The sequence below is a fragment of the Tyto alba genome, unplaced genomic scaffold (genome assembly GCF_018691265.1).
Source record: "Tyto alba isolate M040663 unplaced genomic scaffold, T.alba_DEE_v4.0 Super-Scaffold_22, whole genome shotgun sequence".
NCBI classification, from domain to species: Eukaryota; Metazoa; Chordata; class Aves; order Strigiformes; family Tytonidae; genus Tyto; species Tyto alba.
In genome coordinates this window covers 8,819,680-8,963,858 of record NW_024881296.1, presented here as the reverse complement: position 1 = coordinate 8,963,858, position 144,179 = coordinate 8,819,680, and the positions used below count along the sequence as shown (strand labels likewise).

Here is a 144,179-nt window from a genome sequence, read left to right as displayed (position 1 = left end):
AGCCTACGGTATTAACTGTTACTTACGACAGTATTGCTACTATTTGCTCTTAAAATCCAGATACCTGGAAGCTTAAAGTTTGTAAAACACTGAAGTCAGCTCCAAGATTTCTATCTGTCTGCAGTAACAACTGCGCTTTTCTCATAGTTTTCACATACAAAAGATTGTTTAAATATGAATTAAACCTCACAACGTAACTGTACGGTAGGAAGTACCATTACTCTATACAGAGCAGAAACAGTCTGTGGCTTGCTGAAAGGAAGAGGAAGCATGAGGAGAACAACTCCATGGGCTCAGTCATCCTATTTCATGTTCTGTCATAATACACCATCTCTGATATTGCTTCGGCTTCTAACTACAAAGTAATTTAAAATCCTGGTATTATTCAGAGAGAACAACATATATTCCCAGTCACAAGGCTTAAACATGGAGCAGACAGATTTTAAAAAAGGACATCTGTTGTACTTCAGTTGTTCTTTATCACTCAGTATAAAACCTTTGCTGACTTCACAGAAAAATCACATCATATGTCTGTACCTGGAATTGCCAAAACACATGAAAAAAACAGAAGTCAAACTGTGTTCTACATACATCCACAGCCAATGGGATAGAAATTCTTGCCCCCAATTTCAAAGCCTTCCTGAGGACAGGAGAGCTTTGCAGCTTCCACATCTCACCCTACATCTAGCTGCTCAGCTGGTGTATTTGTGCAAGGAACAAATAAAAGTACATTGCCATGACTAAGATCTGCAGCTCATTCACAGTCCCAAGCCAAAAGCACAGGGCAGATTTGTAATATTAAGTTCCTTGATCAAAAACTAAAAACAATCAGACAAGTTATCTGGGATGGGTAAGAGAAAGCTGTTTTCCACTGGAAGGATTTTCTTGTTCCTTCTGGCGAATAGATCAAAAGAAAATGTTCTCTTACAAGTGTTCCAGTTATTCAGTATCATATCCCAAAATGGATCCCAGCCATTTCTCCACCTCTGCCACAGACAAATTTTTTCTCAGTGCATAATCTTCAACCTGCAAAGGGACCACAGAATACAATGAAGATCTAGAAACTTCAGCTTTTACTCTGTCAAAATTTTTTGGAATAGCTGCTCGCAAGGTGTTTTTGAATGTTGTAACACTACCACAATGGACAGTGCAAGTTACCTGATCTCTACATATCTTGCCAACAGAAAAATATTTGGATTTCGGACTGGAAAAGTAGAGGCCAGAAACTGCAGAAGCAGGTATCATTGCTAGTGACTCAGTTAAACCAATTCCTGGAAAAGAGAATGAGAATTTTTTTACTCTCTGAATTGCTAATAAGCATAAATTCAGAACCTTTTTTTGCTGGGCAGCTTGAAGCAAACTCAAAAACCAAGAAGCTTTCAGATGAACTAAAAACAAAACCATTTTCCACTTGTTAACTATTAAAAAAAATACACATAGCTTTAACTATCTTGCAGACTTCCATTACAGTATTACTGTAGAGTAACTCCACAATTTGAAGGAAAAAAAAAATAATTTTGGCAGATTAAATGGGTAACTAGATTCTGAAACACAGGAAGGTATTTTTGAAATAATGGAAGTAGCAGGGAAAATGTCTGACACATAAAATATCAGAGGAAAACAAATGGAATTTATTCCTTTTTTAAGAGTTACCATCTTAAATTTTCTGTGGACCAGGGAATACACTGCTGAATTGGCTTTTTTCCTGCTTGTATCTGGAATGTCTTCTTGCAACCATAAGGATGCTAGATTTTTTCTCTGTGCAGCAGAACCCTGTTTGCATGCAATCTGCTAATTAGGGACATAATTCCTTCACCAGAAGCATTGGCAGTATTCTGAAAATTCTTCCTTGAATGAGGCAAGATAAAAATGGCAATGAAAAGGGGAAGACAGCAATTCCCAGAACCACTTCGTTTTGGCTCTTTCATGTAGCTCTGCACCACCCAAAATTGCTGTCTTGTTGGCATTTCAATCTTTCATTTGCATAAAAACAGTTTAAGAATCTCAGCAAAGCGGACAGAGGTACCTGTTGTTTCCTCAATGTTTGCAAGTTTCCACATGGTTAGTTTTTCCGTATGGTCAGGCTGGCTTGGATATCCAGGGGCAGGGCGAATTCCCTCATATTTAATTCTGCGCAGGTCAGAGAGATCTAGCTGCTCAGTACTGCAGTAAGCCCAGAATTCCCTTCGAACCCTTTCATGGAGCTCCTCAGCAAATGCCTTGGAATAGAACGAAAACTTTTTTTTTTTTTTAATTTGCGCAGACTGATGCAATAGCAAAGACAAACAACGACGGAGACTTCATCCCCATTGACTTTTCAATTTTTAAGGGAGCTCTTATCATAGGTAAGAAATTTGATGGCATTAAAATTCACATGCAATACTTATTTTGCTAATTCTAGTTTTTTCTCTTATTGGTAGACAGTGGTTTTTTGGTTGTCCTGATTTAAAATAACTACATCCTCAAAGAGGTAAAGATGTGGACAAGTAACTGTAAAGCACTTTATTTAGTTCATTAGGTGGCGTCTAGTAATAATTTCTCAAACTCTCTTATAGCTTGAAATACACAACTAGAGCTAACCCAATTTGCATTGCACCGAAGTTGCTGTAAGTTTTAACATGATTACCCAGGTGTAGGCATGGGGGCAGGCAGATGGGGATAGAGGGGTAGGAGGGAAGGGACAGCATTTTCTGAACCCCTTCAGTTAGAGCTTCAAGCGCATGTCTGTCTAAGCCTAAGACATGTTAGGTCAAAAGACTTGTACCCTGGATACATCTACATGGTCACCATTAAAAGCAGAAGGCACGTCTGCAATCCAAGAATAACTGGTGGGTCACACCTGGGACAAAGAGATTCTCATGTAGATAAAAGAAGATTTAAAGACAGTTCTTTTTAAACAGCCTTGCTTTAAAATCTCCTGAATTCTATCAATCATCAAAACCCTCAAGGAGCTCAAAGATGCTTTTGCAGCTGGAAGATATGGACACCAGAGTCCCCTCTGATTCAGAAGAGGACTCTCCTCTCAAGACAATTTCAGTAGAGCCAGTTCACTTTCAGATTTAATGCAGAGCATACGCTACAGACAACAGTCTGTGCTAAAACCTGAAAGAGCAACCTAGATCGGCTTGACAGTACACAGTCAGAAAATTTGCAAGGAAACACGATAAAACCTCATACCTCTGCCAACCGATCACCAAGAGCCTTCACCATTATGATGTTGTACTCATCGTCCTGTTTCCTAAACTCATCACATAACTCATCTACACCAAAGCAGGCCACAGCAAACAGGCCTAAGTAGTCATGAATGCCGGAATCCAGTGGTGCTATGAAGTCAGAGAGGCAGTAGTATGGATCTGTGCAGGCAGAGTCCTTTTCAGCCTAAAGGAACAAAACCAATGCAACAAATCTGAAAAACTTTAAATTAAGCATTAGTGCACTATTATTTTAAACACCGTTATTTTTAAGGCTAAAGGGCTTAAGGCATTTCTGACATACACCTAACTAGTCTTTGAGCCATGATGGCTTTCTTGTACTCAAATTAGAAGAAAAACACCTCTGAGGGTGTGTGGATCACTGAAGAACAAAAAGTCAAAAGAAGAGAGATGATGTGCTGAACAGACATATGGAGATGTTTTGCTTCCATTTACAACTAGTAAGATTTAACAGCTTATTCTGCAAACAAATTATTATAAAATAAGGAACACTCTTGTGCCAACCACTGGGTAAGAAGAAGAATTTTCCATCTCTAGCACTCACAGATTTCACATTTGTTAGCAAAACTGATGGCTGATAGTTTGCATGCCAGTTATGCAAACCGCAGAATTCTTCAACAACTCCCATTTTAGAATGGCTGTGAGTTTATAAACACTCCTAATTTCTAATGCTATAAACCATGTGCTCAGTAATCCAGACAAAACAGTGCCCCAGGATGTAGGTTTACACTAGTCACACGCAAATACAAACAAAATGCATCTATCACCACTCAAAAGTTGAACACCAAATAAAGTTCAAGTTGGTTTACACACATAGGAAGTATCCCACTCACTGGATCCTTTTCCAAAATGGAAAAAAGGGAATAGGAAGAGATGACTGAATGCTGGCCACAGCACCTAACAAGAAGTGTTAGAATTTAGGGTCATATCATTGTGGGAACACGACTGCTACTTAAAAATCTGCACACCTCTTGTAAACCTACCCAACTTAGAGAGATGAAAATTATTTCATGGCTATCATTTAACTGAAGGCTCTTCTCCAAGTTTTCTTATTCTATGACAATATTTTAACAATGCTTTCTACTCACTCCCAACTGCAGTTTAAAAAATCTGAATAAAACACCATCACAAAACAAGTAAAAATGGTCAACTGGTTCCCTGGTTTCTATAACCTACTACATTACAGAAAGTACTATAAAACAGAAGAAATGCCCTTTTTCCACACAGGTGAAGTGCATGTTAATTTTAAGGTCCTTCTGTAGTGATTACAGTTAATGAAAATACTAAATGCGTCTCCAACTGTTAGATTTATGTCACATCCTTCACAGTGCCAGTGTCATGGAGTACTCTGTGTACTGAAAGGAACAGGAGACACTTACTCTCTTCTACTTTGCCCTGGCAACGCCTCTGCTGAACTACTACCTATATCAGATTGAGAGAGATGCAGAGAAAAATACCTAGATTCCAGAAGAAGAGTACCCGCAGTAGCAGAGTTTTATGGCCTTAACCTTTGAGGAAAGCCTGAATAAATTTCAAATATACAAGATTAAAAGACTAAGGAAAATAAGAGTATTCCAATAGTAAAAAGACATTATAAGAACAACATCAAATCAGATATTCTCCTTGGGAAAACCCTAGGAAAAGGCCAGGGAAAAAAACCCTTGATTTACATGGGATATCAAACATTTAAATAGGTTGTAAGGCCCTGGAACAGCCCTGCCTGAACGCTCGTGAGAATAGTTTACATAAACATCTGGCATGGATTTTCAAGATACACCAGATCCATCTCCATGCAACAGATGATCCGTTGCAGGGAACTGGAACAAATAAACCTAGTCACGTATTTCTTAGTACAGTTCTGCAATACTGGCACAGAACTGTCCTCATAGAATACTGTACTCCAGAAATTTAGGTAGTTGTTAAATTTCTTTCTGCTATGTTTGATGACTCTGAATATGTGAACTATGCAGAAGCCAAGTCAGAAGACAGGGAAGAAGGACAGACAGAGTATCTTGAAAATGTTTAATCTATCAAAATAAGTGCAAATCTAGGTAAGTACGATTCAAGTATGAATACTTAAATTAGTGATTCTCTCAATCAGAATTAGCAGCCAACTAATTCTAAACTGCCTCTTCATATGGGGAATTCTACATAAAAATTAAGATCATCAAAACAACTTATCTCTACCGAGCTTTATTTTCCAGGTATTTTAATTGTGTTTTTAACGTTTAACACATTCAAGCAAAATTTCTCATCTAAGGCAGAATCCAGGGATATTACAGAATTAAGGTTCATTAGGTTCTAATTTAGCACACAGGATCCATGTGATGCATTGATTCAAAACAGTGCTTTAAGACATCTTAATTATTAAAACAAAGACAGAAAATGCACGTCATATCTGAATATGTCAAATCTATAAAGCATTTTGTAGAATTACTACAACGCAAAATACTACAAATACTACAACACAAGTACCTGGTCATCACTAACATGATCTTGTTATTACAGAAAGAAATAGCAAGACAACAGTTGCAGACAGATTACAACCACTGTTTTCTGCACAGATTTTAATAGGGTACTGTTAGGTTTTTGCAATTCAGGAAAAAAAAAAAATCACTTTATTTAACAAATGTTCTGTCACTGTACCTGTTGCCTCAAGCCATAAAATTTTGCTATTGGTTCTGAAGATCCCACTGCCTCCTCTACAGCATATAAATGGATATCATCTTGAACACTATGAGCTGGCCAGAACCCAACAACACCTCTGGCTTGCAATTTCTTTTGATTAATCAACATTTTCAGTAGTTTTTGAGCATCATTATAAACTCTCTTTGCTTCTTCACCTATCAAAGGAAAAAAAAAAAAAAGAGAACCCTCTAGAAAAGGCAGGATTTCACAACTGGCTAAATGGGTTTAAGAATTGGTGAAGATTGGTTCATTTTGCACATAATTTTCTGATGACTGCAACAATCTGTCAGCTACAGCAAACAGAGAGATAGCAGTGTGATTGTGTCTATACAGCTGTAACAACATATATCTTGAAAAATAAACATTTCAGCCAGCACTATTCTAGTAGAGGCTCGAGGACAGAGAATAAAATGAGCAACAGAGAATGTGTGTGTCCACCTACATTACCACAGTGGAGCAGACCCAGAACACCGATTTCAGTGTCACCCTTGCATTTTCACCATGCATTTCAAGGCCTACTGAATAGTTTCAAAAGGAGACAAAGCCCTCTTGCCATCTTTACCCACAATGGGGACACAGATATATTAAGTGCTCTGCTGTAATTTTCTGTCATTAAAATACCTCCCTGTGCTGTGGCAGGTGAATTCTAAATAAGATGAATGAGTATTTTTCCTCATATATTTTTCAGCTTCACATGCCAACACTTGGTTCACTAAGTGTTGCTTTAAACAAATTATTTCAGTGACACTAGGTTTTCATGTATTTTCACTATTCTTATGTATTTCAAAACATTCAGAATCTTAATGCAGCACGGCAGGTCTGTTAGGATTATTTACATGAAGTAAATGCAATTTCAATACTTACCTACAGTTTTATCATTAAAGATTTTAGGGAAACCCCGGTTGGGATACTTTCCCCTAAGTTGCCAGACATCAAAGAAAGGCTTCCAATCAATGTATTCTACCAGCCTCTTCAGGTCATAATCTTCAAAGACTTTTGTGCCAATGAATTTTGGTTTAACTGTAGGAATCAGAAGTACAATCTGACATGATGAAAATAATCTAATATTGCTCTTACATGTGCAGCGTAACTGATGCTCACCAGCTTCCAACACTGCAACTGATCTCTTCCAAATGGTCTTAGAATTCTCACTGTCCTATCATTCCCAAATCATACCATACTCTACAGTTACAACATGATTTAAAAAAGAGGCATAAAAGGCATATAAAGTTGAAGTAGAAAATTGAAGGCCTTTTGTTCTTTCATATAAATCAATACTTATTAGCTGTTGGACTTCTGAACTTACTTCATCAGGCAAAATATTGGCCAAAACAGAAGACTAATAAAACCTACACAACTTAGCGATACCTAACATATTTCATATAACCTTTCAATAACCTTTCATATTGACAAATTCCACTTTCTATACACAGACATATTATGTGCTATGGTATTGTAGAATCATTCTGTAAATTAATACGTCACTTATCAGAACTTCTGCAATCACCACATGCTTGTTCAGATGCATGTGTACAAGTGAAAAAGCGAGAGGGATCTATGTTATGATGTAGCCACAAGCTTTGCATGTTTTGTCTGTGCTGTTCATTTTATAACACAACCTTTATTAAGATGAGCTATTGAAAATTAGCATCTTGTTCAGTCTTGTCAGTGAAATGACAGAAAGCAGTGAAGTGTTAACATCACTGCAGGATACAACTTCTTGTGCAATGTTGTTTATACTTCTAGTCCCTAATTAAAAAAAAAACAACAACAACAAAAAAACAAACTAGCGCGGAAATTGAGGGGGAAAGTGTATCATATTGCTCCTTATGCTTTTTCCTACAAATGCTATGTCTCAACATGTGTTCTCTAAATAAAGTATAGCAAGCTTTGCAATCTAATGAGTCAGTCGGACATCATTTTGCGAACCAGGCATTAGACTTACCTTTAATTATATGGTGTTATGGACAACTTACTGGTTTAGGATTTTTTTTTCAAATTTTTTAATTATCTATTCATTTATTTTTTAAATGTACCATGAAAATGTAAAGCAGAAATAGGACGCTCAGATTTACGAAAAAAAAACAAACAAAAAAAAAAAATCTCTGATCAGACAGCAGACACCACTTTACTCAAGTTGTTATACTACTACATCCTGAAGTTTAATTAAGCATTATCTAATTAGAAATATATATAAAATAATACATAAAATAAAGGCACAGCAACAACCAACAACAACATTTAAACTGACCTGGTTTATGGTCTGATAACCAGTCATTATGGAAACCTTTTCTTCTAGCTTGCTGTAGAGACAAGTATCTTCTTTCCTGTATGGACATAAAAGTTAATTTCACAAAGTCAGCCATCTTTCAGACAGATAAGCTGTAACATGACTTGGTGCTAGCGTTTTACTCAAAAGAGTTTTCAGGACAAATCTGACAACAGACAATTTCAGTTCCAACAACACCCAGTTCACAAGTGCAAAGTAAGATTACATCACAACCATACCACTATTTTTTCCTGTATACTTGTAATGAAACTTGCCTACAAGATTTCTAGTTCCTCTGAACTACCTCAGCAGTTCCTTTATTGCTTCAAAATACATGACAATACAGACACAGCAAGATAGTCCCCTACTGCCCACACACAGTACTTAGGATTGCAGTGACACCACCACCACCACCAGTGACTGCAGCATGCTTCTGAGCAAATTACTGGCTCTCCCAAAAGGCACAGGAAATTTATAGCAACTTCAGTAAGGCCCATGAATTCACTACTACACTCTGCTTAAAGGCGAGTGCTGCACTCACTGATCTTAGCTTAGTGGACTGGTTCTCTTTGCAAAGACAGTCCTAAATTTGGTCAATCCAAATGTCTTAAGTGGGAGAACTCAAGCTTTATCTTTCTTTATCAAGAGACGAGGTAAGCGCCAGATGACTTCCAGCTTGCTTCTGTGTTTATTTACAAGGACAGCATCAGAGGAATCACATGTTATTTGTTTCCTATTGTTAATTTGCAGGGTCTGTCTCCACACTTCATTGCTTCCTTCACTTTCCTAAAATGGCAGCCTTAGCTCTCTACTTTGAGACTGCTCAGATCCCTAACCTAAACAATATGAACACATCAGGAAAGCATGGTGTTGTAAAATACTCAATAGAGAGTGGCTTATTACCTGCAAAAGCAAGAAGTGCCATTTTAATTACCCCAGGGTAGCTCCCTGTTTCCAGCTAGTACTCCAGGAGAACACTGGTCTCCTGTAGGCTGGTTAAGTTGATGTGACTGCCAGATCCATGGAGATGTCCTAGATACCACGGATGGCCCACTGAGGACAATCAAGAATTTGCCAGGCATGTGTTAGACTCATGCAGAATTTTCCCTTTTAGGTTAAGAAATCTGATTTCATAAGCACATCTGGAAGTTTTCCATCAATTCCACTGCCTGTTTTAAATCAGGACAAATATACCTGAAGGTCCTCATCAGCAGCTGAAACTGAGAGTTAGTAATGAGGGAAGTACCGACCACTTCAAACAAGAAAAGCAGCTAGATCAGTTACATTTGTACCTTGAGAGACTCATAGTGTTCTTGTCTAATTTCTTCATATTCTTCTAGTATTTCTTCAAAGAAATCATCCTTTACACTTTTGTCTAAGAGCTGGGAGCACTGAAAAAAGGAAAGAGAAAGCACTCAGTACATACTGTAACATACTATAGTAAGGACAGAATAGGAACTTCAGACTATGCCATCTGTCTTTCAGACTCACTTCCAATTACACTTGACAACACTAAACTAAGCCTTACCACTAATCTGAAAACTAGATTCAAAACGTATTTCAGAATATGATTACTACTGAGAGCACTGCCATACTACACAGGTAATATTAGCAGAGCCAAGCCTGGCTCTGGAAGGACCTGAGAGGAGACTATAGACTATTCCGAGACTTTAGAGACTGAATAGTTGTAGAAACACACACAGCTTGGCCTACTTCTTTCCAGCAGGTATTTACCAGATAAGACTACCCATTTGTCTGATAGAGAGAATATCTGTCCTAGAAAATTCCAGCCACACATTTCATAGTACTAATGTTGCTGTATCACAAACTTCAGAAATGCATCCAAAATAGAGAGAATACCAGTTCACATGTAACCCCATCACTCTTCACTATAAAGCATCTCAAAACTAGAGTCAAGGACTCAGCGTGAATCGAGTCACCCTCACTAGAGAAATGGACATTTAACTAAAGGTATCCAGTGACAATAACTGACACAAGTGAGATGAGATAACCACGTGGCAGCAAAAAATGACTGAAGCAATAGTAGTTTAGAAACTGGTCGCTGTCGTGCCTCTCCAATTTTCTGCCGTAACGTAAAGCCTTAGAGGAAAGGATGAGAGGCACAACAGAAAAACAGGGCATATACTTTTGCACAGATGAGAAACTATAATTTAGAACTTACAACCACAACACTCTTGGATGCATCCAGGACATGAATTACAGGTGCGCTATATCGTGGGGCAATTTTAACGGCTGTGTGTGTTCTTCAATGAAAAAGAAAAAGAGTGAGCATTTCACAATTGAAACAAGAAAAAAAAAAATAAAACCCAATAAAAACCAGACAGAACCCCCAGCGAAATAAACCCTGACTTAATGCACAGACCAGACTTTAAAAGAAGAAAGTAATTAATCCATCTGCTATGCATGGATGATTAAACACAGATTTTAATAATAGGTACATATACACTTTTCTTCAAAGATTACCAGAATGTTTCATAAATAATGTGCCAACTCACATTCCCTCACTGTCTCACCAGCTGACTAAAAATCAGCAACTCATAGTTTGAGTCTCAGAAAATTTCAGTGAGAATGTTCCAAACTAAGCCTACCAAGAACTAACAAGTTTTTTTTTAATCTTTTTTGCTCATCTCACATTTTTCCCTCCCGCGTGCTAGTTTCTGTGTCTATGGATTAGCATTAATATATTTCAATGATGATCACTGCATTTCTACAATGCTCTATTTCAAAACTGGAAGCACAAGCCCTCTACTCACCTGAAGAAGGAATTCTGCCACTGGCCAATAAATATTACAAACTTGCACCTGCTCAGTCAGTCAAGTCATTCACATTAAGAAACCCTCCCAATTCATCCAATTATTTAGCATCTACTCATATTCCCGTCCTCATCGAAATACTTCAGCACATAATGAAGAACCACTTCTATATTATAGTACTTTGCTGATCAAATTAAAGTTTGGAGTCCTAAACTGAGGCCTAAGCAACCATGTGAAATGCACCTGACTACCCCTGTTGCTCAGAGTCCTGGCAAACTGTGCAAGCAATGCAGGAACAAAGACCTCGCAGGCCAAAACTCAATCTGCTTTCTTGAAGGCTAAGGTCAAACACCGTTTTTTAAATTAATTTTAATCAGAACCCAGGAAGCGATTTTCCACAGCAAAGATAAGATCTCCTTTTACTTCAGGTTCTGTCAAATATTTAAAGCACTTGGACATGGAGGTTACTGATGACTCTGCAACACAGCTGCATAACCAGCTGTCCAGGATCTTCTTAATCTGCTTCCAGGCAATGCACTTTTCATCTTGGCAGCTCTGTTTTTTAGAAGAAGATACTAGCTTCTATTTTGATAGGAACAGAAAAAGGAAACAAACAGGCCAGGGTCCTACAATGGGACGGTATCAACTAGTACAGACTAATTTTCATATTTTTTAAAAAATTAACATTACCACAACAAAACTGTCACAATTACTCCTCATCATCTGAGCTTACCAAAGCAGTATAGTAAGAATGCAATCATCATCATTATTGTAAGTTATGAACAATCTCTATTACATAGATTCTGAAGACAAAATTCAGCCTCTCTGTCTTTCAAACTAACCTCACTTTCCACTCTTTCAAGCACTTATGGTCTCCATATTTCAAATAACAATATCTACTTATTACAGAGAAAAAGTGCAGATTGTTCTTCATTAGCAACCTCTAACATGCACACAACCTTTGAGAATCCACACGTGAGGCTAAACTTAAGACTGTGGAAATAAATTAAATACATATTACCAATCCAGTCTTTCATAAAGAGTACCTTTACTCAATGTCTATTTTATAAAACTGTATTTGTCTGGGCATATGCATAAGTATATATTTACATACAATTCACATCAATTAAATTATTATTTATGGATACATCAATTGTACATATATTCTTCAATAATTTCCATATTCAAGGATAAAACTAGTGCTGCCTTGCTGTTGACTATATTCATCTCTGAATAAATTCTACAAAATTGTTTGATGCTGGTTATTCGATATCAATTACTAGGCCACAATGCACTGTGTACAAACACTAACAAGACCTGAAGAATGGGCACTCCTAAGACCTCCACTTAAAATAAAGCTTGCTCACCACCTCCTTTTTTTTTTAAAAAAAAAAAAAAAAAAAAAAAAAAGGGAAAAAGCCCTTCACTTCTGTTCTCAGTATTGAAGCCATAGGAAGAGATACTTATATGGAGAAGGAGAAAAAGGATGTGGTTAACCCTGCATTATAACTACAAGACCAATAAAGTCAGGTAGTGATCCTACTCTTCACTGTGTCAAATTATGGGATGATTTGTTAGTGCAAAAAATAGAGAATGCAGCGGCTCTGCTACTATATGTGCTGCTCTGATAAAGCAAGCCACACTGCTAACAGGTTCTAGTTATGCAAGAAATGAGCTCTGCAGTCTCCTGAGCTGTCACCTACTCAAGCATACTGTACATAAAACAGCTGGCAAAGCGTAACCCAGGGCCATTACACACGCCCAAAACACATTTGTAGTAATGTTAATATAGGTGTCAGTGAGCTGTCAACACTGGTCTTCAGAACATCATAGCGGCTGTATTACTTGATTTGAACAGATCTGAGAGAAGATCTCAACAGAAAAGCTCAGTCCATCAAAACATAGTAATTACTTCAAGGAAAGCAGCTAAAATTTACCCCTTATCAGCCTGCTTGAACAGGACTGGGGGCTCAACCCAGTCAGCGCAGTGCTGAACAACGATCCAGGAAAATACGTTAACTTTCTTAAAGATAACAGCCCCCTGATGTCAACACAACCATTTCTAGTCTCAAAATCCTGCATTTTGAGAATGCTTTGGTGAATCAAACCAGATCATTCAAGCCCTTTGAAGAACAAAACCGTATTAACATACATACGCATGTGAACTTTTAGAAAGAATGTACTTCCACATAAAATATATACTTGAAAAATGCATAAACATTTCATTTTTGCAAGTGTTAAGAAGTCCATTATTTGTTCTGTCCAATCACATTTTACCTCTATATTCTAGGACTTCCGATATAAGAAATAACATTCCGTCTCAAGTAAATACATACCAGTATGTGTGTTCAGGGAAAATGAGAGTAAGGGAGAGAGAAATGTCTTTAAATTTTCTTTTACCTTAGTTAACACCATTTTCATACACATTCCCCATCTTCCCAACTGAGATATCTTACTTAGAAGTAGTTGCTCCTCCAATCAGCAAAGGAATCTTTATTGCCAATCTCTCCATTTCCTTGGCGACAAAAATCATTTCATCCAAAGAAGGGGTGATGAGACCAGACAGGCCAATTATATCTATTGCAAATTTATAAACACACATATACAAAAGGCTTAGCAAATCCACTCTACAAAGACACAGAAATTAATACAGAAAGGTTTCTTTCATATATCAGATAACTTCATGTGTCAGCTAGAAAACAGGGAGATAAAAAGCAGGGTAGTCTCTAGTCTAGAATCGAGGTTTGACCTAATTAGAAAGTGAACACTTTCCAAGGATTAAAGTGATTCCAAATCCCCAGTTTGATATTTTTTCAGTCTTCACAGCTGCTGAACACCTACTGCTCTAGTTTCACCAATAAACACACAGTACTTCTGATTAGCAAGCTTCAAACCTCAGAAGTTCGCACTGAAGAGGGAAATAAGACAAAATAATTATAAGCTCTGCTCTTAGAAACAGTGAACGCTTTCAAACTTCACCACCTATGCTCCACACAATTAATCTTTTCCAAGATGCAATAGACTGTTTCACAGCAACTGTAACTTGTTTCAGAAAGTTCATTCTTTATTAGAACAATTCATTCTTGATTTCACACTCACGACTCTGGCAGGCTGAATGCCAAGTTCTTTTAATGATTTCAGACCCAAAGTTATTTAACCTTTCTAAGCCTCCATTTATCCATCTGTAAAACAAATACTGAAACATCTCTCGGAGTTGTCCTTTTGAAACACATTCAGTTCCTTAGGCTAAGTTCCATAGAAGTGCCAAATACCAAATAATTACTATTGTTAATGCAAAAGTTCTGATTTATCTGAGGATAGTCTGACTAAATCACAGACAGCATAGGAATGCAATGAGTAGCAATAAAAAATGCAACGTTTAAAAATCAAACAATTCAGGAGTACTAATGAAATCTCTCTATACCTGCTTTGTTCTCCACAGCAGCTCTCAATATCTTATCACATGGAGTCATGACTCCTAAATCAATAACTCTGTGAAAAGAAGTGAGATGACACAAGATTTTTTAAAAAAAAACAGGTCAAATTTCTGCTAAAGGGCAAATATATTGCTCTTACTGTAAATGACTGACCTAAAATTGAAGTTAAAATTGAGATTTTTGTTTGTTTCTCTTAAGACCATTGTTGGGAACTTTAATATAAGAAATATCTCCACGTCTGCCAAAATTTTCAGCATATCAGAGTTCCAGATGATACAGTAGGTAAGAAAACTCAAGTGTCAGAGGTGCTTTTTTTAAAAGTAATTTTTTTGTGGTTGTACTGAGTCTGGCTCGATGAAGTTTATTTTCTTCATAGTACCTGATATGGTGCCCTCTTTCAGATCTGTGACCGTAGCAATGCTGGTAATACACACCAGTGTTTTTAATACTGATGAATAGTGTTTGCCCAGCATCAAGACTGCCTCTGTTTCTCACACTAACCCCCCAGGGAATATATTGGGGGGTACACAAGAGGTTGGGAGTATACAGAAACAGGATGATGACCCAAACTAACCTAAGAAATATTCCATGGCATTTGATGTCATGCTCAGCAATGAAAAGGAAGAGGAGAACGTTTAGCAGGGGATAGCCACCTTTTGCTCAGGAACTGGCTAGGAATCAGTCTACCCATGGGAGGCTGCACTGATTGCCTTTGCATCACTCGTTCTTTCTTTCTCTCTTCTTCCACTTCTCCTTCACATATTAAACGTTTTTATCTCCACCCACAATTTTTCTTGCTTTTACTCTTCCTTTCCTCTTTCCCCATTCCACTGAGGTTGGCTGGGTGGAAGTGAGTGAACAGCTGTGTGGTGCTTAGCTGTCTACCAGGGTTAACCAACAGCAGTGTCACCTCTGAAGGTATTTGGACAATACAAGAAGGTTTTGTGACCTTATGTCAGGAACATAAGATGATACACATCAAGGGGTTTTTGTCTTACTAAAGCATACATTTTATAAAATGAGACACAGCACTTCTCTTGCTAGTATTTTATTCTTATTAACCCTAGCCATTTCCAAGATTTTTATTTTTTTCAAGTAAGCTACCCCAGCCTGCTAGCTTCATTCAGCCTCACTCATACTCATGGTGACAGAAAACGCTATGGCTTCAGTTCAGTAAGTCTAAATAAAGCTCAAGAAAGTCTGAAACCAACTGACAGACTTTCAAGAGATAATGAAGTGGAATATATTGCACATACACAGCACTGCTATTGGCTTCAACCCTTCATGTTTTAAAATAAAGACATCATTCTGGCTCTTTGTGGAGCAAATTACAGCCCCGAATCAAAAACAAAACTAAAAGAATGAACAGCAAGACGGAGTTCCAAAGCAGATTCAGCTTTGCACGTTTGACTGACACTTGACCATGGGCTCTGATGGAAACATGACCATTCATTTCAAGACTGTTGCCAACCCTACTGATGTACACTGGCCTTGAAAGAGCTAAGTTTTCTTGAAGTTCTACCTCCTGAAGCTCAGTAAAAGGATGAGAATCTCATCTCTTCTTCAATAAAACATATCCCAGCAAGTTTTTAAAGCCTCACAGTTAACAGCTTAAAAAACACACTAAAAAGGTTCATTCAAATCCCACAAGACATCCTTTTTCCCCAACGCAACACATAACCCATACGTAGTCTTGCCTACTGCAACTGTCGTACCCAATTTCTTCGGACATTGTACTTCTGTATTTAAGACATTGTACTTATTGTATTTGACTAACATAAAACAAATACAAAAACTGATGTTCTCATCTATGTTTCAACTGATGTTAAACTTTATTCACTTCAGATACCAGTTTATTAGGGAAAAATGTATTAAAGGAGGAGGCTGTACTCCTCCTTGCCTCCCCATTAGTAGTGGCTGGTATGATCTGTGTTCCCAACCACAACTTGGGGAACAGAGGACAGTTCCCAAGAAATGCCCACACCTGTCATCACCATAGCTGCAGCTAGCCTAATATATTAATTAACTAGCCTTATACAGTTGTGTTCCCAGCTACCTAATGTTAGTCTCTTTACCTGAAGTTGTTGCAGCCCAGAACAACTCCCACAATGTTCTTGCCGATATCATGTACGTCTCCTTTCACAGTTGCTAGTACTATTGTACCATGATAAGGATCCTGCAAGTCGAACAAGTAACACAAGAGTTAAATTACTCAGAAGCCTTAGTATGTTGCACAGATCCTTCAACAGTGCAATCCTAATCCAGTACCAAGACTCCTAATGTAGTACAAGTAATTGCAAAGCACAGTAGAGGTAATATAGTTAATATTAAAAACTATTTTAAAAGATCCAGGTAAGGAAAACTTGCACAACAATTATTCTTGCAAATTGAGTGCATGTTACTGAAAAAAAAAAAAAATCTGTGTTTAAAAAAAACAAAATAGCATATAAAATTTCAGATCTGGATAGCATTTTGAGCAGTGCAATAACTGAACTCCTAAAATACCTCTGCTCCAAATATAAACCTCACCAATAAAGAGTTTAAATAGAATAAGTATTTAGAACAAAAGGGTATGGACACTTATAAACACATGCCTATTTATGCATCAAGAACAATCTTTCAATGCAGTACTGAGAAAAAAGAGGAATTAGCAAAAGCAGAAGAAACTAATTTTTTATGCAATGGGAATAGCAAGCAAGAGAGACATTTCAGTGCTGCAATCGGGCTACTTCAGACTACTCAAGCTGAACAATCAGGCTGGAAAAAGGATCTCTTTGAAGAAGGGAAGCTGTACTGACACAGACTGGTCATAGGCTGGACAGCATTCAGCCCTGGCAAAGGGGGCCTACCAGCAGGGCACAGCAGAACTGCCTATAGCAATTCTCCACCAGGATACAGGCCTTGGCGATACATTTTCAGTTGTATAATCAGTGCTGCCACTTGGAGCAGCTCCAGGCTATCACAGTGCCACATTTGAGTTGGTGCAGGATCAGATGCCAGTAACAGACTACTTAAATTGCACAGAATTTAAATAAAGTGGAAACCTGAGCATATCCTATGTGAAACTACAAAATATTTTTCCAACCAGTATCTCATCTCCTTGGCAGATGGCAGAACTGGAGGATTAGGTCCTTATATGAAGCATATGATATTTCTGGACAGTATCAAGTAGCTCTCTACTTCATCAACCTACATTGCCTTTGGTAGTTGCAATTTTCCAGGGGAAAAAAAAATTATATATTACCAAGAGTGATACTAGCATTTCCCATGGTCCTAACACATTTGCCAAACAAAATCCCTGGATCCACACCAATGCTGCTGTTTACTAAAATCTATTATCCCCCCAGTGCTCCTGTTTTACAGAAGACCAAGGAACAGAGAAGGCAAAATGGAGATCTGTAAGTCAGGCATCTCAGTACATCAAAAAAAATTTGCAGCTGAAAATATACTGCTGGAACACAAGAGAAAACTGGAGAAAGAGATTAATCAAGGACTGGGGGAAAAACATGAAGTGCTGCCCACATCTATCAAACCAAATAACTACTGATGATTTAACTAGTGATTAACCTCAAAAAAAAAAAAAAACAAAACAAAAAAACCCAAACCAAACCAAAGCAACAAAAAACAGATTTGTACACAAGAAGGAAAATCTGTGCTGGGCAGGAAACAACATGGGTCAGAGCACATGCCATTTTAAATAAACCCTATTTAGGGCACACTGTGATTTCAATTGTCTCAAGCAAGGAGGTCCTCAAGTTCTGGGCACACATCCAAAGGGCTGCTTTTTTTTTAATCCTGATAGCGATGCACAGCCACAGCTATTAATCGTCAAATGTAACTATCAATGCTTTGTATTTCCTGGCAGTCTGTGACTAAAACTGCCCTGGAGGTTACAGTAGCCTGGGTAACATCAGACGGATCAGCTACCAGAGTCTGCAAATAATTTTCCTTCAAGTCAACATCTAACTTTGGAGATAGATGTAGCTGTTTCTTCCTCTCTCACCAATTCTCCATACAGTGACAACATTTTTTTGAAGAGGAAGGCACTACACATCCCTTGCCCAGCAGAAGGTAGAGGAAGCAGGAGGACAGAAGCCTTCTTTTTCCTCCTGCTCCCATCAGCCACACAGAATCTCCCACTGTCTCTTCAGAGTGCTTTCTATATTTTTAAGAACCTCTCAAATTTCAGTTCGTTTTAGTCAGAGATTAAGTGCCAGAGATTTCACAGTAGATCCTAACCTAGTGCTCATAGAAGCAATGGGGTAATGATTTTCACTGACTTCAAATAGCATCAGAACGAACCAGAAGGTGACAAATACTGGCATTGTCATCTGAATTAAAATAAAAAAGAACAGCATGAGCAGGAGAGAGATGACACATAGAAAGGTGACTCATGACAGCCAGAGAACAGATCCGCTTGAGATACCGGAGAGATGATACCTTCTTCACATCCAGAAAGAGCATGGGAAAAGAGACTATGCATTCTCTTTCCTCCATTAAGATTAGTCAGGTTTGGTTATCAGGTCATTTTTCTTTTTATTTGCTGCATTCATTACATTTATGCTGAACAATCGCACAACATATCCAAAGCAAATGGAAAGATACAGCATAAGAAGATTTCAAGGGAATCAGGAACCATTCAAGAATCCACAGGAGAGAAACCAAGGGAAATACACAGATATCACAGTGCAGAGATATTCTGCTATTCTTCCATTGTGTGTGTGTGTGTGTGTGTGTGTGTGTGTGTTAAATACAAGTTTCTGATAGATAACAGCTATTGTCTCTCAGCATTCATAAAGACAAGGTAAGGTTCCACAGGACTGAAGAAAAGTAAACGTACATCAAACCCAAATCTGATACTCAAAGACAAGAGAAGAAGAAAAATATTTAACAGCCAAAACTATAAGCACCTATCACATTATAAATCTAGTGGGAAACAGCAGACATGAGTATTTAAAAAGTGGATTTTGTCCAATTCATCTGAACTCTCTTTTCTACTGATTAGAATCTCATTAGTATGGAGAAACAAGGGACATCCTGTATCTTCATTTTCCAATGCTCCTATCACATATTCCATTAACCAAATTTGTAAGAATACTTTAAGTATAATGTACAGGTAGTTGATAAAACTATTCTCAGGCATCACCAATGGTTGTCTGTGTAACAGGAAATGCTATAAAGAAAATGCCCCCAATGACCTGAAAATCAGTGGCTGTTTTCGATTATATATATTTTATGTATTACATAAAAAGTAGTTTTCAGAAACTAGTAGAAAAACACACATAAGACCCTATTTTCATAAACACTTGTCCCCTGCAACTTGGTCATGGCTACAAATGCAATGAGCATACTATTCTATCATAACAAGAGGTCTCGAAGACACAATTTATGAAGAAAAAGGATGGCAGAACTGTTTGGTTTAGCTGGGAGAATGGTCAAGGCTAGGGGGAAAGGAAGAGTTGAATAAAGAGAAGCATGCTCTGAACACACAAAAGGGAGTTCCAGAGTTCACTGAGGGTAGAAGCAGTAGAAGCAAATGGCAAAATTTGCCATAAAGTTAGAAGTACCATAAATAAGTAACACTAGAATTAAACGCCTACGAAGAAATACGTAACACTGGTGCAAAGGGCCTATAAAGGCTTATGGCATCCTTCAGGAAATGTGTGACAGCAGCTTAGGCACACACCAAGCAGAGTTCCACAAAATTTGCACTCTGTGAATTTCAGACCTACTTCAACTTATGACAGGATTGTCAGTTTCCATATGACTGCATCAACTCTCCAGTGTGAAAGCTGAATAGGTGTCATCATCGAAAAACAATTTCAGTATTTGTCATGGCATGCTATTAAAGAATTACAGCATAAAGGACTGTGTCTTGCCTCTTCCTCTATGCTGCCTCGTTTGGCTCTCCTTTCCTCTCTTTCTTTTTCCATATAGGGAATAAGGTGGCCAACTGCTTTCTTCATAACTCGAGCAGATTTTATCACCTGCACAGATAACCAGAGGGGGGGAAAATAAACATCAAGATCAGATATAGGAATAGCCTCAGAGTTCTCTTAGCTTTCTTATATACCCATTCAAACAATAAACAAAACTTCATTTGCAAACCCAGATTCTAGCTTTACAGAGCATTCTGTGGTGCTGGCCGTACTGCACTAAGGGTCTACACATCACACTTGTTTTCACAGTGCAACCTCTCACACCACCCATAACAGAATTGGAAGCTACAAGCAGGCCCAGACTTGAAATGTGCTAATCACAGCAATTTTTATTTAGATATTTTTTGTCTTGCACTTTTTCACAGGCCCTGACTTAAAACTGCATTTCAACTAAAGCAAAAACAGTCAGGAAGAAAGGAAACAAGCACGTAAAACCACATAAAGAAAGACAAATTCCAAAGTAAAGAAGAAAATCAGGCTGCACCTGAATTTTCACAGTTCATGTGCTATATCTGAAAAAAGAGACAGCACAGAATGTTTTGGCTATATTTTACAATGCTGGTCCTTGCAAAATATGAAAATATATGGAATCATTTTCTCATTACCTGAGGCAGAAACATCTTTCCAGCACCAAAAAGATCACCAACGATTTTCATGCCATTCATCAAAGGTCCTTCAATTACATTTAGAGGTCTAGGATATTTTTCCTGTTTTAATCTTGCTTCTTCTGTATCTGCAGTGACATACTTCTCAATGCCCTGGGAAAAAAAATGAGAAGCTTTTATCTTTCTATAAATAAAGCTTCTATTTAGTTGCCTTCTCCCCCCCAAAAAAATCACAATGAAAGTACAGATACTTTAGTTACTACTAGTCTTTAAGAATACCTCAAATGCATATTTAAAGTAGGTTTTCTTAGGAAATAAAACACTGTAGTTCTTAGGAATATAAAGTAATTCAAAGAAGGAGTCCCCAGTATTAACAGCTTGGTTTGCTTTTCTTAACCATGTTGTAAGAAAAAACAAACATTCAAAGACTGCTTCCTAATGCACAAGTGCTACTCAGTGCAGTACTGTTAAAGGACCTAAAAAGCCCCTAGAAAGTAAAAGCAGTATGTTAGAAAGTAAAAGCAGTATGTTTCTACCAACACTAGCAGAGTAAAATATTAAGGGTCAAAGACTTCAACTTGTCAAGTTTCAAGAGAAATCTCCATAATTTTCTCTGTTATTGAAGTTAATTAAATATATTAAATATTTATTATTAATTAATAGCTTTTAGAAGAATGGCAGTTGAAGAATTTTTAAAGGCAAAAGTGCCTCTTAAAGTCTGAGCTGAGAGCATGTCTCAGAGCTGATGGGTAGGACAGTTTTCTGCACAGATTTACCTTTATGAGAGCATACTCCAGCCTTTCCTCCACAGAGCTTTTCCGCCACTCATCAGTTTGTACAACTTTTCTTCCTCCTTGGGCATGAGTCTGAAAAGAAAAGACATCCACAGGGGCTTGCAAGCATAAAAAGTGGGCTTTACTTTTAGAAAAGTGAGGATAATTTCAAGTACTAACCCATAAAACAATTTTAGATTATTCAAAAGGATTTTATTATACATGCAAATCATATTGCAAACATCTGTGATGCCCTAAAGACACGTAGGGAGTCTACATCCCAAAGAGTATGTGCCTCAATGAAGATGTAAACAAAACAAAGAAAAAGGCAGGAAGGGTAAGAGGGAAAGAGGCACTAGTTCAATAGTTTTCACGTTCTTAAAAATGATGAAATGACTAATCCTAAGGGGTTTACTTCTGGGAGCATAATTTAAATTGATTCCTGGCCCACACACTACACTTCATTTTAAAATTCTAATTAATTTGGCACTAATACAGTTTCTGCTGGAATAGGTTATGTTACTCCATATCACAGATGTGTTTTCAACCAAGCAGCCTACAGAACTACTGTTTCTCATGCACATAGACCGTTCCAAACCCTCGCATAGTCTCTTGGCCTCACACTCACGCTCCCCTTTGCCATGAAAGCAAAGGCCAAAAGGGCTTCACAATGCAAGAAAGGTCGTAAGCACCCACCCTAGGAAGGCTCAGGGAAGAGCACCCTGTCCATTACTTCAACCACCACACTTCAGGCAAGTATTTTCTTTTCCTCCCTGCCCTGGGTTGAGTGAGTGGTGGAGCTTTTTGGTGGCAGGGGAGGGGGCTATCGGGGCGGCCCCCTGTGAGAAGCTTCTCGAAGCTCCCCCAGCTCCACGTCAGCTCCACTTCTGTTTGGGAAATTGAGCCAATCGGCTGCACCTCTGCGATAACGTATTTAAGAAGGGACGTGGTGACGGGCAGTGGGACTTGTGAGGAGGAGTTGCTGCAGCTGCATGAACACCAAGGTCAGTGGAGGAATGGAGGAAGAAAGGAGGGGGGAGGTGTGCCGGAGCAGAGACCCCCCTGTATCCTGTGGTGAGACGGCAGGGCGGCCCCCCCTGCCACCCATGAAGATTTACGGTGGAGCAGACATTGATTTATGGCCTGTCGTTCCTGCTCGGATGATCAAGGTTCTGTGCCCGAAGAAGGCCGGGGTCTCATGGGAAAAGTAGCCCCGCTGCTGTAATTCAGCACTGGGAGGATTGCAGCATGTGGGGGTGTCCCACACCGGAGCAGCTGGGGAAGGGCTGCAGCCGTGGGAGGGAATCCAGTCGGAGGAAGTTAGTGACCCATGACAGAGCAGTGTGGGGAACGCTGCGGCCCATGGGAGGAATTCAAGTCGGAGAAAGTTTGTGGAGGACTGTCTCCTGTGAGAGGGGGACCACGATGGAGCAGGGGGTAACAAGTTTTGGACACTCCCCTCACCGAACATGAAGGAAGTGGCAGCGCTGACTGCACCCCCCATTCCCTGCCCCTGCGCCACTGGGGGAGGAGGTAGAGATATTGGGAGCAGAGCTGAGCCCGGGAAGAAGGGAGGGGTGGGGGGAAGGTGTTCTCAAGATGTGGCAATGCTTCTCACTGTCTTACTCTGTTATGTGTTGCTAGTGTCTGTAATAAATGTATGTCTTTTTTTTCTTCCCCTAACGAGTCTGCCTTTTGCTCGTGATCATAAAAGGGGGATTTTCCCCCATCCCAGTCCTATCTTGAACCCCAAGCCTGGCTCTCTGTCCCTTCTCATTGCCAGAGGGGAAGGGAGAGAGAGCTGCTGCATTGTGGTTGGCTGTCAATCAGGCCTAAACCACGACAATCCCTCAGTTATTTGATGTAATCTGACATCCTTCAGTCTTTCATAAACCTCCTACACTTTTGAGTGCTCATCAGCAAGTTTTTAAAGCTAGAGCCATGGGAAAGGTCATGGAAACAAGATCTCATTCATGGGAATAGAAATCAGAACAAGTTTTCATTCACATTTATATGAATGTTAGCTGACTTCACAGCTTCTTGTTGTCAAACCTTATTCACCTCATAGGTCTAGCTTGTAAAAAAGGAATGAAAGCAGGAGGAAAACGTTGCCTGCAGAGTCTGTAGAGTCTCCATCATAGTTATACTAAAAACCTGACCGGACATGCCCCTGAGCAACCTGCTCTTGCTGACCCTGCTCTGAGCAGGGAGGTCGTATTAGCTGGTCTCCAGAGGTCCTTTCACTTCTGTGATTCAATTAAAAGGTACCAAGTGCTCCTCAACCTCTGGCCAGACAGTTCAGCAAGGGAACCATTCCAACCTAATAACAACCCATGAGTCTGCAGGGTGCGCATGCAGGGACCACAGTGGCAAGCACTACATGCAGATCTTTAAAAAACACAATGATTATACTGCATGCTGAGGATGAAAAAACCTGCCTTTGGAAACACAACTCCCATTGCCATAAAAGGGACAAAGTATCAGTTTGAGAACATCTACAGCTATACACTTTAAGGAAAATGGTTTTCATTCTCAAACTTCAGATGAAAACTGATCTCCTACATCTGCAAGGATTAAGTTCCTTGTTTTTCCCCACAGGTCTAGCATTCAAGCAACTGGCAAGGTACATTACTATTACCTGAAGGAACTAGAAGGAAACTTCACTGGCAACTTCACAAATTAGAGGTGCGACACTTGAAATGGGACTGCACATTCTATGTTCTTTGTGCAGAATAAACTGCAGTAATTGGAAATAAAAAGAACATATGCACTTACTAATGAATACACTTGCGTATTAAAAAAACCCATCTTTAGACAAAATAACTTAGAGACATTCAATTCCACTATATCAGAGGAAGGTCTGAGCACGTATTTTGAAATATGCCTCAGACTCAAAAACCTTATGTAATAATCCTTCTTACTGGATGTAAATGACTATCTATTTGGACTCTCACATTTGTCCAGAGCCAAGATGAAATCCAAATCAGGATACTTACCTCCAGTGGAAACCTGCAAGTTGTTACATTTTATGTTAAATTTTAATAGAGCTTTTAGATATTTTTAACCAAGACTGTGTCTCTTTTTTGCAGTTGGGGGCTGGTTTACTCCCACAATGAAACTACTACTGTGAATAAGAGCAGAGATTCCAACAACGACTTCCCAAACTTCTAGACCTAGAAGGAGTCATCATCCACTTCCATTTTTACTTTTCACACTCCATGTAAATTCACATTCTGCCTTCTGCAGAAACACAGCTTAAGCAATCCCTTTCTAATTCCCCTTCTTTTTCTTCCTCTTTATGCAACCCTGGATATCCTAATGGCAAAACTCTGCTTATACAGACAAGATCACTCCCAGGTAAATTGCTTAGACAGTAAGAGCACCATCTAAAACAGCCTAAGAACAAGGGATAAGGTGAGTCTTCCTGTACCGGTTTTCAACATGTTGCCATTGTTCCTAAAAGGCATGCAGCACCACATGGCAAACTACAAACTAAATTAAGCTGTGCACAGAAATAATACCTCCAGGAGCTACAAAACAGGCATGCAAACCTTCTTCCGCACTTAAATCTAAGAGCCACCTGATCTGGAGAGATTTATGCCGTGTGTTCTGTTCAGAGCAGGATTTCACCAGTCACCTTACGGCTGATAATCTGGAAACCTTCAGGTGTGTAATCTTTGTCTTCTATCATCACCATCACTACAGCATCTCAAAACCACTAAATAGCTGATCCTCATTCTTCATATGAGTTACATGAACTGGAAATCTATGGCACAGGCAGGAATCACAAGCAATTACTTCACCTTTGAGATATACTCCAAGCAAACCATTAACACTAGAGAGACAGGTTTCCTTTTTGTCTCCCACAGTGCACTTGTCATTTAACCTTCAGCTCCAAGATATGCTTCATTTGAGGGTTCGCCTTTTATGTTTTTTATTAGCTTTGTTGTTTGTGAGGGTGGTTGTTTTTGTTTGGGTTTCTTTTTTATTTTGGGGGGGGGGGGAGGGGGTGGTGTTGGGATTTTTTGCTGTTTCTTGTTTTTCTGGGTTTTGTTTTTGGTTTTGTTTTGTTTGTTTTTTGGGGGGCTTCTTTTTTTTTTTTAAAAGGACACCTATACAGCTTGATCTCCTGAAGGATATGAAGGTCTCTGGTGTAGGCACCTGTGAAACTGGAGAGGCTCAATCTATCACAGAGTTCACATTTTATTCCATATTAATAACTGAACCACTAGTAGCATCATCAGTAACTTCTAACACCCAATGTTAGATTGACACGTGGAGTTTATAGGCTGTTCTACCTACCATCAGCAGGGAGGTGTTAAAGACCAGGTGCCAAGGTAGCTATTATTCAAAGCTTAAAATTGGAAGTTACCTGAGCATAATGTAAAAGTTTCTCTGTAGCATCAGGATCCTTGTTCCAGATCAGATCCTCACACAGCTGTAGCAGTTCCTTGTGAATATCATCATACACCGGCAGATTCCCAGCATTCACAATTCCCATGTCCATGCCATACTAGAAAATAAAAAAAAAAAAAATATAAAAAAAAACAAACCACAAAAAACACCACAAACCCCAAAATATACAGAATCCCCCAGCCAGGGCTGTCAGACATAGCACTGCACATCTGCCAAGTGCAAGCATAGGAAAGACAATAATCACATCATACCTTAATCGCGTGGTAAAGGAACACCCCATGCATTGCTTCTCGAATGGCATCCATTCCGCGGAAGGAGAAAGACAGATTGGAAAGACCTCCACTTATCCTGGCTCCCGGCAGTGTTTCCTATAGGAATTGCACACAATTTTAGAAAAGTGCTTTCAAAAAAGGAAACCTAGGCAAAGCACTCAGTCCATAAAACAGTTGGCACCTGAGGTGCAGTGCATTGGCTATGCACCATTTCACTCTTCTCTGTTCCAGATCCTTCTAGTTACTCAAATTCATAAAAAGCAATTCAAATCTCTGTAGGAAAACATACAAGTAAAAGAAAAGATCTAGCCTAGTTACATATACGGAACTACCATGGTTTCCACAGTCTTAGGTGCTATTCTAAACATACCAGTCCTCCCAGAGCAGCATCCAGACTTTCCCCATGCAGACAAACTTATGGCTCTTTCATCCCCCGCTCCTTTGGAAACAGGAGCGGCCAACCTGCCTTCTTGTATGTCTCAGGAGCAGACTGTAGCTGAGCAGCTAACCTCAAGGGTGCAACCTCCCTTCCAGAAGCCCAGTGGTGACAGAACAGCCTGGGGGGTGTTCAAGCCCCAGACTGCTACTGACAGAGCACCGCCAGACCACTCAAGTTGCCTTGTGAAACACAACAGCACAGCTTCCTTGGCTGTATTCAGGTGATGTTCTTCACTGATGCACTTTCTTACATGTGTTTTGGCTAAATAAAACGTCAGGTTACTGCATAAATCCCTTCCACAGTAATGGAAATTTTATTAATTCAGAAAGGCAGCTTTCATGTACCTTCAAAGAGGTCCTTTTAGTTAGAACATGAATGTGATTGTTACCTCATTTAATTAATATAGTATATTTACAGTAGAGATAATGGATTGAAATATGTTTACAGAACTATTTGAAGTTCTTCTACTGGAAATACAGCAATATTCGAGAATGGCTGCACTTCAGAAGACTAGTCCCTCTTGCTAAATTAAAATGCGTATCATTTTGCAGGAGTGTTTTGTTGTTGATGTTTGGGTGTGGGTGTGTATTTCTGTTTGGTGGTGACTTGGGTTATTAAATAATCCCAGCAAAATAGTTCAAGTTAAAATAAGTTTACAACCCACCTTTATGGTTTTAGTAGCATTGATAAAATTCATGGCATACAGGTTATGTTCTTCCATTCCAGTTCCTATGGTCAAAATATTAGGGTCGAATATAATATCATTTGGATTGAAGTGCACTTTTTCCACAAGGAGGTGATAAGCTCTGGAACAGATTGCAATCTTGGTTTCTGTTTCTGTTGCCTAGTGGAAAAAAAGAATTCTGACATGAAACTTACAGACAACAAAAAACAAACTCCCCAGAAATCATTTACGGTTCTAGTTACTCAAGACTGAGAATCTGAACATCACAAATATTAATAAAGGATTAGATATAGGAATTTCGTATTAAAAATATCACCACACCTGTACCTGGAAATTTTGACTCAACTCATTAAAAACAATTTTGTTTCCCAACATTTCACTATCCTATGGAAAGTTTTATATATTTTTTGACATAACTGATTTAATTCAAAGATTCCACTCCCATGCAAAACAGTTTCTGAACTGAAAAAATATTCTATGAAGGAAGGAAGAGTTCAGCATGGCTGAATAGCAAGATACACTCTTGTGCTGGCAGAGCTACACTTAGAGCAGTACTTTGATTCCTCAAACATGTGAGCAGCACAAGAAATGCTTACATATCAGGGTCAAAACTATTGCTAAGACTATACAGATCTCTGAATCACCTGCGTCAATGAAAAAAACCAACTTTCTCTTTGCACAAGAGTAACAAAGCCCTGCGCTCCAGAAGAGAAATACCTCTCCTTTAAAGCAACTCACCTGCCCCATTTCATCAAAAGCCATGACAACCACAGCCGCTCCATACAGCTTAATTTTCCTTGCTTTCTCCAAAAAGTCTTCCTCTCCTTCCTTCAGACTGATGCTGTTTACAATGCATTTACCTTGGCAACATTTCAAACCTGCTTCAATCACTGAAAAATTTGAGGAGTCAATGCATAACGGCACCTGTAAATAACAGTAAAATAAGCTAGGGGGATATATACAAGTTATGAATTAGAGTTCCACATGGTGTTTGCCCATTTGGACATAAAAGCACACACAACATTAATCAGCATTTATGAATAAAAAGTTTCCAGATGGTATTTGTAGATTCATTTTGCTTTAAATGCAAAACTCAGAGCAAATTTATCTCTAGAGCTTCTACGGTAAGTCCATCAGTCATCATAGAGACCTCTACTTTTCCCATGTATTATCCTGCATTTCTGAATTACTCATTTTTAGAGATTTATCTTTTAAAATCATCCTATACCCATAGCAATTTTAAGTTTTGTAGAAAGCAATACCACTATGCACTGCCAATATATAGATTAAGGCTCCTAACTCCTGCAAAAGGCACCTGAATTCAGCTTTTCTAACCAATGAAAAGGACTGGCATATATTTAGCTGAAATCAGACAGAGAATGTTAAAACCTCTGTTTGCCTCCAAGGTCTTCCCTATTACAGTACCTCTTCCTCTTGGGGGACACCTACATCTACTTACTAAGCACCTAAACTGGGTACGAAACATATCGATATCAAAATTTTCTGAAAGGCACTTTCCAACTCAGTAAAATGTTCTTTATTGTGCTTTGGAGTGACTAAGTTACAACCTTTGCAATATCAGGTTCTGAAGAAATCAAGTTACAAAATCTGGTCATTGCGGCAGGTCCATCCAGCATCCCATCATCCATATTGATGTCAAGAACCTGGGCCCCCATCTCAACTTGCAATTTGGCTATACTCAGGGCTTCCTAAAGAAGAAAGTCAAAAAACAAAACAACAGTCAGTAGAAAAAAGCCTAGTCATTCTCAGGACATTTCACTTCTCCAAAATAAGCACGCAGCCAAAAATTTAAAAATTTATAAAGACATCCCACAAGAGAATAAGGATATGGTCTGTGATGTACAACTACATATAGAAGTTGTATGTAACTAATTTTTTCACATAAAAACATGTCATCAAAGACCTAATACGCTGGGTGTGCCATTGATTTTAGACAGTTGGTCATATGTTAATAGAATGATTTAAGATTCGCACAGTAACAAGGACTTCTGACTGCACAAGATCACAGAAGAACAGTCTCTGTGATGGTATGAAATAAGGGTCTCGCACCACAAGCTCTGCTGTTTTTTAACAGAGTACTTTTTGGAGGTTGTTCGAGTGCCAAGAAGGAAATACTAAAACTTTCCTTCCAGCCCATGTAATTATCTGAACAACCCTGTCTGTTCACTTTCTCTTTTTTGTCACTCTGCAGACTGAGGAGACAAAACAGGAAAAGGTTTTTAGTTGCTCACAGTCCCTAACAACCTGTGAGTTCTTTGTTTCATAGGTCTAACCCACTTCATGACTTCTAAGAGCTTAAGAGTCAGACTTCCTATACAACAAACTAGGGCCTTAATTTTGATTGCATCAAGTAGAACAGCAGAGCGTATGCTGGGGCAGAGTCTCAGCACTTTACTGTTTGAATGTTACAGTAGCAATTTACACCAGTAAAGAATGAGCCTCCTCCAGTCTTTTCATTTCTGTCCTGCAGCTGTTTCAAGACAGCAATTACCTTACAAGTACCTTTTTCTGTAGCAACTCTCAGATAGCATGCTGGAGCCAGCGATCAAAAGTATACAATTATTAGATGCAACCATAACGCTGATCAGGATTGGAGGAGGGAAGGAAAGAGTGAGGGCTGCACAGTGCCACAATTTATCTCAAATCAAATGCACCCCACATGTTGGAAGGGGGGATTACAACCACTTTCCTTCCTTCCTCCCTCCTCCATAAATCCACCCCTAGATACAGCACAGACCAGGACATTTAGTAAACCATCATTAGCTCTGTGACTTAATTCAAAATGGGAAGTCAAGTTTCCTGTGATAATTGTCAAAAAAAAAAAAAACATAAACACAGCCCTTGTAAATCCCTTCTCACAGATTTATTAGGAGCTGGTAAGTACAGAAACAATGAACACTGAGAAAGCAAATTCTCCTTTTCTTACTCTTGCATCTGGCGTAGAATAGTGCTTTGTGCCAGCAAAACAAACAACTACTAACAGTGCATTGTAGCAATGAAAAATCAGAGCATAAGCTATAAAGATTATCGTTAAAATATATACTTCATAGTTGCCTGCCATGATGAGTTTAGCAAACTTCCGGGATCCTGCAACATTGCAGCGTTCGCCAATATTAACGAAGTTGGTGTATGGCCCAATCCTGAATGGCTCCAGCCCTTAAAAAGATATTTTTGAACGTATTTGTAAAAACAGAGAAGAAAAAACTGTGTAAGAAAGGTAAAATCCATTTTCTAAACCATGAAATAGATGTATGTGTCTCTCTCTTTAATAACAGTGATTTCTCAGCACACCAGGATGTGCACAAATCTAATAAGGAACTAGCAAAGAAATGCAATGAAGCAGCTTCCAACGTATATGCCAAAGGTTTCTATCCTTCCTCAATGACAGTCAATAATTTACCTGACCCACAAAAAATAACAGCCAATTTGTCCAATATAAAATGATATGAAGCTACAATTCTTTGGGCATCTATGTGTATGCACATACACTCCTCTCAAATTCAAACTATGTTATCTCATGATTCTACCACCACCAGAGAAGCAGCCCACTGAACTGACTGACAAACAAGGCGAGTTCTTAACCACGTACCCAAGTTCAGACAACAAGCCAAGAGACCCTCAGGTAGCAGGCAACTCAGAGGCAAACAAACCTTACAGCAGAACAGAATAAGCTAATGCATGAAACCACTGGCCAACCACCATTTATTTAACTTATGCTAAACTGATTTGACTTTGAGATTAAAATACCAGACCAAAAAGAAGGTACTGTTTGACTTGGATACATGGCCCAAAGGCTTAAAAGAATGCCTGGCTGAGGGACATACAGATCTAGACTTTGTTTAAACAAAAGACATCCTAGAACTGGATGTATTTCTGGAGCACTGTCCTGGTGTAACTGGATCAACATCTGAAGTGACACAGGGCAGCCCTCTCACAGCAGGTGAGCAAGGATCTCATCCCAGCTCTGTCAACAACTGCAATCAAATTACCCGATCTCTCTGTGCTTGACCCTCCCCTGTTGCAAAGTGAGAATAAAGATACTTCCTCACCATTACAAAGTGCCTGAGACTTGCAGAGTAAAATATGCTGCCTTGGTTATATTATACAAGACTGCAATAAAATGTTCCATTGATCCTTTGGCCAAAGCAGTAAGATTTAGATCTCGTTACACACCCATAAGCTTACTGGATTCAGGTAGAATCAGAAACTTACAATGCTGTTCTGATCAGCAGAAAGCAGCAAATAAATTTATAAAGGAAGGTTGCATGAGTTATAAAGCTCAAACTGTTACACTCCGTTTTACCTGACAGCAGCATGTAACCTTGAGAGAGAGAAGGTGGAACGCGAGGTTTACAGAATTTCACAGCTTCAGCAATTTTCCTGAGTTACAGAAAGAGGAAAGTAGAGTAGAGTTTTCAATTAAAATGAAACCACTCCGGACAAGACTCAAACAGAATATACTAGACATATGCCAACATCTCCAATTTTGCCCTGTAGCAGACAAGACTAATTAGCTAGTTTCACTTTGTGTGCCCAAAGGCAAAAACATACTCCCAGAAGATCCTATCATAGCTATTTGCAGAGAATGTACAAAGATGAAGATTTATCAAATACAGAACATGAGATACTATGCCAGTGGGATACCTGAGGGATATCAGAACCAGTCCTTACTGTATTCATGATTTGCCTAGCTGAGCAATTGCTGACAACCACAGCAAAAAAATCCAAGGGACAAACATTGTTCTGTGCTGAGACATGTTTCTCAGATGCCAGAATGACTCATGGTGTTCACGTTCACTTTCACTTCACGCCTGTCAGGAGCGACACATGGTGCCCTCTACGTGTTCACATACCACCTCTTCCCAGTTTGTACCAGGGTAGAAATGAAGCACAAGGGCACCTTCTCTTTCAAGCCCAGGTGGAAAAGGGAGGTTTTCCCACTGACCTGCTTCCAGTGAGAAAGAGATGAAATGGTCCTTCTGACCAGCCAGGAATAGCACCAGTTGTACAGCCCTCCCAGATCTCCTGTTCAGACATTTCCCCCTGACACTCACACACCTTTCGTCCTTCTACCATCAAAGGAAACCTTAAGTTTCACCTTGTGGCTAAGACTGCCAGAGAAAGAAAGAACATATGGCATAAGGGAGCAGAGACAGGAAATCCATTCTATCCAATGGTACAGTGGGAGGAGTAATTCCAAAACAATTTTAGATGACAAAACAGCAGAGGCATAATCCTTGCTTGAACCATGCTCCTACTGATTCTTCATGACATATACGGCTATGAAAGCCAGGTTATTTCTATTCCATATATTGCTGTTACTGGCATTCAAGTGATCCATCTTCTCAGGAAACTCTAAGACAAGCCATGGCATATTGCTCCACAGAGCAGCACTTAATTTACTTCCCAGTGCACTTGAAGTTGTAGCTCATGAGGTACCTGATATGTGCTGGTGTAGTACCACAGCAACCTCCAACTATGTTGACCAAACCATCCAAAGCAAAATTCTGTAGAACAGAGGGAAAGAGAATTTTGTTTCAAGTTAATAAAGGTATCTTTTATACATATTTTTTTAGATAGGTATTTATATTTTTTTTTCTCCATATGTTAAGAAATTCAGGGGGATCACAAGAAAAAAAAAAATCAATTAAAACACAATCAATGCCATTTCTTCTCTTTAGGATTTATTTTGAGATGTGGAATCCCAAGGCTAACCAGCAATTTCAACACCTAATTTTGGGAAACTACATTTGAAACTATTTTATACTGAAGCCCAAGATGGAAACAGATTAACATCAAAGACTAGTCCTACTGTATTATAAAAGGGAATTAGCATGCAGCAGATACTGTGTTCTCACTGACACACTGTGCCTCCAGCCATACAGTTCTGTCTTGCATAGATCAAGTGGTATGTGGAAGGACACCCTGCACTGCAACACCACCACCAGCAGCAGTCACTATACACACAACTCTCTCAAATTCTGCCAATTCATAAAAACCTTTCAGCTTTTTGAACAATTCCCAATTGTAAAAGGAAGAACATAGGAGTACAAATGAGTAACATATACAGAACAAGCTGCAGGAGAGCTATTCAGTGTAGGACATGAAAATAATTAAGGTTTTTCTCAGTTTGCTAAGTAGTTTTTCCTAACCTGATATCTCAAATCACTATTATTCAGCAAATTACCTACAAGCAATCCAAATGACATATGGAGCCGTCTGAGGGGGGAAAAAAAAAAAAAAACAAACCACCCCACAATACTGTAACACATAAAATATGAGCAAAGAATTCTTGTCTACTAGTATGTCAGATACGACACACTCATGAGAATTATTTCATACCTTTATATGCTTGGCAGTCACTTCTGGAGTTTCATCATAACCACCAAAAGTATTGGGAAGACCTCGAAACATAATTTTTCTAGTATTACAATTTGTTTAAATCCCACAAGAACAGAATTAAATTCTTTAAAAGACATATTTAAAGTAGTTACATGTGTATGAGGACTAAAGTGCCTCACCATTCTTGCAGTCATTACTCAACAGATTATTAATTATGCAAGAGAGCATTCTGGGTTCACTGTCACAGAACTAACAACAGTTACTTTCAGCAGTTTAAAATATGCTTAATCTCTTTTTAACAGTAAAAACAACTATCTTTTAAAGTTAATTCACCTCTATTATTGCTAGTGAGATGGAACCATTTAGTTACATTTCATCTGCCTGTAAGCACAGCAACATGTGCACCAACATACCTGCATTGGGATAACAGATGATGTAGGCTGTTGTACATTTTCCAATTGTTTCAATGAAGGGTCGCATTTCAACTGCCCCTAAAGCACAGTTTAAGCCAATACTGGAAAATAAATTTTCAAAAATTATTTTGAGGTAAAAACACCTTTTACACATGAAACAGACAGATGTTAGTGCTGGCAACTGCTAACTCCCACAATCATCTACAACAACACCCACCTGATCTCCAATTTCTCTAATCATCATCATCAACACAGAAAGACTGTGTAAAATGAGAACCCTTGGGTGGAAGAAAAGCGCAAGGGGAAAGGGGGCTGGACTGCATTGAACTGGGAACAGTAAATCAAGATTTCATTTCCAAATCCAGGAGAAAAGTGGCAGCATTATGACAGCAACTGCAGCAACACAACGGCTCTGTATTTTCTAGGTAAGAGAGATAACAACTGGTATGAGAATAACAGACTGGAGAAAAGCCTTGTGCTACAGGAAGAATGAAAAAGGTTGGAAAAGCAAGACTTACTTCAAGCTGCTAACTCATCATTCTTTTAAAATTATATGTAAATTATGTCAACCTTGGAAGAAACCAAGTGACTCCCCCCAAGATGCCTCATGGCAGCACGAAGCTTGGGCAACTGAATCTGCTACTTCTTAGTAACCAAGACAGCACCTACAGAAGTATTTTTGCATGAATAAGCTTCTCAAACAATTTTACCAATATATGAGGCACAAGCACTTTTTCTTTCATTCAGTGACAGATACATAAATGTTACTTGCAATCAAAATGTCTACAGATATTAAAAAGGGAAATTTCTCCTTCAGAAAGCATGTTAGAGATCTTTTACATATGTTTCCTGATCTCTCTACACCATTCTAGAAACAAAATTATGAGCACTGCAAAACTCAAAAGATCCTCACAGTGCTGCTGGAAGAGGAAGATGTGAAAAAGCTTTCTCCTTTCCTGGAATAACAGTCTCTGAGAGGACACAAGCTAACCCACAAACAGGAATGGACAACAGCCACATCTTCCAACTAATTGAGCCACAGAGGCTGCCCCAGAGGTAGCTAAATTAATAAAGTGCACATATGCCCACTTAGTTTCCCAGAGATTAAAAGCAGTAAAGCCCAGCACATCACTGGAACATAAAATGATTTTGACTTTTCTCTTGTTTTCAAGGAGTAGACAGGGGCTTGGTAACTGTACAGGTAGTAGCAGTAAAAGCTTGCAGACAGATTCACCCATCGGACAAATCCTTGAGATCCCAGGGGCTCAACAGTAACATCCAAAACCAGGGTGTTTAATATCACACAGCCATGTACCAAGACCAAACAACACACAAACTCCTTCTTCCAATAACTCAGTGGTGGGGTTGTTTGGTTTGGGGGGTTTTTTGGGGGGGGGAGGGTGGCACGAAGGGGTGGGGAGGGAAGGGGTTGGCATATATGTTTGTTTTTTCAAACAGCCAGCTCTACCTTCAAAGTGCTTTTTCTAATGTATCTCATATGGCCCTGTTATATTTAAACTGAAAAAAAATAAAATAATGCTTTTATTCTCATTTCCCTATTCAGTATTTACATACATTTAAATCCTTCATACAGATCCCCCGGATACAAACAGCATGCACAGGGAATACAAAATTAATTACAGCAATGAGGCTCTGGAATTCATTTCAAAGTGGAGACTCATCCTTCAGGATTGTCAGAGGAAAGCAAGGTAAGAATGGTTAACAAGACTGTCCTTATCAAATGCAGATGAATGCAATGTGTTTGCTACTATTAAGTCATTCAGTTTCCAAACTCACACTCCCCATGCCCTCTTTTTAAGCTTTCTCCTGTATTAGGCAGCTTCATGTCTCCCTTCCACATTTAATATCCATCTGTCTCTGCTTCTGAGTACAAACTCACCTGTCATTCTACCTCACCTTTCCAGAGAGGTACTGTAAAAGCAGCCAGGATACTCAGCAAACCAGCACTTTTTAATGTTCTCACTTGGCTCACTGGGTACTGGCCCTCCAGATTGCCTGAATGATTACCCACTACAGGGGTTGCTGACATATGTCTATGCATACAACACCATCCAAGCATTACCTGTTTCAAAACTGCCAAGTTAAACTAAGCACAGACGTGCACATTCATTCAGAAACAAAAAGTGGCTTCTGTGACCAGTATCATCTCCCCATGGCACTCAATAGCATCAGGAAAGAAAACATTTGCAAAAAGCAAAGCGTTAACCACACCTTAAAAGCCAGCAGCCTTGAACCAGATCGCTGGAATGCCATCATTGCTACCCTAGTGTAATAGCCATCACACCCTCATCTTAAACATCACCTCTCTCCTTTGCTCATTTCTTCACAGCAGTCACACATCAGCTCCTGTGAAAGCTAAGGCTGCAGAGTGCCCTTGGGAACAGAAGACCACGTTAGGCTCCTAAACTCAGCATCTGTCTTCTTAATGCTACCACAGTAGAAATAATCACAGAATCCAAAATAACACAAGGGGAATTCGTGCCACATCTGAGCACCTTCTATAGCAAGCAGCTTGCCACACATCTTTCAGCACTTACTAAGCACAGTTCACGAGTTTCTCATCTATTACCTGTATCAACCAGACACAAAGCACACGCTTTTTTTTTTAGGGGGTGGTGAGGAATGGAAACCTGTGAACACAAATAACATCATCTCCAGGATATTACCATTAATCAGCTTTTTCACAACCCTAAAGCCACTCTGTACCAACTTGGCAACAGAAACAACGTTAAACACAATCTGCTCCCACAACTAAAGCCCTTCTGCCACAGTCCTGTATAGCAGCCTTTGCATAAACGAGAAACAGGCCCCTAAGTATTCAGACCCATAAGATAGCTTTTATGAAACATGGTTTAATAAAGCCTTGATTTCTGCTCCAGTGCCCTTCTCTCCTCTTCAGAGGCGAGAGAGTTATGAGCAAGATTATCTGAGACAGACTCATGCCAAATATGGATCACTAGGCTCTGATGCTGAGAGATGGAGTCAACTACCACCCTGTTCCAAGAGGCTCCATATGTTACTTCTGGAGCACCGTCTGGTCTGGGAAAGTGGAGCCTCGAGGGCAGTCAGGAAAGCTGTGAATGCAGTCTTCTGCTTTTGTATCACTGAAATGACAGATTGCACGTTTTAACTGGAATTTTGCTCTAAAAACAAACAATGGCTCATCACAATGTGCATGGCATGCACTGCTAACAGGGAGTTAGAATATTCTAGGAAAAAAAACATCTATTTCTGATGTAAGCTTTCGTGTGAAGAAGAAATGGTAAAAAGGAAAGAGAAGACAAGAAGGAGGTAGAATAGGGCATAGAAACACAGAAAAATAGAGAAATAGGGAATGGTATTCAAATTAACACTGAAAACCTTGCACAACAACCAAGATCTGCCATGTTATGCATTCTCACAGTTCTACATCTCATACTTATTTCAATTCTTCTGCCTGAACAGAAAAGAAACCAAGTAAAACAGAAGCTCTCAAAACAACAATGCACACCCTTGAGAAAAACACTCAGGAAATATATACATTTTTGTAAAAATTCAGTAAAAAGAACACTGGAATGAAATGTTATGATTTTCTCTTTCAAGCCATCCTGAAACATTCTGAGCTGGCACTGCTTCCCTCTAAGAGAGAGATGTAAGCCCTGCCCATACCAAGAGTTAGCTCCTTGCACAACCTGAGACAGTAGGAGATGGCAAATGACAGTTTCAGAATTGTATCATTTTAACGCTTTGACCTAATTGTGATTTCAGTGGCTGTTGCAAATACAAAACCCCAGATTATTTAGAACAATATTGTAAAAATTCAGCATCCTGTGGAAACATCAATTCTGCTGAGAGAGAACAATAGCAGAACACATTAGCAGTACATGTGATTAAGTATGATCACAGTTAGTACAGCTTCCATTCAGCTGCAAGCATGGGATTAAAACAGCAAACAGTCACAATCTGCAGATAATTTACTAAGATAAAGATACATTCCCTTACCAAAGTGGCTTACTGTGGGAAATGCTAATGACAAACGCCTCTCCTGTCTGGCCTGAGAGGGTACGTCCACTCTTATCCACAATGGTTCCAGAAACCTAAATATCAGTTGAACACAGAGAAAGGAGAAGAATTATATTAACAATAAAAACAAGAATTTAAATGGCTGATCTGCTGAAAGTCAACGCAGAGGGACCTGTGCTCCACTCAAAGTGATGAGGCACAAGCCAAACGGATAAATTAAACCCTTTCCTCCCCAAAAACGTTTAAATATTTAGCTAGAGGAAAGGCAAACTTTTGACCAGTCATCTTTCTCTCTCCCCACAAGGGGTGGAGAGAGAAAAAAAAAAAAAAAAAAAAAAAGAGACACAAACCATTCAGCAGCAAGATAGACTTAGTACCCCAGTATCATTCTGACAATGGCCTCTGAACCAATCTGCAGTAGTTACCTGTTTAGGCAGCTATCAGCAGTCACAGCTCCGCTCTTATCCTCCTCATCCTCCCTATCTCCCTCTTCAGGTTATTTCAGGCCTCAGGACTGCTATTAGGTTGTTTGATGGCTGTTGGTGGCAGGGGCATGAGGGTAGGGGCTGGCCTTTAAAACATGTTACTCCTTTTGCCACAAGGGAACATCAGATGCTGCAACTCCATAGTGGAGATGGAAGTCTTAATCTGTATAATCATAATTCTTTAGTACTATACAAAGACAGATGTGCAAATACTAAATAATGTCTGGACCCCAGCTAACAACTACAAAGTCAAGAATTCATAAGGCATTTAAATGAGCCAGGAAAGACTTCCCAAGTATACAGATCTTTTTTCCAGAAGATGGAATGAGTTTAGAAGACTCCATGCGAAGGTAAATCCATTATTTACTCAAAAACATGCTTTAATATTGATAGTACTTTCCTTCAGACTATTCAGTCAAGGGAGGTGACTCGTGAAATCCTAGCGAGAGTTGTGTTAAGAGTTGTATTTCTCAACATAACTGAATTGGAAAGGAAGCAGATTATGAATCAATCAAGCTCACTGACAACTCTGTTCAGGACACTGAAGACAAGAAGTCAGCTCTACGTAATCAGAAAACTCTCAATGCTGACTTGAATGATAAAAAAGTGGAAACTCACTGCTGATCAAGTACCAAGTTGTGAACACAGGAAAAAAACTACATAGTGACACCCCCAAACTAGTCTTTACTGCTCAAGAAACTAATCTGAGAAGCAAAAGAAAATTTATAATGCAATTTCAAATCTCCCTAGTAAGTGAAGTAAAACGTCAGGAACTACAAAGAAAGAAATTGATGAGGCAGAGAACACCACTAGGCTATCATACAAACCCCTGATGTCTGCACTTTGACTGCTGTATGCTATTCTAATTCCCCTCTGACTCAAAGAAAACAAAAAGGGGACAAGAATAATGAATGAATGGTATGGAGCAACTAAATAGACAAGGACTCCTCAGTATGAAAAAAGATGACTAAAGGAGGCTCTCACAGAGGACTATAAATGCCATGACTACGCAGCAAAGGGAACATGGAACAGCTGCTCACTGTCATTTTCAAGAGACAAATGGCAAGACACAAAAAGAAGTTATCAGGTGGAATGTCCGAAACTAAGCAAACTTTCAGACCAGCGCATTCATAAGCTGCAAAAGTTACTGACAGATTATTTTGTGGATGTCTGGGTCCCACACAGGTTTGAACATAGGTTCAAGGAAGGAGTAAACACATTCAACAAAAGGGTATGAACAGATACAAAATGTAGATCAGAAAGTCCAGGCTGCAAACTGGAAGAACACATCAGAACTTTCAAAACAAGCTTATTCTTTTTCTGTATTTATTCCTACACATTCATGATTGCCCACTGTCAAAAAAAGACATCAGAAAAATAATATGTAGTTAGATCTTTTCCAACTTCAAATGGCCACTCATATTCTACTTTCAAATATGGCAGAATTTGCTTAGTTTCATACTTGAAGCACTGGTTCTCATTACCCTTAAGGCAGCAAGCCTGAAAAAAAATCATCAGACCTTTTCCTGTGGAAATACACAGAATTAAGCCATTCCTTAGTCTTCAGATTGATAAACTGGACAAAGTTACCCAAGGCTGATGTCATAAAGCTCTTCACATAAGAGTTTTTCCTTTCACAATCACATGAAAAAAGTACATTTCCAAGACATTTATTTCTTTAATTTCAAAACATTTTAAACAACTGCCATCTCAGCTAGTTCACAAATCAAGCTTAAGTGTATATATATTAAAATAATATATACTTACAAATATGGGTCGGGGAACATACTCTTCCTCAAACAATGTCTGGAGCGCAAAAAGAGCTGCCTATAGAAAAATAATGCAAAGTATTAATGGACATTCCTGGAGCTCTTCAGTTTATTTGGTTTCTTGTTTGTGTGGGTCTGCCTTTTTTTTTTTTTTTTTTTTTAATGGCTCTATGAAACTTGCTACATTCATATGGCCCATGAGAACTTACTACACCCAAGAGGTTTTACCCTTACCCCTAACATTTTCCAGATGTTCCAAAACACATTTTGGTGACAAGTAGAAAGGAAGTACCATGAGGTAACCAAATAAGACCAAGCCTACTGTGAAACCCAAATCACACTGGCATGTACATTTCCCTCACATCTGCAGCACAACCCCCACCCCACAAATGGTTGTACTATTCTCAGTACACGTTCACTGCCCTTGAATCTGTTTAGACATGCATATTGCAAAGGATTCTAACCACCACAAATTTTAACACTAAGGACTGCAGCAACCCCTTGGAAGGTCCTGAAAACGTCCTGCCTCCTTAGGATAAGAAAGTTGCATGTGAACATGAGCTCAGCCTATTGGATGCTAGCCAAACCTCCATGTTGACTGGTCAAATCTGCTAAGGGCAAGTCATGCCACTGCACACATTAATCAGCCTGTGGCAAAAGCCTAAAGAAATGCTGTGTGTATATCCAGCCAGATTTTATCCAGTCAGGCTTTTCCACGTAAAATTGCAAGACAGTTTTATGCATCTTAGCAACTCTACCACCTGCACCCAGCAATTATTAGATAAAGAAGGAGGTGTCAAAATCATATGCATTGTGGCATATTTCAACTTTTTAGCCCTCTTATTTTACCATTCTAATCCTCCACTCAAAATTGTTCTTTTTTTGAAGCTGATGGCAGAGTGTCAGAGTTCCCAAAAAAAAAACACATTTGAACAGGACCATCTCACAAGCTTTCCCATGCCTTCAGTCAGATACGCTGGACATCCCCTCTCCAATTACATCATAAGCACCCTTTGGACAGGCATGCTTACGCTGAAAAATACAAACATCAGATGCATTTGGAGATGTTTTGCAATACAGCAGAACTTCTGGGAATAAGAGGACAGCTGGCACAGACAGCCAAAAAGATACTAATGGCACATATTAAAAGGCAAAGGAAAAGCTCTGGAAAAGGTCAGTTAAAAACCATCTCCTTACATTCCACCTGTTTGTTATCGACTGAAGAGTCTTTTCATACATTTAGTGAGCAGCAGCTGGTAGCTCTTACAAGTACTATGTTGAATTTCCTTAGGTAGTACATCAAATACTTATATTACTGAGTATTTTTTTACCAGGAGTCTCACCTTGGCATTGGCTGTATCAAATATGGTTTCCACCAACAATATATCAACTCCTCCATCCAAAAGTCCTTTGGCTTGTTCCTTATAGGCTTCAACTAGTTCATCGAAAGCTGCAAAACAGCAACAACGTTAATTTTATCCAGAGGGATCTTTTTCACGACCATGACTTAAGTTAAATAACTTGATGGTTATAAATGCTCACTTATATTCCTGTAATCTGGTCTCTCCACAGATGGTGACACAGAGAGTGTCCTGTTTGTCGGACCAATGGCTCCAGCAACATACCTCCTAATTCCTAAACCAAGACACAGAAAAAATAAATAAATAAATAACAACTACAACACAGTTTACCTCTGGTTTTACATAGATCTCCATGTCAATGTAAAAAAATCTCCAAGGACACCAAGACATGCATATCATTGAAGGGTGAAAGATTATAAACCAAGAAACTCCTGTCTCAAATCAAGATTTTGATCAGCACAAAATTACCCAGCACAACTCACTTTTTTGTTTTAGTCCTATCCAAGAACATGTTCAGTGTATATACACAAGAAAAAAGAACATCTACAAGAAAGGCAGTTGGCTCAGTTTTTCTTCTAAGTATCATTTGTCTCTGACACAGGAAGCTTCATTCAATTACTTCAAATGCACAGCATAGAACTGTCCTAGCATTTTTCACTAGATACCCTCATTTGAATATTCTGGCATGCGTTCACAAAAAAACCCACTTTTTTTTTTAAAGCAAATTTCTAATCTTACATTTTTATTGCATTTATGAATCACATCAGTAAGGTGTTATCTTGACAGCAGCAGCACTGTTAGCTTGAAATACAATTTGATACCAGAATACAGGAGAGGATTACTTGCCTTTGAAAGACAACATTGTCTACAGAAGTGTAAATGAGCTATAACCCTCTCACATAAAGCCCATAAGGTAAAAGACTGCACACGTACAGATGATGGTCACATACTAAGTACATTCCAGTAGCTGCTGAGTAAAGTCAAATCATGAGACTTACACTAGGAGTAACTGGAAATCCGCATTTACCTACAATTAGCTATCCTAATTCTGTAGTACAAAGATATGTACCGTACAAACCTAAGTAACTTGCAACAGTTGCAACATCTGGAAGATGTGTATCATCTTCAGTCTAAAACAGGCAGGCACAGGACAGCCATCCTGCAGAACACACTAAGGACCAGATCCTGCAAACACGCTGAAATTAGTGTAATATGAATAGACATGTGAAATTGCTATGGTGCCCAAAATGAATAGTGTGCATGTCTGCAAGTTATGAGCCCACAATGTAAACCATCAGGCTATCCTCTAGTTAGCAACGTTACAAAGATTGTAGCAAGACAGTCAAAACCATAAATGAGTAAGAAATTTTTAAAAATATTGCTTACCGGTCTGAGCAGTTACATCATTTGCTGCTTTTCTGGCCAGCTGTGCAGAGACTCTATTTAACTGATATGCCTAGAACAATTACAGAAAATTTCCAAGTAACCTTTAGTTCAGTACAGCATAACTCATCCTCAGAGAAACACAACACTTCCATTCAGTAGCCTGCAGTACACTCTGAAGGCTCCCTAAACCATACAAATACATATAAGCACTATTACAAAACTTCCAAAGGACAAGCTCTATACATCTCAGCAACAGAGCTACATGGCAGGTCTCATCCCACATATGCCCAGGCCTACAGCTGCTAATCGTAAAATTTCATTCTGTAAGGCACTAATTAAATCCTGCTGAAGTCAACAGAAGCTGAAGAATAGGACTTCAATGACAAAATTAACCTACTTTTAAATTCACTTTTTATTCAAGTAGCATATTTCCAAGTATTTTCTTCCACATATTTCCCAAAACAACACATAACACAGAATAGGTATGACAAATGCAAGCTTGAAAGGACTTCTACACACACCAGCACAAACAAAACACAGCATAACATCCATGAAAAAACACTTCCATTGTGGCATTTGGTAAATTGGAAGGACTGAAGCAAAACATCCCCATTCACAGAACTGAGACATTCTGGGAATGCTCAAACATGATCTAGGACAAATTATTATTGCCTGTGCCTTTGTCAACAAAAGGCACATTATGACTATCCCACACAGCAAGTATAATTGTCCATGGCAGCGGAAATGAGCTACAACCCCATCACATGGTTCAAGAAGCAGCATGCAGCCAATAAACACAATACCAACAGATTCTGGGACTAAGCTAATCCTGGATGTTCAGACAAAAATCTTGATTAATATTTTAATATGTAAGTAGTTCAGCATTCTTACCAAATGCTCAAGACCATAGTCAGCTTGTGCAACTCGGGTGCTACTGAAAGTGTTAGTTTCAATGATGTCAGCACCTGACAGCAAGTATTCCTGCAAGACATGAAAGAAAAAAAATTCCAAGACCTCCAGAACTGAGATATAGAATGAAAGCAACCCAACTACTTACACTCATTCAGTTGACAAAAATCACAAATCATCTCTTAACTCAAAGTAAAACACACTCTGACAGCCTTACTCAAAGGCACAGGGCCAAAGAAATAGAAGTGTTTCATGTAACCAATTTACAGAGTTTTAGTGTCAGCCACCCTTTCTATTAACAGGTGACATTCATAGAGTCACCTCCACCACTGAGTCCAGCATCTGGAGCACATTCTAATTTTTGCACAGGGACATGGCTGGACACAGTCCAACTGCCATTGGCAAGTGAGGGCTGCTGTGAGCAGACTCAGAAAAGGTACCAGTTAAACAACAGAGGATTAGAAAAATTAAACCTTCTGAAGGGCACTGTACAGCACAAGAGCATACTGGGACAGAATACATGCTTAGGAGAATTATGTTTTGTGCAGATCACATTTAAAGTTTAACTAATGGCCCAGATTCACAAAACAATTAAGCCTTCTGCTCCATTTTTGTTGTCTAATTCCCACTGAAGTAAACTGAAATCAATGCACACTGAAATATTTTTGAAGATTCTCTATCAGTTGCCCTCCTCCCTCCCTAGCTCCTCTTTCTGACCAGGTAAACCCTTAGGTGACCCCTGCACATTCAAGGAAATTAAGATATTTCAAGTGCTAGTAAGTCAAAAATACTGATGTGGCCATTAAACATAAACCACTCAGATTTTCCGAAAAGAAATAGATGAGCTCAGCAGGTTCAACAAGGCAAATAAAGTCTTGGCACAAGAAACAGCAGAAAATAAATAAATTTGCTTTAAAACATGTTTTGCTGCAAAATAATATGCTTTCTCTCAACTCCTGGATACATATGGAAGTACCTAAATAGCTATATGAAAATGTAGAAGTCCTTACATGTACACTAATAGCCAAGTAATTAAGTTTCCGAAAATCATACAAAGATGTTAGATGTGTACAGCTCTGTACTAACTTTTGTTTAGTTCAGATCTGTCATTTTATCTAAAGCCCTTCAACTTTACTGTCTAACACCACAGAACGAAATCATATGCTCAAAGCAAGAATATAATTTTTGCCTTTGGAAATATATGACCTCTCTTACCACTGAATCTTACTTTGTCAGACAAGGTACAACTAACATTTACTTTTCAAGTCATTGGTATGTGTTAGATCTGACTCAATGGGCCATCAAAAAAAAAAAACAAAAACAAAACAAAAAAAAACCCATCATACATATAGTGGGATTATAGTTACTTGGTAGGAATATTTTCATGTATTATTTCAAGTTCTGTCCAGTTCTCAGAAGAAATAACCACTGGTAGCTATAAAAGATGAAGTCACTACCCATAGCTCAGAAAGCAGCTGACCCAAAAGTTGCTGCAGGCATGGGGACCACCAAAGGCTTGTTCTTTTCTTACACTCTTCCTAGAGCACCTACAACTGGCCATCAGAAGGATGATAGCAGGCTGCTTGGATTGGCTCAACACATTCATTCAAGTCATATCACTATTGTTCTGCTAAACCTGTAAAATTAAACTGTTAAACCAGCTTACCCAATTAAAACCACAAGCTACTATGAATTCCAAGGTTTGTGATCACTACAGCTCAGTTGACAGCCTGGGGACTGAACTCCATCTACAAGTATTTCCTCCTGAAATTTTTATATGTCAAAGACTCCAATTCTTTTCAACTCGTTTTTCTTAAAATTCAAAGATTGACAGTTAGAATGTAAATATAAAAATACAGATTACATATAAAATTTAACAAATGTAAGCCAGTTATTAATCTAAACAATGAAATACAAATCTTTTTAATAAATAATTGGAAAAACCCAGAACAGAAGTGAGGCTTCAACTGAGAATCACCTAGTTGCAATGCTATTCAAATGTTCCACTTATTACAGTAAGATCCACAAATACCTTCAACTCAATAAATGTAAAACTTCGGAAATTGTTTTCTAAAGTCTAATTGAACATAGGAAAATAATAAAATCTGTTTGCAAATTCCTGTTGATCAACCCTAGACTGTTTTATTCTCTGGGCCACACATTAATATTCTAGAGAAAAAACAAGAATATGGAAGCACGTATACTCATTAACTACAGAGAGACCTGCTGCAGGCTGCCACATTTAACAGCTCTTTAATACACAATTATAGAAACACGCATCTAGAATTCAGATATGTCCTACTTAGATACATTTCAAGTGCTGGTTGAGGAGGAGAAGAGGAAAGAAAAATGAAATAAATCAGAATCTACAATTAACAGCAATGCATCAGGGACGTAAGTCAAAAAAGGATTTAAAAACAACACTGCCTGGGTGACATCGGGAACCAAGACACAAACGCTGTGCTCACACAACCAGAACAGTCAAATCTGCTCATTCTTTTTCACGTGGTTACCTAGCACTCTTGTCCCTATTCCCAAAAGACGCAGGAGAGCCAGCAGCCTGTGGCATGGAAAAGGGGAGCACAGCGGCCAAATTCTCCTTCCTACTCTTGTCAAGAGACAGAAATCAGAACCACCTACCTTGTGTATGTCACAGATTATATCAGGTTGAGTTATACTGAGAAGGTCATTATTGCCTTTCAAAGGCCTAGAATGATCTTTAAATTCATGGCCCCGGAAATCCTCTTCTGACAGGGCACGTTGCTGGATCATGGTGCCCATGCCTCCATCCAAAACCATTATCCGCTCCTGCAAAACCGATTCAATTTCATCTTCCATGACCTTCTGGGGATCTGCTGAAAGAAAATAAATCCAATATTTAAGCAGCTTTGAAACTCCCTATCTCTACACTTGTGCAACCTGAGCTCTTCTAAGAAACAAAATAAAATAACAAATCCTCTACTGAAATCAAACAGTAATTGGTTTACTTCACCCACAGCTCCAATTACCTGATGTCAGGTAACAGCTGCATCTATCTAAATAGAATTAGACTCAATTGGTCCTTCACCTAAGTACAGTGATCTGCAGAAAAAAAAGAATATCAAAAGTTCACAAAGGCATACATCAAACTCTATATAACTGAAAAATGTGATAATTTCCACCACAGCAACATCTGAACAGCAATGCAGAGCTGTCTCTTGGTACCAGACACCATACTGTAAGTGGTACACAAGTGCAAACCAGAAACTACTAAAATTCATTTAAAAAAACCAAACCAAAATAACAACAAAAAACTATTTTAATTGTCTATACCATAATGATAAAGAGAAATAAACTCAGCAAGCAAAGCCAATTTTTCAGCTAAGTCCCAAATTGACCTCTTTCTATGATTAGAGTAGTAAATAACAATTTTGCACTTCTGTTAGTGAACACCAAGATACACCAGATAACAGCCACATTTTACTTTCTTTTGCACAAACACAGCAAGATCTTCTGCTCCACAACAACGCCAGAAGAAAATAAATCAGTTCAAATCATATGCTAATTGTAAGACACTGGACAGGGTAAGTCTAACAATGATTGAAAGAGAAAACTAGAAATTTCAGAGCTATAATTAGGAATGAAGATGCAGTATTATGCTGCCTTAAGATCCCAAACATTAAACAAAAATCTAAAACTATAATCAGAGACATCAAAAAACACAAACACCTCAAAACCCCAAAAACCTCAACAAAAGTAATCCTACTTTTCCTCTTTAGAACGTATGCAGAATTATTTCAGAATGAAGACACACTTACATGCATATAGCAAAATAATCAAAAAGCCTCTTTACCAAAAATACAGTTTACAGGAGTGGAACTCCAATTATCTTTCACAACCATGTAGATGAGCAATGTGTTATTCTTCACCTCTCTCCTTCATTCAGCTTGGGCTTACTCACTCTGAGTAAACACCTGGTTTGCATTTCGGTTATGCACTATCATCAAAACACTTGTAAAAATGAATGATTTCTGAGGCACAAAAACATCCTTACATCTCAATACAACTTACACACAGTAGTGCTTAAAAAACACTGGCAACTGCGAACTGATTTGACTTTTTCCCTTCTGTATTCTTGCAATGCAACTTCTGTTTTGACATCAGTACTGTTAAAAAAGAATATGCCGGAGAGAAGATGAGGCCAGGAGTAAAGTATTACAATGTTACATTTATACCAACACTCTGGAAATAACAGCTCTAAATCAGATGTAGCCTCAGCAAGAAGAGAAGCCAAGTAAAATTTGCTCTGTAACAAGCATGAAGCATTTGAAAGGAGATTAAAATACAAAAAAAAGCAAGTCACCCTGGTTTCAAGTTTAAAGTTTTAACACCACATAGGCAGGCTCAGCAGGTTCTTATACAAGCGCTTAAACCCACTCACGTTGAACCATCAAATTATTCATGAAATTCAGTCCTTGAGCTAAAGGCTTTCAGAAGCAAGACCCAAAAAATTGTATCTGAAAGTACGTCTGCAATGCAGACCCCCCACGGACCATAACTCCTGTGCTGTGCAAGAGCTACAACCCAGTCAGACACACACATTAGAGCTTGCTTTTGCTTTAATGAAGGCTCCAAAGTCAACTCTTCCATGCCAAGAGCTGCAGCCCAGGCAGCTGAGCCAGGCTATCACGGAGCCCTCCCAGAACCAGCCCTCCTTTCTATGGGCTTCTGTCCCTTTCACCTACCTGCTTCCCAACTATCAGCTCATACACACTGGGAAGCAAACAAAGGTTTACAATTTGGTTTTAAATCCTGCACCTCACATAGTCTGTTTTGCTTTCTCTACAGCTCTCCTCGCTGAACAGATGCCACTTCAGTATATGGTTTTCTGCGCACAAGAGCACAGACTTCTGTCTCACCTCTGCAAGAGCCTTGTTCTGAAGAAGCCTTCAAAACCTGCGCTGCTTCAGCAGCATCTCAAAAAGCTGCAGGGAATAGGGTGGGAATCATGAAGGTGGCCGTCAGTGCCAGAGGTACACAGGCTCTACATTTTACAAATGGATGGCATAGCCCCACGCTCACGAAAAAAACAAGTTACCTGTCCTTGCTACAGGTAACACTTGACTCTTCTTCCATCAGGAGCCTGCACTATTTGATGTCGTGTTCTGCCACACTGATGATGCAATTTTCAAGTTGGAAACAAAGTCTGCAGACAGGTCCAAAAAGACTTCAGAAATCAGAGAGGATCGATTCATAAAGCCATGCTAGAAAGTGCTGAACTCTGCCCCTGGGAGAAAAGCAGGGAGGAGGCTGGGAGTCAGCTCTGATAAACAAGTACCACCACCTCAATTCAGCATTCAGTTCACATAATTCCCCTTTCCAGCACTGACAGGATGCATTTGTTACAGAACAAATGAAAAAATGTTTAGAGAAATTCCTAAAAAATCAGGTCAGCCTTTTTTTGTTTGTTTGTTTAAAAACCCTGCTCCTACCTCTGCTCAGCTAGAACTTAAACATTTGTTTTATAAAGATTAGAGGTGAGCTTTGAGAAACAGATTCCCTCTTCCATTCAGAAATGTCCAGGAGAAAAACTGCCTCTGTAGCTGTAACAGAAATCACAAACCAGCAGTGGTAACAGGGCCCAAGACCAATTACCTTGGATTTACACTCCAGTGAAACTTAAAATATAAAGCACATTACCACAGCGTTCTAGGGCTGGAACTAGTTTAGCAGACCATACCAAGACAGAACAAAAGTGACCCAACGGCATTGGTTTAAGAGTCAATGGGATACGTAACACAGAATAAAAAATCCTTATACCCTACATCACCTCCTCAACGTAAACACTCTGGCTTGAGATCACATGAACAAGGGAATTACTAGTCTGGAAAGAAGGAATTATATCAGCTACAACAACTTTTACCCCTTGTAGATGTTTCCAAGTAAGTTTGCATAGCACACAAGGTATCTGTCTGGTATAGCTGTTCACCCCTACAGTGAACAGCTCAGGGGATAAGGCCAGATGATGTTCCTTTATCTCCTTATCCCAACCCAACCCACATACAGGCCATACGTGCAGAATGGAAGGGATAAATGCATCTTCTCCACAAGAAGCAGGACTTCAAAGCTTGCAATTTGCTAAAAACACATTTTTCTGATGACTGAAATGATTCTCAAAAGGTGTTTTTTACTGTTTATGCACTTGTATCAAAAATTTATTCTTAGTATAGTCTGGTATACAAGTACTTGAAAGGGAATAGAGCATTACAAGTTGCTTGCAAAGCTTTTAATAAAGGATCAGCCCAGCTGTGACAGTACTACAGTATTTTCATCACCTGAATGTGAAAAAACAAACTGAAGAACTACAAGGAGCTATAGGCACTTACAGTACCCTCTCTTTCCTAGGTTGACCAGGTCGTGTCCTAACAGGCAACAGGGCTACTGCACATTTGCACATCCTAATTCAGCTACGCGGCATTGTCCCGCAGCAGCTCCAAGTACAAGTTTCTCCATCATTCAAAAAATTATTGTGCAGCACGCAGAAATTACGACAATAGTAGCTAGAAAGGATGCTCCTGCTATCAGCCTGCCACAGACAGCTCGTGACAACCTTAATATTACCTGCTGTTTAATTAATCAAATCTTCTTCAACTGGATGCCCTCTGGCATCATTAAGAGTTTCATGAACTGTAGCAACAGATGGCAGCAGTGGGCAGCAGCACCCTATTGCTAAGTTATTTGTTACCCTGCCTATCCAAGAGAGAAGCATTGGATCTTGCCACTTCACCTTGGGTACCTATGTGCACCTTGCTGACACTCCCTGTGTCGGCACTTGTCTTTAAGAGTCATTCAGGCCTTCCATAACAGATGGACAGACACTTGTGTAGCCGATGCATTTACACAGCTTGAAAGGCAAATGACAACCACAAAAGTCACTGAAGTCTCACAATAAGAGTCCTGCTAGTTGTGCCCAGCACCTCTAGCTAAACATGCGAATCCCAGGCTCAGAAAGCTTCCAACTGTCCACTTCCTGACATTAAACTGTTCACAACAGATTGCTAAATATTTGTTACAGGCAGGAAACACCAGGAAACAAACCAGCCTCCAGACCAGCATGGTCTCACTTTGTGGCATGCCCTGCCACTGAAAGGCTAGGCAGAAACACTTCGCTCAGCTTCCCTATGGCCTGCTCCCGAATGCAGGTGCTTTGCATCATAGGCAGAGGTACACACCATGATCTACAGCCTTCTGCCGCTTCAGTGGGGCCCCACAAACATCCCCGGCATGCGATTTTTGCTTCCATCTAAGCAGACCTTTTCTCCAGCTGCCACCAGTTCTCAAGCTGTTGCTGGAACACCCTCCCATGTTTTCCATTTCAGCCAAAACCATTCTATTCTGCAGCAGCAGGGCAGTTGCTAGCCATGGCACGGGAGAAAGGGCTGGGCAGGTCAATGTCATCCTTGCCAGAGGAACCTGGAAGAACCTCACACCACAAAAGCTGATTATGGAGGTGGCACCACACACAGCTCCGCAGTGAGGAAAACTGCGGGCAGGCCTGTTTAACAAGCTGAGGGGTGCAAGCCTGGGCTGAAGTGCAAGCTCAGCAGGTGGTATTCCCTCAGAAACATTAAAAAGGAAAGTGCTTGGGATCTCTGCAGGTAGCAGCATCACTGAAAGCAGCCACTGACAGAACTGTCCGTTTTGAAATACCAACAGTGCCAACTAGTAGCTAATTTTACTTCTCCTCCCCTTCCGGCGACTTCTGTTCAACCCGTGAAATGGCACTTTTGGCTTCGAGCCCCGGAGCAGCTGGAGCACACCCAGTCCCTACCACCAAACTGCAGCTTCTCACGCAGCTGGGTTGGTTGAGTTTTCTGGCTTAACTGTGGCCCACGGGGCGGTGCGGGTGTCCCAGCACCCTCCGAAGGGAGCTCAAACCGACTCCAAGGGACCGGTTCCGCACCGCAGCGGCCGGGGGCTCCTGCAGCAAGCGCCCTTACTCACGACCACCAGCAACACACGCCCTTTCGGGCCGGCGCGACCCGTTTAAAAGCACGCCGCGCCGCCAAACGCGGCTTTTACAAAACCGAAAACGCTGCGAACGACCGACGCTCCCCCGCCAGCCCCTCCACAGGCTGCGACCGCACCGGCGTCGAGCCGCGGGCGACCACCAGCAGCTGAGGGGAGGGCGCGCCCGCCGCCCGCCGCGGCAGGACCGCAGCGCCCGGCGGCCCCTCACACGCCGCCCGCCCCGGGCAGGGGGGGAGGCGGCCGCCCGGGTTCCCGTCGGCGGGAAGGGCCCCGGCCCGCTGCCACAGCGGCGGCACGTGGCGGGCGCCGCGCGCGCCGGCTCCGCCGCTGCCGCCATCTCGCCCCGGCACCCGGCTGCACGCGCGCGCGCGCGCAGCACACACCGCCCCCCGCCCCCAGCGCTCGCGCCCGTTACCCGGCGGGTCGGCGCCCGCCGGCCCCGTGGGCGCCATGCTGCCGAGACGTCACCGCCGCCGCTGCCCCGCGCCGCGGGGCGAGGCGAGGGGGCCCCCGCGCGCACCCCGTGAGGCGGTCACGAGCAGCACGGTTGCCGCGCCACCCCCTGACGCTCGAGCTCCGCCCAGAGCGCGGGCAGGAAGCGCGGGCTGCCCTAAATGCTAACTTAGCGTTGAAGGGGAACAGCTGTGTGCCTCACATAACTGAAACTCAGACTTCCCAGTGATACGGGGATGCATGTTACTGTAGTCTGGCATGTAAACCTGGAAACAGGTTTATACTGAAAGACTGGAGCAAATTAAGGCATAGTTTGCTTGACAATCAAACAAATAAAATGTGCCTTATTTTGACTCAAGAGTCTCACTTCTGGTGATACATCCTTTCAACGTCTTATCTGAGGACTCAGTTTTTAAAAGAAAGAAATATCTGCCTGTTAGTGCTGCAGAGCAGCCTTGCAAGCATCACCCTGGGTGCAGCGGACGCTTGTTCGCCAGGAGTCGGAACCACTGCTCTCGCTTACAGTGTTAGTAATTCAAAGGCCAGTAATAAACATGGACAGCATTATCATTTAAACAAGTTTAGTGTTCAAAATATGAGAAGAAGAAAGAAGTCTGTAAAATGGATTATTGACTGGCCTTTCCTGTATTCGTTGGCTGGTTCAGTAACTTCACCAAGCGAAACAAATACTGCAGGGGAAGATGCAGAGGCCACTGGTTCTGTGTTAATAGGAAGGAACTGAGTTTGCTTCCCTCCTTCAGGTGCCTGGGCCTCAGCTCTGTGCGGCAATGGTAAAGCCTTTTATCAGTGAAGAGTATGGGTCGCTACATGCACTGTATTTAACAATGGCTTCTGCATTTTCCCTGGAAAAATTTTAGAGGACTCAAAATGAATTAAAAGCCATTAGTGTAGATGATTCCTGGAGGCTAAATGTTTACTGCTGAATTTTCTTTTGAGACACAAAAACAGTTGGTTACCAAGCCTTTGAATCCAGGGCAATCAAGGAACTTTTATCATCAACTGTCACTTTAGTCTATGGTGATGCAAGTATATATAAAAAGTGTAGCTTTATGTTTAAATAATGTATATGTCTAATTCAGCTACAGAAGAAATACAGGCAGCCAACAAATCAACTAGATAGTAGTCCAACTTCAGCTGTAGGGGCCATGCTCCAGTTTTGAATGCCAGGAGACATCACTGGAGAGCGGACCTTGCCTCTCAGCAAACCGTTGCAGTGGTCAGCCTGAGCTCCCACTGCAAAAATGTGTCCCAGAATTCCAGTGAAAGATGCGATGGTCTAGAAACCCATAAACTTTAAAAGCCTAACAACAGAATTGGAATATACTAAAGGGAAGTGAAAGTCAGGTACTCCTAGAGAGTGCCTAATTTTATCCCTTTTACGCATAATTTGAATATAGAGATGGACAGTGCTTTGAGAACCATTCCTTAAGAAATTTTAGGGTGTGTGTTTCCCTGCCTGACTTTTGGACAACTTCCAATCCTTTTGTCATGCCACATAACACAATGAAAATTTTCTCTGGCAGCAATTCAGGTTAAAAAGCTCACTGTCTCCACAGTTGCTTTGTGGCGACAGATCTTTGTACCACAGCTCAGCACGTCCTTGCGTGTGCTGATGCGGCTGTTTGTGTAACTAACTGCTGCAAAGTAGGTCAGTGGGGAAAAAAAAAATAAAGCTGAAAATTTGAAGGTGCTTTTGGAAAGGCTCATTTCACATATCTCATTTACTCCACAGTTTCACAACCAGTTTGAACCAGTTTGACTGTGCAGTGCTGTGAAAAGTCAGTCCCAAATTCCAGCCTGCACCATCCTCCTATTTCCATGCCTTTCCTTGTGCAGCTGCTAGCCCTTGAACACAATTCTTCCTTAAAGGTCAGTTTTCAGCAGGAACGGGTCTCTGGTCCAATTCGGCAGCACCTGAACAGTCTCCAGAGCTGACATAGGAGCAGCAGCAGGAAGAGAGGGCAGCAGCCGCACAGCCTGGGGCTGGGTTGAATCTGCTTGAGAAACTGGAGTTGTGCGGACAACTGAATGAGCACAACCAAGGCAAGATACTCTCTGGAAGGTGAAGGGAAGAGGAAAGGGTGGTTACGGATAGTGATTATCAAACCAGATCATCCAACAAAGGGGTAAACACAGAACTTTAGCCTCAGTAGGTTAGAGGATCTCAGGTCCGTTTTCTTGGTTTAGTTTCAGTGATGACAGTACTGCGCAGTGCTAAGCTTCCCAGTGCATGTCCCTATCCCGAGGCTGCCACACACCTGCAGTTACCAACAGTTTTGAAGTATTTCTCTGAGAAGCTCTAATACATGGTATGTTTGCCAGAAACCTTCAAGGATTTGCAGTGAGCATGTCCTTAAGCTTGAAAAGTGCTTTTTCTTTGTCTTCCTGAGTGTTGTTCTTATTTTACTAAATTAGGTTGTCAAAACACTGTTCCCTTTCATACCTTTAATGTAACACCAGGAGCAGCTTAGAGTTGCTGCAGCAATGGAGTAAAGGAAGGGAGAACACAAAGGTGCCATCATTCCCACGTGTGAGAAACCTGACCTTAACACTGCTAAGAATGAATCCTATTTAAACATCAGTCACAGACAGAGTATCATGCAAACATCTACAGTCATGGTGAGAACCCTGGTTTCTGAAAGTGGTTATAAGTGTTGCTTCAGTGAAGCCAATTCACTTCCTAATTGCAACAGGATTAAACTATAAATCCAAAGTAATATCCTTAGCAAAAAAATCTTTAAGTCAGATTGAGTTCTGGTATTTCAAGTATATTTTAGGGTATTTTCAAACTACCGCTTTCCCCAGCTCCTCCCACACTGTGGGAATAAAATGGAAGATTGGCAAGGTGGATTGTAAACATGTTCAAGTGACTTGCACCTGGGGTGTCAAAAAGCACATATATCATACTAATTGTTGTTTATCTTTGTGTGCTTGATGGGTAGAATGTCTGCGTTTAGATAACACAGGCCTGTGAGAGACTCAGGGGCACCTTATTGAACACTGTTGAGATTCCTGCCCTGCTGTGGGAAGGATCAGAGCACTGAGGAAAACTACGCCTGTGAAAATCCTTGATACACACAGGCAAAAGCAGCAGGTTCCAGATCTTTTCTTGTCCTCTTTCTGGCTACCAAGGACCGAGCTCCGCAGTGCCTGCCTCCCCACTTGCATGCCTCTGCCCGGGTGCTGCTGCGGAGATCCCCTGGGTCACAAGGTAGCGAGAATAAATTTACTCTTTGCGTTTCATCCATGGTTTGTGGTTGTTCCTGTATCCTGCCTGTGCTGGCTCACACGCACAGCTAAAGTCTCACAGATCCTTTAAAATCAGATAGTGTTTGAAGCACACAAAGCCATCTTTGTATTTTGATTTTTTTTTCCAGTGCCAAGGATCTGGTTCACCACTTCATTCCTCTACTTGCACACCCACGTATTCAAATGCCATACTCACCTTATGGATGTGTAAGGTCAAACATAGCGGTTTAGTGCACTCTTTTAGCTTTTAGGTATGTGTTTTAGATACCTCCATAATATTAGTTACAAAACTATGCCTTTCATTCCCATACTATCTGCATTTATTCCTGAGGATGCAGTTCCCAATGAGCTATTCACATAAGTAATCCTTATTTAAACAAGAACAGTGGGATTATTCTTGTTACTAAAGAGGAGTTGTATTTCAGAGGATTATATCCAAATGAAGCATTCACAGCACCATGCAGAAATCTGGAAGAGAGAACGGATTAATCTGATTTCAGAGCACAGCTCTTGGCACTCTGTTCTGCAAGGTTACGTACCACTTGTGCTGTTTGGCTGCAGCCAGATTCTTGCCCTATTTCAGATGACTAAGTTATGCTACTTGCTTTTTATTTTCAGAATTTTCTCTGTGCTTAGAAATTACAATTTCTATTTAATAATTAATTTTATAGCCCAGAAAGTTAAGAGGGTGATTTTTTGTGATCCAAATACAAATTATTTGTTCCATTTAAGTCAAATTATGATGTTTATATTTCTATTTCAGGATCAAAATTTTACCAGAAACCAAAAGAAAGCTGATTGTTTCAAGATCAATTCTAAGCACACTCCAAATGCCAAAATAGCCTATTAAACATATGCAGCTTAGAAGAATATCAACAAATTTATTCTACTTGCCATAAAACAGATTTTGGACTTCACTACTTAAAAAAAAAAAAACTAAAGCCTCCATCACAGTGAAAACAAACACAGTAAAGCGAACTGAACATAACCTTCTGTATCTCTTTAGAGAATCTGTGTTCATCAGAAAGTGTGTAAATGCCGAGAAGGGCTGAAACGCAGGCATGAAGAGGTCTGGGAATTCAATAGGGCGTGTAGTCTTACAGCTTATCCGTGCTGCTGCGCAAGGCAAACTGTGTCTACTGCTTTCAATTTATTAGAGGCTTCATATGATTATGAAATTTTGCAGCATTTTTAAAACCTTCAGTATGCACCTTTCAGGCATCCACGTGAAATTCACAGAAGAGAGGGGCAGAACCACTGCAGCCTTGCCCGCTGTCCTGTGACAGCATGGGAACTGGGGGGAAAAGGGCCACCTGTGCACTGAGGCAAACCGACTCAACATTTTGCTCAGGAAGTTAGAAAACATTTTGTTGTGGATATGCATGAGATTCTCAGCTTCCTTCTCCCCATTAGGACAGCCGAGTGAAGTCTGAGCTGCACTGCCCCTGTCCAGGGCAGGACAATATCAGCCCTGGACCAGTCCAGGCTGGTTATGGAAACAGGTTTTTGAAGGTACCTCCTGTTCTCTTACCTGCTGGCAGAGTTTCTTGCCGGCAGAGCTTCTTGCCTGTGTTGCCAGACATCCACAAGCTGAGGGGCTAGAGCAAGCCATTTATGAAGTTCTCCATTCAACAGGCAGCACCTCAAAAATCAGTCAAGGCTGCAGCGCTCACCCTGTGAAGGAGAACTGGAAGGTCTTGGTGACAGGGTAGGCGTGAGGGTGACGGCAAGGCAAGGCAGGAGCAGTAACCTCACAGGCAAGGCGGCAGTCCTGCAGTACCCAGACAAGAAGAGCAGGCCCAGTGATGCTACCAGGTTCAGCCCACAGTCCAGGGATCACTGGACAATCCATAGCCATCAGACAGGGCCAAGGTCAAGCCAGAAATTCTTGTAGGCTAGGCAAGGCGTAGTATATATACAACATAGCTCAAGCAAGGAGCGAGGATGAGGGCTGTGTTAAATGCATCTCCACGGATAACGGGCGGGAGGTGCAGGGGTGAAGGTCTGGTATGCAGCTTTTGAGGGCAACTGGAGTCTGCTGGTGTTCTTAGGGCCTTACCAGTAGGATAGACTAGCTCGGAGAAACAAACACAAGAAGTTGAGGGGGACTATCAGAGCACAAGCCCTAGGCATACTTTTGCTGCTTGTGCACTATAAATGGGATCACACTGCGCCTGGCAAGCACATCAGTTTGAGCTCTATGCAAATGTGTCTATTAAAGAGGATCGTAGAAAGGCTTGGCCAACCTGGAAAGGTGGGCAACATGAGATGAACAGACATAGCCAAGTAATGCAGCCATCCACATCGTGGTAGTGCAGGCGTAGCACAACGGGGCAGAGAAAAGGGACACGGGCAGGCCGTCCAACGTGTGAGTGGCATTGGAGAGCTTCCAGCAGTGCTCCCAGCTGTCAGTCATGACTCCATTCTGGGGAGTGAACAGCCTCTTTCATTGAGCAGTGAACCGTTTGAGATTTTTCGCAAGGGCAGAAGGAATCCTTCTATGTAAAATACCTTGAAAGACCAGTGCCCTACTTGGCTTTCTCTGACTTACACGTACAAACAATCCTGTGTATTATCAACTGTCTGTTAGAAAATCATGTTTTATAAAAAATTCTCTTTCCTTTGAGGGACTTTGAAACTGCACGGTTCATTCAATTTGTTTCAAAGTCCAACCCTCTAGGTTTCAACCCTTTGTGAAAACTGCTTATGATCACAGACACAGCAGTGGCATTTTCTCAGGCAGTCAAAATCTCCTCTTTCTTCAGAGAGGTTTGAGCAGTGTTACCCCCTCTCATGTGTTCAATTTATTCTAGGTAGAAGGGCAGAAACAGAGAGGGGAGCAGGAAGCCGATAAGGTGAGGAGCAAGGAGACAGGGGGCAAGGGTTTGAGTCACAGACATGAGCTAGAAAACAAGCTTAAGGAACCAGTTCCAGAAATATGAATGCTTCTAGAGAACTGCTTTTGCTGGAAATATAAACTGTGAATAATGAAAATTGTTTTCAAATGAAAATATTAAATGAAAGAAATACGCAAGTGGTGTAACAATATGAATTTATCAGACAGAAAAGAACCTTAATGCTGAAAGTCTTTTGTATCTTAGGATATGAAGAAATACTCACAGGTGTGTTGGTTCTAAATCTTACCCTAGCTTCAGAAATTATACTGTGAGGAAGAAGTAGCCTCTTGCATCTGCAAGCAGTAATGACAGCATGAACAAAAGACACTGACAGGGAACAGTGCTCTAAGGCAGAGCCCTTCAATAGCTATCAGTAATATAAATTTACATTAAAACAAACGTGCCCAGAGTGTACTTTGTCACCCTAAAGGCCTAATATTCAAATTCTGGGGTTACTTACACCAGTCAGGTCTTGTTCAACGTAGAAGTGAAAAGTTACTTCTGTAGCCTATGGTCTACAATAAATCCCTTTGATACTTACTTTTTTTTCTTGACATCTCTTTTTGTCTTGTCAGACTAAAAGACTTACTTTTGGGCCTTAACAGTTGTAAAGCCTAAATTGTATTAAGCAATCTAAGATCTGCTGACAAGTCCTCAGAAGTCTCTGTTAGCACTGCTACATACTACTAGCATTTTCCACGTACATTTCCCAACTGTTCCTTAGATCAGGAGCAGCCTTTATACACTGTACAGCCCCTCACGTAATAGAGACTCTGTCCATGACTTGAGCTTATAGATACCATTAGAGGGCTGCAAGATAAAGTTGAGCTGAGTCTCCCTGTATATTCTGGCACAGGAAAATACTCTGTGTTACCCTCCCCTTTTCTTCTCACCTATTTGCACTTCTACATGCATGTAGGGCAGGTACATTGGGAGCTGGCAAAGCCACCAGGAGGGTATGAGCTGGCAGGTAGGTTAATCAGGCTTAAATCTACTCTCACCTCTTCGCTGTGTAGAGCTGAAGTCACTACGAGCACCTGGATTTTGATGCCAGAAAGTGCTGGTGGAACAATTTGTGGTTTGTATCTTCATTTTCTACATGGTACACAAATGTCTTTCCACATACAGCTGGTGGCTGGAGACGCATGCGTATTATTCCTGTCTGTTGAAGAGTCTAATAAGTACTACTCCAGAAGTAGCAGGTAAAGCTAAAGATATTAAATAAAAACAAAGAGAATGATATATTTATTGCCTTAGTAAAAATCAAGAATAACTACATTCTGATCAAGTAGAAATAAAGTGTCTCCCTTCAAAATCCGATTCAAGGGAGCCTTGAGACCATTAAACAAGATTTAAGTTAACATCTCCAGTCAGGAACATTTAAGCTCTAAAGGGCAGCTGTTAGAAGTGGGAAAAGGGCAGTCGCAGAAAGAGGCTCGTGACTGGGTTAGAAGGGAAAGTCATCTGAGAAGAGACAGTAATGCTCACAGGAAAGGAGCTGCCTCTTCAGAAAAGGCAAAGGCAATCCTGTCTGCAGAGTAACACTTCAGTTAAATGCCATCATTATAAAAAGGGGTAATGGCTCTCAGCTAGGTGTCTCTATAAGGAGCTATTCCAAAAGGACTTTGGCAGAATATTTATTCTACTAGATCTGTTCCAGTTGTCCTCTGCAAATAAAGCCAACTGGGCCATCTGGGTCCTTGGTCTGGCTTGAAGAAACGAGTTTTAGAAAAAATCTGCCCAAGCTCCCAGAAGAGGGAGAGTGGCAGGGCGGTCGGCTGGGGACAGTATGTTTTGGTTTTCATGATGAGATAAAATGAAGAATCCAGTTATTCATTTTTGGTGGAAGGAGGGGTTTTGCACAAGCATAATCAAAATATTTGTATTTAATTTGGAATGCTATTTGGGCCAGGATTCTTAAGTTGAGATGGCTGATAGAAATGTGTTCAGTGTTAAGGATAAGAATGAAAAGTGTTAAAAAAGATGTTGCCTTTTTTTTTTTTATATATATGAAGTTTATATTTCTCTTTTGGCCACAAGCATAATTTCAGCTTCTTGCAAGTGCATATGCAACTATATTCAAATGAAAAATGGGAAAAAAATGAGATATAAGACAATGGTTAAAGAATGTTATGACACTTGTACATTTTTACTTACATCTCAAAATATTAACATTTCAGCCCCTTCTTCCACAAGTCGCTTCAGGTAATGACACAGTTGTTATTTCCAAGTGGCAGGAGAGTTTGCTGGACAGTACGGTTGCTTGCCAGCTTGCTGTGGCAAATCAGGCTTTGTCACCTTCCATTAGCAAATAACAAAGCTACAAGTTAGAACTGTCCTGGAGTGTTGTCCCTAGATGATGCACAAATAACATCAAGACTGTCATTCAGCATGCTGCACAGTGTTAAATTCTGTGTCTTTGGTTTAATCACAAAGTCAGTAGATAGGACCTCAGGGGTGTAGTGTCTGACAGCATTGTGTCTGCCATACATAGTCATCAAGATCACCCGGGCATCCACCAAACATTACTGGGTGTCTGATTTTAATTTAAATAATCAGGTTTGCTAAAGAGTTTGTTAAAACTGTGACTGGGTTTTTTTTGTTTTTTTAATCTCATGGGAGATAGGATTTCCTCTCTCTTGGATTGCTTGCATTTTGCAAACATCCTTCAGAAAGCTGGCATCATGTCCATATGAGGAAAATAAGATTATAAATTCTGGCAGATTAAGTGTAGACAGATAATAAGGGAAACCAAAAAATCTTTGAGGAACGGCTTGCAAAAGATAAAAGAACAAACAATAAACCTTTTTTTCAAGCATACCCAATAGCCTGCTGGAGAATTTATAGGAACTGTAGGCCCTGCTGAGAGGAATACAAAAAGAGCTCTCAGAGAAGATACTGTTTTAGCAGAAAAACAGACTAAATGTTTGGCATCGGTGCACAGTGTTCCACAAGTTCCTGACCCTGAAATTACTGATGACTCATAGACTCTTCTGGGCACACGTGGCCACACATGGCCTTGCTTTTACACCTTTCCATTGTGCCTGCTATTGGTAACTGTCAGAGCCAGCATACAAGCCTAAACAAGGTTTTGTTTTGTTTTTTTTTTTTTTTTCCAATTATATTAATTTGGTGTGCCTATATTGAGAGTTCAGTCCAAATCAAGGCAAGGCTTGATGGCAACCTATGCAAACATTTCTTTCCCTTCAGTCTTATCAGCAGACCAGCTAAAAACCTGTAACAGAACCCCTCGTGTTTGTGGTCTGCCCCTAGAGCTCTTCCACTCCTGAGCTTCTGACACAGGTAGCCCCTGCGCAGCTGGAAGGTTCCAGCTCAGGACAACAGCACATACGCCAACCGCTCCTCCAGAGGACGGCGCTCAAGGGCATTTTTCACATAAAGCATTAACAGGTATCTTGAAGGGAAGAAAGCTTCCATGAATTGGGGCCAAATAAAACAGCCATGTTTTGAAACAGAATGGCCAGGAGCAAGTAGATACGGGATGGATGGGTATTAAAATAGCTTCAGGATATTAATCCCCTCAGGACATTCATCCAATATATTTGATTTCCAAGTAATTAAAGCAGTATGCTGATGATCAAATTTGTACAAAGCAGTATTACAAATGCTAATGAGATTTATCAAAACCTAGCAAATTGGCAGAATTTCTTTTGAAGCTTGGAATATGAAATCCTAGTCAAGCTCACATATGGAAAAGACTGGGTTTGTCATTTAACAGAGCTCTCTTACTTTATGAGGGAAATAAGTGGTATTGCTAGTACTGGCTCAAGGTTTGCCATCTACACATAAACATTCTTTTGTTGTGAACAATGAAGGACTTGCAGTGAAAGTGCATGGCTGGGTCCCTAATTCCACAGTTACACAATCACTTTAAGGTAATGTAAATACAGCCTGCTGCTGGAGGGGATAATCTACGCTTCTTAGCAGCCTGGACACGTATTCCCAGCCAGCATGGTAACAGACCAGGGAACTGTCCTATTTCTGAATAAATGGGACTATGGAAAAAGTGGAGATAGACTTGTCCTTTGTGGTGGCAGCCCACAGCCTGGCTTAAAATTATAAAGGAATCACACATTTTCAAAAGAGACTAATATAAAATAAAATCCAGCTTACAACAGTCAGTTTTCCTATATAAAAATACTTGGTCTGAAATAAGTAGAATCCCACCAGAACATACTAACGACTCTCTGTAGCGCAGACTTTACACTGTTGAAGTGGCTCCTCAAATAAAATGCCCTCTGAACACGAGCAGAAGGTAGACTGATGCACAAGCAAGTGCACAGGTTGCTAAATGTAAAACTTGGGGAAGGGGGAAACTTGGGACATGGGGAATGAACAGGGATTTCAGTTATTCTGAAATCTGGTTAATATTTACCAAGAGAGAAGTAGCTTAGTGACCGGTGAGGTTGTCCTGGTTTTGGCTGGGATAGAACTAATTTTCTTCCTAGTAGCTGGTACAGTGCTGTGTTTTGGATTTAGTGTGAGAATAATGTTGATAACACACTGATGTTCTAGTTGTTGCTAATTAGCCTTAACTTATCCTAAGTTAGTTATCTTACATATCTTAAGTTAGTGATTTTTCAGTTTCCCGTGCTCTGCCAGAGAGGAGCTGTGCAAGAAGCCGTGAGGAGGCATGGCCCAGGACAGCTGCCCCGCACTAGCCAAAGGGATATTCCATACCACAGGACATCATGCTCAGTGTAGAAACTGGGGGGAGTTGGCCGGGAGGGGTGGGTCGCTGCGCGGGCATCAGTCAGTGGGTGGTGAGCAATTGCATTGTGCACCACTTGTCTTTTCTTGGGTTTTATTTCTCTTTCTCTTTTTTATTATATCCTTTTCCATTCCTATTATTATTATTGTTATTATATTTTAGTTTAGTTTAGTTATTAAACTCTTCTTATCTCTACCCACGAGTTTTGCTTTTCTTTACTCTCCTTCCCATTCCACCGGGAGGGGAGAGGACTGAGTGAGTGGCTGCTTGGTGCTTAGTTGCTGGCTAGGGTTAAACCATGACAGAGGTTAAAGCAACACCAGCAAAGGTCATACGGTATAATTGTAGTAGGTATTGCATATCTGAGCATTTTTGGCATCTCAGGGGATGTTTTTCTGATTCTGAAAACAGCCTTTGGGGTGCTTTTTGTGTTCCTGCCGCAACAGCACCACCTTCTCTAGTGCTCTGTCCCCAGCAGTAGAGAAGATTTTTCGGACGTAAATCCTGGCATAATACAGTAAGTCAAAGACTGCTGAGAGGTTTTCCCTGGTAAGAAATAAGTAGTCAGGAATCTAAAGCATGAGCATATTGTGCTAAACTTTCACTGTGTTAGACTTACAGCTGCTTTGACGTCACTTTCTAGTGTAACACAAGCAGAACCAAATCTAATAATTTTTACTTTGTGCTCAACACATAAAAAAGATGCACATGCTTTCTTGTTTGACTGAGCTGATCCTTCTTTATGAGTAATTTTCATACAGATTATTCTCTGCTTTCTTTGTGTATCAGATTTTCACTGACTTTGTCCCTTATTTCTTTTTAAGAATGACCTGAGGCTTGCTCCTCTCTTAGAAGTCTAGACCTCTGTATGACACCAAGACGCACAGTCCCACTGAAGAAGATGAGGACCAAGGACTTGGATTTGGCAAAAATAAGTGATAAATGTTCCTCAAAGAAGTGTCGCCTCTTACCAAAGTATTATTTTCTCAACTAAGTATTATTGGAACTGTTTGTGGAAGTCCATCAAAAAATATTGACACCATTACCCATGCTAGAAGCATGCTCCTAAGGGCCTGTTCATATACTAGTGATGATCAATTACTTCCCTACAGAATTACTCTCAACCACAAGCCATTTAAGTCAAAAAAAAGAACTGCTTACCATCCAAATCCAGCTGCTAACAGGAGCTATTTTCCTCCTTCATTAAGACGACTTGTGTCTGGGATAACCTCTACAGAGACCAGGAACAACCTGAATAAAAAGTCAAGGTCTCCTCCAAGGAGTGAGCAAACTGAACAGGTTGTTCTGATGAAAATACAAGCTGCTAGGAGCAGGTCTGATCCAAGCTTTTTGTGGCCGGTAGGTAAGAAAAGGAGTGGGAGTGCTGAAACTCTAGATGTGAAGAAAGGAGGTATGAAGGTAGCACAAAGCTGACAACGCTGTTTTCTACTTGTATTGACACCTTTCTGAAGATCACTGACTGAAAATGATTACTACAAAATCGAGGTTATATTGGCAGGAAGTTTTTCAAAGAACTGTTGTATCCACGTAAGGTCACAGAAGGCGTCTGTATTACAGTCATTAAAGCAACTTAAAACCTTACTGACTTCTTTGAATTTTAACTTATTCTATAACCTCATTCACATGATCATCAAAATAATGCTGTACCCTCACCTCTTGAACCTTGATTTGGCCCCTGTAATTGGTACATTCATTACCCTGGGCTCAGTTACTGTGTGTTTTTTATAGTAAAGCGAGTTTGCTGCCAGAATTGTGTAGACAGAAAATGCCACTGCACTGATTCCCAGTGTGAACAGAGTGATTCTATAGAAAAATACAAATGACACCTACTAAAAATGAAGCCTTAGAGGAAAAGGAAATCTGTTAAATCCATAGCCCTGGAATTTGACCACAGAATATTTTAAAGAACCTTGAATTTTACCCTCTTCAGGGTAAAATAACACAGCTTACTTATTTAATCTAGTTAGCCTAAAAATAATTGCTGCTGGGAGAAATAACTTTATGATACATCTTTTTTTTACATGAAAGACATATTAAAGTAATAAATATAGTATAACATTTTTAGGCAAGTATGGATGAGTAATTAATTCCTGCAGCTACTTGCCACTGGTTCTGTTCACTCTATTTTCGAAATTAGAAACCTGATATGGAAATGAAAAAATTACTTTGCAAAAGTCTTTTTCTCTTGCTGCTGATAACTTTATCTCTCACATGCTTTGATCAACAGAACATTAGGTAAAGGAGTTTAGAAGTCTCTTCCATACTATCAAAAATAGGAATAATATCACAATATAAAAATCAGCAGTTAGAGAACATGAATGACACCTGATAGAGGTGTCAGATACAAACTGTCTCTGTGCCAGTTTTCAGCATAATCCTGCCTGTAGCACTGAGATTTTGCCTTTGTGCCATGTTTGGAAGATGAACGTTTTATTCTTCTGGTTGCATTAAACTGAGACAATGAGAGATACACAGATTTATTTTTCAAGAGGATTCAGCCTGCCCAGCAGTCATTTAGCTGGAAATGCCACTGCTTTATGGCAGAGCTTCCTGGCTTACTTTGTACAGGCACTGTCATCACAAAAAGAGCTGGCACTGCACTGTGGCAGTGGCAGCAGCAGCTCCTGGCTGTGCGCGAGGCTGCACATGCACTGTAGGAAGGGATGTGATTCTAGCCCTAGGATTTCTCTGAATCCTCTGCTGGCCTCTGTACGCAAGCTGGAGGAGGAAGAGGTATTTTTGGTCACTGCCTCTCTCCTCTGGGATCATTCTGAAATTGCTCCCACCACACGCACCTTGCCTGCAGGATGCCTGCTTTAGGACTAAAAAATCACACAAAGATTTTTAATCCATAGATTTCAAAGCAAAGGCCAGTGAAAGCATCACTGCATACTTAATATCAGCTTTTTTGCACATGAGGAAAAAGAGAGATACAGAAAAGGCTAACGTCTTCAAAAGCGTTAGTGCCTCAGTCTCACTGAAATCAATCTAAGCTAGGAGCCTCACAAACTATGGACATCTGTGCTCAGGTGACTTAAATGGAAACTCTGCCCCACGCACTCTGAGCTCCATCCCACTTCACGAAGCCATATCTGTACGTCCAGCACACAGTGACTGTTGTTCGTGCAAACACAGTATATAGAAATCCATGATGTACTTTAACTTTTACTTTTAGCAGACTGAAACCTCCTTTAATGTTCAGAAATGTTTCCAGTTCTTCGAGAGAACCACTAGATGATTGCCAATGACAGAGTCTCATAAGGTTTTGAAAAGCAGACTTTATTTAGTAGGCACATCATTGCTTTAAAAGCACTGGGCTGCACAGCTCACTTCACCATTTGTAAATGGTTTTGCTTGATTACATTGCATTTCCTCAGTGTCAGTAGGATTCAAGTAAAAAAGTTACTGCTTTTACTTCTCTATCATTTCTCAAGATGGAAAAAAAAAACAGGAAACAACTAGCGCACAGGAGCATAATATAGACAGAACTGCCTGTGATCCAGTAGAAGTCAAGACAAACTGAAATTTGAGCACTGAACAGTTAAAGCTGCAAGACAACCACACTACATATGCTCAGATGGGATTTTGCAATACACAGGATAGAGATGAATGTTGCCCACTAATACAACAAGGGACTGGCTTTCTTATACTGAGAAACACAGACTGTCCAACACAGACAAGAATGAGGGTTTCAAAACAAAACAGCTCACATGAAATTAGCTTCCTTACTATTTCTTATTATAAAAGTTGTACTCCCTCAGCTGTAAAAGTTAAAGGCCTAAAAGAAAAGTACTGAATATAGAACTCTAAACCTGCAATTTAATCAGCTTTTCCCCGCTATATTACAATTCTTTGTGATAAGATAAAACCTTCTTTAAGAGACAAAAACATAGCATTCTGGATTATTTTCATAATCAAGTAGTTTACTTGGTTGATATATTTCTTCCCTAAAAAACTGCATTTTAATATTTTATTAAATTCCACCAGTAGAAGCATACAAAATCAGAAATCATTAGAGGAAAATAATATTGCTCTACGAAATAAAAAAGCATGACTTATAATGTAGTTTTATGAACATCGTAAAAGAAGCACATGTGGCATTGAAACATTCTGAAAATGGAGAAATATTTTGTGAGTTTCAACGTTCTTAGGTTTTACATTCTGTTTTCCAAATGAATATTACCAGAGTTAATATCTTGCAATTTTTTTTAATATATTTTCTAGCATTGTATTGGACAGACAACCTAAAACCAACAACGCAGAAATCTAGCGTGCCGCACACTTTAATATACACTAGTTACTTTAGTTACTAGCACTTTACACTGACAGTACCTACTGTATTTGTAAAACTCATTTTTAAATCAGCTTGTCAAAGCTTTTGAGAAGCAACCTGGGCAATAAGGTGGGTATTTTTAGTGTCTACCATGAATACGGGCAATTACAGAATCAGAGGTCGCTCTCTCCATACAGTGCTGATGAAAATGAGGTGTAATCCAGAGCCCCGGGAACAGAACCTGGGCCGGTGTACGGAGGCATTCTCTTAATGCAGTACTGAGCCTGCTCAGGAGGCAGCTCTCGACGTAACTCATCTGCCAGGATATAAGGCTGGGAGGGGGGGAAAGGATTGACAAATTCAGTATGTATTCTTCAGTGACACAAAACAGATTTATTTTCTGTAGCTGTGACTAATAAACTCTGAAATCCTGCCTATTTTTCCAAGACCAAACATTTCCCTTGGTAAATTCCATCCCTAATAATGAGTTGAAGGCGACAATCCTACCAACAAACTGATTAGGACAAAATCCAGCCTCAGGCTATGTGACTGTGTATGTTAGCTACCGAGCCCTGTGCAGCCATGGGTACACGGCTGCTGATACAGCTCACCTGTGGATAGCCAGTCAGCATCTCTGAAGTGCACTACTGCCCCTTCTGCAGTGAGAGGGCTGACACATTTTCAGTTAGATCCTGTTAGTTACAGGGTCTTAATATATTTGTAATGAAAGATGCATTGTTGTTTTTAATGGTTTCCATTTACGATATGAAGGATACCTTCTGTTATCAGACTTGACGTTATTTAAAATAGCAATGTAACGAAAGCCATTTTTTCCTGAGACCTTGGCTTTCATCTTCCACATGAATTTCTACTGAGGACATGTCTGGAATTCCAAATGTGGTCCACAGTAACTGAGATCACAAAATCAATACAAGCAGCCAGAATGAGAAAAGTAATAGAGCGAGCTTGAGCAAATAGATCTGTACTGCTGTGATGTCCTTTCTCCATAGCTCAGGATTGGTTTCCTGGCAGCACTGTTTATGGCCCTGACTCCTTCGGAAGCTCTTCTGTCGCCACTGTCCTCCCTTCTGTCTTTATACACCTCTCACTCACTAGTGGATCTGGCTGCAGAGAGGAAAGCATGCCAAATTCAGGAGCTTCCTCCATGAACCCAGTAACTAGAGGAGGCCTCCTTCTCCTGCTCCTCCTAGGACAGGGGTATACCACATTGCATTGCCCTGCTGAATGAGCTGTCAGGTCACAACATGGCTCACAATTAAGCGTAGTCTTGTGCAGCCAGGCTATGTTCCAGAGAGCCAAACTCTGCATGAAAACATCCAGACAACAACATGAAAAACAGAATAAGCTCCCCTCTAATAAACGCTGTTGTGTGGAAATAACCTGATGTAAAACATATCTGTTATACAAACTGTCTTAAGTTTTGTCTAAGTTGTCTACTTTTACGTTGGCTCTTTGTGATACAAGAGTATACTGACCAAGCCTTGAATTCTGCACCCATTTCAACTAAGAGTCTTGGTTCCAATCCAGAAGAAAAAGAAGGTACTTTCTCTGATGTCTTACAAACTGAAAACAAAGCTTTGCTATTTCTAAAAGGAGTAATAATAGGAGAACTATTGAATCCTTACAGCTAGCAGCATGATGACTGACCTTATCTGAAGCCAGGATTCTGAAGGAAGCTATCACTTGCTCAGCCGTGTCTGTGTCTGCCGTTTCTCTGGTCATGAAGTCAATGAAGGACTGGAAAGTGACGGTTCCTTGTCCATTGGGGTCAACCAGAGACATGATTCGGGCAAACTCAGCTTCACCCTTTCACAGAATCCAAAACGAAAAAAAATGGTCACCGTAATATCAATCGCCAACAGCCCTTGCATCTCATGAATCAGTAGGGACCAGTGGTTGCAAAGTTTTTAAAGCATCTTCCTGACTTAGGAACATAAATGTCAGGGTCAGTGAAATCTGGGATCTTAAATGCCCACCCATCTGTTGTAAACAGGACTCGGTGCTTTTGAAAAACGTATTCTTTGTCCTAAATACATAGTATGTACCTTCCAATTAACTTTCTGCAACTTCTCTCCCTTCCCACCCTCCCTCAGTGCTTGTTTAACTTGTTTTAACATAACACTTAGTTTTTCACTCCATCCTAAAACCACTGTAATTTAGGTACCACACAGGGAAGTGAAACAATAGCCCAAGAAGCAAGGTACTTGCAGACTCACTGAACTAAGAAGTAAGGGAAACAATTCTGAAAATTTCAGGCCAAATACAGGACAGTTCAACTAAGGCTAATACTTTTTTTCCCACTAGAAATGGTAAATGGGGGAGGGGGGGCGGAATTTTAGAATAAACAAGGGAAGAAAATGCAACCCCTCAAAGGTAGTTTATGAGAATTAAACAGCATCAAACTCATTCTTCCTCATGCGGATAAAAAAGAAGAAAGGAAAAAAAAAATTAGTAATTGTTAATTCCAAATTTTAAAGTTTCCTTAATTCAAAGAGCAATGCAGTAGACCATAGAATGTGGTTTTCAAGTGTCTAGTTTACTTTTAACTTCCTTTTTAACCATATGAAAATAGAGAAAAATGAAAGAAACAAGAAACTAGTATCTCTAGTTTAAATTATATTATTAGTATTCTGTCAATTTAAATAAGCTTTAGTGTTGCTGTGGTTAATGTTATAAGCTATAAGCAGAATCAGTTGCCATTTTCTTAAAATTCATACCAAATCATAACCCATTGAAATTAAGCAAGCTCTGAAATCATCGTGGTCCATCAATCCATTCTTCCTCTATTGACCAAAACAATGTAAGGAGTATAGAAGGGAAGGTTTGAAGAATCCAGGGTAATTTCCAGAGAGATGATGAGTTTAGACCATTGGCATATTGCATCCAGGGCATGAACAGTATTCATTGATATTGCCCAAACAGGTGAACAGAATCATCATCAGTTTTAGAGGAGGAAGAAGTAACTAACATATTACACACAGGAAACAGACATTTTCACCACAAAAAGTAACATCAGGAAAGGTCATGGGAGAGATAAGGGAGAAGAGGAGGCGGAGGAGACAAGAACACAGATAGCACAACCAGAGAAGACAAAGAGAAGGGCAAAGAGAAAAGTTTGTTACTAAACTAGTCAAAATCAAGAGGTGCTCAAGCTGCCTCCCTGATACAAAATGTCTTTGAAGGCTCAGCACGGGATGCTGTAGTGACTAAAAGTATAGGTAAAAACAGTCTGAAAATCGTGTGTCATCATATTTCGAATATTCCACTCCAAGGCTAAGAGGTGGGTGCACTATGAGAGCTGTCTGCTGACATGCAGGAAATAAGTACAGGGATTTTCCTTCTGACTGCAGGCTACCCAGACCTGGGCTACAGCAGAGAGATGTGCACGCTGGCTTAAAGGATGAGATCTGCAAGGCTGGGAACAAGGTCAGCTGAACACCTTGTATGAGAGGAGGTAGCTCGTTTTCCAGACAGTAACATTTCTGTGGCATTCCTGACTCAAAGCTGAGTAAACATTAAATGGCATGATAGTAATAAAGTAAATAAATGTTTCCTCTGTGTTGTGATATAATCTAGCTGTTCGGAGAGAATTAGGTGGTTTTAGATCAGGAGAGATTGTATTGAGTCTGAGGAAAGGAAAATTAGAAAAAGTCAGTGCAAGAAGCATAGGAGCTCCCCATAGCTATCTAGTAGAGTCCAAATAAAACATCTCAAACCAAGTAGAAGAAACAACCTGAAAAATCTTTGAAAAATGAATAGGAAAATATGGCTCCAAGTGATGCTGACAGTCCATCTAATCTGGTTGTCTTCCCAGAGGCAGGATCTTTTCAAAGCATTATGACCAATACATTGGAGTCTAAACACACAGTCTCTTTGACTATTATTATATTGGCCTATCTGAAGACTGAACAATATCAGTTTCCTCTACCTGCAGGTCATTTCCAACCTGTCCTAGACTGATGAGGCAGGCTTTAAATCCATCAGAATGCAGACTGTCAGATTCATCCTAGCATCCCATCACAGGTCATGCATTTGGGAAGGTGAAAGGAAAGAAAGAAAAATCACAGATCAGGTTAGTTGGTTAGTAAAGAACATTCTACTCTTGTATTAATAACGATGTTTTACAGAAGTTCATGGAAACATAATGTCATCATATTGCAATGAAATACCTAAAAAGTGTAAAACTTTTGCAGTTTCATGCTTTAGGTTTTTTCTTAGTGGAAGAGGGTCCTTACTTCAACTACGGAGTTAGAACTGTGCTTCCTTTACAGGTGTTTTTTTAACATTTTTGCTGATAATGCAGTTTTTATTCTATTGAGCTGCCATTTGCTTCCTTCACTTTCTATTGTCATACAGTGTATATGACATGAAGTAAAAAGATCATTGAATCTCAGCAAAACATTTTTTCCCCACTCAGTTGCTGTTACTTCACTCTTGATCTGATAATATTACTTAACAACTGAATATGCATATCTCATTTGAGAGCAGAAGTACAAAACAATTGATTTCTTGTCTAGACCCAAAATAAATTTATAACTGACATAATTTATTTTAATTTATCTGTCTTCTTTAATAATTTATATAGTGAGGTTTTGCTTTGAAAACTGACTTTTAAAAAGCCCCATTGAATTCCAGGTTAAATGGCTCCTAGTAACACCACATTGAACTGGATCACTGTTTTGAACCAGTATTTTTTTTCTATTTTGCAGGTCAAGAAATTCACACTAACTTCTTAAAAACAGACTGGACTGTCTTTTTCTTTCTGTTCATACAAAATGTGTCCTATCAGAGGTGTACTTCGGATTGAGTTAACATGAATACAATTAAAGAGATGTTCTGAGATGAAAAATTATTACACTTATTGGTTTTATAGACTGACAGTTTGGAGAGGATCCAAGCTTTTCTGTCTTCTACATATTTGCCTGCTAGATGAATAATTTGTTTTTGAAAGTTTCTATATAGTTATGCATAAATAAAATTATAGGAGTTTTAACAAACGTACTGGGCTTGTTTAATATACTAATAGAGTAAAGTGGTGCTTTATTAACTTCATAATGCCATGCAGTTTTGACATATCATGCTGTTATTATATTGACTCCCTCTGCATCAACCACCACCAGCTCCATAAAGGGAAGATGAAAAATAACAGCGGGAAGTCAATGATGAGAGACAAAGTGAAGCTTCACATCTGGAGCAGCATTTAGTTAAAAGCCATAATCACAGTGAAGTTTTTTTCCTTTAATATTTCCATTTTCTAGGATAATTCCTGCTATAAGACATGCAAAATGCTTTATTTTATCATTCTGAAGATGTTAATCTCGGCTGACTTGAAACTCTCAAATACCATCCTGGAGAGAGACTATGGCAGGTCACACCAGGAGTGAAGTCAGCTCATTTTTTTTTTTATTTCTAAAGCCAAACATATTACTCTGTGACTGCAAACAATACAATATAAAAATGGGAGCTAAGAGCCAAATCCTGTCCCTCCACCTCCTCTGCCAGGTGTTGGTAGAGGACCATTAGCTACCTGACATACCCGGGGGTGGGTGGCCAGTATGTGCAGGAGCTCCCTAACCAGGCACACGTGGCAGCAGCAGTCATGCTACAGGTAGCAAAGGGCAGACAGGAGTGAGAGGCCAGCACATCCACCAAGCAACTGTTTTATTTAGGAGACGAGCGCAACGGTTGTGCTGGAGCTCACAACCGTCATCTGGTTAAGTGGGGCTCCCCGGTGAGGGTCCAAGTAGTTGTGCCATGTGCAGGTTATCACGTTCTCATAGTGATTTTTTTTTAATCTGCATCATATATGGCCTAAAAAGGCATCTTTGCCTTTGCAGTATATCAGTTTCATGGGATACAATGGTATTTTGCAATTAATGCATAGATCAAGCACATGCAACGGCTTTCTCATTGGGAAATGGTCTTTTCTATTTATTTTTATTGTTTGCAGATCAACATTAAGCACTGAAATTAGTTTTTTAGAGCATTTAAATAACCTTGCCTTGTTCATCTTTTCCTGCCAATACAAAGTAAAATGCTGAAATCCCCCTCCATGTTTCATTATTAGTCTCCAGAAACATTTCCATCTCCTTTGTGATTAATATGTGGCATTACAAAATAAATGAGCTTCCGAGTCAAAATAATCCATTCTTAAATATGTCCTTCAGTTTCCTGAATGCTAATTGACCTGCATAAGTCTGATCACGTGGCTTATTTAATAGGGAGCTGTTGTTTTTCTGTCAGTAAAATATAGGGTGGCATGATGCCATTGTTCTGCATGCAGAGCTCCTACTTAAAATCTGTAGTTTGCACAAAAATCAATAGCAGAATATGTTAACAGCCATTAGGATATTACATGCAGAGCAGCTGCAGATATTTTATCACATACTTCGCAATCTTAGTTAGAATTTACTAAATAGACTGAATCTGAAAAAGGAATCTCTGCATAAAAAGGCTTCAAAACCAGTGACTGACAACATATCTGTGTTGGTGTCCCAGTTCATCTGCATACCATAATTCAGCTATGCACCATTTTGAACACTTCTAAACTGCTTCTGTGACTCAGACGTTGTGTCCCACTTTCTCTTTTTTCCTCTATGCAGTCACATTAAGGAAGGAAACATACCAGTGTTGCTAAAGATTTATATTTATATCTACGACTAGACTGTGCCTTCAGGCACAGCCTCCAGCAAGGAGTAGCAGGTAAGCAGCAGCATCCTCAGGAATAATCTCTGGGGTTGCCTACACGCCTGATGGAAACACAAGAGCCTAGAGGGCTGCCCCCTTGCCCCAAGGGAGACAGTGTACTTACCACCTGCCTTTAACAAGGATGACTTGTAACGCTCTCTGTGCTAGCGTATCTCTGCTGGTGGATGCACTGAAAGAAGCACAGCTCTTCCTGCCCTCATAATTCTTCTATGCATGGTGCCCACTTATTCACTGCAGTTTGAGAATCAGTGGCATGGAGCCCCCAGAAAACCCCTTGTAAAATACTGAATAGTTTTCTTTCAAATATTCAGGATGTTGAAGCCATTTAAAACAACTCACCCAATTATTTAGCTCTCTCTCAAAGGATTAACAACTGCAGAATTAAGCCCCATAAAGGATTATGAACTGTATGATTTCTATTTATTTGTATATTCTTCCTGGGGAGGAAGATAGGGTACCTCCCTCAGATTTATAAGCAAAAGAAGTTGTTTCTAGAAGTACTCTATAAAAAGTTGTTAGGCTTATGTGTACCAAAATACTTTCTTTAAAATGAAGAAGGGAGCTACTCTGCATATTAGTACTTTGCCGACATACTCCACACACACTGAGTCAAACATTAAGATATATCTTAAACTGGAGAAATGCCACAGAAGTCAGAGCTATCGCATACAGAAATGATTCTGTTGTGCTTAGGTATTTAAAGCCTACTCATCAGGGACAGTATTAATTTTGGGGATCTTTTCTGGCTATTCATCATTGTCCAGTTCTTCCAGTGTGTTTGTTAAACTATGTCAAGCATTCAGAAATGCTGCTAAGTGCAACAACATTATTACATATACTGCTAATTCCATCTGACATGGAGAAGCCAGTATTTTTCATGTTAGTGATTACGTTCAGATGATCCAGTTTCATCTTCATTTCTATTTAAGGTAATCAAGACCATAAAAGAATCCATTACTGCCTTCTCTACCTAAATCCCAAGTTTAGAGTCTTATTTTGTGTGCCCTGAAGTAACTCTGAAGCACCTTGGGTTTCCTTTATCTACCAACACTAAATATTTGAGTGTATAAGGATATAGGAAGGATATAAAAATGAAAAACAAGCCTGTCTCTCTCAAACATATTTGTTCAATGTGTCCTTCTAGTCCGTGTAGATTGAGTAGCATCTGCCCATTAAATTACAGTGTAATTTAATCAGTATAAGCTCCTCTTTTATCAGTGTTTCTACTATCTGCCCCCTGCAGAAAGCCTGGTCTGATGGCTGAGTGGCTTTAGATCTTACCTTCTTCCTTTCTTTAACTTGCATTATGCTAATAAGAACATAACTGTTGCACTGTGTCTGTGGAAAAGTCCTCCTAGAGCAATTTCCCATGTCTGATGCAAAGGGAAGGAGTATACCAAAGGAGGCATATCCAAAATGGTCCTTTCCTTATGTGATCCTTCCAAGCTTCTTTTTTAAGGCCTTTAGGTTATATCTGTCATGGGGGGTACGTAAGGTCTGCAGCTAAACTTGGTGCCCAGGCCCAGGTTTTTGAGGCCATAAAAACTGATGAAGCCTGTATCTCCTTCCACTTCTGACCTGGACACTCAGGCTTCCTGCAGCAGAAGGGACACTGCCTGAAGCCATGACTTATTATAACCTGAAGGAAGGAGACAGCCAGGGATAGGCAAGGATCTAGGAGCTGGGAAGCACTTCTGTGTTGTTCATTATTGTCATAGCCCATCTCCAACCTGCCTGCAGCTGTGCGACTCGAGCACCCTCTTCCAGGCCACGCATCCTTCCTAAGGTCTTGCTCTGTTGCATCCTTTGGTATCCCAAAGTCTTACTATGTCTGCAAAGCCTAAAGATCCGTAATAACACGGCTGGTCGGTGTAAGATTTAGCTTCTCCCTTCAAGACCTTCTGAGGCACCAAAAGATAGTAGTATCTCCACAGCCACTGAACCAGCCTTCCTGCAAGCATGGCAGAGAACTCATCTATGAACTACAAAGATACAGGGATGCTAGAAATGGCCATCTAGTGTAAGATATACTCGAATTCAGTCACCTTGCTTCCTTATCTTCAGGGACCTGTCAAATCTTTGTGCAAACTCCCTGATTTCCCTTAAAAGGGTCTCTCAAATGCCGGCGTGTAATTTATCCAGGCCTGGTATTCTGTCTGGTTTTAATAGCTCTAATTGATCAGTTATCTGCTCCAGTGCACTGGAAAAACAATTTAGTATGCTACTTCATTCCACCCCAGGAAATTTATCTCTGCTTCTGTGATGTTATCTTCTGCTTCCTTAGAAAATACAGAAAGGAGTTATGCTGTGCTAGAATCACATGAAGATTTTCCATAAAATCTGTTCCTGGTTCCTATGTAGCTAACCTTTCCTATGCTTGTGTGTTTCTTCAGAAAGCAGAGGTTTGGCAATTCTGCTTTTCTTTTTAAATAATTAAGAATATTCTAAAGAATATTTAGCAAACTATGTTTGTTAGCATCCAATGCACGTCAGGTGTAAGTCTAGATATGGGTAACCATTTTGAGTAGAGCTGGACAAACATGATGTCAGTGAAGAGAAAGTAGCATTTTGCTATAGCCTGAAATGATTTGAAAGAGCCAACTCATGTGATAACAGAATATAAATTGGGGATTAAGCACAGTCTACTAACTACAGGGATCTATAATGGGAAAAAGACAACAGCCTGGTGCTGCATTACGGTAATCTTTCTTCAGTATTTGAAATGCGAACTTGGTTTTGAAGGTGGGTTCATGTGAGCACAGAGCCACCAGAATTAACATGTGCAGATCGTTCTCCAACTGGGAATGTTATATCCCTGTCTGCATGTATTTTGCTATTGTGTCTATTAATAGCTACCTTTTTAACCCGCTATCCATGAATACTACATAACTCATAGAAGGAGTGAGTTAAGTTTCTTCACAACAGTGTCTTCATTCCTACTTTTTTATTCATCCATGATTAAATAATTGAAAAAACCAGCCTCTTATTTCCCACATACAGCCAAAAAAATAAAGTGTTTTCTTTGACAGCTATCAGTGCCCCAACTATATTCCCCACAGATCTGTTTCTAGGGGGAGAAGTTGTGATTCAAAGACAAAAAAACCCTGTAATTCAGAATACAGCTAAATTTAATGAGATGGAAGCAACTGGCAAGAACCTAGAACATACTGCACTGCCTTAAAATAAAGGGGCATGTTATTTTCCAAAACACAGATTTATCCAGTTCTATCTGTTATTTGAACAAATACTCAACCATGTTAGCAAAACTGTAATTTTGCATTACATTTAAAGTGTAAATATTAAACTTTAATGTATCTGTACAATGCTATGACTTCATAAGGCTGTAAATTCTTTGTTAACTGATCTTTTTTGCTGTTTTAAAAAGAGCCCATTGTTACTACATTTGCAGTTTTTTAAAAGGTTTACATTTGGAATGAAAAGAAACTTGCTTTTGGGAACAATAAATATTGCTAGTTGAGAAAAAGCAGGAGCACTGTACCCTGTCAAAATGATTGAATGATGCTCTGAAGTCATTCATTTGTTCCTGGGTGATACCCTTGGCATCTCTTGTGAGGATCTGAGTCTCAACCTCATTGATAGTTCGAGCAATGGTGGTAAGTAGGAGCTCCCATCCAACACGGATGTGCTGTGAGAGAGAAAATACTGATTTATTAAAGAATCAAATATATTATGCTAAGAGTATAAAAAGTACAGTAAGCAAAAAATCAGCTTTAAATATTCATGTGATACCTTTTCCATACCACTAACTCTATATTATGACCAAGGATCATTAAAAATAAAAGTTGCCTTCAGAGAAATAAGAAACTTGTTTCTAAATGGGTACTTCTACACTAGAAGTAAAAATAAGTGAAAATAAAGCAAGCCTTATGAGATTATCAGAAAGTCTGCCAAATTCTATCCTCTGTTGCAGTCTCTTCAGATCAGGGCAGGCAGTTATACAGCAGAAGAGGGCAGAATAAACTAGCAAGTGCAAAAGGAAGTAAATGGCTACCTCCATAGTATAGTTGGTGTGCTTGTTGTCAAACACCAGGGCTTCTTGTATAAGCTGATGATCTCCTTCCAGTTTGTCAATGTTGTGTTTATAATTAATGATATTGTGCTCATATTGCTTCAGCTGATTCATCTGGTCCTCCAAAGGCCCTGTCATTTCAATAGAGCTGCGGGCAATTTCCTGTCAAAAGAAACAAAGACACCCCCCCCCGCCCACAGCATTTAAGCTTCAGATTTGCTGATTTGTCCAACATTCATATAAACATGTAATATTTTCATACTAAGAAGCAATAGTAATAAAACCTTCATACAGTGGAGATGAGAAAATTTAGTGTAAAAAACACATTTCAAAAGAAATGTGGCACGTTTCTTTCTGGAATTAGTATCGAGACCCAGTATCTTTCCTTTACAGAAAGCAGAAGCTAAATAGTAATTGTTTAGTGATTGATTTTTTCAAAGCTACATCTCCTGCTCACCATCAAGGTACCACTTGTACAAGCTTCCAGAGTTTTACAAATCATCCTAACAGGTGCTAAATACTTCAGATAAAAAATGATAAACCACTTTGTTGGTCAGCTTCTGCGTGAGGTCTGACACTCACCTCCATCTTGGTCTGGATCCATGGCCCAATGACATTGGCCTGAGCAGCAAACTGGCGACGCAGGCGCTCGTTGGCATGCTGGCGGGCTAGCTCCTCCTGCAAGGATTGATCCCTCTGAGGCACCAGCTGCTTCACCTGTTACAGTGGGAAAGCACCGTCTGAGTAGGCACAATGGAAAAGTTTGAAAACAAATGGAACAAATAAGTCTACAGTTACTAATTTTTCTTACTGGTCTGAAGGATGATATCAGAAGGACAAACCAGAAACATGTTCACTATTTTATTTACCAATTCTGTGCTAACGTAAGAAATTGCTAACATGGTCTTGGGCAGCCTGACCAGAGAGACTGACATGGAGAGAGAAGAAAGTCTCACCTCTGGCGGGATTAAAGTTCAACACAAATGTTTAACTTGAACTGCTATTAGACCAATTACTTTGTTTTTCATTTGAAACACAGATGATTTTTCAATCTCTATGTATCTGTACTAAGAATAGTAGGCACAAAACATTTTATTTGAGCACAGCCATTATGACAGGATAATATGAGACGCATTCTGTCCATCACGTATATCTGAAGGTCTCTAATATACTGCAAATGCTTTTTTTGGCTTATCCTTCTGGATTGCCCTGGGTGATTCTTAATTTAGTCCTTATTGCTTGTTTTTTATAAGCCATTGATGATGTGTTCTTGTCCATGTAAGTTTATGTATTCGGAAAATTCATACATTCTACACAATCATTTACCTTCAGCATATTATCTGTCTTGCTTTCTAATGAAATAAAGTTCATGTGATTGCTCTACGAGCCTCTCCCTAATCACTCCCCATTAATTTCTTAAGATAATTGCCAGTTTAAATCTAATTGGATAGAACATTAATAGTCCCAAAGATGCTATTTTTTTACATTTGTGAAAAGCAGCAGCTGGGTAGAAGAGACACACAAACTACTGTCTATATTGAGAGAAATAATACAATCATATTCTGTTCTTTTGATGGCACTCCCTGGCCCATGTGCTGGCCAGCCACCAGCCCTGCACTAGCCCCAACACATGCTTCTCTTGCCCTGCCAAAAAGTCAGAAAGGACGTAGGTAATATTGAGTGAGGGGAGCAAGGGATATTGTGAAGCAAGCCTAGCAAACATAAGGGAGAGAATAAGATACTGTAATAAAGTTCATTCTGGCATCTGATGATCTAGAATAATTTACACATTTATTGTAAAGTTCTCTGAATATTCTCAGTATTCCTAAACAAGAATACTATGTTACAGTGTCCTTTATGTATTTAACATACATTACCTTCTCCCACTTGCTACGAATCTCTTCCACAGTAACAGTGCTGTAAGGATTGCTTGCACTTATTCTCATGCTATAACTCTGAATAACTTTTTCAACTTCATTCTGGATTGACAGTATGGCTTGTCTTTCACCATCTGCCTCTGGCAAAGTAGCTTTAAATTGATCATGCGCAGAGATTAAACTCTAAAATCAGAAACAGAGAAAGAAAACATGAAAACCTTAATGTTCCTTCTAACATCTATAAGATCTGCTGTAAATAAGCACAGCTCCTCTCTCAGCCTCTCAAACACCCTGTCTACAAGTATCTGTAGATATAGGAAATAATACATGTAGATACATTCATGAAAAAGTCCTCATGGACTCTGTCAGGACCAACAATTCTTCCATGATCTCTGGAATATGCTTTCATACCAATGAAGAACTCTATTTCTAATACAGCAGACATTGCCTATCACAAAGAAAATACCAAGACAGATATGGATTTTTTTCCTTACACATGTTCCACTCTCCAAGCAGGAAAAGCTTCCTTTCTTGTTTTCCCTATGACTGTAAGCCAAAAAACAGACAACCATTTACCTGAATTTCCTCTATGCTGTGAACAATAAACATGTCCTGCAGGTCTTCCATAGCACCTTCCATCCAGTTGTTGAAAGGGGCAGCTCTTTTGGCAAACTCCAAGTGAAGCTGATCAATTGTTTCAAGCAATTTCTCCGTCCTCTGTACAGGTTGGGAAAGGTACATTCCTTTGTTACTAGGGCAAGACTGAACTCCACACACATACCTACCCATGCACAAAGCCATGCCTCATCTTTTCAAAAGCAATTGATTGTATTGTTGACTGATTTCACCATTTGCTTTAAGGATTCTTACTCAAGGCAACAGGACTAATTGCAGTAAGGATACTCTCATATCCAGCACGTTAAAGGGGGTGCATGCCTTTGAAGGACAACAGGTGAAATGACTTTTTCACTACTGATATTGTAAGCATTTTTGTTATTGTGATCTATCTACAAATCAATTAAAACCTGCTAATCTTGCTGTAGTAAATTCTTGTAAGTATAAAAAGGAGCAGTTAGACATATGTTTTCCACCTTGGCATAAATGTGCGTGACTTCCTCTTTTCTTAAGGAATAATGTTTTGGAAAGTATCTCAGGGCTTTGGAATACTCACTACCAAAAAATTAACCCGGTTCTGGCCATTATCCTGTACCTCACCTGATTAAGCTCAGACAAGTATGAAAAGGTAAGCATCTAATGGCTTTTGTTATCCTTGCTCGACATCAAATTCCCGAAGAGTGGTGTTATAAATCACAAGCCATTTGTTGCTACTTTAGAACTGTCCTTGGCAGTTGAGTACTGTCAAGTCTGTTCTGAGCAATTCAATCTGTTTGCAAATGAAACCACACCAAAATGAAATGGAGATCTGAGGAAAGGATTTATTGCCGTTTGGATTCCAAAGTGGATGCTCAATGGCACTGTTGCTAGATCTGAAACAAATGGTTCATTCCTCGCCCCTGCCTCAGCTGAGCTGCTGATTGTTGGTTTATGGTTTACCTCCAGTGCCTCTCTCCTTTTCTGAGTAAGTGTTCCCAGGCTGTCCCATTGGTCACATATCTTTTGGCATCTATCATTGACACTTGCAGCATCATGGTAGTCCAGTTCACTAAAAAAGAGTGAAGACAAAAATCTGTGTGACTTTCTGAAAGACAGGAGTAGTTGCACTGTCCACACTCTTCCACTGGCCCTCAGTAATTCTTCCCCTCTTTTTTGCAATATTTCTCCTCCAGATAAGCAAGTGTTGCAGTATAGACATGTGTGATCCAGACATTCAGCATTTCAAGAAGCACGGCACAGAAGTAGGATCAACCTCCTCTCCTGTGAGAAAAGTCAGGTATCCAACTGTGACATCCAGGTATTAAAGGCAACTCAGGTGTCTAATCATCTTTGTCTCAGCTATTCCTGTGGCACAAGCAATCTGATCTCCTGAAGACCAGAATGCTTCAGTCTGGGGCTTTATCAAGTTTTTCAAGATTGGTACAGTTTTTAATTAATTGGCCTGAAATATACGTTTCATTTTAAATAATCCAATGATCCTTTCCAGCTCCATATGCTCTGAAATTATTTAACTGACCTCAGGCTGCATCCAAAGCATAATCTCCCTCTCATAGGCCTGGCAATACAAATAGGGGCTGCCCAGATCTGGACCGCAGAGAACAATTTTCATCTTCATCTCCACGAACAATTCACAGAGCTACACCCTAGAACTGGCTGGTTCACAGAACAGGGATCTCCAGACCCACATATGCCACCAGCCTGAATCAGTGCACCCACAGAGGATGTAGCAGTTAGCATTACTTTCTCACCTGCTTAATAGGCTTATATTATCCTGACAGAAAGCAACTTACTACTCTAAGACCGGAATAATTCTTTAAAACTCTGTCCTGAGATTCTGCACTGAGTCTGCCTCAGATTGAATTTTTGATCTCTGTGGCAGATAATCCCCTTGGTTCTGCTGCACCAATCATGACCATAATAAAATACATGTGTTTGGCACTTTGGAAGCTCACTTTTATTGGTGTATTATCATCCACTGGATTTAGCTCTTGGCTGCTCCTTGAGGACACTTTGCCCAGTACTAAACATTGCAGAGACTGTGATTATGTGACAGCATGGCAATATGAAGCTAAAATTTACTTTACGGCTTGAACAAGACATTAAATGCATATAGAATTTATTCCCTTCTTTTGAGCATTCTTTAGGCAATTGGCAACAGGAATGTACAGAACATTCCATCAGTAACTTAGAGAATCACAGAGGACAAAATGAGAACAGAGGTAGCTTTCCCCTGTGAAGCTACACTGTAGGCCAGGGGCAGTGTTCACGCTTCCTCCTCTCAGCTCAGTCACAGCAGTCTGGTTTGGGATAAAGATGAGAAGTATGTGAACCAGTCTGTTTAAAATAGGTTTCAGATGTGCTGCAATCAAATGACTGTTGAAAGTGAAGAACAGTAAACCAAGTATAAAGAAAATGACACAATAATTTTAAAAATAACAAAACCAGCCCAAAATTGTGCAAGTACAACTGTTACATGTAAGGAGAAAGCTGCCAGCAAGTCATGCTATACAAGGGCTCCTTAACTCAAAAACTTGCTTCATCCTTTGGAGCAAGCCTTTTTGTTAGCCTTCAAGGGACACAACAAAAGCCTTCTATTTGTTAAGAAATTTTAAGTCAGAAGCATGGAGTTTTGGATGAAACAGGCTGAGATATATTTTTGAGTTTTTGGCTGGAAGTTGGGTTTTTTCATTATAGAATGTTGAGATTATTAAAGGATGTTCCTGTGTGAGCTGGTAGCTCACTAAGTGGATAGGATGTGGAGATTTGTATTTTGGTCTCTTTTCGCATATCAAATCTAATATACCAGAATATGTACAGGGTATTTTACCAGGTCACATCCTTGAGAGTCCTGAAAATTTTATTTTTGTTTCAATGAATCACTTATCTCCTTTTATCAATTAGGATAAGGGCAGGTGTCCTTCTGTGAAAGTGAGGGACTGACTGTACAAGCTCTGGTCAAAGTTCTGTAAGGTAATGTGAAATGTTCTTCCACCAGCTCTGCCAGGGAGACTCAGTCATTCCCCATAAGATCTCTGCTATCCCATTTCTTCCAGGAATATGTGCTATGACACATAGGCAGGAGAATAATATCAAAATGACTTTTTAAAAAGGCACCTGTGGGTCAAAAATCATGTTAGTTTACCAAATGGCATTTAAGAGTGTAGTTCCACTGCCTTTCTAGGCCTGCTGTAGTTTACTTCAAGTAAGTGTATTATACATGTCAAAGAACATTTTTCTGCTCAAAGCAGGAGCAGAGGAAGAAATAACAACTCATAGGAGATTATTTACTTGGAAATAAAGCTCTACATTTCTTGTCCTATTAATTTTTATATCTCTCAACATTGAAGCTGTAAAGAGACTAGATTTCACTTCTTGTAAAAAGAAGTTCTGCTTACCATGCACACACAAAGTACTGTTGCACATGTGTTACAGATCTTCTAAGAGAACAGTCATTTCTATTTGTTTGGTTATTTGAAATCTACAGACCTTGGAATTTAAAAATCATTAGGCTATTCCTATTGATTTTACAATCTCATCTGTAAAGAATTAAAAATTTAGTCAAATTTTGTCCTGATCCAGAGAAGCACTTAAGTATGAGCTCACTTTAGGAACAGTGATAGTGTCACAAAAATAACCTGCTGAGCAACATGCTTTAGCACTGCTTCAGAACCAGGCTCATGTTAATCATGCACGTAAGCACAATTTGAGCCCAGGTTTCAAGAAGCAAAAAGACTCTCCAAATCAGTGTTACAGATAGTGGTCTTGACTGAAAATAAGTTGTTACACTAGAAGTGATGGATATGCAAGAAACTATATACCAAAAATTTTATCTTGATTGAAAACATTGAAATGAGCACACAAGATCATAAATGAATACGGCATTTCGTAGTACAGCTCACTCAAGTTGTATTTAGCATTTGCTATGTCATAAATGGTAAATCTCATTTTAGAAATGTCCAACTTTTTCCAGCTTTGTATATAGCCCTATCCAATCATTGCCAACAAATATCTAAGTCTGTACAGGCTGGAATGCAAAAATCTTATAGCAGTATCCTGGCTGGAATCACCTGCTTGCACACACACACAAATCCTTTGTCTAAACAGCACCAATCAACAAGCTTGTAGCAACTTCAACCTTAAGCACAGGGTGGACTGAGCTGCTGCAGCAGAAAGTACCAGAACAGACAGGAAACTGTAACTGGTAGAGTTCAAGGTCATACACCAATTGTTCTCCTTTGAAATAGCAACATTAGGCAGCCAAGAGATTGACTAAAACAAAACATGGAGGCATACTGACTTGGAATTTAGACATAGATGATGATGATGATTTCTGTAAGGGCCTGATCCAGTGACAAAAAAAAAAAAAAGGGAGAAAAAATACCCAGATTGACTTTGGTAGGCTTTGTATCAGGTGCCAGTGCACATTTCTTAGCATTCAGCATTCAGCATTCAATCCTTCTTTAAAAATATGAAAGGCGAAAGAAATTAGTGTTTTCCTCCATAATTTCATTGTGTGAGGAATTATGTACAAATAATTAACATCAATATTTAAATAGAAGCTGCTCATTTGCTGGCAGCTAATCATAAAACTTGACTTTTATGACCTTTCATTCAGTGTTCTCCAAGGGCTTTAAGCCTAGCTGAGCTACTGAGTCTTAGTGAAAAGTTGGGCACTGATAGCCCCATTGTATGGAGAAGCACAGACGTCAAAGTAGAGCATCTCTTAAAGCAAAGGGGTTTTAGCACTTTTGCAGCCCAGGCCACAAATACCTTGCTTAACTTGACACAGCAAATTACTGAAACAACCGAGAAGAGACAGTCCTAAAACAGGCAGGATACAGTGTTCACTGGCCTCACCAGCGGTAAAGGACACAGGGTTCAAAACGCTGGTAAGCACATGCCATGCTATGTATACCACATTCCCTAAATTTCTCATCACTTGTAAAGCTGAAGCTGAATTAACAATGATTAGGTGTTTTAGAAACTTGCTTTAGTATAAAAGAGGAACAAATAACTCCTCAACAGAGACTAAGGTGTGCCAAAAGGTGTTTCATATGCTCACATACTCAGTGAAATCTCCATTCTCTGTGTTTTTCAGACTTCTTTCACACTAACTAATAAACAGTACTTATTCTACCCACTGTGCTTTACTTTTCCTCCTTTAAATAATATTGAAAAATAGGATTTTTCTTCTAAATCTATTTGAATTATACAATTACTGTAAGTACTGCTGCTGCTATCAGGTATGAATTACATTTTTAGACAGCTCTGATTTTTAAATTGTTAATTAATGTGGAGACCTTTATGAGTCATGGTCCTTCACAAAGTGAAAAAAGGGAATGTTTCTAACACTTGATTTTTGAATAGTAACTGTTTTGCCTACTCAAGAAGGTGAGAAACTGAAACTTGGAGAGCTGAAGCCAAGGGCAGGAATCTGAGAATTTTGATCTTGGCTCCTGTTTCAACCACCACTGCACATTTGTTCCTGTTGGCTTTGCAGATTTATACCGCTGGTGAGCAATGAGTTTAAGTACGTGCCAAATTGCTAAGATCAGGAGTAGCACCACTGATTTACAGTACAAAACCTCTGCAATTAACTGCATAAGATTATAAAATCAAATGTGCTTAGCTTGGTGTACATACCAAGACAACTTTACCAGAATAGGAACATGTCGTGGTTTGGGCCTGGTTGGCAGCCAACCACAATATGTAACACAACAGTCCTGTCTGTGTGGGCAGAGCTTGACAAAACTGTGCTTCACACAGGTGAATTAACAACCTTCCCACAAACAAAAGTAAGCTCCACCATTAAAGACAGTTTTGCCAAAGTAACTGCATCAACCCTCAGGACCTCTGATGCTATAAGGGTGTCTGTCAGTCAGCCTTGACTTTTTACATCCCTGACCTATGTAGCTGGTGTCAACAACACAGATGTAGCTTAAATGTGTTCTCAGCTTTAGTTGTGTTTTCCCTGGGCATAGTATGCTGAGTGAGCAAGTGTTGGTCCTGTGGTGAAGTTGAAGGAACTGTGGGTGAAAACTCCTGCTTTCCTACAGGACAGGTTGTGTGCTTGATTGCTTGTGTGACCCTGAGCAAGTTATCTAGTTTCCATATGCCCCACTGCCACTACTGTAAAATGGAGACAACGGCACTTCCAAATGTAATATGAAGAGATTGTGAAAATAAGTATACTAGAGACAATTAAATCTTCAGAAAAGTCAGTGCATTACTCACTACTACAGAAAGCGTTTAGGTATGTGAAGCCTTTTGAAAGGACCAATACACTTGTGGGAAAATACTTGATTTTAGAGTAAAGATGCTTGATCTATAATTTGCATAAGTACAATTATTTTCTAAGATAAACACCTCATAGCCAGTAAATCTCAGCAGACCATATGAACTGAGAAATAAACACCTCCAGGATTCCCATCAACACACAACAAACTCATCAATAGAGATAATGCTAAAAGATTAATGTTAAGTCAATTTTAACATGTTTGTACTCAAATAATTTTGGTCAGTTGAATATCTATATTTGGCCGGGGGTAAGGGGGAGATGAGGGAAAGGTCTCAGTGACCAGCTCAGATAATATACTTATGAAGCTATCTCTGGAATTCATACGTTGGTACCTATGACACTATCAAATGCATTGGAAAGAGTTTATCGCAAAGTTAAATGTCAGCAGCTGCAAGCCTTTAAATGGAACATACTTCAGCTCCTGGGCAATGGCAGCGATCTGTTCCACCCTGTCCTGGTGAGCAGCCAAATCGCTCTCAAAAGCTTCATGTTTCCTTAACATGGCGCGGACTTCTGTCAGAGAAGCAGATTCATAATCCTTCTGAAGTAAGATCTGCTCTTTGCCTGAAAGAGGAAGTTAACATATTAGCAATTTTTTACTAATTTATTGTTTAGAACAATTGCAAATTTAGACAACTTTTTAACTGAAGCATGGTGAAAATCACATGTATGAGATGAAGTCCCACACCCACTGAAATCAGTAGCAAATTGTCAGCATAACAGTGTTAATTAGGAATATATATTTTTTAAAATCTCTCAGTGATTCCTTGATTTTTGCATAGGCTGTTAATACTGGTCTAAAATAGTATCACATTGCTTGAGAAACTGGCACAAAGATTGTATAATGGCAAAAACTGGGGCTCTAAAATATTGTAATAGGTCTTTACTTGTAGAGTTACAAAGCCAGAAATCACACTGCTATGCTCAGCTTCACTCTTAGTAATGATCTGTTATTCTATTTCATGTTCTACCTTCAATTCATTATTCATTTCAGCATTTCAAAAAAAAAGAGATATGTGTCTGCCTTTTGTACCAAACACTGAATTTTAAGTGGAAAATGCCAACCTATTTACAAAAGGCTAGAGAAGCAAGGAGGAAAATAGAAACTGAAATATTACTCCTCAGTAGGTCCTGTCTTGGGCAACTGAATCTATACAGACAGTCCCTACAACTGCAGCTCACCACATGGCATTGCACAGCTCAGAATTCTAGAGCCAGAAGACCATTGTTTCATTTGCTATGTATCATCTTATGCGACATTTTCCCTGCATAACAGCCATAACACGTCACCATGAGTAGTTTATGCTCAGAAAATAGGCTCTCAGGGCTGATAAACACTGTAATTTTCCTTCTAGTATCTGCTTGGCAGCCATTTACAGCCTTGTATGGTTCCAGCAACTGTGTAATGGGATGGACTCTGGTTTACTTTCACAGTGTGAAAAGATTCTAGCTGGAAAAAGCCAGAAACATGGCAGAAGCAGGAAAACTGTTGTCGAGGCAAACAATAGGATGATAGAACAGACCTGTGCCTAATGGTCTCCAACAAAACTGTATGCCAGTGTAGTGGTTCTATAGCTGTTACAGGTACATGTAAGGTTAGGTCACCATAAAACAGAATTATAAATAGGGTGTAATCCAGGGTATGGAGCAAAGCAGAAATGAGGCTGTTATGTAGTTTATATGGACTGTTCAAAACACCATGATGACCAAATGATAATCAACCCAGAATAACTCTGTTAATAATTTCACACTTAACAAGTAGTGTCATTGCATTCCTTGTTGGATATCTGGTGTACTAATATATAGGAATGTATTAGCAGTAACGGCCTCTATTCAAATGCTGAATATTCCCCTTAAGCTTGACTCACTACCTCAACAATAAGACTTTTATAGTTATATTTCATTAGCAACATGCCTATAAGTTAGGGCCGTGACTATAGTCAACAAAACCTGAAGTTTCATCTGTTATTATTTTAGGTTTCAAAAACTGTCCAAACTGCTTATGAGTGAGTTTCTGGCTGACAAATATTCAGCGCTGACCTTGAACATTAAAACATTAAAAATGTTAAAAGCCATCTCTGCTCACCATATGCCCATTGTTCATGAGTGGAAGCCTTCTGCCTGAATTTCTCAGCCAAGTGTTCAAGTCTTTCCAGTCTTCGTATTTCATTCAGCAACCACTCTTCATAGCCTTTCTCAGCTTGTTCAAGTCTCTGCCAAGCACCGGCAATATCCTGTGAAGAGAATACATAGAAGAGAGAGGATGAGACTCTTTTTATCCAAACTCGTAGATTTCTGATTCGTTCACAGTTTTGCTCCAAAAAGAGTTTTTATGTCCAGTTTTTGTAAAATCACAGAATCATAGAAAATGTTGTCAGGCAGCTCAGGAAGTCTTGTGGTCCAGGCATCTGTTCCTAATAGTGTACCCTATTCAGGTGGGTTCATGAAAGGAACCCCTACACAAATGGCTTCCAAGCGTAGATATACATTCAGTGTCTTGCCGATATATTGCTTTTATCTCCCATTTTACAATGTGTATGTTCTGTTACGACATACCTATCTTTTATCAAAATAAAAGTGCTTTGTTTTCAGAAGTTGACAGTAGCAAAATTAATGGTGCCAAGAGGATTCGGTGCATATTTTATCTGGAATACAAACTCATTTCACTTTCTGTAGTGCAAAGTTTTGTGAACTTCCTCTGAAACTCAAAGGCATGAGTAGGAAACTGAAGTGACAGGTCCCTGATTTTCTGCTTATGAGGAGAGGACAATGGCCCTTTTCAAGCAGTGCAATCATCTGTTTATCAAATCTGAGCAATCAAAACACAATGGTGGAACAGAGTACAAAAACATTTTGCTACATTCCACAGGAAATGTTTTGATCCACGGTCAACACACAATACTTATCAGCAGATGAGAATTCTTGGTACTGACTATTCTTATCTTCACAGACATAAGAAAAAACAAACTTTAATTTTAAAAAGTAGAAAAAAGCAGAAACATATATTGAGCAATGTCTGTTTCTGTAAGTCTGATGACAACATGTCAGTGAAACCACGAGTTTTGCTTAAATAAAAAAATATTTGGCCTCACTGATAGAGAAGTATTGATAACACTCCCAAAGGAAGATCTGCATCATCTCATGTCTCAAGACAATTTGCTCTTGGGGAAAGCCTTCAAAGAGGCAGGAGCATGCTTAAGAGAAAGCAAGATTCTAGAATGAAAGGGAACATGTAAAAAGAGTGGTTTGATATTGATAAAGTGCAACAAACTGAAGTTTCTGAGGATGACCTAAAATGGCATTTCAATCCTTCACGTTGAAATTTTTGTGAGAATGTTAATAAAAAGGAGAACGGAGTATTGATGCCTCCTTTACTTACCGAAACCATTTTTCCCTCTGATGGCATGAAAGCTGGCCGATTGCTGATCCTCAGTTTTGTCTGCAGGGTGTTGAAATTGATCTCCAGTTGACATTTCTCTTGGACTTTGGGAGGTTTGTGTTTGCGGCGGTAGTCCCGGAAATCTTCTAATTTCTTCTGCATAGCCTGCATTGTTTTTTCTGGGGTCCTGTTTTCCAGCCAAGGAATTGTCCGGCGAATCCATTCTAAAAGCTTTCAAACAAACACAAACATATGAAATAAAGTCAATGGAAAAGCAACCAAAAAAAGATCATAATGAATGCACAAAACCTAATCAAGTTTGCTCTGTTTTGATATCATTGACTTCAGTTGGTATCAGTGCCTTAATGTCAAGTAAGCACAAGATTTTCAAAGCTGAACAAAACTTTTTAAACCGATTTACCCAAATATTCTAGGTATTTCTAGAAATACCCTGATTTTCAGAAAAGATGAACATACATGTAAGGTGTCCCTAGCTAATTACTTAAAACCAGAGTTACCCAAAATCACTTGCCACTTTCAAAGGTATTGGTCTTGATGTTTCAAGTAGTCATAGTTATAAGATCAGGACAGATACCAGACAAGTAACTGAGGGCATATGAGATCAGGATACCAGGCATATGAAAATCTTCACTCAGAAGTCCATTAGTGCCAATGTAGCACTACTGTCTTTGTGTCTCTGATCTCAGTATGTTTTTGCAGGTTATGCATTAAAATCAAGGGAGCTTTCACTTGTGCACTACACATCTGTAGTCCTGACTCAACAAATTTGCCATTTACCAAGAAAGGATGGGAGGAGCACAATGTGCCCCCTTCTTCATTCATTGGCCACCTCTGTTCACAGATGCATTGTGGACACCCTGAGAGACCCTGTCCAGGTGTGCTTTGGAGTACACAAAGCCAGTGGGCTTGCTTGGAGTGACAAGATCCTGTATGTTCCATGTGTGGTCCAGGATGGCTGTCTTTGGAGATGACAGAGACAGCAAGCCTGGCCTCGGGGCAGACCAGTGACAGTCCTCAGAACAGCCTTTTTGAAACATTAATGAGACTGAGTGACTTTCTGGAGGTCACACAGGAAGTATGTGGCAAAGGAGTTACCTGAACGTTGACATCTTGGGCAACTGAGCTTTCTACCCTACCACCATAAGATTTACCCTTACAATGCCTTCACTTTTCTATCTTGCAGATGGTACACGAATCTTTCAGCTTGCAGTATTTCATGAACATAGCTATCACCATGTTACAAGTACAGCTGTCTTTACCTCACTTGCTAGTCTCTCATACTCTTCCATCAACCTCTCATTTTCCTGATTCACAGCAAGCACCTTACAGATCCGGTTAGCTGCAGTCTCAGCCTGTAAAACACAGCAAATAAACAGGACATATTCGTGAACACATTCTGAGAAAGGTACAGGCTTGGAGAAAGAGAATGTGACTGCTGCAAATAAAAATCACATTGTTTTATAGTTGTTGATTTTTACTCCTAGGTTACTTAGATATATATTTACCTTCCTTCTGCAGCCATAGATTCTAATGGCCTGGATAAGGCACAGAGCAGTACAGAAGTCACCTTGTTGTACAATGAAGCCTTATTACACAAGGGGGAATCTCACGTTGCCATTATAGTTGCCTAATAAATCTTTCTTTTTCAAAGATGATTTAGGCCATTCTTAAAGTTATCCTATTCGGTTAATTTTTTAAAATCACACAAAAAAAGTAATAGATTTGTTAGACAGACTGGAAAGACACCCCATGTGACTCAGGAGTCCTACACCACTCTATATCTGCACATCATATGTACATAGACCTTTGAGAATACATGCAGCTGGCAGCAAATCTTTTCATGCCTCCTGACAAATTTATTTGTGAAGGCACTGTGTAGCTCTGTCGCATTTAAAATTTACATTAATAGTTTGATATAACAGACCTATACTTACACAAATGTGAGTCTGGAGTATATCTAATCAAATAAATATCTGTGTAGACTCCTGTATTACAGAGTACGTGGAATCCCCCTTTTGCATGAATAGCAAACCCTTCATACCCAGAAGCAAGAGGATGCAACAGCATAGCTGTGCTATGATAAGGTGTAGTGGCCCTACCAGACAGGAAGGGAAATTAAATCCTGAGCATGAAGGAAAAATACCAACTATTTTAAGGGTTCTTTATTTTTTTTTCCTCATATGTTGGGTTGTGCCCATTTGTAGGCTAGAAATGTATGAAACAGAACAGTGGGAAATGCCACATTTGTAAATTAGAATCCCATTCTGTATGACAAATCTGATGATGATATTCTTGCCTTCTATACTAGTAGTTTAATCCATAAATAATTCCATTGGCTTCAGTGGGAACCAGGCACAAATACCGTGTTGGATGTCTTCTGTGTCCTTCTGCATCTTTAGGCATCTTTGAAAATCTAGGCCTAAATTACTACCTAGCATGAGTAAACCTAGAATAGTCTCAATCTCCAGAAGTCAAACACTTTTCTGCAGCAATCACAGAAGATGTTGATGCAGCAGCAAACAACTTCATTTCACAGTATCTTCAAATACAGTTTTTCTGAAATACTCTTTATAATCAAGAAATAAAGACCCAAAATTAGAAACAGGAATATCCATTGGAATTAAAGTTCAACTTGCTGCACAACATTTAACTAAAACAGGTTCAAGTGTTGGTTAGAAGCAAGTATTAGTGCTCAAGTAATACTTGCAATTGTTAATTACAACCACAAAATACTAAATTAGTTTCTTTTAATAAACTAGTGGAAACGTGAACCAACCAGTCAAAAACACAGCGACCTGAAGGGACAGTTGATTAATACCTGCTCTGCTCCAGCAAAAGCATGGTAGAAGCAGGACACATATGTCATGATAGCTCTCTCATCAGGTTTGGGAGTGTTCACAATATCTACAAGAGGGGGGGAAGAAATTAAAACAAAACAAAACAAAAGAATCAAGGAGTATAAAACAGGATGAATAAATAAAAGCACAACATAGTGTTCTGATTCTTTTCTTGTCCATAGCTCTGTATTCTAGAAACTATAAAACTGTAATAAATTTAGTGTTAGACTGATGGGTGCTGACAGAATAAAATACACACTAGAAATTCAACATAAGATCTTACAAAGAGGTGGAATATTTTAATAATCTTGATCCTGCAGTATTATTACCGGGGGAGTGACTTTAATTTTACCAGGACTATCTGCTTAAGAACTGGCAGGCATATGTCTGGTGACTTTGAATGTGGTTTGGTTTTTTTTTTTCACTGAAACAGACTACATTTTGATCTGGGGAGATGTTCTCTGGAAGTTGCATGTGGATTAGTTATACCTTAGCATTTTATGTCAGTATTCTTTATATTAGTAATACCTGAAATATGTCCAACTCTGAACTGCTTTACTTTTTAAAATTTTCCTTCTTTTCATTAGGACATGATTCCAGAGCTCTTCTGAGATGTCTGTGTATGCTTCTGTGTCTATTTTGCATAATAGCAACATTTTATGTTGCTGTTTGTATTTACCATTAAGCATTTAACATTTTAAAAACAATCCTGAGAGCATAAGAGGAAGGTTTATTTTCTGAGCATCTATTATGAAGATTTTGACATCTGTAGCAGAAATAATATCCAGCAGGGAGAATAAAGATAGAATTCTGCTATCGAAATTGTTTTTTTCACTATGAGCTTATTTTCATCTGGCGTTTTTAAGAGTGCTTCAAATGAATGCACACAAGTTCAATTAAAGACAATAATGTCCTCTATCCCATTCAGTAACCAGCTGTCAAAAACCTGCTGGATATTATTAGTAAATACACAGAAAGATGAGACAGGAATGTTTGTTTCTATGGAACAAATGCATAACTACTGGCTCTACTGAGACAGTGGCTTACAGAGAAAATCAGGCAATGGGAAATGAGCTCAGCTCTAAGATGCTGTCCTAGTAACTAGTGAGGGAAAGATCAGAAGAGGAAAAAATGCTGAAAGAAACAAGACAGAAGGTGAAGGATGAGATCTGATCCATCTACAATCTCACCTTCTGAGCACCAGCAAATGCATGGTAGTAACAGGAAACATAAGTCATAATGGCTCTTTCATCAGGTCTGGCAGTGTTTACTACATCTGTGTAGAGAGAAGAGGGTTAACTGCTCAGAAATTCTCACAAGGTACTTCCATCAGATTATGCTGATGATGCCACCTCAGTGCTGTAAGGATTCAAAACAAATACACCATAATCCAGGTGGCATCTGTTTCTTGATACCAGTGCAAAGCTACCTGAGCTTTAGGAATCAGTAAATGGAAAAGATATAACTCTCCCTGAAATGGCAAAATATCTGAAGGCTGAGACTGTACAGAAAGGTATTGCTACCTTCTGGCTTGTGGAAACTTCCAAGCAGATGGCATGGCTGGCAGATCTACTGGGTTCAGCTTCACTGTCGCTCCAAACAACCTCATCTAAAGCACTAGAATTATTCCAGAGTTAAACACAGCCACTGACAGTCACAAAATAGGAGTGAGTTCCCATGACTGACAGGGTATTGACATCTATTGGAAGACTGTGGAACTCCTGCAGTCCAGAAGTACATTTTGTGCTAAGAAAAGCTTGGAGAGTAACTGTTTCGCAATCTCTGAGCCAGTCTGTCTTTTTAGTTAAAAGCATAAATCACAGAAGAGTTTGGCTTGCCTGGCTGATTGATAGCTTTGTCTCTATTATGGCAGGGAAGAGTAAAAGTATAGAGGGGGTGAAATCAAGGTATGGGTACATTGGTAAAAATGGACCTTTTCAATACTTAACAGAGAAAGGCAGAAAAAGTGGTTTTACACCAATTACGGCTGAGTGATGAATGATGCTCGTGGATGCTGCAAGGATTCCTGCCAATATAAGGAGTGTGAAGATACTGCTGTGAAAAGACCCAGGAATGAGGTGACAATTTCTAATATTAAAAGTGAGATTTCTAAGTTCAGGACCAATATATTTACTGATTTTGCATCTACTTCACAAAGTTGTGAACAAAACTTTGCAAAGTTTCCACTGAGAACGCAGTGGAAGTAAAGAAAGTAAAGAAAGTGAAAAGTGATGGTGAATACTTAGAGTGTGTTAGAAGAAACATGATTTCAACCCCTCCCGCCCCCGCCAAGAAGAATAGTAAGATATGGGCTAGAATGTGCAGAAAATCTGGTGAGAAGAGAAAAAAGTTTTTTACATTATATGTGAAGAGAAAAAAATAGAAAAGGAGAAAATGAGGTGTTCAGTGGTAAGGACGTAGCACTTCTGTTTATTCCTTGCACAGTATTTCAGAGTAAAATAATTAAGTGGTGCTTGAAAGGTGAATTGCAATTCAAAAAGTTAAAACAACTGTTTCTGAAGCACTAAGGTGAAACCAAGAAACCTCTTCAATGAAGAGGTTACAACCTGGATTTTCCAAATCATCCTGTATTAGCCTAACTTTCCTACTAGAGACTTCAAGTGGAGAAGACACAATGAGTTTGAGTGCTCTGGATAATTCCTGTGTTATCACTGCTCTACTGGCAAGCCACCAGAGCAGAGCATGCATACGTGGATCAGAATGCTTTGAACTAGTGCAGGCAAACTGCACTATTTTGGCACCATTTTTTTTGCCTGGAGTAAAAGACTTTGGTTATCTTGAAGAAATTCAGAAAACTTTCATAAATATTTCCTTGTTATTTGTCAACAAACTCTAGATTACAGGAGAAACTGAACATGAAACTATTTGTTAAAACTATCACTGCAAAAGGTTTACAATTAAAATAAACCTCAAAAAATGCTTATCTCAACCTAGCACTCTTTTATAGGAGGCACATTGTTAGTATATTTTGAAAGTTCTGTACTTCTATTTCTGGCCCTCTCACTTAAACATTTTAAAAAGTGAGTATGCTTTAAGTTGCTAACAGTTGAGACTTAGATTTTAATTTCCGAAAGGCAAGGATTATCTTTTGATCCTGCATTTTAACTCATTTATCACAGTGGGGCCATGTGCTGAGTTTAGGGCCCAAAGCACTATAATAAATACAAACAGTAACAAACAATAAGGAATGAAGCAAAAAGTGAGTGAAATTATCCAATACATAGGGAACAAGAAGGAAAGCACTGTTTGAAAACAAAGCAGGCTGCTCCGTTATGATTCATGTGGAAGGAATGTTGAAAATTTGCTTAGATACAAAACAGAAGTTTTACTGTCTCCTGCTTGTAACACAAATTTCAGTAATATATAACTCTCACCTTCTGCATCCAGCATCTTAGGGATATCCAAATGCTTTTCAGCAATTTCCATGGCAAGGTTGATATTTCCTATGGGGTCATCCTGCATTAAGGAAGAAAATACAACTAGTCAAAGATAGACATTTTTCCTTGAAGCAAAACTGTAGTAGGTAGACTAAAACTTACTCCATTTTTCCAAACTGTAAACTGGAGTCGCAACTATTGTTCTTCGAAAAGCAGAGTCTAATTATATGAACTTTTGGTCTATTTACTGCTATACTTCCCAAAGAAAACAGTAATATGCTGTTATATACCACCAGAACTCTGCTGCAACTATATTCTGGAGCGAAACAGATAACGTATGCAGTGTACACTCATAATTCTGAGCTAATTCTGAATGAAGTACAGCAGAATTACATACAGTCCAGGCTGCTGGTCCAGTATGCTACACTAGACTGTTTATCACAGAGTTAGTCCTGCATGGTTTTATACCTACTGTATGTTATATTACAGTGAAATCTGTGAATATCTGCTGAGTTCTCTGTTGGTCAGGTGCATGCCTGAGAAGGAGCAAGCACAGACAGAAGAACAGTTCACCACAAGGAGCAAAACCTCCCAGTTTTGGCTTGAACAGACAAATCTGTAATGACTCTTGAATTTTAGAGCTGTGGAAATTCAAGAACTTCCTCTGGTTGAGATTTTGATTTTGTTTTTTGAAGGAAAGAGAAAGGAAGCAGTGAGCACAGTTCAGATAAACAGCAGACATTTCATGTCTTACACTACAGACAGCTCTTACTGACAATGGAAGAGTGTGTCAGATTAGGGCTGCTCTTAATGCAGCCTTCTTGTATCAACTTGGAGAGAAAACACCCTATATGAAATGGCAGCTCATGCCATCAGTGCTATTATTATTTTCATGTATTCAGAAACTGCTAAATGATCATAGCCACTCTGAACAATAACAATGTCTAGAGAGAGGGGCTGGGAAAATAGGACACAGAACAGCAAAGTTAGAGATGCTGGAGGGCACGGAACAAATGTTAACAGGTTTTCTGTAAGGAATTTCAAGGGCTTCCATTTGAACACAAATGTTTCCTACAAAGGGATCTAGTCTCAGTCATGCTTCTTTTCTTACTTTTAAATTAACTTAGTAAGATTACTTACTATGGAATCACACCAATTATTGAAGTTTCCCAGAAGTCTGTTCCTTATGCATGTACAGATGCCAGGTATTTTAAGTAGTAATGCCTATGACACATCTTTCTATAAATATATCATACTAGATAGCCTTTCCTTTAAAAGCTGCATGTTCAATAAAATCTTTTATGAAGAGTTTACATTTTGAAACCTAACAAGCTGTTCTCAAACAACCATCATTTAGCAGTTTTGTGCGTCATTGGCATTAAGGGGAACTTAAAAGGTGGACAATATTTAAAACCCACTAATTTATTTTTGCTATTACACAAGACAGCATGTGTAATACAACATTTACTAAGTGTGTATACAAAAACTTACTGAAATTAAACGGGACAAAAATTCACTAAGTCTAAGTGTGACCTATTGTCTAGGTTAAAACAGTTTGCTCATGGATGAGTGATGAGCACCTCCTATTTGTGTGCTTGGTACTAAGTCCATCAGTAAATTGTGTTCCATCGGTAAAGGATTTGTTTAACATCATAGAAGCTTCTAAATAATTGGAGATCTCCATCACTCATCCTCTTACACGTAACTACAAGCCACAGTAACTAAAAATCTCTGCTACAGCTAAAGAAATACCTCATCTAACTTGTCATAGTCAAGAAGATCAGGCCTGTGTCTATGGATAAGGGCGCTGAAAGCAAGGCCATCTTTCCAGCTACAAGTTCACACAAAACACATTGGTGAGAAAAGGAAAAGGGGAGCATGCAGAGATAACAAACTAAGAAACAAGACACCAAGACAGCTGTTAATGTAACCAAAATGAGCAGTCAATCAAACACAGCCAGGTCAGAAAAGCAACATCTATTTTAGGATTTTTCTGCATGTGCTTTACGTGCCACAGCTCAGCCTTAGTTTGAAACCTGACCTGTTCTTATTTTGGAAACCTCTAAGAGGGAAATAGTAATGCTGAAGCAGATCTGCTTTTGTTCTATTCCCTTTTCTCAGCACTCATATATAGGATAGTCATACTGTGAAGTTTTTTAGTACTGTGTGCCACTTTTCAAAGCACAAACTCAATCAGACTAACTTCTGTTTGTGCCATGCTTAAGCACATGTACACAGAGATGGGTAGCTCAGTCATTCCATGAATCTGTTTATCCAGAGGAAAGGTTGTGTATAGGATTAGACAACAAGCTGGTGTTGATGGCTATTATTTTGTCCTTTGGTTCAGATCTGCAGTTGTCTTAACAACTGTCTAAATTAAAATCTTACGTGTTTAGGAATAAGTTAATTTAGTTTTCATCACTGCACACCTCGGGGACCCCAACATAAACTTAATGTAAAGTAGACCAAATTTTCAAATAATTTCATTTAATTCATTTATGTTGCCCCTCATCAAAATCCTTCTGATAACAGTTGATTCCACTAGTAAAATCAATTTGTAACGGAAGGGCATGGAATCAAAAATATAGTCTACAATTTACCAGTCTCCCTCATCAATGAAAAGTTGCACTCAACAAATTAAAACCATGATTAAGTTTTCTGTTTCACTGGTGCTTACATAAGACCTCGAGATACATTCATTCCAGAGAGCAGAATACGGTACATATGTATTGAGAGGTAATGTGAAACAACATCATTCCACTTTCTTTCTAGGTTTTGTTCTTCAGTAATGATACCCAGAAATTCTGACATTATTACTTGCTCCTCGTTCCTCTTCTCAAACCAAAGTGGCTGGTATCTTTTAGAAAAACACACATTTTGCCATGTGTAGCACACTGTAATAAAATAGTTTTGTAATCCCCGTGAGGTACTACCCAAGGAAGTTAGGATGTCAGTTGTTTCCACTTGTCTGCAAGTATAGGTAGAAATATAATCTAAGAATTGGCAAATATTTTCTATGTAAGACTAGTAACTTATTGTGTACTCCTGATTACTAAGGGTAGTGTTTGTTCTATGGAATTTTAGGATTTATCATCATTCCAATGTTTACTTCTCTGCAATCTACGCTCATTTACACCAGATACAAAACAGGATGAACTCTACAATACTATCAGTGGTGAATGGAGAACTCCAGTGTATTTGATCTAACATCCATATCAACCAGATTATTTGCAATTAAATGCTGAAGTCATTGTAATGGGAAGGAAAGGAGGTCACAGGACATTTGTGAGGTCCTTTCCTCCATGTCACTGTTTTTTTTGAAGGGAACTTAGAAAGAATTAGTATGCACTCCTCAGCTTGTCTTTTAGAAAACATGCTAAGCAAACCAAAAGTGAGTCAAATCACAGCAGAAGAGCATGCTGTACCACCCAGACTGATGACCTTATTTAGCTTGGAGTAGTCAATAAGATCAGGTCGGTGTCTGTGGATAAGTGCACATAATCCAAGGCCATCTTTCCAGCTTTACAACAAAAAATAGAATGGAAAAAAAAAATAGTTAATAAAGTCATGGCATTTTACACTTTGATCCTTGCTCAAGGCTTAAAATCAAGCAGGAACTCTCCTGTCAAATCCTGAGCTTATGTTCTGTCAGCTCTCATCCCTCTGAGTTTTTCTGTTACTGTACTCTTTTTTTCCCGTAGTACTTATTTTACAGTTCATACACACTTAAGGACTCTGTAATACTTTCTAGGCAGTGTACATTATGTGCCACAGCTCCTGATTTCCATTGCTTAATTTGTGCAATGGTCCAGGATAGCTCAGAGTACACATTCATCAATGAAAGTGCATAATCTCCTATTACACTTACAGCACATTTGCAAAAAAATAAAAGAAGATCACACCTGCAGTTACTTGAATTTGCTGAAGCAGTTGGCTTTTTCTGTGTCAGTTATTTCAGACAATTTTAATGGCACAACCATGTTGTGCTCACAGAAATAAGAAGTCATAAATCAGCTTAGTTTACTTAAAACACTTTCACACATATGACAGCTTCAATCTGAACTCTTACACTTCAGTGTGACTTCAGGCCCTTTCAAGGCAAGAATAGGCAATGAATGGAGCTACAAATAACATCTATTTGGAAATACTATGAGAGATTCCTTTCAGCCAGAAGCATTTATTCTGAAAGATACTTTAGGTAAACACTTTAGGCAATCACTGGGACTGTGGGTTTGAGGTCTTATCCTGTGCAGTAATTGTGTGATACTAAACATGCTAAGACTGTTAGAACCTCTGTCACTGAGATGTCTGGGTAGATCCTTCAAATAACAGAACCATCTCCAATAAAAATGTAATACCATTAAGCAGAATATACGTACACTGTATAATGTAAAATCATCCAGAAGGTAAAACTGAATCAAAATGAGCACCAAGCTAACAAAAAACTTTTGTCTAAAAGGTATAGGTTAAACCAGGCTGGACAGCCCATTGTAATGTAGTTCTGTATGAGCCAATCAATCCAAACTTTAATCAAGGCACTTCCATTTGGGATGTTTTCCCCATACCATGTATCAGACCAGCATATTTATGTATACACACTACGAGGCTGATACGGTAACTTACAGTATATCCTGCATCCATATGAAGTTCTACTGAAATATACCTCTACATATTCAAGGAAAATAACATGTAATAGATTTCATATCTCTTAAAGGCAACAGAGGGACTGTAAATCAAATTCTTTTTATCTGTGGAGGCATGTGTGAACCATATCTTCCCTATCACTATATGCGCTTTAGGTGCTGCATATTAAGAATTCATTCAAAACACCAAAACACTGTAATACAGAGCTCTTGCTATAAGTACTATATGGGTTTCTGGACAGGCAAGATCACATGGTTTAACAGTGCAAATGGCAAGTCATGTAGTTTAATGGGGTGGGTCACTGGCAGAGCTACAGGAACTAACCCTGTGAAATCCCAAAAGCAGGCAGCCTGCATATGGCTTGGGACTCCCCTTCTAGCCCTTAATGAAAACACAGAACCACAAGGCTGGAGCTTCACTAAATTTTCCAACTTAGGTAATGATCCTGATTCTGAAAACAAATGTGTTTCAAGTGCTAGTGTTGCATACTGAGCGCATTTTTGGCGAGTGCATTTTTGGCTCCTTATTTATAGTTACATTACAAAATAATAAAGACTGATTCATCATAATGAGATATTTGCATGCTCAACATTGGTATTTTTACCAAGAACAGTCTATACCTACAGTGGCTCTTATTTGAAAGCAGTCATTTGCCAAGTCACTATGCTGCAGTACTTAGATATTCCCATATAGCAAGGACCTCTGATAGTGTAATATGGTCATTCTGTATGTATCAGGGATTTTTTCTTTCACATAGTAACTATGGAAGCCATGATAAATAATGTCAAAGGCTAACCAAAATAAGGCTCTGAAGATAGAGCATGAGAATTTGAAAAAAAGTCTAGCTAAGTGTGAAGAATGAAATTCTCCTGTCAAATATATACCTGGCCAATGGTGGGAAAAATTTGACCGCAAGTATTTTAGACTGCTTCTACTCCTTGAAATAATGGAAGTTTACCTAAGATGGAAGTTCTGAATGTTCACGTTTCTGTAAGGAGCAGTTTTTCTTTGACACCAGAGCAGCAGCCCTTCTTTGGCAGAGGTCTCTGTAAAAGACACCAGGGAGTAAAAAAAGGAAAAATGTAAAAAGTGCTCAAGTAATTAATTTCTTGTTATCTTAAATGTGGTCAGACACCTGAAACTGGTTGGCGTAAGCCAATATTTAATCCTAAAAGATACTCATACATATGGGCTAATGAGGCTCTACTAGGACACAGAGGTCAGCTCGACTGGAACAACTCAGACTAGAGTCTCAGCCTGCACAATAATTCTGGGATATTAAAAGTTTAAGAAATTATACTGGTTGGATGGCAGGATGTATATTCAGAGCAAAATACTCAATACAAATATAATAGAACTTGACATAAAAGACTGTGCTGGTGCCTACATGAAATATACTTGTAGTCGCAGTCCATGTGCTTATAGGGAGGTATAAGTGCTGAAGAAATACCTTCATTATCTGAACCTTATGGGCGTCTGTATGCTTAAGTAAAGGGCAGAAATGATCAAATAGACTATTAGGTCCACATTTAGTCCCAAAATCATGGGCAGGACAACACATAGAGCTTGAATTGACTCTTCTTATGTTGAAAATTGAGATTAGTTTCTCGAATTCTAAACTTTTCACAGTATAGACTTGTTTTAAAGAGTATTGTAACTGCAACACACTTTTTGGAGCTAGTTACCAAGTGAAAGTTAAGAAAAAAAAATCTTAAGCAGTGGGGGAAAAAAGGTGGTAGAAAGAAAAGGGATATAATCAGATAATATTTGCAAAGAATGTGAGAAATGGACAGTACTAAAAAAGTATGTTGGAAATAGGAGCACCGTACAGGGTACAGCAGAGTTTCAGGCCACTAAAGCTCAGAAACACAGACGTGTTCCTATCTCCATAACCGAGAGACATGCCAAGAGCTCCTGCATTTAGAAAGCTGGCTCGAGGTCTCTGTCAGGATATAGAGAGTAATTACTTTTTCCCTCCAGAAATCAATTTTGTCACTCGGTAGGGAACTTGCAATATCATTTTCTGTGAGAAAATAATTAATTTTTAAAACACTCATCTCACTTGTGCACAATTCATATAAAAATGTCTTTAAATGAATTTCCTATTTATTTAACATAGTTGTGTCACTGTTACCTTCCACTGAAATATCCTGAATAGCAAAGCGAAGGATGATAGTCCAGATCATACCCAGTGTCATTTTCACATTGCCATCAACAATTTCTAAGGTGAAAAAAGAGACAGTAGTAGCAATTAGAATGTGTTTTCCATTTTATATTATTTTAATCATATATTTCTATAAATAATATAATGTATCTAATAAATTTGTTATATTTCTACCATAATTCTTTATCTACACAGAGTTCATCTGGGTTCATTTTTCAACAAACTCACGCTTGTGCTACCCTGACAGTAGGACTGAAGATTACTGAGATTAAATTTACTTCAGCCTTTCCATGCCAAAAGGCTTCTCTCCAGGTACTTGTAACTGTCTCAAATCTCTGCCTTTTAGGCTGACTTTTTTAGACAGAATCTGAGGGGAAATACTTATTTAAAATTTGAACAATATCAGCCTTACTATTTTCAAATACAAAGGAACTGGGAAAAAATATGGTCTTACCCCAAATTTTAAGAAACTACAGGACATTAACAGTATTATTTTTTAATAAAATGGTACTCAGAAATTCTGCTATATTATTTGGGCCTTTTTCAGAATTTTACCTATAGTGCCAGCACAGACTAGATATGAAGAACAGCTCAAGAGACACAGCACCTCCTGAGACTAAGCTACATAGCTTCCTGCCAAGCAGTTCAGAAACACGGCCATGAGGTTGTAATGTTTTACAGCTCTGATGCCTATGCACATTTATGTATCTTTAATATAAAATGAGATTTTTGACCTCTGAGGTTTCAATTTGTTTCAAGACTGCTTGAGTCTACCTACAACACAGGGCACTAGGAAGGTGCTTTCTCCAACCCTTCTCACACAAACAAGGGAGTCCTTTCTGCAAGCCAAGTCAGAATCCAGTGCTCCTACATTGTAATATGAACAGTGATATCACTTAAATTTCCCAACACCAGAAAAAGTACTGCCGGACCACTTAAGTGTGGTAATAATGTTAAATTAACCTGAAAAGTACGGTGAGAGACTCAGAAGAACACAACTGAGACTATAAGGAGGGTCCAGCACTGGAAGGGGCAGAGAGGGGACAGCGAGAGGGGGGAGCTGCAGACTGCCTTTCCAGTCACCTCACACCAAAAGAGCAGTGGAGCAGGGAAGGCGCCAGCTGCTCCCCTACTTGAAAGTCACCGCCAGCCTTCCTCAAAAAGTGAAGCAGCTGTGGCTGCCTGGGGACCCACTGGTCTTCTGGGGAAGGAGCAGGAGAAACTTGCAGCAGGAGAAATTTCCTCAATTTAATGTCTAATGCCCATAGAGGTGCCAGAAGAAAATGCCGTCATTCTGCTACTTAAAAGTTGCCTGAATCCAGGGGAAACTTTTATATAACAAAGCAGCTGCCAGTTCTGAGACTCGAGATGCATGTTGAATTGCAGTAGTATGTGACACAAACTGTCATTTGAACCTATGGAACTAACAAAGGTAGTAGGAGATATGTCATCCATCACTAGTCTATACTTACTTTGCTAGTGTGAATATCCAAGTTTATATTTTTCCACTTTCCCCTTTGGGTTCTATACTAATTTTCCAGAATTCTTACCTCACTTCGCTTGCCTTCCATGCTTTATTACTCTCTTATTGGCCCTGAAAAACCTCAAGTGCCTTCAAATCTCAAAAAATAAACTCTTTCAGCCAAAAAAGACCAAATGGCAATTAGGGCATGTAGCTATTCCCCTCTCCTCCCTCCTTGTCAGTCAAGTATTTAATTGTATTTTGATCAGATGTCTGATATGTATATACAGTAAAGAAGCAATTCTTCAAATGTAAAATAAATTAATTTAAATACTCAGGAGGCATTGCTGATTGTCAGGCAATCAATACATGGATTTTCATAATCACTACACTGTTGTTTTGATTTACATAGCTGTACATACACACAGACAGAACAAGAGAGGAAGAGAGGGAATTTTCTGTGTTGTGCCTCAGGAGAATTTTCAAGCAATTTGCCAGCTTTGGTTTCTCATTATCTCCTGCTAACGTAAAACACACAAAAGACATGTATAAAAGACAAGGGAAAATACGTAAACAGAAGTAAAAGAAAGTTGCTAAATGTTGAAAAGTATCGGTAATGAAAAAAAATACTGACTCATTCCTAGCATTGTCCTCTACAGGCCAATGGAAGACTTCATTGTTTTCTTCACACTGCCTGCTTGCTCTGGAAGGAATACATTTCCTGCACCTTACATATGCAAAGCTACAGCTTTCTGGGGAAAAAGGTCTTGCTGACCTATGAGGACAGAATAGAAGGGAAAGGGAAACAATAAAAACTGACTATGGAAAAAGCTAAGCAAAACAGTGTGGCAAGTTCCCAAAGGTTTTGGCTTCATTTTTTTATTCTGCTTTGCCTTGATTTATTTATTTTATTCTAACCTTGTAGCAGATTCACAGATCATTTGGTCTTTAATATTTTCCCCTGATCCCAGAAAAGCAATACAGAAGTGTTTCCTATTAACAGGATACTTATCTTTTGTGAGTCTCCATATCTCAGTTCCTTTCATTCAGGATGCAATTACCTTGCAAATAGAGTTACTGAACTTTTTTAAATCTTAAGGGAAAACTTCTAACTCCTGAATTGTGAATGGCTCATAAGCACTACTTTTCACAGCTTTTGCTTTAGCTTCTGGACTCTCTAGTCTCATTTCATCGCCAGTGGAGAGAAAGAGTCTTACACAGGACAGATCAGGGAAGCTAAATTTCGCTTCTGCTCAGAATCACAGTTAAAGGTGATCACCTCTGTCCTTCCACTACACAGATAGCCCAAGGAAGTCAGCCTCAGAACAGTAATGATGGCTTTAAAAAATATCCCTGGCCCCTTAAAAAAACTAAATTGAACTTTGTACTGATGTCCCACAGGAACTGCAGTCTAATCTTTGTTTTGAGACCTCATTTTAAATGGCAGTTGGTTGCCTTGGGCCTACATGCTCTTCACTGCTCAGCACATCAGATAATAAAACATGATCTTCAGCAGTTTTAGATACAGAAATTTCATGCTCTGGAAATTAAAAAGCATTTCAAGCATCCACGTAACTCAGAGAATGCAAAAACAGATGGGTGCAGATAAGCCCATGTGCCCCATGCTGACACACAGGGGCAGTGAGTTAAGGGGTTAAGGACACTGATAAGAATACAAGCTTAAGGAGCCTGTGTTCTGCCTCTTTGCTGGCATTCATTCCATCTTCATACTATAATGACTGCCCAGTCAACAATGCTGAAAAAATCAAACAACAACAACAAAAAAGGTGAAGTGTGTTTTAAAACCAGATCAGATTCCTGATCCAGTCTCCAGCATAGCTGCAGGAACAGTTGTCAGCGCAAGTGACAGGGTAGGGCTGTGAAGTGTGGGAGCAAGTATGCAGGACAGGGGGGCACAGCATGTACTGGTGCCAGAGGTCCCACACTATGAAACTATACCCAGTCAGATGCGATACTGCATTGCTGCATCAGCACGGCACTGTGCCTCAAATAACAAATTTAGTAGAGAGGATGCGGTAAACCTAACAGGGCACTACGCATGTCTGGGCCAGAGCTGGCTTTGTGTTCAGCCTGTTTAGAGTAGGAGTGGAAGGCACATGAATCTATCTGCTCCTGCCCACATGGATGTAATCTAATGTGTGTTAGCAGCCATACTTGACATAGTGCAATGTCTTACAATGGCAGGTTCCTCTCTGCATCTAAGCTATGACAGTAGTTGCAGATTTTTCTCTTGTGCTTCCATCCAAGAATTTAAAACCTTTTTTTTAATGCTAATGAATGATTTTTTTGCTTCTAATCCTTCCATTTTACAGATCAAAAATACCAGAAACAAGCAGTAAAAGTCTGCAGCACAGCCAAGCACATCACCTTAATCTCCTGATTTACTATCACCTGCTGTTACATGCAAGAAGAAACACTGAGTGCATGGACAGACATCATCTTGCAGCAACTGGCTGAGAAGCTGGAAGAGGTTACTGCCTCTTGTTCCTGCCTCCTTCCCAGAGGGAATTACCTATTATCACAGAGCATCTAAACTCATGCCAGTCACTGACAAGCAGGGTTAGTTTAAATGGTTTTAATGGCTACTCTGAGCTATCCCAGACACTTTGCCTTCAGGTGATATAGAACGTGCTCAAGCGCCGCTCCCTAGTCTGAGCACCCTGGCAGTAATGAGCAGCAATAAACAGGGCAAAATCAGGGAGGTGGGACTGCAGAGGGCTGGCCTGCTCCTTTCAGGAGCAGACATGAGCTGATGTATCTGTTTAAATACTACAGCCTTGCTTGAAGAACCTAAGTGTGAAAACATTAGCATGTTGTGCAAACTGTGATCAGAGACAACCACCACTCTGTCCCACAAGATACTTCTTTTGCTACACTCTCATTTTTGGTCAAGAAGCCTCAGAGTCCCAGCATGACATGACAGAAACTATCATTCATTTGTTCCAAACTCTGTACTCTCTATATTTCTGCACCAGCTATCAAGCAGGATTCTGTATTCTTAATTTTCATTTCCACACATAAATTGTCTCTTCAGTACCCTCTGCTGTCCATTCAATGCCATGTCGCTCTCAGAACAACCTTAACTGCAGAGGTTTAGGGTAGTGGCATATTTTTTCATCCCACTTCATTTAATTGAGCAAAGGGCCCAGCTGCCCCTGACTGCTTGTACAACTGACGGAGGGAGCCAGGCACTTCTGAAATGAAGTTGAACTCTTCTGAGAACTGAAGTGCCTTTGGGAATTGCCCGTTTCTCCCCATTGATTATATATTCCCCAAAAAAGGTCTCTGTTACGTGCCTAAAGATAGATGGTATGGATTTGGACTCAGATGGCCCACCCAGTTCCACCTCAAATGAATAAAGGGTGAGTTCAAACAAATGCTATGATCAGAGAACACCCACTTCTTGGGATTTTGGAGTTCTAGATCTAGAAACTGAACACATTTGTTAAATGATACTTGAGGAACTAAGCAGACTAGGTCGAACTGCAGTGGAATCAATGAATGCTGATTAATTTTGTCCGTTACTTCTACAGATGACCCTATTCCACGTAATGGATCTTCCCGCTCTGGCCACAATTACAGCAAGCTTCCTGAGAACAAGGTTTGGAGGCCAGAATAAGGACATATATAGACCTGAAGAAATCAGAGAACAGGAACAGAAGGCTCATAAATCGATCTAAAAAGGCCTACCAACATGAATAGAATATATCTAGTGCTTCTCACCATGAGACTGAGGTTATAGACAGAGTTTTGCTCTAAGGACTTGATAGAGGCTGCCCCCAGAATGGAATCAAAAGTAGTTGGATATCATGCTAGCCACCTCACTTCTTCGTATGGTAATGACTATGCAAAGCATTATGCAAATATCTCCATGGAGCAGCTAGTTCTAGACAGACCTTTGTCCTTTTTAAATAATTAACTGAATCTCATAGGAGGCATAGATTCACTTGCAGTGAGAGCCTGCCTTCTTTTGCTTAGAGTTTACATCTACCAGCATTTAGCTAGCCAACAGCATGTTTTTATATAACTACCCAAACAACAGAACAATAACAAAGTAATAACTTCAGTAACATCCCACCCCACTTTCTTCATATGTTCAGTCTCTCTCCAGCTACCATAATTTCCTTTGATCACTCCCTTAACTCTACATCTGAATTTTAGAAACACAGCTGCCATCCACAGTCAGTCTCATAATAAAATAGGAGTAGGTCCCAGCCACCTGATAGTGATATTAGCCTTTGTCTTGTCTGAATAATATCTCCTTAAAATAAAAAAATATCTCAGATTGGATAAAGCACACCCTAGAATCCAATCTGATTTCTAAAGGACTTCCTTATTTTTAATAATGTATAGGAAAATCGTAATGCCCTTCAAGAAGAAATCACAGATAATTCAGTTTAAACTTGGAGATAAACTGATCTTAGAGCACGTTTACACCCCTATCTCTCTCCAGGTGTCCACAAATTTCTACCTCTTGTCCTTTCACAGATATAGGTCAGCAATCAATATTAAGGGATTTTTCAGGCACCCACATATAGAGAACAGCTCGTACAATTTGGCCAAGGGTCTCTGTCAGATTTCTTTTCAATGTGAATGCCTAGGATTTGAGTAAGGTGCTTTTCAAGCTCTGTCACATACCTTCTGCACCAATTGACACAAGTTTCACTCCTTTGCTGGCAATATAATCCAAAGCTTTGTTGACATTAGCAATTTTATGAAAGCGCATCTTCCCTCTGTCTGGTTTCGGTAGTCTTTCCCCTGCAGAATAAGAAATTTAATGTGTTTACTGTTACGTACCCCTGGCTACAGTCACCCAAGTGATTAGAACTCAAGAGTGAATGTGCCCTGAACACTGTCTAAAAGTTAGCAGTTATTTTAACAGGTATTTTTCTGAAAGAATGTCAAATGGTTTTGAACAAAATCCTGAAGAGAAAATTCAAATGTTGGAACAGCCGACTCAGATCTTTCAGATATAGCAGTAAAACCAGAGTGAAATATTTATGTTTGCCCTAAACATCTGGAAGACATGTGAGTGCTTCCTGCTACTCAACTTCTATTTCATTGCTACTGTCTGCGTTAGAGTAGCTGAATATTAAGAAGGCAGGATGTTCTCAGAGCTCATCACCCTTACCTGCCTGACTCTCTCCAGCAGATCAGTCACAGCATCCTTCTTCATCTGACCAAGAACAATGGCTTTTAACAATCTCATCCAGCACAGCGGAGCAGCTAATTTCAGAGCACAAGCTGGTGTGTTTGAATGAACTTATCTTTTCAAATGGTCACACAGAAGAATAATTCCTGAACGTATGACTCTCCATTTCATGAAGAGTGACCATTTGAAGATCTTCTTTCCCTACTGACATGTCCAGCAAAAATGTAAACTGTCTTTTCCATAAAGACATCTTAAAAATGTTCTTGTCCTTTTTCACCTTTGTTGTGTGTCTGTAAATAGAGCTATTCCATTCCCAGTCAGGGATATTCTGAGTGTACCTTGGGAAACAGCCCTCTGAGTAACACACAAAGCAGGTGACATAGTGAGTTTACATCAGTTAGTCAAAAAGAGTTCTTAGATGTTCCACCTTTCTGAAAAATGAGACCTTCTACTTCTGGATAAATATTAATCTAGTTTTACTTTAGACGCTCACTTTTGAAAGCATTGGTCCATCCAATAAAGCCATTAAAAGCAAAGCAAAACTTTTATACTAAAATTGGAATAAAATTAATTTATAAGCTAAGTGTAAAGGCTTTTTAACTGTTAGGGGCTAAGACCAGGTCCTCAATGTCTGTGGTTTGTCCAACAAAACTGTGATGTCAGTGACATCATGATACACTGTGATATCCTGGAATACAAGCACATAACAGAAGATTTATGGAAAAATCAGAGCTTTTTTTCCCTCGCTTTTATTTTATGGTGTGTTTCATCTCTGACTTTTCAGCTTACTCAGAGTTTGTGTTCACTATTTGGAATTGTCAATAATTTTTGTTCTTTTAAGAGTATTTCAGTTAGCATGCTGTAAATACATAGCAAAATTTATTTTAGCCAACCTGAGATAACTTCCAAGAGCAGCATCAGTTTGAGGCCGTTTCTGAAGTCCTCCTCAATGTTCTCAATCTGTGTGCCTGCTTTCCTGAGGTGGGAGTTGCACCAGGCTGTAAACGTCTGTAATAGTAATTAAAAAAATGCTTATCAACAAGGCATTTTCCAAAAGAACTGCTAAGCCATCTGAGTAAACACTGCATCTGAGATTTTCAATACTGCCTTAGAAATTTGGACGTCCAACTCCCATTCATTTTATACATGTTGCTGAGTTCAAAATTCTTATCCCAGATGTTCATGAAGATGCAAAGAATTGCTTGATTAGAAGCAGTATTGTGCTATATTCTGCTCATAAACTCATCCCAAGAAAAAGATCTACACATAAAGGAAAAAGTACTTAGTGTAGTATTACTTAGTGTAGTATTACTACACTTAACATTTTATGAGCACATAATTTTATGTTGGGACTTATCTTTTACACATTCTTATTAAAAGAAGATTGCTATGGTACAAAGGAAGCTGTGTGACAGTAAAATGTAGGCAATACCAAACACAGAAGCAAAAACTTCTACTACCTGAATTCATGCCATGATAAACAGTTCTTATACAGATCATCTATGCCAGGGACAAATAACATGCATTTCTCACAGGCAGGAAGTTGTGAGAACACTCTTCAGGATAAAATAACTGAAGAGAGACTTTATACAGCAAGGATATCAGCAAAATTGCATCTTCTACTTGTAACTACAGTGAGAAACAGAATAAGTTTTGAAAACATGGACAATTAGAGTGGATTTTGAAAGTTTACAATAATTCAAGCACAGAATTTTCACATTCAGACCCTGCAGATATGGCCTGCCTTAACAAGGGTTTTATTTTTAAACTGTATTACATAATTTTCAGAAAACTACCACAACTTCATGAAAAACACAAATGCAGATACTTAAGTTTGCAGGGCAAAAATGGTCACAAGAGCAACCATGAGCATTTCTCTCTCCATGTAGAATAACCAAGTCCGCTTTGACTTGCAGACACGAAAAGCAGAACTCACTCCATTGATCTACAGAGGTCATATGCACATGACCTTTTGTATGAATGAAATCAAAACATGGGCTTCTACAAAATTTAGTAGTTAAAATTGGGCTGTTTTCAAATATCCATTAGTTCTCAGCCTTCTGACAAATTCTCCCTGCTTTTCAGTGTCTGCTGAGATATATAAAGCAAGTTTGTATTTACTAGGTATTTTACGAGGTATTTAACACTAGGTATGTAACAAGGACATATATTTTGATAAGTTTGACATCAGCTACTTAAAATTGTCAGATATATGGAATCCCTCTTCTTTTGCTATTTCAAACCACGATCATTTTAAAAAAATTTAATGTAAATAATTTTAAAAATAAAATATATCCTAAATCCCCATTGCCAATATGAAATTTCCTTTGGCCTTCTTTTTTCTTCCCTGTTTTTTCTGGACTATTTAATTTCTGATATCTCAGAAACAGAATAAGAAAGGCCAGTAGATGAAGGCAAAAACTTCCCCTGGAACTGAATCTTGTAACTTCTAGACAGATTTCTTAATTTAAGAAGATATGTATTTAATTTTCAAAAATGGTCTATACTTAAAAATGCAACTTTCTGTTGAAGAATAACATTTTGATTGCTGTTGGGTTTGACTCAATTTATGTGAAGAATTTATATGCAGCTTGCTGGGCTCTTTTCTCAGAGCCCCTACAGTGACAAGGAGCAGCTTGCTAAACTTTAGTTTTACCAACTTCTCCTGTTCAGTAGAAAGGAAGAAGCAAGAAATGCTAAGGATATGGGGGAGCTGTGCAGTGAAATCCCTAATTCAAGATACCCAGAGAAAGGAGGATAAAGAATACGGTAATGGAATTGGTTTTGGGCAGGGGTCCTGTTGACCTGCAGAGGATGAGTTGCAGGTAGAGGCGTAAGAAAGTCATTCTTTGTGTACATATGGAGATAAGCACAGCTGTACCTGAAGTCTCTCTGCAAATACATCAATTTTAATAAAGGGATGTTAGCTTGAAAAGCAGTCATTCAGGAAGGTAAAACTTTCCATTTTTTAAGGTAACTAACTTTACTGAGCTCATGGGAGACCTGAAACCAGAATGTATTGAGCATCACAACAGAGATACTAGGCACCTCTGCCCTTGGGGCTCAACATGATGGAGTCTTAGGATGGTATTTGGTTTAGATCATTATAGGGTTAGGAGCTAGTTTATAAGACTAATTTGTCTGCCTCATGCAGTATCTTGTTGTAGGGATATGTATTTAAAAAGGCTTAGCACCACCTTAAGCCATTTGCAAATACTAAAAATTATAACAAGCATCCTTGGAAGGAACAACATTATGGTAATACAGAAAAAAAAGCAGCTGAAAGCACTCAAGGGTAAATGTACATGAACCCTGCATGGCAATTTGGCAATAAATATTAGAAAGCTGAACCAGTAAAGGAATGAGCCTTTCATTAATTAAGTGATGGACATGTGTTTATCTGCAGATGCTATTCAGTTTGTAGAATTGTTCCAAGCACACCATGCTAATCTCCAAGGGGAATTTGGATAAAAACCTCAAGCTATTTCCATCTCTTCTTTTAAAAATTTATGGTGAATGTTCTGACCTTGTACCACTCAAGTAAATGAGTTTTCCCCATTTTTCATTTAATTAAGAGTTTAATGGCAACAACTCCACCAGTCGAGCAGTCTTAAAATACAAATCTGATTCCTACTGTGAATAAAGCTACTTCTCACTTAGTTTCTTAAGAAGAAATGGAACCTGGCACTTCTTAGTTGATATATGCATGTATAAGTGTATATATGTGTATATATATATATAAAAGCAAATTAGAATTTTGTTCACTGCTAATCTCACTGTGGTCCTCTACTCGGCCTCTATAACAGCTGATTCAATTTACTGGATGCCGCACTGATAGACACAAAACATAAGTTTTATTCAAAGAACCCAAAGTTTTCAAATAAATAGTTTCTCTTGAAAACAGACATTTTTATGGCACTGAATTTTCTGAGAGACAAATTCTCTTCTCAATCTTGTCCATTTTATGAAGACACTAAGCAGCCAACATTGCTATGATATAAACAAGGAAAAGATGCTACTGCTGCTGAGTCAAGCTGTTTTCAATATATAGTTTAATGATAGTCACTGGTTTTATGGGCTGCCTTTTTATATCTCTAGGTTATTTAAGATTCTCTCCAGCAGTACTGAGGTTTGTCATTGACACTGTAGCATTCTGAAGGATAAACTTGGAACTACCTATAAAGCCTCCATTCATGAGATAACAAGTTCTGCTGAAGCACTCTACTGTGCTGGAGTCTTTATTTACACTACCGGTATCTAGATAATTTAGATTATCTTCTATATCTAGAATACGATATTTAAATCTTTTATCTAAACTACTGCTTCCCAGAGCTTTCTGTTTTATCAGTGCACCAGGTCATGAAATGGTGCACTTACGACAGTCATCTTGTGCCTCATGGAAAGTGTCACTGCAGCACATTAGAGCAGACCCTCAGCGTGTGGCTCCATAGCCTGGTGTCTTCCAAACTGGCTTATTTTCCTGGAACTAAACATGGTTATATGAATGCTATTTAAGGAAGTGTTTACTGTGTTTCAGTGATGCAATCCGTAAGTGACTGTATTAAAGCTACTGCAAAACTTAACTTGCAAATTTTAACAGTTTCCACAAATCACATTTTATTTATCCCTCGTTCTTCTATTCTTATGGTGATACCACTTGTTCTCACTGCTTTGGCTTTAACTAACAGTTCTATTAATAGTTATTAAGAAACAATTCAAAGCACGTTTAAGTCTGGGGATCAAGATACAGCCAGCATATATTACCCTGCAAAATTTAATCCACTAGGATTTAAAAGCTATTAAATGACTTAGACAAAGCAAATTCCTTTTTCTGCTGAGCTGTACAGCACATTTCAGAGTATCAAGTTGCCCAGAGAAACAAGGCAGGACTGAAGGCACCAAGCCGAATACCGGGAGGGATACAAGTAAGTGCCTAGAAAGCTAGACATTTCTTTTTAGAATTTATTTACCATAGGTGGCTCTACAGATTTTAAAAATAAATAAATAAATAACTCTCCTTTACAAAGTTGTTACTACAAAAGAAACTTTGCTGACATTCTTAGATGACAGACCACAGAAGAGGGAATGCAGGGCAGGAAGCCAAACAATTTACAGTCCCACAGGTAAATGTTCTCCTAATGCACTATTAATTGTCTACTGCTGTAATAAGTCTATTTTGGAAAAGCTAACTCCAGAAAAGGGAGTGCAGTTTATGTTCTATGCCCACTTAGCCTCATTGTTAAGATTGCCAATAGCATATTCTCCATAATTTGGATTCACTGATCTGTGACAGCAAAGTGTTTACCTGAGAAAAAAGAAATCTTACCTGGTAATTTACTCAGGCCTGTTAATTTTACAAGCCCTTGACAAGTAGAACTGCAACCAAGGGGCAGAAAAAGGAGATATCCCTAATCAGTTATCAATCAACTGCAGCTAATGCCTAAAAATAACAGGGTATGCCCACTCTGTGCAAATATTTTCACACATGCACAATGAAGGATATGCTTTGATGGAAAAAGTGATATCTCTGAGAGCTGAATTGTCCTACGTTCCTGAGAAAGCCCTTTTTATGTGAGTGTAATGATAACTTATTTTTGATAGTGGTTCAAAGCCAGAAAACAATATGCTATAATAACAAATTTCATATGTGCATGTGATAATAGGGATAAAGAGAACTGAGAAAGTACCAGTTACCACCTTCTCCAATACCATTACCTATCTGTGGGTCACAAGACAACTTCTTCCACCTGCTGAAGATACAGGGTAAATTTCTAGTTTGGCACTGACAGTGAGTCCAAAATGCACATCACCAAAACAGCAGCAAACTGGGGACGTGCACAGGGGATACACTCCCCAAATTCTGGAAGATTTATTTACTTGCAATCAGAATTTGAGACATGGATCCAGCTCAATAAAGGACTGAAGACCTGTATCCTATTTTGTACATATATCTCATAGCAAAGGTTAACACTGTCTTTCACTCCCTCCAACTCAAATTAATTTCTGTCTGCTATAATATTTCAACACTTTAAAAACTAATACTGCTTTTAAAAGGCATCTGTCTGCTTGTCTGTATCCCTACCAGAAAGGCTACTGGCCCACATAAGTAATTTGATTTTCGAGTTTCTAGACTTTCTGCAACATTTACATAAGAAAATATGACCAAACTCCAAATTTAACCTATGCATTATGAAAAATGTTGCATTAATGTGACACTTAATACTTCCTCTGTGTGTTAAGTAAAGCAAAAACACAGCTCGTTTTAAGTGAACCTTAAATTCTAATACCCACAGCAGAACACACTTGAAGAAAATTAACTTCAAATATAAACATTCAACACATTGTTTATATACATATGTGTTATCCCTAACTATCTCAATCCGATAGAGTTGTTTCTTAAAACTCTGCTTTATAGCCCTTCTTCTAAAGTATTTTTCCTCTCTACTTGTGCTAGCTGCAGGTCTTCATTACTTCTAGGCTAAATGGGATGCAGTGATTCACTCTGTAGTTATATGGAACATTACTGGGCTCTGAGCACATGGCAAGGGTGTTACAGAAAGAACTCTGCCAGAACATTCCCACTAGGCCAGACTGAGGTTTCCCCCTGAAGAATTTACCATCTGTCTGTTATCCATGTTCTAAAATATAAGTTGTGAACCTGCAATATAATCTCCTAGCTCCTGTGTCCACACAGTGTTCTAATGACTGTAGGATCCGGGCTTTTCTGTGAGCTTGGGATACAATCTGCATTGGCCCTCATTCTCTTAACTATTTAATTCTGCTCCCAAAAGAAGGGGCATGAAGGTGACACACAGCAGAAAATTGCACAGCCTTTATAAACTTGTTTGATGTGAACTGATGATTACACACGGCATCTTTTAGATCACAGAATCATAGAATGGGGTTTGGATTGGAAGGGACCTTAAAGATCATTTACGTTCAACCCCCCTGCCACAGGCAGGGACACCTTCCACCAGCCCAGGTTGCTCAAAGCCCCGTCCAGCCTGGCCTTGAACCCTTCCAGGGAGGGGGCACCACAACCTCTCAGGGCACCGTGTGCCAGGGCCTCACCACCCCCCACGGTAAAGAATTTCTTCCTTATACCTAATCTAAACCTACCCGCTTTCAGTTTAAAGCCATTACCTATCATCCTATCACTACATGCCCTTGTAAAAAAGTTCCTCTCTGGCTTTCATGTAGGCTCCCTTTAGGTACTGGAAGGCTGCTATAGGTCTCCCTGGAGCCTTCTCTTCTCCAGGCTGAACAGCCCCAACTCTCTTAGCCTGTTTTCATAACTGAGGTGCTCCAACCCCCTCATCATCTTTTGTGGCCTCCCCTGGACCCGCTCAAGCAGCTCCATGTCCTTCTTATGCTGAGGGCCCCAGAGCTGGACACAGCACTGCAGGTGGGGTCTCACGAGAACGGAGTGGAGGGGGAGAATCCCCTCCCTTGACCTGCTGGTCACGCTTCTTTTGCTGCAGCCCAGCATATGGTTGGCTTTCTGGGCTGTGAGCGCACATTGTCAGGTCATGAAGATTTTCTCATCAAGCAACAGCCCCAAGTCCTTCTCCACAGGGCTGCTCTCAGTTCACCCATCGCACAGCCTGTATTTCTGCTTGGGATTGCCTAGAACAATTCCTAGAACATCTAGATCAGTTGTACTTTTAGTATATTAGGCACATGAGTCTATTTTTATTAACTGAAAATAAATAAAATCCTACATCTTACTTGTTGGTTTGAATTACTAACTGTCCCCTTGCTCTTATTTCCCTTTGCAGAGGAAGCCTAAATGCATTGTTACCTGTAAAGTAAAACAACTAGAGTAACTAAAGAGAAGTGGTTCACCAATACAAATCAATCACACCAAAACACTTGGTAGGCAAAGTGGGATTTTAACACTGAACACACCAGAACACAGTAACAACTCAAATGTAGCACAGTGAAAGCACAGTGAAGGATGCCATGAAGGCTAAGGTAGGGAAAATGTTTAGCGTGTTTCAAAATGTCATTAAAAGGAAACCCTCAATTCATAGGCAGTATGTCAAAGCCAAATTCTTGGGAACAACAGAAAGGATAGCATAGAGCTGTCTCCCACAGCAAGTTAGTAGAAGCTTCATCACAAGCTCCCCAAATCCAAAGTTGGGGAAAGCCCTCCCTGCTCCAGCACATCCATCCGTATAGCTGAACAGATGGTGTCAGCGATGATATGCTAGCATACTCTGCGCTGTCAGCAGATCCACTCTAGTAACTAAGGGAACTTCACTCCAGTTCCACAATTTCATCATTTGCAGGAGACATCGTCAAAGGGATGAATTCAGCACACAGGACGTTGAACATGTCTTGCTAGCATCCTGCATTTTGCTTGCATGGAAGAGCCTGGGGAGACCTCAGTCCTTACAAAGCAGGTGGCCTAATCCTACGTGAGTCTAGGGTTTCCTGTAAAACATGTAACTCCCTCCCAGTACTGAATGATAGCATGTCTGTTTTACAGTACTCACCATTAACCAAAAAAAAACAGAGCCTGTAAATGTCCCTTCAGGAATTATTTGGCAAGGCTAAAGCCCAAGAAATGTCAAAAAGATTACTGAGCCTTTTATTACAAAGTGAGTGACATTAGTTCTTCTTTCAGAGGAGACAACAGAGAAAGGATATGTTGTCCCATTGGTCTAAAATGGAAGAAAACACAGGAGGCAGCAAGATGAATGTGAAATTCAGTATGGGCCACTGCATGCACTGTCCTCACCTCAGACCTTTTCTCTTAAGGGAAGAACAGGAAGGAAAGCAAGGAAGATAAGAGGTTTCACAGGGTTTTTGGACCTTAATTTAACTAAGCCAGTTAAAATATTGCAAGGTTTATTAGGAGCAGGCAGATAAAATCTTTATTGGATCACCTGACATAGCTGGAAAAGACAGAGAAGTTTTCAGGTACATAAGCCCACGTTTACAAGTGAGAAAGAAGCATCAGTCTTCAGCATGAAAATTTAGGTAAGTCTTCAGATAACTCAGGACTTGGATGGACCATCCATACAATGCTACAACAGATCTATTCCCTGAAAGCAGCTCCTTCCTTTTTCATTACTGTTGATGACATCCATAAAAGTTTTACAACAGCAGGCATCTGTATGATCCAAATGTATGACTTCTCTAAATACAAGCAGTGCCATAGGGTTGTCCGCTTGTGTATATTTATCAGTGTAAACTAATTCTGCCTATTTTAAATGTATTTTCAGTCAGAAACATTGATATTTTAGAAGTAGGAGCACATGCAACATTTAAAATCCCATTTGAAACTAAAAAGTGTTCAGAATCTGTAGGAAAATTCTGGTCTAAATCTACTGTTCATTTTTGGAATTTCAAGAATCACTCAAATAAAAGAACCATGCTCTGAAAAATAAAGCAGAAATAAAAGAGGCAACAATCCAAGGAAAATCTTTAGTAAAAGCATGGGTGTGGTTTTACCCTGCATTATGAAAACTGCAAGATATCTTTACCAATGTAACTGCAACCTACTCAATTTGTTAAGGTGAATGAATTAGAAAGACAAAGAAACTGTCTGGAAAAAAACTCCCACTGCTATCTACTTCTGGTGTGTTCTTTTAAATCCGAATATTTTTAGCACTTTCCTATCACTAAGCAGACCAAAGGGAGAAAAACAGTCTTACAGGTGATAAAAGGTTTGGTAGATTTTATTTACACAGAAGTGGGAAACTGCTAGGCAAGTAGCATCAACTTTTGCAGAAACCAATCTTGTATTTAAAAAATTAAACTTCCAAGGACAAGCAAGCAAAAACTTATGTTGTGCTACCTTTCTAAGCCTACATTTAGGTACATGCATGCCCTCCCCTCATGATTTTGCCTATCTAAACTCTAGCCATTTGATCTAGTACCACTAGTTAGACCACAGTATTTTAAAGATCCCCACCAGGACTCTAGAGAAGATCTCTTATGTCATGTACCTAAGCTGGTTGCGACAGCAGAGAGCTATTTATCTAAGAGACAAATGAAACAGAAAACCATATGAGGAAAAAAAGAAAAGGGTTTAGCAAGCCAGAGAGTTTTTTCCTACTAATGGTGAATAATGGCTCACTATTAAGCAGAAGGGCTTATTAAGTATACTTCTGTAGGAATCTGCCTGGAACCATTTCCTACACTACACTTCACTTACTCATTTATATGACAGAATAGAGTGTTTGCTTATAATATTTGAATATGACAGCAAAAAGATGGGTCTATAAGCATGTTTCATGACAGAGCTACAATTCAAACTAATCTTGACAAATCAGTTAAATTACTTGAAGAAAGCTGGATGCAGATTAGCAAGAAATCTGAAGTACTGCCCTCCTCCAGTAATAAATAACTGCAAAAATGCAAGGTGGAGAACTACTGGTAAATCAGTAGCACTGAAGAAGAGGACCTAAGAATAACAGTGGATCAAAACCTAACCTGATTTAAAAATGTTATGCTATTATAAAAGGCAAATGCAATATTGGAATGTCTGAGTAGAAGAATGGTGTATTGATATCTGAAGTATGTCTTCCAATCTCCTCAGTGCTGGAAAGGGATTAGCTGTAATGTTGTCCCCTCTTTTGGGCACAAAATTCAAGAAGAATATGGACCAGTTGGATAAAATCCATCAAACAGCCATCAAAAAAATAAAATTATAGAATACTTCATCTATGAAAAATATAGAACCATTGAGTGGGTTTAATCATGGGAAGCTTGGAAAGAGAGTAATACTTGTCTCAACCATTTAAGAAGTTACAACAGAAAAGAGAATAAATCAATTCTCTGTGTTCACTGAAGACAGAGCTTAAGATAGATAGTCATGAGCTTAAACAACAAGGAAGATTTAGATTAGTTTTTGCTTCTAGAATCATCAAAGCACTGGAAGATATTGGCTGGGTAAATGTGGAATCCTTCTTCTTGGACATCATCAAGAACTAGTTGGATAAATGTGTCCAAACAACATCAGCATATTTGCTTCTGCCCTGAAGTAGGGGAATGGACTAAATGCTTTCCCAGATTCTCCCAGTCATACTTTCTATGATGTTCATGGAAGATTCCCATCCTAGTTGACATCTACACTGCAGCCTTGAAAAGGGAGAATAATCAAGAAGACTCCATCCTTTCAGATTCTGTGGCTGAGAAGCCCTAAAATTTAGGTAGATATGCTATCCAAAGACTGCAAAATAAGTCATTCAGCAGAAACCAACTCCCTTTTAGGAATCCAAGCACTTGACATGCAACAGATAGCTGTAAATTTTGTTTCTGTCAAGCTGTTCTTTCTGTGGTGATCCCCACTTCCCTCTCCTACTTTCATGTGACCCTATAATTTCCCTTAGCAAAAAGAAATATAGTAATGGAGATTGGTCAGGGATATTGGAGAAAAAGAAAGTAGAAGGGTGAAGACAGATAATAATAAAGAAACAAAGCTGAAGAAATGTAACAGGATAGAGGGAAAGAAGATTCAAAATCAGTAGGCAGAGGAGTGTTCACACAAAGTTAAACATAAACCAAATTAAAATGAAAGTGGATTCAGTGATCTGTTCTACGAGCACATACATTTCCTTAGGTCTGTGTTATGATCCTGGAGAAGAGATCCTGACACTTGTATTTTCTCCCCAGATCTGCAACAGCCTTTAGCTCATTTAAGACAGGAATTTAAAAAAATGCTTTTATTGTCCCAAATGCTGAGCATTTTATGACCCATGATTCCTCATATGGGACTGTAAGCCTTTTAACAGCAATGGGAGCAGATGTTAGCCATAGCTGAGTACTTTTAAGTGTCCCACTTCTGTATTCAAGGACAATGAGAATAATAAACTCTCCATAACCCACAGGACCACTGTGTGGGAAAATTCACCGTTGCTTCTGAGGTGCTCAAACTCTATGAAGAAAAGTCTAGTAAAAAAATAGTAGTGAGAAATATTAGAAAGTTGACAAAACTATAAATATCTTATAAATAAATAACTGTAAAATTAATAAAAAATGGAACCTACTGTGAACAGATGGAAAACAACACATAACAATTACCAACTTCTTCAGCATCTGTTCTCAATCACCCAAAGTTAACTCTACATTTAAAAATCAAAGCTGGCTGTTTAGTATAAGCCAGTTACCTACTACTGTAAATCTAGTTGCATGCTAGTTATCCTTCCCTTCTTAAACTCTTAGTGAATTAAAAAATGTGCCAGCTGCTTAGGTACGGTGAAAGAAGTCGCTCAGGGTACTGTTAAGAATAGCAATGACTGTGAGTAACCCCACAAATGCAATCTGAGAAAGCACTTTCACATACATAAATTGTTTTAGCTCTCACCTCTAGGATGAAAAGTCACCATCCCTACCTCTCACTAATAAGGACGGTTTTGGGCACCTCCATGAAGCTGCCATTTCTGGCAGTTTAAATGATGGGGACACCTGTCCCCCCGAGAGCTAAACTGAGAGTACAACTCACCTCATAGACATTACCAAACAGCCTGCATGTGTTAGCAACCTTGTCACTTATTCACCTGGCCTGGATTCAAAACACTGACCTAAAAGCGAAAGGTTCCCCCCAGCTATGCATTCCCAACCAGTAAATCAAAAGTCCATCTTCAGCACAAGGTTATCTTTCATCATGAGTTGGGGTATAGGAGCTATTAGAATATGCCACTTGGAAGGTTTTGCAATACTGACACTTTTAATTAATATTGTCACCACCTTGCTAAGCAGTGACAGGTCAGGGTTTTGCAAGTCAGCTTTTTCTCGGACTTGAATGACTATTTTTGCAGTATAGTTTGTTCATTTACATCATATGCACAAATCCTTGAAAAAAGTTGGTCACAAACAGCATCCGGGCAATATTCTTTGAGAATCCTTTGTCCAAATGGCAATGTCCAGCTGCCTTACAGCAGCCCTAGACAATTCATTCTAGCTAGATGGAGTAATGTGGAGCAATCCCTTGCTGTTTTCCATGATCCTACCTCTTCATCTTTCCTCCTACTTCAATAACAATATGCATGACATCATTCACAGTTCTGCACTACCTTTCTGATGACTCTACTCTCTTTGCCTTTTATGTAAAACAACAGGTAGGTTAATACCTTGTATTAATTATAATAGAATTATAATAGAATTATAATTAATAGCATATTAATTATATGTTATTAAATGTATATATTACATATTATATTTTATCTCAAACTGCCAATATATAAATTATAATGTATAATTATATTTTTATTGTATAATTATCTGCTATAACACATAACAGAATTAATACCTCTGAATTTTTTAGATTACAGACCATTATTCTGTGCATTAAAATGCTCAAGGTTCAAGATTAGCGCTATAGAATGGTAAATAAATGGTATAATCTGTGAAGTAAACATAAAGTTCTCAAATTACTAACAGATTTTCAAGCTATAATAGCTCCATATTAGATTGCTTTCTCTAATGAGAGTGAAAAGACACACAGTGAGTAAAGACTCAACATCTGATTCTTTGTTCTTCCACAGCTTTTTGTACAACTCATTTCAAGTAGTAAAAGCTCTTTACACATCTGTCCAAAATCTTTACCCCACAATAGAGCTGAAATGCAAATATGCCCCATAGACTGAGAGTTCTAAATGCAGAATTTGCATTTAGAGGGCTCTGTTCATCTCTCAAACTGAGTGACTGTGCAGTACTTTACAGTCTCATGTATGTGTTGAAAATCTAAAATTCTGCAGCAAGTGAAAGAACTTTTATTTCACAAGCCTCAAAAAACAAATATTGGTGAAAAAAGTATCTATGAATCAAGCGTATTCAGAGCACCGCTCTTAAATTGGAGTAAAGCTTTAAAAATAAAATAAAAACAAGCAAAAAAGTGACTAATAGAACAATACAAAACTGAAGTTTTAAATCATCTATTTTTGGTCAACGGCTTTTGCTTTCTTTTATTTTCAGATCCTGATTCTGTATTTCCCTCAAAGGAAAAGGTTATGGACACATGGATCTCTTTCAATAGGCCATATTGTTTCTAGCATTTAATAATATAACAAATAACAGATCATGGTAGATTTTTTTTTTTTACATGCAACACTGCCAAATTTTGCCCTTCAAAATGTCTCCTACTGAAATCTGCAGAAATAGAGAAGCATCGCCCACAAGGACCTGTGCCTTTTTGATAGAGACACAGTACTCCCACACAGCATGACTGGGAGTGTAGAGCATCCAGATGGAACCTCTGAGGACTGCCAACTATTTGCATGGCACAACAGTATTTTCCTCCAATAGGGTAGCCTAACTTTAGAGCATACTAACCAAATATTCTCTGTTATAATACACTGCACTTTGCAGAGCTTGAATTTGCGCTATAAAACAAGTAATTCTGACATTGCAACCTGAAGTGGTATGGCGATAGCAACTAATATTTTACACAGCATTCCTGATCACTTTACACCACAAAACCCTACAGCACATACCTAGAAATAAATTACTTCATGCCCAGTTGTCAGAGCATTAACATAGATTTGCCACTACACTGCACAAAGTTGAGTGCAGCAAGAAAATGTTGTACACGTTTTTATAAAAGCTTTAATGGACTCTGTCACCCATGCAATAAAGACTTCCTCTTTGCATTTATATAGAAATATATATTCACATCTCATAAAGTGTTGTCCAAAAAATATCTCTCCCCAGCCAATCATGTATGACCCCAGGTACCTGAGCAGAGAGCTTGCAGAGCATCAAGTGTGTCAGTTCTGTTAGGAACTCCAGTGTGCATGCTATCAAACACCTCTTTCATGCACCCTCTCTTTTGCTCTCTACGAGTTTTTAGATACAGATCTCCAGTGAACAAAATCAAGATAACTCCTGATACTTTTGAAGGCATACCCAATTAATGGAACAGTGAGCTATTTGCATTCTAGTGCTTTCTGGATCTCTTTTGAGCAAAATGATATTTGGGACGTCTCACTGTAAGCACTAGTTAGACAAAGAGCTGTATTTAAGGCACACTTTTTGGATCTAACTACTGAAAAACTAAGAAACGCAAGGATAGAAAAGGTATTTAATGTGTCATGGCACCAAAATATCCAACGAAATGTTGAACCATTACAGGGTCAAAAGAAATTCAGTCATGTCTACATGGCTCAAAGAGTTAATTCGGGAGCAGCACCTTCCATGCTCAGCATTTCTACTTCACAAGAGTATCAATAAACTCAAAGGAATATTCAGAAAAGGATTCGCGGTAAAAATGCCAACCAATTTGGAGGAAACTGTTTCAGCAATGGTAAACGGTTTGTGACCAGCCATTTTTCTGTTTTTTCTCTCCCTTTATATTCTTTCCCAACTGGCCACTTTTTCACTAATAGGGAACAAAAGCATAATCTCTGTTATATTTGCCTCTTCCTGTAGAGAGTTAAAAACAAAGTATAGGTAAACCAAAAAGGGTATCAATTATTGTGGTGGATCTGCAAAGGACAAATCTGAAGGTGTGCTTTAAAATTGAAGTCTACGCCCTTTATACTGTCTGGGGTTTTCTCTCGAGTACACTAAACAAAAAACATGCATTTCCACTACCCCATCAGTGCCAAATGAACCCTCTTATAAAGAAATCATATCTCTTATCCAGTCCTGGGTCCTTCTTCCACCAGCTGTGTCCTACAGTGCTCCTCCTCGTTTCCCAAGAGCTCCTGAACTATGACAGATAGTACTGGCTAACAGTTTTGTTCCAGCAGATACATATTTAAATGACCATTTAGAATGAGATGAAAGAAACATTCACACATAGTGTAGAAGGAACTAGAAGGTATGCCCTCTGGAAATAGAAGGATTAATTGAAGTAGGCTAATCCAGGATTTAGTTGACTGGATTTCCAAATGTCTTTCCCTTACTTTCTCCGTTGATTTTCTTCCCTATGCTATCTTTATCAAGTAATTATATACTACATTGCCAGATGAGTAAGTAAATCCATTATAAATTGGTCAATATAGTCATTCAGAGTGGGATAAAAGTATGTTCCCACCAATTTATCAACACTCTTTAAAACAATTCCATCATCAGAAAAGTATGCCTTTTGACTGATAAAGCTAAATCAGATTTCAAACATTTTTTTCAATTCCACACACACCAACACACACAACTTTAAGTCCCTGACACCAATAAATGATGGGAAAAGTATGTCAATAGTCAGACCCCAAGTTATTTACACAGTAAACGTCATCTTTGCACTCTGTTATGTAGCACATATGAAGATCACCAAATCTGCTTTCACTTGTAATCTAAACTAAGGTTTCAGTTGAAATTCTTATAGAGAAAGGAAAACCTCATGCATTAATTGCCAACTATGCAACAGAAAGCTCCTCCATGGCATATATGTCGGGTTATTTCTCAGTGCACAAAGCATATAATCTGTCCATGTTAATTTCTTTATTATTGCAACTGATAATTAAAAAAATAATAAAATTCAATTTTTATTTAATTCTTCTTTTAAGAATCTGGTTTATAAAAAATTTGGTAACTTCTGCTGTTAAAGATACTACTTAAACATATTGGGTTGATTTTTTTAAGCTCTAATTTTTTTTATGAGGCATTAGCTATAGAGTAACATTTTCTAAAACATTTTAAATATCCTGCAAGACAGCAGACTTTCAGAAAAATTTGGGAGTTCCTAAATAATTTTTAATGAGGCTCAGATTCCTAAATTACTGAGATTGTCTTAAAAATAGAATAAAAAGCAAAACATTACTCAGGATCGATCTTCAGATAGCTTGATTATATATGAACATGAAATTTAACCAAGTAACCTGTTCCCAAGCGCTTAGCTAAGAATAGATGGCTAAATGACAAACAGTGATGGCTGTAACTCCTGAAAACATAAACACCTGTGTTGTAGTACAGCATTTGTGATAAGCAAACTGCCTTGTCAATTAAACACACAGTTCTTCATCTATAGCGTATCTGCTCTTAACAGAAGACATGCTGGGACCTGTAGACAAAAGGAAAGCAAGCAAACTTCAGCCTCATGTATGGAGGTTTGGGTTTATGTTAATATTAATGCCAGGTGGATGGTAAATGCATTGTACATAATATGTACCTGTACAGATACAGCTGCTTGTGGGGCTGCACTGCAAACTACATCACTGAAATGATTTGGGATTAAGAACTGGTAAGAACAGGGATGGCTGATTCAAATTCAGTGAATCTGGTATATAGCATAAGATCACTGTACCAGCAAATTAAGGGGTCTGGAAGTCTATGGATAGGAGTAGAATCAAAGGTGGTCAGCTCCTCTGCCAAAGAAAACACATGGTGGAACTACATTCCAGAGTAGAGCTGGAGATGAACTTGGACTACAGAGGTTCTCCATAGGCTAAAGAAACTCCTCTAGGTAAAATACTCCAGAGCTACACAGTCATTTATGTATTTTCCTGTGAGTGCCAAAATAGCAGGCTGCTTTTCAGAGGTGCAAAACAGATAGAAGTTCCTCCTGACGTCAGTGGAAATACCTGGGTGTTCAACATCTACAAAAAAAGATGAGCGTTTCCTTAGATGCTTAAGGAATAATCACAGATGCTAATTTTAGACTAGAGTAGTCACTTTCTGCAGACTCCTGCTATGGCAGTGGGGGTGAGCAAGGCTTTTCTAGGGAGCAGGTCAGAGCAGAAGCCATCTGCTCTAAATTAAGTTCTTCTATTTATCAAAGTAGTGGATGGCTGGACTGATTTTTCTCACAGGTTTTTGAAGAAAAATAAGAACAAGCATCAGATTTCGAGTTGAAGGCATTCTGACAGTTAAGAGCAGTTGGGAGGAAGCATTTAAAGTAAATGGAAATCTTACTCATATCAAGTAGAGTAAACACAGCACTTTCATCTGTAAAGCCAACACACAGGTATTACAACCACTATTTTGGAGATGAAGACATGGACAAAGTGGTATGTCTGTATAACTCAAAAGCAGCAAAAACTGGGACCAGACAGAGAAGCAGCAGCGCCCATTCTTGCACTTAGGACATAATTTCCTGACTAATTTTCTCACCTGTGTGCACACATGGAAATTTAAGGTCCAAATATAGAAGCTAACTGAACATTAGCCAGACAGCTGTCAGCTTCTCCTTCCCTGTGGACAGACTTCTAAAGAATTAAGTGTATTTCTACAAGCTACCATTTCAAGTGGGACACTCCTAAAAGGAGAGCACTGCGTTTCAAAGTCTTCTACCTCAATCTCTGCAGCTACTCTGTTCCTGCAGAGCAGTACCACTTGCTCTGTAATCCTTTCACATCAGCCATTTGAGGATTACTAGGACCATGCTATCTTGATCCGTACTGAAGAGTGAGTTACACTGCCAGCAGGAACAGCTACTACAGAGTATGTACAGAAACAGTCACATAGGGTGATCATAACATTGTGTCTGCTGGTTAAATGATGTGAAAAGAGGTAACTTCTATCTTTAAATACATGCTCAATTTTATCAGGTAGAAAAAAAGCACTGTATAGCACCTGTATAGTTATGATCAGCTTTATGCATCAAGTCTCTCAACGTGAGGCATATTTAACACCAACAAATCCAGTGACATTATAAGAACAAATGTCACACCCTTATCACAGCATTACAGGAATTATGTTCTTCAAACACTGAAGACTTGAAAATCATCCAAAAATACTAGGAATTAAATTTAATTTAGGAGGAAATGGAGTGCTTGATGTGAATACACTCTCCTCCTGTTATCAGCTGAGAGTAAGGAATGCATAGTCCTAAAAGATATATTCACTCAGAGCCAGCAACTTTTAACTGCTCACAGTAGAGGAATAACACATCAGTTACACATTGTTTAGCTTGACAATTAGAGCTCAGAAGAAATTCTGTTTGACAGTAAAGCCATCCAAAACAACTCAACTTTGCCACTGTATAAGCACTTCTATATTTGTTTGCTTACAAGGATATAAAACAACACACAGAAGGGATGTCTTTTGACTTGGGACATAGTTAAGCAGCACAAATTCCCATCTAGTTCTATTTCACTGATACTGTTTCTTGCATGATGTCCACCTGCATTCCAGATACAAATCCAATGCGTTCTTCTGCAAGAAAGCTCTGCGGTGCAACTTCTAAAACACTACTAGTATCTACATAGTATTCAGCATTCACAACTAAAAAAAATATTGTAGAAAATCCAGAAAGCTCTTTAGGAAGGACAGGCAGGGGACACAAGAAGGGGGTGCCATCCTCTCTGTGAATGACCAGCTGGAATACGTGGAGCTCCACCTGGGGATGGATGAGGAGCCGACGGAGAACTTATGGGACAGGATTAAAGGGAGGGCAGGGACCGGAGATGTTTCAGTGGGGGTCTGCTACAGGCCACCCGACCAGGAAGACTGAGCAGCTGAGGCCCTCTATAGACAGATAGGATCAGCCTCATGCTGACAAGCCCTGGTCCTCATGGGGGACTTCAACCACCCAGATATCTGTCAGAGGTGCACAAGCAATCCAGGAGATTCCTAGAATGTGTTGATGATAACTTCCTTCTCCAAGTGATAGAGGAGCCAACGAAGAGAGGTGCTACGCTCGACCTTGTTCTCACCAGTGAAGAGGGGCTTGTTGGAAATGTGAAGCTCAAGGGCAGCCTCGGCTGCTGTGACCATGAAATGGTGGAGTTCAGGATCCTTAGGTCCCTTTTAGAAAGGGAAAAAAGGAAGACCCAGGGAACTACAGGCCAGTCTCACCTCTGTGTCCAGCAAGATTATGGAACAGATCTTCCTGCAAACTATGCTAGGGCACATGGAAAATAAGGAGGTTACTGGTGACAGCCAGTATGGCTTCACTAAGGGCAAATCATGCCTGATGAATTTGGTGGCCTTCTACAATGGGGTTACAGCTTTGATGGATAAGGGACGAGCAACTGACACCATCTACCTGGATTTGTGCAAAGCATTTGACACAGTTCCATACAACATCTTTTCTCTAAATTGGGGAGACATGAATTTGACAGATGGCCCACGCAGCGAATAAGGAATTGGCTGGAGGGACACGCTCAAAGAGTTGTGGTCAATGGCGCAATATACAAGTGGAGAGCAGTGACGAGTGGCATTCCTCAGGGGTCAGTACTGGGACTGGGGCTGCTTAACATCTTTGTCAGGGACACGGACAGTGGGATTGAGTGCACCCTCAGAACGTTTGCCAACAACACCGAGCTGTGTGGTGCGGTCAACACGCTGGAAGGGAGAGATGCCGTCCAGAGGGACCTGGACAGGCTTGAGAGTTGGGCTAGTGCAAACCTCATGAAGTTCAACAAGGCCAAGTGCAAGGTCCTGCACATGGATCGGGGAAATCCCAAGCACAAATACAGGCTGGGCATTGAGTGGATTGAGAGCAGCCCTGAGTTGAAAGACTCGAGGGTGTTGCTTAACAAGAAGATCATCATGACCCAGCAACGTGCGCTCGCATCCCAGAAAGCTAACTGTATCCTGGGCTGCAGCAAGAGAAGCGTGACCAGCAGGTCGAGAGAGGGGATTCTTCCCCTCTGCTCCTCTCTTGTGAGACCTTGTCTTAGTTTGATTTGGAAATCGGTGACATAATCATGATATTCTTACTGGGATTCATTAGTTTACAGAATATGCCTGAGCCCTTCTTTTGCTTGCACAGGGCTACAAATTATATGAGCATGGATTCCCTATTTACTGCAGTCTCAGGCCTGAAGACCCTCAGTACTCTTCCAAGCAAATACCTCCCATGTCTCTCTCTTCAGGTCTCCAGTGACCCAAACACAGATCCGTGGCAAGATGCAGACCTCCCCCACCAGGAGGTTACAACAAAGTCCACTGCTTAACACACAGCTTTTCTCTAGCTCTGTAAGAACCTTGGTTGCAGCTTGTGGAAACCCACTTAGATCCATACTTTCTTCCAATCCTTATTGTCTTACTAATTGGATCAGCGTATCTGCAGACATTTTACTATATGAATTTCAAGGGAGTCTGTGGTGTGTACCTGAGCGCAAGTAGGAGGTAGCCTTTGCTTCCCATTATAAAATGGTCCTTAAAATTTCTTTTCATAAGCATACAGTTCTGTTGCTGGCAGATATTTGGGGGTGAGTAGAAATGAACAGCCGAACTGGGACTGTAGGAATTATCCATTTGACAACACTAACAATAGCATACAGAGCCTAAAATGGGTCAACACTGAGAGGGCCATTTGAGTTTAAATAGAAAATATAATATTGAGTAATATATTGATTTCTCATACTTAGTATTGATAAAGAAAACCTTCCCATTTGAAAAAAAAACTACCTCCATAAACACTTCTAGTGAGGTGAATTTCATAATACCTTACTTTGAATTTTCCTTCATACACCAGCACCACAGTATTCATGGCCCTCTTTAGCTGCACATCTTATTGACAGCTTCCAAGAGAGAATACGAAGCACACTGACAAAATATGATCATTCCACCATCCTTTCAGCATGCTCCTCTCAAGCAGCATTCCACTCAAATAACATCAGCAGGGGGAATTTAACGTGTTTCTATTTTAACAAGCACTAATCTCTAGGGGGCCAACCATACAGAACAAGCCATAAACACATCCCATATTTCTATACAGTCTCTACCCTCATGGCAACTCTTCATAAGATGAGAGAAACTGCAACTTCATGTCCTTCTGTTGCATGAGTGTCTGATAATTAGGACTGTTACAGTATATGCTGAAAAATCAATACATGCTGTGGCAGAAAAAAAGTAAGTCTGTCCATTGACTACCAAATTCTGAGTCAGACACTCTATGGGGTCATCTACCACTGAGAAGGTCACTTAAAGAGCACCCCGGATTTAAAAGGAAACAAGAGATGTTGTGTGTGCATGTGTGTGTTCTTAATACTAGAGGTTTTGGCATCCACTGTTTGAAAATTCTTGATGCAGCTGGAGGAGAAGCATTTGGCCTTGGTGTGCTGAAACTTCATGTTACCATAAGGGACGCTCTGCATCTATAGTGGCATATATCATTTGGTAAGACCTTGTTCTTCTATAAAAGACAGTCACAGAACTGGCTGAATACTAGAAAGAAATAAGTCTAAAATGATTAAATTGTTTGCTTTTCTAACTATTAGTAGTAACAGAAAATTCTCCATTTCAACCTATAGAATTCCCAAGACACCTATGTCATCCCAATTCTGTGCATAAAAGGCAAGTGAGGCAGAGAATTGCACTGTAGGACTCAGTATAGCACATGATTTTTCCACTGAGCATCATTCTGCTTTCAACTCTGGAAGATTTGCCGCCTAACAGATTAAATACCCTCCTGAAATTAGTCCTAGAGCTACTCAACCCAGGACCCCCATCTTTATACAAACTATCCAACCATTAACAGGTAAGTACTATGCATAGGTAACGAGAAGGCCGATACTCTCTTAGAAAGGAGTGTACCTTTTGTTTCGCTCACACCTCCCACACTCACTGCTGGTTCTCATCCAGACCCCGTTCATGTTGCTCACATGCAGAAGGGAATCTCTGTGCCTTCTCAATAATTCAATTGGTATTCTACGTGGGTAAAAGGTGTCACCTCATTAAAAGCCCTCACGAGATGGATGGTTTCTCTGTGTGCTCTGGGAGCTTAACCCCAAGGCTGGTAATTCAAGGAAAGAATTTTGTACAGCCTAAATAACTGACCAACCAACCTAACAAAGCCCACCCCAAACACCACTGCCACCCCCCAAACCCACACCCAAAACCCCAACTTTGATTATTTCTAGATAATCTCTGTGAAAGAGCGAGTCCTAGGCTGGAATGCCCTGTACACACTGTAGATAGTGCCATATTCACTATGACAATGATTTCAATCTGGAGCATGTAAATCCATGAGGAGTGGCTCTACTGTAGTGAATTTTGCTGGTGGCATCCACTCTCTCCTGCAAACGTTTTTCTGCCTTACATTTCTTTTTCATTCATTCAGGCTTGGATATTTCTCTCCTCTTCTTCCTGGCTGAAGCATGAAGCTGTTTCCTTCCACTGCTTCATCTGTCTTCTCACTCACTGGGAGACATGTTCCAGGAAGAGATTTCTGATAAGAAATCAATTTAGATTCCATCCATAGAAGACCACACAAACTTCAGAGTGAATCCGGGACACTGCCTGTAACTCTATTTATAGACACTGAAGTCAGACTGAACACAAGGTCAATTTCTCTTTCAGGCTGCAACAAACGTCTCAAATCTGCTGAACTTAATGAAGTTGCAGCACTAGAAAAGGAAGGATTTTGTCCATAATTCGTAGTCCTGGTAGCTTCTTCCAAATGATTTGCTGTATTTTGGGATCCAAATGTATTTTTTTATTTGCAAGGATAACAGGAGTTATATTACCAGCCAAAGGCGGTAATACAGATAAATCCTTATAGGTCACACTGAAAATGTAATCTGATATGTACTGCTGAAGACTGAAAAGACACAGCTTCTTTCCTAAAGAACCTTTTCTGAAGTCCTCACTCATGCACATCATTCAGTGTCATCAAGATTTGTATTCACAGAGTGCAATATCAAGGTAAATAGATATTCTAAGTCTTTTTGTTTATTCTATACCAGTGTGAAAAAAAAAAAAAAAAAAAAAAAAAAAAAAAAAACCATCAAAATGGCCAGAAATTGCATTCACACCTACATTAAAACCCTTGAGCATTAAAAAAATGGTGGTATTTGGGTCATACATCAAGCTAGAAAAAGATCATTCATCTATAGTATCATCAGTAAGGCAAGGAGTATGTTTCCAGCTCTTTCTTTACTTGTGTTAGTGCAACAGTATCAGAGTGACTGGAGAAGACACATATGAAATACGTGGAGCCAGTTTAGTGCTTTACAATACAACTGTCCTGAAGAAGGGATCACATCTGTTTCACAACCTTCAGATCTTTATCCCAAAGGCTTAAAACTTCATTGAGAAACTAACAAATCACACTTCATGTAAAAGTTTAAAAACCCCTACACTCCTATAATATTTATAGCAAAAGTTGCCAACAAGGAAGAGCACCATTTAACACACAGCTCACTAGTGTTGGCAGTTCAAATGTTGCAAACAATATGTTTGCATTTTGACTAGGATTGTTGTGCTTGGTTTCCTAAATGAAGGGACACTGTGTTTTCCTATGCTCCTTTTAGTTCTATTGAGACACAGGCTAGTGAAAACTAAAAGGTTTGTGGCATTTGTTGAACTTTTTTTTGGAAACTTAAGAAATAAATTTATAATGGAAATAAGAGAAATCAGGTTTTAAGTCTTCCACTATGAGCTAGCATGATTTTTATTTCCACTCCAGCAGCGTAGGGACTGAAAGACTCCTAATCACTAGCCTGATATACCATAGTACCAACCACTTCTATCAGTTGTTACAAATACCACTGCTGTCCTCTTTTTAACAGTGGGAAACCGAGGTCTGAGGTGAGCTGACCTTGCCTAAGGTTACAGAGCAGAATGAAGAAGAGAATCCCACCCCCTCTGGCCAGACTTTTTGATTTCCAATACTCTTCTATTTCTATCTCACATTGAAGAAGCAATGGGCCACTTTCTTAGATCTTTCAGTTTCTGCTTAAGTGCATGCGGCCAGTGGAAGTGTACTGTGTCAAGGAGCAGATTTCAGAAGTTTCCAACCCCATGGTTCCCATCTAAACGTTCAAGACACCAAGGCTGTAGGTTCTCCAGTTAGCTCCCACTGAAGACAGCATGTCCATCCAGAACACAGTATTTTTGTCTTTTCTGTCTTTGAAGGTTTCTGACTGAAATTTCCAACCACATGATCCTGTTTAAGTTTTTACCAATAGTGTCTAATGCAGCAAATGGTCAAATTCTTGTATTTTCTTGATTTCTGGATTTGACACAGGCTAAATGTTACCCTAACTAAAGCAGTTAAATTGATGTTCACATTCAGAGAGGCAGATCTAAGCTACAATTCCGCTTCCTTTCCTGTAGTGTACTTCATATTTATTCTGACATCTGCAACCACCAAGGAGCCTGGATTACAGCAGACCATAATACTCTATGAACCACAGTTATAATTAGGCGTCACGTCCATTGTAATCCTATGGACGTCATCATGTGTTACCAGCATCTGTTGACAGATCTCATACCAGGCATATCACTGAAATGGCAAGTCTGGATAGGGCAACCCACAATAGAAACAATGGCATTTATTTTTGGTTTGTTCCAAGACTGTCTAATAGAAAATATATGCTGCCAACTGCCAGGGCTTCACTGAGGTCACTTTTCAATATTATATTACCAGTTAGAAGAAAGATCTGTGCTCACATATCTTCAATCTTCTCCTAATAAGTAAGGAAATAAAGAAAGCACATTCTGCAACTGACTTAGCACCAATTAAAAAAATATAGAAGCCTTGAAATTTTACAAAGTTTATCAGTCCCTTTATCATGAGAGCACTTATTTTTCACGTAATAATAAATTCAGACTCTTTTCCAAGACAAGGGATGAGAATCCCCCCTCCTAAATTTTACTTAAATGTGGTATCACTTTATTAAAACTAAGCCCTGGGAACTGGCAACATACAGTAGCAAAGCCACCACCTCTCTACTCTATGGAAGTAAAGCAGAGTCTACTTTAATTTATGTGGAAGCCTGACTTACTGCTGAAGTGCTGTCTGTTTGAAGGAAGGGAAACAAAAAAATTGCTATGGGGTCTTATACTAACTACTCCCTGCTCTTCCATAAAAGTCAAAAGACTTACTGTAAACATAAATTAATAAAACCAGCCAAAACTCAGAGAAGGAGGAAGTCTGCAAATAAAAACTGAGAGGAAAACATTGGTTCTATCAATTTTAACGGAAAAGCAAACCCATTGGCCGCAACGATTCTAACAGCTCTTACTTTTATAACTATACTGTTATAGTATAGCTTTTATAGAAGCTATGACTGTAACAGTGGGCCAGACTACTTAAGTCTTTGAAGTAAGCTCCTCAGCTATAGCAAAAAGCATATTCAACCTTATTGCCTAGAGCACCATTTCTCTCTCTCTCCCCCACCTCTTTTTTTTTTTTTCTCCATTCTTGTAACCAACAGATAACCTTTTAATCCCAGATCTGTCAGATGTGACTTCAATATCACATTTTACATTAGGAACTAACAAATCCTTTGCAATATTTCATCTCTCTCTTTTCCATATGCTGCTTAAAACTCAGTGTTCTGAAATTATATGTTGCAAATATTACTAAAGTACTAAACCATTGATAAAACTACTGATGGGTTTATAATCTCTGCCTATCTTCAGAAAAATAGCTCAGGTAGTACTTGCTGGCATTAACAGTTTTCTTACACCTAAAAGTCAAGAAGCATTTCCCCTGCAGTGGTATATTCCAAGGAGTTTACAGACCTGTTTTTTCCCCAGCCAGTAAACTGGCATGTGGGAACCTAATAATGAAATACATTTTTCCAAATCTAGACTGGATATATTTCAAGGCAATATTTTCCTTGTCAGATCATTCAGTCAGAATTAAGAGTCAATTCTAATAAGAGCTGACTCACAAGATCACAATTTCAAAAGCAATTTCTCAGTCTGCTCTCTGAAATATTGCAAACTTTTTTTGCACACCAATTTTGAACCACCTCATTCATCTCCCTATTTATAATTTCAATTTACTGTTTTTGAAAAGCAACCAGGCACACACATCAGTGCACCCTGCTTTCCAAAAAGAAGGCCCAGGAAATGAAGTTCAAAATTACTGAAATACTAATATATAAATCTAGAGGTACTGACAGAGTATTCCCAGTGCAATATAAAAAGAAACTTCTGACTCCCATAAATTAGTTTCATCTTACATAGGTTTCACTTAAGAATCCAAAAAATGAATGCTTTAGCCTCAAAATATGGCATAGCTAATACGTATTCGCACAGCTAATATATATGGCATAGCTAATATACATGCTTTAGACGACATAAAATATATTCCCTTAGAAAATTAGAACCCCTTTCTGCACAGCCCTGGCATTTCCAGATGCAGCACAGCGATCAGAGAGGGCATCATTCCCCACAGAAGCACATACACAGACACATTATTTCCAGACCTTCCTTTGCTGCTTCTCCCATGCTGGGTCCAGGAGCAGGTCCCTGTCCCATTCTTCTTCTTGGGTCATGTACTCATCTTCTTCGTAGTTGTAGGTGTACTGCATGTTTGTTTCTATCTGGTTCATGCTACTCATGCTACCCAGGGACCAGATTCAGCTGCTGTGGCTTCTACTGCGTTTAAATATATATATATATTTAAGCTTAGTTTACTTGCTGACGGGTTGTAGGTAGCAATGTCTTTTTTCTTTTTTTCTTTTTTTTTTTCTTTTTCCAAGGTGACAGGGAGCGAATATTGCTGAGTGTTGCTGAGAGCAGAAGCTGAAACTGCCAGGTAGGTGCTGACCTGCGGTGACCTCCCTCCCCTCCCTCCCTCCTTCTCTCTCTCCCTCCTTCTCTCTCCCTTCCTTTTCCTTCCCTTTCCTTTCCTCCCTGCCTCTCGGTGCCGGTGCTGCCGGTGCCCGCGGCGGACCCCCCGGAGAAGCCCGGCGCGGCTCATTGCTGCGCCTTATTATCCCCGCCGGGCGGTCACGTGGCGCGGCGGCGGCCGCGGGCGGCGGGGGCGCCCTCCCTCGCGCCGGCCCGCACCACCCCCCCGCGCGCGCGGGGCGCCTCCGCCGCTCCCGCCAGGGCCGGGCGGCCCGCGCGCTGCCCCTAAGCGCTCCGGCCAAAAATGACTGTCTACGCCTCCGTCTGTCCGTCTCTCCTTCCAATTTGACGAAATACCTGTCCGGTTTTTGTTTGCTTGGGAGGTTTTTGTGTGGGTTTTTGTTTCGTTGTTTTTTTTTTTTTCTTTTCTTTTTTTTTTTTTTTTTTTAGCTAGTGACGTGTCTTTCTACTTCTCAAGACCCATCTATGATTCACTAATGTAGCCTGACGCTGCTTATCATTAGTCTGAAGTCTGTGGGAGCCCCTTGAGTCACTACATGCTTGCCTTTTCTGATTTAGGGATCACAAGAGCCAGCGCAGACAAGGCCACCCAAGTTCCAGCGGAGGTCAGGTCTGGAATTAAACCAGAAAGTACAGAACCACAACTTAGAAAAGCAACACACATCTTTTTCATCCAGGAAACACGCTCAGTACATCCCCACAGCAGGCACCAAGAAGCACATACAGAGGTCTGTGGAACCAATAACTTCACAAATGTGTGACAGGAACCATTTACCCAAGCTTTCCACGGGGTAAAATCCAAAACGATAGCACTGAGATCAAGCATCCTGGCAAGAGTGCCGTGTATCTCCCATGTCATATCATTTCAGTTGCCCTGGCAACAATGTCTCTTCTGGGAATTGGCAAGCTGACCATGCGCTTCTCGCAGCCTGACATTAAGGTCTGCACCTATCATCAGCCAAGGTCATCCTCTCCAGCAGTGTCCACACTGGATACAATCAAACCTTACTTAGAAAAAGAAAATGCTCACCAAAGCTGAGCTTTTGGAAGCCATAAAAGACAGATAGAAGGGAGAACTATGTTCAGTAAAGGCAACCATAGTCTCCAAGCCAATGTGAATGAATAACCAGAATAATTAACAACTAGACAACACATGTCCTCCACTTTGTATTGCTAACTAAAGCTCTGCTTTCTGCCAAGTCACCTTCTATCCTGTAAATCTATGCAATTTAGAACATGCGTACATGCACAGCTAATACCTACCCATCAGCTCAAAAAAACCTTGATAAATGCAGCACCAAGGTTTGCAAACTGGAATTCAGAAGAGGATTGCAACGTTTCATGCAGTCAAAGCAGGCTGAACTTCCAAAGATCGATGTACAGACTGTAAGATAAACAGTCTCAAAGCCAAATTCCAAATCTAAGCAGCAAAGTCAGAACCACATGCTTTTCACCTGCTCAATGCAAATATTCTCAGTGTTGCTACGTTTCCATCTATATAATGAAGCAAACGTTGACGAACGCTATGCCTACACTGTTTTGTTCAAGTGCAGATGAGCATTCTCTTAGGATACTCTCAGACAACATCAAACAGCAATTACAAACCAAAATATTGAATGTATGTACACATTATGTGTATGCTGGTGTAATTTGTGTGGTTTATTTTTACAGCTGGGTAGCCAGCTGTGGTTTGCGATACATGCCCAATTTCAATCACCTAAATGACTATTTAAGCCTTTGAAGTCAATAAAACCATTTCTTCTCATTCACTGTACAGGGCACAGGAGAGGAAAAGCAGGAAGAAGACAGAGAGGTCCCAGAAGTATAGACGTAAAGCGGCAATGCTCCAGACCAGAGCTGCCTCCTGTGCAAAGAGCCCTCCTGCACTGACAAGACCCGTGACCTCGCTGCAGCCAGCCCCGTGCCCCTCCTCGCACAGCCCACTCTGGGCATCAACGGGGACGGAGCCGGCACCACCGCCCGCTGCGCGGTACTGGTGAGCCCCATGGATACCGGCGGCTGCCTACAGGGAGGTACTAGTTAAAAGCCACGTCTTAGTTGTTGGCCCCCATCCTATAACACAGGCCAGAGTGCCTGTGTCATGAAATAAAAACTGCGGCGTTATGATGACAAGGAGTATCCGATCACACTGTGGATTAGGACTGGGGTCAGACCTATGCCTAGCTTTCTGGAAACCAAGGGGAAACCTACCCAAATTTTCTAGGATTTGGAAAGAAGCTTGAGTTTTTTCATAAAAAAAAAAAACAGATTTGCTCAAAACATAGCTAGCCATTGCTGTAAAGGTACTGTTCATTTTTTCACGTTCACTTGGTACAGAGGTAAACTTAGTACTTTCATAACAGAACAAACAAAACAAAACTGTATTCATTGTTCCAAGGAACCAACAGCTAGAACCACGGTATCTATCAGCCAGTCTGAGAGATCAGAAATATTCAAGTTAATTCCAAATAGGAGTAGTAAACCCACATTTTTCTATAAGGGGCAAGTATTTCAAAATCCACATTGGGTAGGTTATGTTAGTTCATTTTGGATTAAAAAAAAAAAATCAGAATTTTAATTCTCAAGATGTCAAAACAGGGTGCTTCAACTTTGTCAGTTTGCACTTTGAGAGAGGTAGACTTTTTACCTATGAAACAGGAAGATAAACAGAATATCCCCATTTTAAAAAAACTGCCTATCTTGATGGAATTTGACCTGTTTTAGGTTCTCTAAATAACTGCTTACTGCCCCTTAATCAGACAGCATGAGTAGGCAGGGGAGATATTTATAGATGGAGCTTTAGGAGGTGTATCTGGTATTTTGTTTACTACTTTAATTTAATTTTATAAACGAACTGTGCAGATAGTAATGAGAAGCATATGAATGGAGGTTCGTAGTGGAAAGAGAGCCAAAATGGAACTCTGACGCCATACTTGAAGTGGAAAGGGAGCTGCCTCTTCCAGCTCACCTAGAGAAAAGGAAAGCTGTGTCCAGCAGAGCAGTATGAAGAAAGCAGTGTGCTTCAACCAGCTTATTCCCACATCAGAGGTAGGTTAGGACTATCCCCACTAAAGCTGGTGGTCACACAGCTACAAACTCTGTGTGCCTAAGGAGAAAGAAGATTAAATCAAAACAGAAATAAGCAAGCTGAGCAGAAGACAAAGGACAAAAGTCCCAAGTAGAGAAAGAGGAAGAAACACAGTGAATCATATAGCTATGGAATTTTAAGCTGACATGTCAAGACACCCAAGAGTCAGCAGGTACATTTGGGGCAGAAATGACACAGATTGCTTACAATGTGGTAAGACAAAAAACATGCTCATGACTGCCAAATAGATTAGAAGAAATAAAGTGGCACAGGGAGATCAGAAATGGAGATAGCACAGCTTAATTGTCAACTACTTTTGTCTTTTATTTGGCAAAAGATGTGCAGTAGTTCATGCTAACATAAATGCTAGTAAGAGCCAACCCAGGAGAATGCCTTTAGCCCAGGAGAACACTGTGGCAGCAAGATATCATTTCCCATGCATGAGGAGCACCAAGAAGGCCAGAACTTTCCTAACAGGAGCAGCAGGTCTGTGGGTGAACGCACTCAGTATTTCTTATCACAGTTCCAACTTATGAAGGATCTTTGAATCTAGTACCACCTAAGCAAAAGCCTCCTGGCACACTCTGCATTACTCTCCTTGAGAATAAAAGGTTTTTTCTAACTAAAGGAAGCACACTTTCCACCTCCTATATCAACCATTATATTTTTTTAAATGAAATGTAACTTGCTTCACGCAGTTTGTATTTAACATCCATCTGCTCCCCAAAAGCCATCATATCATTCTCTCAGGAACCCCTCCATATTTTCACTGTTCATCAGACTTTCAATCCTTTCAATCTGTTATCTTTCCCTCTCACAAGATCTTAGGATGAGAATAAAGCTGCAACTTTTTAATGAAACTTCAAAAACGCTGAACACTTAAACATTTCTTCTGGTCATTCTTCTATTTGAACTTAGTGACATTTAGAATATGATATCAGCCAGATTTCTCTACTTAAACAATCACCTGTGAAACAATCAACTGATGCGGAAATGATCGCCATTAGTTTCAGCTGTAACACTTCTGTGTAGGAACACAATAGTTCACATCCACCAGAACTGTCTCAGAAAGGCCACGGGAAGATAAAGAACCTTGTGAGACCTCAATAAGTTGGTGAGTCCTTAAGCAATCATCTTTCCAAAGGCATGGCCTGTTTCTTTGTGAAAATGAACAGTAGAATGGTTTCTCAAGAAAGAAGTCAATGAAAGATAAAAGAAAATAAATTCAAAGTGATCGTTCTTTTGTGTAAACTGTTAACAGAATCTTAAAAGAGGGATCAAAAAGCCCTTTTATTTTCACAGCATGTCATAACTGTCACTTAAAAGGTACTTTTGCTTGTAGCAAATGTCCACTAGTTTAAAGCTCATCCAACAAAAACTGAATTATTTAAAGAAAACACTGATAATTTAGATTGGGCCAAAATCTTGGATTCTATTAAACATTAGACATAAATTTCCCAAACAAAGCTAAGCAGAAAGGTGGGGTGCGATAGTTTTTATTAAAGTTTGGGAGAAATAACCCTTTTTTTTTCCTCCAAAAGAATAAACACAACCTACCTTCTTCAGTATAAGAAACAGGCTATTTTGTAAGTTTGGGGGGGGGGGGGGGGGGAGAATTAAATTCAATCTATAAAGATAATATGAATAAATGTTAAACTCATTTCATATTCCCAAAATGAACACGTACAGAAGGAAGGTAGAAAGAGAGCAGAGAAGAGAAGCATGTGTGGTGATATTCACTATACAGAAACTAAGTATATATTATAATTATTTATTTTAAAGTATACTATTATGAATGACAGGTTTTGAATAAAAATGGAGAAAGATCTCCAAAAAATGTATTGCTGGCTTCATATTAACAACTGACATTGTCAGAAGATCCTAAAGTGTTTCATCAGCTATATATAGAGACAACTTACACTGTCCCTGAAACTCAGCCATGGATGAAGTGCAGCAAGAAACATTTATAGGACAGACAAATACTACCAAAGCATAGCTGGGGCTTCAGGAGTATGGAGAAAATGCTGACTGCACTGAGATCACTGGCTTTTGCCAACCCTTTGTGCGGAAGGAAAATCACGGGGCTGAGACATGGGGTGATCCATACCAGCTTAAGATACCCTATGTGACCTTGAGCAAGTCAATTCAGATAAAATTTTCTGAAAAAGCTAAGTGTTGGCCCATTAGACTACTCCCACCAAGAGAAAGAGGAATAAGCTTGTTGTGCGGTAGCCTCCCGTCTCCAAAATAGCGTCAGCACCTCTTCCTTTGGTCCTTAACGTCCACCCAGAACACAAATTCTCTGGAGCAGAGGCTTTCTCTGTCTAAAAGCCCTGAGGGGCCTACAGAACAATTATGATTACAGTGTGCTTTACCTACCGTACACCTCCACCTCCATGTTTGTCTCACAGGTCCGTGTGTGGCCTGCACCCAAAAATGCCTAGCGTTATTCCAGTATGTCAGGCTTGCTCAGGCACTGAGGGTCCCTCATACTCTGGAGGGGATGTCCCTACTGCTTACGGGGCCGTGCTTGCGGCCTTGCAGCCCGTGCAGCGGATGGCCCTGACTCTCAGAGAAGCTTCAGGGCAGCTACTGGAAGGGAACATTCAACACCTGGTCTGTGCGACAGCATCACTAGGCAGTACCGTGACAGCAACAGTGGCAAACTGCAGGGTGAGTGCTGAAAGATGCAATGTACCAGCGGCAAACCCTCTAGGGATGGAGACTGCTGGGCAGCGCTACACAAGATCATAGCTTTCATGAATGATAACAGCCCTCGGACCTCACATTCTGACATATTTCTATTAAAAATTTCAGAAGAAACCATGATACCTGAACTCCCTTGTCCCTGGAGCTAGCCTCCTGAGGGTGCCTTTTTTGTTTAATGGTTCTTGTCTGGGCAGATGCAACTCACAAAGACAGATTAATCGTGAGCTACATAATATCAGAAGCTTTGATAGATGCTTTGCACAGATTTGAAATGTAACATCAAAGGAAAAACTGGGAAATGTATATGGTAATTTATACACAACACTGCAGTCAGCCTGTTAGCACACTGAAGTTGCAGAGCAATATGCAAGCAGTTACAACGTAATACACACAGTAACAGGTGGGGAAACTACAAATAGTGCTGGCGTAAGATCGGAAAAAATGGTGAGACAGAACCGGGATTTTAAAAACGGTTTGGTGATGAGAATGCA

At 39.5% G+C, this 144,179-nt stretch overlaps 2 protein-coding genes across 13 annotated transcripts in view; both read right to left on the bottom strand.

The window, feature by feature from the left end:
* MTR (5-methyltetrahydrofolate-homocysteine methyltransferase) overlaps window positions 1–52,745 on the bottom strand; it is a 54,222-nt gene extending 1,477 nt beyond the window's left edge. The window contains exons 1-34 of one of the 6 annotated variants that reach the window (XM_042796030.1): window positions 52,644–52,714; window positions 47,227–47,299; window positions 46,859–47,073; window positions 44,201–44,290; window positions 43,310–43,379; window positions 42,105–42,197; window positions 41,906–42,012; window positions 40,561–40,620; window positions 38,288–38,382; window positions 34,286–34,386; window positions 33,873–33,934; window positions 32,970–33,037; window positions 31,834–31,910; window positions 30,574–30,686; window positions 29,078–29,218; window positions 28,248–28,433; window positions 27,489–27,668; window positions 26,365–26,481; window positions 26,070–26,210; window positions 21,701–21,790; window positions 20,925–21,077; window positions 20,260–20,367; window positions 16,456–16,556; window positions 14,368–14,435; window positions 13,400–13,520; window positions 10,352–10,433; window positions 9,462–9,560; window positions 8,152–8,227; window positions 6,765–6,920; window positions 5,859–6,055; window positions 3,178–3,378; window positions 2,027–2,219; window positions 1,159–1,271; window positions 1–1,026 (exon numbers count right to left, since the gene is read on the bottom strand). The exon at window positions 1–1,026 is cut by the window's left edge and continues 422 nt beyond it. In XM_042796030.1, the coding sequence (XP_042651964.1) occupies window positions 940–1,026; window positions 1,159–1,271; window positions 2,027–2,219; window positions 3,178–3,378; window positions 5,859–6,055; window positions 6,765–6,920; window positions 8,152–8,227; window positions 9,462–9,560; window positions 10,352–10,433; window positions 13,400–13,520; window positions 14,368–14,435; window positions 16,456–16,556; window positions 20,260–20,367; window positions 20,925–21,077; window positions 21,701–21,790; window positions 26,070–26,210; window positions 26,365–26,481; window positions 27,489–27,668; window positions 28,248–28,433; window positions 29,078–29,218; window positions 30,574–30,686; window positions 31,834–31,910; window positions 32,970–33,037; window positions 33,873–33,934; window positions 34,286–34,386; window positions 38,288–38,382; window positions 40,561–40,620; window positions 41,906–42,012; window positions 42,105–42,197; window positions 43,310–43,379; window positions 44,201–44,290; window positions 46,859–47,056 (3,744 nt within the window). In that variant the 5' untranslated portion in view covers window positions 47,057–47,073; window positions 47,227–47,299; window positions 52,644–52,714 and the 3' untranslated portion in view covers window positions 1–939. Of the gene's footprint in view, window positions 1,027–1,158; window positions 1,272–2,026; window positions 2,220–3,177; window positions 3,379–5,858; window positions 6,056–6,764; window positions 6,921–8,151; window positions 8,228–9,461; window positions 9,561–10,351; window positions 10,434–13,399; window positions 13,521–14,367; window positions 14,436–16,455; window positions 16,557–20,259; window positions 20,368–20,924; window positions 21,078–21,700; window positions 21,791–26,069; window positions 26,211–26,364; window positions 26,482–27,488; window positions 27,669–28,247; window positions 28,434–29,077; window positions 29,219–30,573; window positions 30,687–31,833; window positions 31,911–32,969; window positions 33,038–33,872; window positions 33,935–34,285; window positions 34,387–38,287; window positions 38,383–40,560; window positions 40,621–41,905; window positions 42,013–42,104; window positions 42,198–43,309; window positions 43,380–44,200; window positions 44,291–46,858; window positions 47,074–47,226; window positions 47,300–49,295; window positions 49,331–52,643 lie in introns of those variants that run through there. The other 5 variants (XM_042796031.1, XM_042796028.1, XM_042796027.1 and 2 more) reach the window with 5 other exon arrangements.
* A 14,114-nt stretch (window positions 52,746–66,859) lies between these two features.
* ACTN2 (actinin alpha 2) lies at window positions 66,860–137,979 on the bottom strand. Of its 7 annotated transcripts, XM_033008728.2 has the most exons (22): window positions 137,504–137,979; window positions 111,395–111,509; window positions 109,988–110,107; window positions 103,837–103,923; window positions 102,661–102,748; window positions 100,500–100,578; window positions 97,056–97,137; window positions 94,851–94,936; window positions 92,083–92,175; window positions 90,803–91,033; window positions 89,510–89,657; window positions 87,837–87,987; window positions 82,065–82,173; window positions 81,087–81,227; window positions 80,511–80,693; window positions 79,216–79,350; window positions 78,616–78,795; window positions 78,103–78,249; window positions 71,824–71,901; window positions 70,613–70,678; window positions 69,543–69,701; window positions 66,860–68,206 (listed from the first exon to the last, which is right to left on the bottom strand). In XM_033008728.2, the coding sequence occupies exons 1-22, from the start codon at window positions 137,636–137,638 to the stop codon at window positions 68,048–68,050; spliced, it is 2,772 nt and encodes a 923-aa protein (XP_032864619.1). In that variant the 5' UTR covers window positions 137,639–137,979; the 3' UTR covers window positions 66,860–68,047. The 7 variants fall into 7 exon arrangements, with proteins under 7 accessions (XP_032864619.1, XP_032864579.1, XP_032864594.1 ...); XM_033008688.2 differs by lacking the exon at window positions 70,613–70,678; XM_033008703.2 differs by lacking the exons at window positions 70,613–70,678; window positions 94,851–94,936 and adding an exon at window positions 93,642–93,727.
* Window positions 137,980–144,179: the final 6,200 nt, after the last annotated feature.

What these genes read in the sequence shown, in the direction of transcription:
- ACTN2 (XM_033008728.2), bottom strand. Translation starts at nt 137,638, where the DNA reads ATGAGTAGCATGAACCAGATAGAAACAAACATGCAGTACACCTACAAC. An exon ending in TCAGGATATTTCAGTGGAAG is followed by an intron (nt 102,749 to 103,836) that starts GTAACAGTGACA and finishes TGTCTTTTACAG; the next exon opens with AGACCTCTGCCAAAGAAGGG. An exon ending in CAGAGGGAAAAATGGTTTCG is followed by an intron (nt 89,658 to 90,802) that starts GTAAGTAAAGGA and finishes TTCTCTTCACAG; the next exon opens with GATATTGCCGGTGCTTGGCA.